General features: G+C 36.5%; 1 protein-coding gene and 2 pseudogenes across 2 annotated transcripts; 2 read left to right on the top strand and 1 right to left on the bottom strand.

Moving 5' to 3' along the window:
• Window positions 1-3,570: 3,570 nt before the first annotated feature.
• On the top strand, window positions 3,571-104,399 carry HACE1 (HECT domain and ankyrin repeat containing E3 ubiquitin protein ligase 1). 2 transcript variants are annotated; one of them, XM_040627573.1, is made up of 24 exons: window positions 3,571-3,894; window positions 9,584-9,638; window positions 10,997-11,086; window positions 11,839-11,943; window positions 16,363-16,438; window positions 27,141-27,272; window positions 36,796-36,878; window positions 44,264-44,360; window positions 44,633-44,734; window positions 45,604-45,710; window positions 50,823-50,973; window positions 57,862-58,196; window positions 58,702-58,770; window positions 59,011-59,098; window positions 73,415-73,526; window positions 73,619-73,716; window positions 73,897-73,984; window positions 77,957-78,106; window positions 78,624-78,820; window positions 87,146-87,277; window positions 94,168-94,266; window positions 94,542-94,612; window positions 102,753-102,866; window positions 103,409-104,399. In XM_040627573.1, the coding sequence occupies exons 1-24, from the start codon at window positions 3,819-3,821 to the stop codon at window positions 103,509-103,511; spliced, it is 2,730 nt and encodes a 909-aa protein (XP_040483507.1). In that variant the 5' UTR covers window positions 3,571-3,818; the 3' UTR covers window positions 103,512-104,399. The 2 variants fall into 2 exon arrangements, with proteins under 2 accessions (XP_040483507.1, XP_040483510.1); XM_040627576.1 differs by lacking the exons at window positions 3,571-3,894; window positions 9,584-9,638; window positions 10,997-11,086; ... (1 more) ...; window positions 16,363-16,438; window positions 36,796-36,878 and having other exon boundaries at window positions 25,772-27,272.
• A 2,349-nt stretch (window positions 104,400-106,748) lies between these two features.
• Window positions 106,749-107,920, top strand: LOC103675863 (annotated as a pseudogene).
• Window positions 107,921-116,968: 9,048 nt separating this feature from the next.
• On the bottom strand, window positions 116,969-119,579 carry LOC103675901 (annotated as a pseudogene).
• Window positions 119,580-125,264: the final 5,685 nt, after the last annotated feature.

The following is a 125,264-nucleotide window of genomic DNA, read 5'->3' as shown; positions in this document are numbered from 1 at the left end:
AAAAAAAAAAAAAAACCTATGGGACGCTGCAAAGGCAGTCCTAAGGGGAAAATACATAGCCATCCAAGCCTCACTCAAAAGAATAGAAAAATCTAAAATGCAGTTTTTATATTCTCACCTCAAGAAGCTGGAGCTGGAACAGAAGAATAGGTCTAACCCACGCACGAGAATGCAGGTGATCACGATTAGAGCAGAGATCAATGAATTAGAAACCAGGAGCACAATAGAGCAGATCAACAGAACTAGAAGCTGGTTCTTTGAAAGAATAAATAAGATCGATAAGCCACTGGCCAGACTTATTCAAAAGAATAGAGAAAGGACCCAAATTAATAAAATTATGAATGAAAGGGGAGAGATCACGACCAACACCAATGAAATAGGAGGGATCATTAGAAACTTTTATCAACAGCTTTATGCCAATAAATTAAACAACCTGGAAGAAATGGATGCCTTCCTGGAAACCTATAAACTACCAAGACTGAAACATTGATTATTTAAACAGACCGATTATGAAGACATTGAAGCAGTGATCAAAAACCTTCCCAAAAACAAGAGTCCAGGGCCTGACGGGTTCCCTGGGGAATTCTACCAAACATTCAAAGAAGAAATAATACCTATTCTCCCGAAGCTGTTTCAAAAAATAGAAACAGAAGGAAAATTACCAAACTCATTCTATGAGGCCAGTGTTACCTTGATCCCCAAACCAGGCAAAGACCCCATCAAAAAGGAGAATTACAGACTGATTTCCCTGATGAATATGGATGCCAAAATTCTCAACGAGATCCTAGCTAATAGGATCCAACTGTACATTAAAAGGATTATCCATCAAGACCAAGTGGGATTCATCCCTGGGACGCAAGGGTGGTTCAACATTCGCAAATCCATCAGCGTGATAGATCATATCAACAAGAAAAGAGTCAAGAACCATATGATCCTCTCAATTGATCCAGAAAAATTATTTGACGAAATACAGCATCCTTTCCTGCTTAAAACCCCCCAGAGTGTAGGGATAGAGGGTACATTCCTCAATTTCATAAAAACCATCTATGAAAAGCCTATAGCGAATATCATTCTCAATGGAGAAAAGCTGAAAGCCTTTCCCTTAACATCAGGAACACGACAAGGATGCCCACTCTTGCCACTATTATTCAACATAGTACTAGAAGTCCTTGCAACAGCAGTCAGACAACAAAAAGGATAAAAGGTATTCAAATAGGCAAAGAAGAAGTCAAACTGTCTCTCTTCACAAATGACATGATACTCTATATGGAAAACCCAAAAGACTCCACCCCCAAATTACTAGAACTTATAGAGCAATTCAGTAATGTGGTGGGATACAAAATCAATGCTCAGAAATCAGTTGCATTTCTATACATGAACAATGAGACTGAAGAAAGAGAAATTAGAGAATCGATTCCATTTACAATAGGACCAAAAAATCATACATTATCTCAGAATTAACTTAACCAGAGAGGTAAAGGATCTATATTCTAGAAACTATAGATCACTCTTGAAAGACATTGAAGGAGACACAAAAAGACGGAAAAATATTCCATGCTCATGGATCGGAAGAATAAACATAGTTAAAATGTCTATGCTACCCAGAGCAATCTACACTTTCAATGCCATCCCGATCAAAATACCAATGACATTTTTCAAAGAACTGGAACAGCCCTTAAATTTGTGTGGAACCAGAAAAGGCCCCGAATCGCCAAGGAATTGTTGAAAAGGAAAAACAAAGCTGGGGGCATCATGTTGCTGGATTTCAAGCTATACTACAAAGCTGTGATCACAAAGACAGCATGGTAGTGGCACAAAAACAGACACATAGACCAATGGAACAGAATAGAGAACCCAGAAATGGACCCTCGGCTCTTTGGGCAACTAATCTTTGACAAAGCGGGAAAAAACATCCAGTGGAAAAAAGACAGTCTCTTCAATAAATGGTGCTGGGAAAATTGGACAGCTACATGCAAAAGAATGAAACTTGACCACTCTCTCACACCATACACAAAGATAAACTCCAAATGGATGAAAGACCTCTATGTGAGACAGGAATCCATCAAAATCATAGAGGAGAAGATAGGCTGCAACCTCCTTGACATCAGCCACAGCAACTTTTTTCATGACACATCTCCAAAGGCAAGAGAAACAAAAGAAAAAATGAACTTGTGGGACTTCATCAAGATAAAAAGCTTCTGCACAGCCAAGGAAATGGTCAAAAAAACTAAGAGGCAGCCCACGGAATGGGAGAAGATATTTGCAAATGACACTACAGATAAAAGACTGGTATCCAAGATCTACAAGGAACTTCTCAAATTCAATACACAAGAAACAAATAAACAAAAAAATGGGCAGAAGATATGAACAGAAACTTTTCTAATGAAGACATACAAATGGCTAACAGACACATGAAAAAATGTTCAAAATCATTAGCCGTCAGGGAAATTCAAATCAAAACCACATTGAAATACCACCTTATGTGTTAGAATGGCTAAAATTGACAAGGCAAGAAACAACAAATGTTGGAGAGGATGTGGAGAAAGGGGATCCCTCTTACACTGTTGTTGGGAATGCAAGTTGGTACAGCCACTTTGGAAAACAGTGTGGAGGTCCCTTAAAAAGTTAAAAATAGAGCTACCCTATGATCCAGCAATTGCACTACTGGGTATTTACCCAAAGATACAGACATAGTGAAGAGAAGGGCCATATGCACCCCAATGTTCATAGCAGCATTGTCCACAATAGCTAAATTGTGGTAGGAGCCGGGATGCCCTTCAACAGATGACTGGATTAAGAAATGTGGTCCATATATACAATGGAATATTACTCAGCCATCAGAACGAACGATTACACATTTGCAGCAACATGGACGGGATTGCAGGAGATTATGCTAAGTGAAATAAGTCAAGCAGAGAAAGACAATTATCATATGGTTTCATTCATTTATGGAACATTAAAGAAATAGCAGGAAGATCGGTAGGAGAAGGAAGGGAAGAATGAAGAGGGGGTAAACAGAAAGGGGAATGAACCATGAGAAAATATGGACTGCGGGGAAACAAACTGAGGGCTTCAGAGGGGACGGGGGGACGGGGGACTGGGATAGGCTGGTTTTGGGTATTAAGGAGGGCACATATTGCATGGTGCACTGGGTGTTATCCGCAAATAATGAATCATAGAACATTACATCAAAAACTAAGGATATACTGTATGGTGACTAACATAACATAATAAAAAATTATTATAAAAAAAATAAAGTCACACGTGGAAAAAAAAACCCAAACAAACAACTGTGCAACCCCCAATCGGCTATATAGGAGAGTGACAGAATTGAAAGAAGCTGCTCCTCTCCTGTACAACTTTGGAGGGCAGGAGAGGGCGTGGGGCCACACAGCTAGTCTCTCCAGGAACTTGGGGGTACGCCCAGTCTTAGCTTCGCTTCCCGCGCTCGCCTCTTTACCCGGGCGTCTGCGTGGTCTGGGCGTGGAGCCACCGGCGAACCTAGCGTGGCTCCGCCTCAGGCGCGCTGGTCGGCTGGCTCTGAACTACCGTTCCCAGAAGGCCGTGCGAAACCGGGAGGGAAGCGGCGGCGGTGGCAGGAAGGGCGCGAGCAGCAGCGGTCGGTGTCCCGTCAGTGGTCGGTCCGGCTGTCCCCGGCTCCCAGACCCAGGACGCGGTCCCCAGCGGCTCGTGCAGCTCCGGACGTTAGCCGGGGCGAGTCTGTGCCTGCGCCCTCCGAACGGGCCGGGGGCGGGATGTAGGGCGCTGGGCGCGGAGGCCGCCGGGGCGGCGGGGTGGGCGCGGAGGGCGCGCCGAGGATGGAGAGAGCGATGGAGCAGCTCAACCGCCTGACGCGCTCGCTGCGCCGCGCGCGCACCGTCGAGCTGCCCGAGGGTGAGCGGGGCGAGGGGTAGTGGTGTTCCGGGCGTACGTGGCGTGGCGGAGGCGGGGGTGGGGGGGGGCGAGGTCGGGTGGATAAACTAACCCAAAGCCGAGAAAACGCCCACGTTTACTTTACTTAGCTGGGAGGGGCCAGGCTGGAACCCCCGGCCACCCCTCGCCCGCTGGTCCCACCCAGGCAGGTGGGAGTTTGCTGGAGGGTCTGGGCTCTGCGGGCCCTGGTGCCGGAAGAAGCAGGAAAGAAGTCTCTCCCGACCGTCGATTTGGGGTTTTGGCAAAGGGGCAGAAATAGTCGGATGTCGGAGACCCGGATTCAGAAAACATTACAGTTGTGGGTCATTTTACAGTCGTTGCTAACTGGGGGTAGAGAGATGCGCCAAAATAGTGTTTTTTTACTTTAAGCTGCAGAGCGGGAATCAAGTAGCCTTTCTTTTCTTTTCAGAAATGGAGAGTACTGTATTTTGATATTTTGACAATAAACACAAATAAAAGGGTGTTAAATATCAAATATGTACTCTTAAAGTACTGTGCTTGTGTATACATACACTTTGAAACTATGCCAGCCTGTCTTCATTCATTTATCAGACCTACGTGTGGGTTGGGAACCTTCCTTCCACAGAGAGGAATAAGGCATGATCCTTGTAGTTCAGGAATTTTAGTTCGTTGTGCCCGGTTTCTTTAGAGCAGGTAAAGCGCTAGCAGTAAAGAAGGTGAGCAATAAAGCCGTTTTGTTTGCAGCCTCATGAATTCTCACTTTTTAGTGGCAGTGGGAGATGGTAGTGCTTCCTCTAGGAGGCTTTCTGTTCCCTGTGCCCCGGTGAGAGAAGGGTTAGGAGGTTAAGGCTGGTGATTTTTTTTTTTTTTAATGCATTGTATTAGTTAGTGTAGCTTTCATTTTTCAAAACTTTCTTTGAATTGCTGCTGGAGAGGTGATTTGTAGGTTATAGGAGACCTTCGGAGAGAGTCATCTAATAAATGTGGGACTGGGAACTTTGGGGATAATTTTCATGAAAAAATTTCTCTACTTGGGATTAAGAATAGGGATGATTTGTGAGACTTTATGAAAAATAATTTTCTACTTGGTACTTTGCTAGTATGAAATAGTTGTCTGAAAATGATTATGATTTTAGTAACTAGACTTCCAAGTTGAACTTCTACTTTCTGTGTTTTCTTTCCAACTTTTACCTTTGAATCCATTTCTTAAGTGCTGTCCTCATTCATTTTCCACAAATTATTCGTATGGGTTAGTGAAGAACACAGCATGCACAGTTTCATTGAATTGGCAATTGTGTTGCTTAGTTTAAATCCCACTATTTTTTACACAAATATGATTTAGAAGACTTTGATAATGTTTCCTGGTCTTAAAATTAAGTAATATATTTTCATTGTAGAAAATTTCAAGAAGAAGGAAAAATTAAAAAATCTGTTATTCTTCCATTCAGTAACAATGTTCATATATTCTTTATTCCTTCTATTATTTTTTCTGTTTTTCTCTACCAAATTAAGATCATACTGTACATAGTCTTTTATTTTGCTCTTAGAAAACATCACTTTTAAAAAATATCTATAAATATGCCTAATGACATTGCACAATTTCATAGGAAACATGTAACAAATAGTGAATTTAATTTTTGTTTTGATACTAGATTTTATGAGGAGCAGCTTTGTAGTTTTTAAGTCTTAGTCTTCCTCTAAGTCTTTCTTCAGGATTAATAAGTGGAAGAAGAATTACAGATCTAATTATGTCAACATTTTTAAAGCTCTGAGTCTCAACCTCTCAACTCTTTAGAAAATTCCACCAACAGTCTTGAGAGTCCCTGGAAACTAGAGTAGTAAGTAAAAATGAAACATTTTCCCATGTTGCTAGGCAAGAGTGGCATCTTGGCTTTCATTTGTTTTTCTTTCATTAAAATGAATTTGCTCATCCTTGGTCCTTTGTCCCTAAGTTCTTTTTTTTTTTTAAAGATTTTATTTATTTATTCGACAGAGATAGAGACAGCCAGCGAGAGAGGGAACACAAGCAGGGGGAGTGGGAGAGGAAGAAGCAGGCTCATAGTGGAAGAGCCTGATGTGGGGCTCGATCCCATAACTCCGGGATCATGCCCTGAGCCGAAGGCAGACGCTTAACCGCTGTGCCACCCAGGCGCCCCTGTCCCTAAGTTCTGATGGATCTTTCTTTTTGAATTCTCTGAGATTGGCTCTTTCAAGTATGTATATGTATGTGTTATAAAAATCTAGTTATATAAATCCGGATTGTTGTGCTTGCATCTTAAAGATTGCACGAAAGTTCTGAGACCTCTCTAAATTTAGAAAATCTTCAGCTACTTATTTTGCTGTATTGGAATTCAGTGATTAATAAGCATCTAATTGGAACACATTATTAAGGTTAGAAAGTTTTAAATCAGCTTTTACTCCAAAATTAACTTTGTTGCATAGGACTTTAAAAAATTGGTTTATATTGTTTGATTATGTGGGAAAATAGTCTTAAATTACTGAATTTACAGTGAATGTAGCTTGTATTGTAAGATAATGGAACTTGAGCCCATATTAACCTATATTTGAATGTTGCTTAGGGTGATAATCAGTTTTTTAAAAATTGCCCCCATTTGCTGGTTTAAAGAGAAATAGTATATAATATAATGAATCTGAGCCCCCTATTCTTTAAGGTTTCCTTTTAGTTGTGGAGTCCTGGAACTTTATCAACTAATCAAAATGGCCAACATATCTAAAAAAGTGAGAGATTAAGCTTTTTTTTATCACTCTGAAAACTTTAATTATATACCTAGTTCTTAAGGTATCTTCCTGAGTGTGGAGAATGAAGCACATGAGAACAAATTTTATTCTGTTCTTTCATAGTATACTATTTCCTGGATAGTCTCCTCCTAGCATCATAGTTGTGGTTATATTTATTTTCTCATACCATTTAGTGTATGTGAGCTATATTTTTATAAGGTTATATGTAAATTAAAAAGTGAGATCTATATCTAAATTTTGTCTAAATAAACACCCTATTAAATAAAACCCATACAAACCTTATGAAGCTCATGCTCACTTTAAATTATGTACTAACTTGATTTATAAGTTAAAATTAAAAATAAGGGTACTTCCTGTTTATGACTTTGTTTATTATGGAGAGACTTAATGAAATTGTCATGGTTTGGAAGTTCAGATGTTTGTTGGGGCATGTATCACATGAGAGATAAAAAATGTTGCTATGCCCAGCGAGGCTGAGTGGAGTATTTTTCAACTGCTGGTGGTGATTCACTGGTAGTTAATGAGAACAATTTAGTGCAGTCAGCATTTTAAAAAATGAAATAGAAGAGAATAAAACAAATTAGAGTGTATTGCACATAAAAGACTAAGTATTGTATTGTAGACCTTTTGGTTACTGTATGTAGTATACCGGGTGTACTATAAGATTTTTTCTGTGTGGGCTCTGGAATCAGCCAGGTTTGAATTCAAGCTTAATGACTTAATGCTACCATCACACAGTTTGTTATTTAATTTAGTGCTTAGTTTTTTTCATTTGTAAAATGGTGATAATAATAGTACCTACTTCATAAAGTGATAGGATAAAAGAAATGATGCATGTCAAATGTTTAGAACAGTGCCTTTAAGATAATCATTTAAAACATTTGGGCTTCTAGGACTAGGATTTTTTGGTATTATTATTTTTTTGTAGTTAAAGAGTTGTTGCTTCTGTATGCTGAACTTGTGGACAGTCCTGACTAGGACTAAATTGCTTTTCAGGGATATACTTACACATAGTGAAATAATGAACAAAGATGTGAAGAAATGGTGATAACTTTTTTCCTTCTCTCTGGTGTATATTTCTTCAGTATATATTTCTAAATATGTAAACTGCTTTTTTCAAACATAATCACAATACGATTGGTAGAGCCAACACAAATGACAATAATTTTTTTTTTAAGATTTTATTTATTTATTAGACAGAGATAGAGACAGCCAGCGAGAGAGGGAACACAAGCAGGGGGAGTGGGAGAGGAAGAAGCAGGCTTATAGCGGAGGAGCCTGACGTGGGGCTCGATCCCACAACGCCGGGATCACGCCCTGAGCTGAAGGCAGACGCTTAACCGCTGTGCCACCCAGGCGCCCCGACAATAATTTTTATTATCATCAAGTCCTTATTAAGTTTTCTTGCAGAAACATTCTCTTACAGTTGGTGTGTTTGGATAAGTACCCAGAGTCCACATACTATACTTGGTTGATCATTTCTTAAGCCTCTTTTAATGATAACAATTCCCCTTTTTTCTTCTTTTGTTAAAACTTTTTATTTTAAGTAATACAAGACTTACAGAAAAGTTGCATAAAAGTACCCATGCATCCTTCTCCCAACTTCCCATAATGTTCACATCTTGTTACAACCATAGTACAGTTATCAAAACTAAGGAATTAACATTGTCATACTACTGTTAAGTGCATTACAGACTTTATTAGAATTTCATGAGTTTTCTCACTAATGTCTGTTTTCTGATTTAGTGTCCAGTCAAAGATATAACAATCCATTTAGTCGTCCATGTTTCCTTAGCCTCCCCAAACTAATAGTTCTACAAACTTTTCTTGTATTTAATGGCCTTGAGACTTTTTAAGAGGACTGATTGGGCATTTTGTGGAATTCCCCTTAATTTAGGTTTGTCTGATCTTTTTTCATGATGTGCTGTTCTTAGTGGATCGTATCAGAGGCTACATGATATTACATGATAACACTATGTATTATATCTGGTGGTATTGCTGTTTATCAGTTGGTCAGGGTGGTATTTGCTGGGTTCTCCACTGTAAATTTACTGTTTTCCTTTGTAATTAGTATTTTGGGGAGATACTTTGATACGATGCAAAAACCCTTTTTCCTCCTGAAACTTTAACTCTTTAATTTTAGCATTGGCATTAATGTTTTAAGAGTTGTCAGAGTTACTTCTCTGTAAATAACGTACAAAAAACCATAAACCTCTAAAATGCATTGATTTGAGAAATGACCATTAGTAATATATAAAAATAAATCCAAACAAAGCTGAAATTTACATAATATAGTCTAATATCATAGATATTGTTGACTTTTAACCTCTCCCTTTGGGTCCTATTTCTGTGAACTTATTCTATAAAAGATATAACTGAAAATGTGAATAGTGTAAAGTAACGGGAAAGTAAGATTTTAATGCTGTTTTGTAAAAGCTTCTAAAATAATTTCCTTTGTTATAATATTGGCAAGAAGCAAGTACTAAGTATATTTAATGTTTTAGAATTATTTTAACATATATATATATAAAATACCTTTATATGCTTAAAGTTCCTCCAAACTACATGTAAGTTTGATAAAACATGAAGTCAGTAAACACTTTTTTGGAAGTAAAAGAAATTTCTGTTGATAAAGCTACAGAAAATATTAGGTCTCATTTTCTCCGTCAAATCCAGAACCTAAGCATTTTGGTGATGATGTAAAGGGGCCTAGCATTAGAATAAGAAATTCTGCATTGTTGCAAATTTTGAAATGCTTCTGGTATTCTGCACTATCTTTAGCCTTCTTTCACCTCTTCTCACTTTTTATATGTAATTAAGAAAACTCTGAGGTAGTTTTAAATATCACCCTTTGGGGAAAAAATAGGATGGAAATTAATTCTTTTTATGTTTTTTGTTTAGTTTTTGTTTTGTTTTGTTTTTTACTCAGATAACGAAACTGCTGTTTATACATTAATGCCAATGGTTATGGCTGATCAACACAGGTGAGTGCCTATTTCAAATTTATGCTTTTTGTATAAATATACAAAAGAAGGGCGCCTGGGTGGCTCAGTTGGTTAACTGTCCGACTCTTGATCTCAGCTCAGGTCTTGATCTTAGGGTCATGAGTTCAAGCCCCATGTTAGACTCCACACTGCATGTGGAGCCTACTTTAAAAAAGAAAGAAAGAAACAAACCCCCCCCAAAACTAAAAAAAACACCTCAAAAATATGAGAAGTATAAGTTTACCTATGTTATGTACACATACAAGCACACACACACAGTTTGATCATAGATGTTGTCCCGGGACACGTTACTTAACCTCTGTTACAGTTTATTGTCTGTGAAATAAAAACCAGGATTATCCAAGGTCCATCTCAATTGTAAAATTCTATGGTAAGAGATGTTCTCAACAAATTATCAGATATTAAGTCAGTTATTCGGTTGGTCACTGACAGAAAAAACATGGTGATGGTTGCAGTCAGAGATCACTACTGATCTTTATTGCAAAAGGATAGGGCTGATGGACAGCTTACTTCCTAATGTTCTACTTTGTTGTTCTTTTGATTGATGTAGTGTGGACACTCTTTTTACAGGGCTCATATGAAGTATAGTTATCTGGCTGGGTGATAAGATGTTTATACTTGTAGCAGGCACTGCTATGGTTAGCCATTGGGTAGTTGGTATAATAAGGTGACAAGGAAACTGTTTTGAAACAAGTTTAAAATATAAATAATTTTTTGCTTTAAACTTCCTGTGTGATACAACTAAAACATGTTTAAATCTGATTTTTATTTGGCCAAAATTAATATAGATAGGCTATACGTTTTGCAAGGGGAGCAGCCAGCCCAACTCTGTTTCTCAAGAATCTAGGAGGAATTGAAGCCAACTTAGGTGTCTTCAGAGCAGATGATACAGATCAGTAGATGAGGAAAACTTCAACACCAGTTTATAGGTCAGTGCAGTTTTTTTTGTTTTTGTTTTTAAGATTTTATTTGAGAGCAAGAGAGACAGAGCACAAGCTGGGGGAGAGGCAGAGGGAGAGGGAGAGGGAGAAGCAGACTCCTCACTGAGCAGGGAGCCTGATGCGGGGCTCCATTCCAGGATCCTGGGATCATGACCTGAGCCGAAGGCAGACGCTTAACTGACTGAGCTACCCAGGTGCCCCAGTGCAGTTGTTTTTTGAATGAAACTGTGCTGGCTACCATGCTATGCTTAGAGAATAGTGCTTTGTTTTTTTGTTGATGTAGGACAGAACTTTTTGGATAATTGGTTAGAGTAACTGAAGGGCTATTAACTTGAGTTAATATGTTTAAAAAGCATTTTTTTTTAACATATTGACTTTTATTTTCTTTTGGCTTAGGTCTGTTTCTGAGCTACTATCAAATTCAAAGTTTGACGTCAATTATGCATTTGGACGTGTGAAAAGAAGCTTGCTTCACATTGCAGCAAAGTAAGAAGATATTTTGGATTATAGTCTGGTCTAGCACAGTGATCAGTAAGCCTTGGATCAGTGTTGTCCCACAATATTTATGGGAAGAGATGAGAACGGACTGCTGAATGGTTCTTTATTCTGTTTAGAGCATAGTGTGCTCTGTTTGCATTCTTTTCTAGATATGTTAACCTTGAGACCAGACTCAAGTCTCACATCTACTATCTTAGCTTGCTGTAGAGCAGATCAGTAGGTTGTCTTTCCTGCATGTACTTGAGAGGGTACATTCACTGACATTTTTCTCTCATCCTACCAGTATGACATTTTATATGTTAACTGCACATGAAGCCATTGACTTTATATTTTTTACTTAGGTGTGAGAATGATTTTTATCCATAATCTTCCAGCATGTAGTCAATCAGTTATTGATATCTAACTTCCTTTCAGGACTTAGGTAGATATGTTAAAATTAATTTTTCATAATAAATTTGGCTTCTGGAAGGCCAAAAAATTGAGAATACTGTGTTTCTTTTATGTATTAATACTTTATTTTGCTTTATTTGAGCATCTCAAATACTTTATAGCTTTCATAATAGAATGTACCTTTTTGAAAGTAGAGGATATTTACTATTTGTGACAAGTTAAATCAAATTGTAGGTGAATAACGGACCTCAAAAATAATGTGTGTAATAGAGCTTTTTGTTTTTTTAATTAAGGTATGTCACTGTGGCTGTTTATTGAATGTATCTGAACTGTTTTTAATATTGTTTTAGTTGTGGATCGGTGGAATGCTTGGTCCTGCTATTAAAGAAAGGAGCAAATCCTAACTATCAAGATATTTCAGGCTGTACACCTCTTCATTTGGCAGCTAGAAATGGGTAAATATTTTGTCTCCTTGAGTAGCTTAAGTTGTATTATCAGTTATGAGTATTCAAGGCACTCTTGATTTGGTGATTTTTTTTTTTTTTACTAATATTTGCCTTGGGAAGAGGATTGTGGGTAATTATATTCAATATTTAAATAACTATCATATTTAACAATTTATTAAATTGTTTACTAATACTTTTTTCTTGAAAATATTCTTGAAGTTCATTTTTACTTGTATTATAATGATATTTTATTTTCTAAAAAGCGTCATTGTCACCTCTTTTTTTGGTGTCCTTTTTCCTGACCATTCTTTTCCACATCTACTTCCATACCTTATTTTCTAAATTGCTTATTCAGTTAATTTTATTGATGGGATTAAAGACAGAATAAATATACCCAGCTTATTTATAACTTTTTGAGAATGGGCTATACCATAGTAAGCTTTCGAAATTAGGGTAGCTTACTCCTTTCAGTGCCAAAGGTTATTTTTCCTTTTAATTATGACAAAATTTTTCTAAATAAATAATGTCTTTAGTACTCTTCCTTCTGAAATTTTTTATTAAATAATTTTTCCCCTTATCAAGGTAGTATTTCCAAAATGTAAATATATTTTTGCCTTTTCCTGATAACTCTGGTCTTCATTATGAGCAGCTTTATGTTATTGTGTGCTGTTTTATTTTATTTTATTTTTTTAAAAAATTATTTGAGAGAGAAAGAGAAAGAGAGATGCTTGAGGGAGAGAGTGGAGGCAGGGGCAAAGGGAGAGTCTATCAAGCAGACTCCCTGCTGAGCATGGGGCCTACGACTTGGGGCTCCGTCTCAGGACCCTGAGATCATGACCTGAGTTGAAACCAAGAATCAGACACTTAGCTGACTGAGCCTCCCAGGCACCCCCATTGTGTGCTATTTTAAACTTTACTATACTTTTTATGGCTTTCTTTCTCCCTTTTTTGTTGAGAATTTCAGATGTCACATCTCTGTGTCTGCCTCTACTTACCACTATTTTTTACATCTTAAAATTCTTTTGGGCTGAGGGGTGCCTGGGGACCCAGGCTCAGTTGGTTAAGTGTCCGACTCTTGATTTCAGCTCAGATCATCATCTCAGGGTCCTGGGATCGAGCCCCACATTGGGCTCCACACTCAGCAGGGAGTTTGCTTGTGATTCTCTCCCCCATCTACCCCTCCCCCCTCTCTTGTGTGGGAGTGTGTATGTGTGTGCGCTGTCTCTCTAAAATAAGTAAATCTTTAAACAAAATTCTGTTGGATTCAGAAACCATACCAAACGCCTAGAATTATGTTTAAAATGAGATAAGTAGCATTTGACTCAGTGTTTGAAGAACTTATATTTATAAACATGTTTCAAATGATATAAAACATATATATAAAAGTATATTGCTGGGGCACCTGGGTGGCTCAGTTGGTTAAGCTTCAAGCTCTTGATTTCAGCTCAGGTCATGGTCTCAGGGTTGTGAGATCCAGCCTGGTATTGGGCTCTGTGCTGGACATGGAACCTGCTTAAGATTTGCTCTCTCCCTCTCCCTTTGCCCCTACCCCCCTCTGTCCCTCCCCCTGTTTCTCTCACACACACATACACACAAAGGTATATTCCTATGTGTTTCTTTTTTTGTTTACTCTCTCTTTTTTTTTTTAAAGATTTTATTTATTTATTTGAGATAGAGCATCAGTGGCGCGAGAGAGAGGGGCAGAGGGAGAGGGAGGAGCAGACTCCCTGCTGCGTCCAATTCCAGGACCCTGAGATCATGACATAAGTCGAAGGCAGATCCTTAACTGACTGAGCCACCCAGATGCCCCTCTTTTTTTGATTACTCTTGAAAATATTTTTGTTTCCTGTTTTGACCTGGAATTCTAGGTAGTTGATGTAGTTGCCTAACTGAGTTATGGGACTAAAATTGTATACTGCATCATTCTGAGACCAAATTTTTGCATACAAGGATTGAAGTGGAACCAAAAATATAAGAACCATAGTGATATCTAGGTTGGACAGGGGAAAGGCATACTCCTTTGATCCTGTTTTGTCTGATCCATTTCTTGATTTACCATGTGAACCAGTTGTCCACTGTTCTGATAGGTAACAAGGTATCAATGTGCTGATTAAACAACTGGTTTTATAATAATTAGCCACACTGGTTTTGTTTGTAGGGTGTCACACCCAAGGTGATAGATCTTGTTGAATTAATTCCTTGCTGAATTGATCTCAGATCTAGATACATTATCCCAAGCATTGGTAGGATAGTGACAAAGCTCTTTCAAAAAATTACATGTAGAAAAATATCTCAGCAACCACAAGTGGAAAGAGATTAATGCAATGTGGGGATAAAATATCTATTGCCATTGTAGTCAGAGACTTAAGTCATTTAGGAGATTATTACTTTTTTTCTTCTTCTAACTTTGTTGAGGTATAAGCAACAGAATTACAAGATTTTTAAAGCATACATCGTTATGATTTGATAGACCTATACATTGTGAAAGGATTCCTTGCATTTAGTTAATAAACACATCCATCACTATCACCTTACATATTTATCTTTTTTTGGGTGGGTGTGTGAGAACATTAAAGTTGGAGACTGTTACATTTAAAGGTGAAGAAATATGACAGAAATCACTTGATTCACACGGCAAGTCAGTGAGGAGGGAAGGAATAAGAAGAGTTTGTAACCCTAACGTAATATCTAATTTGGATGCCTTTCTGTTTCTCTAAAGATTAATTTTGATATTTAGTACTTGACTATTTTAGTTTTTGTTACTGGGTGCCTTGTACAACTTAGAGTTGCTCCATAAATGTTTGCTGAGTAGCTTGAGTACATGTTACTTCCCGTAGCTTCTGATGTTTTCAGAAATAGCTTTTTATTACAATTTCTTTATGAGTTCAAATTTGTCTAGATTGAAGCAGAAGTTGGAGGGGACTTCTGCCCCTTTTGCTTGTCCATCAGTTTTTGGGAGTTTGTTTTTTGTTTTGATCCCTCAGTTATCATTAGATGAGTAGTATAATTCTTCTGGCCTGTTTTATTATTCCTCTCTTTAACCGTTAGTGCTGGGTGCGTTGGTGCTTAATTGCCCTCCTTTCCAGTAGAAGACCCATTAAGCTACCACCGAGCACTAGGATGGTTTGCCCCTGTGTCATTTGGGTTACCATAAGCTTCCCATAATTGTTGCAATATCTGGGCAGGAAAATAGTTGCTTCCTGTACAGGAGGATCCAGTGTTGCTCATGATTATATGAGATTGTTAAAAAAAAAAAAAAGACTTCAAAATTGTTGTGTATTCTTAGGTTGCATTTTGGTAAATTTGAAACATGATTTTTTTCTGTATTTTTTGGGCTAGGTTGTGACCTCATAAAGGGCAAAGCCCATGTATTAATTAATATTTTAGCTCTAATTCTTGGCAAAATAAGTGCTCATTTAGTGAATTGTTTTGACATACTGAGATTCTATAAAGTATCAATAATGATTGTTAAATGAGAAAAAAAACATGCATTTCTCTCATCGTGCTCTCTGTCTTTTGTGATTCATTTTTGGGATAGGGAGCATTATGGATTGCTCCTTTTCTTTATCGGCTCCTCCTAAACACCTCCTTGGGACTATTTCCCGGCTCATTTCCACCTAAGTGTTTATTTTGGCCATATGCCAGTAGTCTAAGACAGGCTCTTGAAGATGTTTTCGAAATCCAGTTGTCACACAAACACATGTTTTAAACAATGTATTAATTTTAATAGGGCTGTCTGGTCTGTTGTCTCAGGATTATTGAAGATTTATTAACTACGGTGTTCAGAACAGTGTATTAGATAAGCTTTGTAAATGTTGAACTTACAAGTTTACTCAGAACTTTTTCTTTCTTTTCTTTGATTATAATGCTGTTTTTAAATGACATTTAATTTCATTTCAGATACAAAAACCAAAGCTAGAAAAGTAATTTGTTCCACTTTAAAAAGATTTATTCAGTTAATAAAAATTTTAGCTATTAACTTAAAAGATTGAATAATTAATAGTAAAGTTTTATTGAGTTTCATTGAGAGCAGCTAGCTGTGCTTAATATTGAGTTTATTAAAGAAATACACAATTCATGGCTTGAAATTTATGATCTAATTGAGTAAATAGTAACATATACACGTACATACTCTATTTAGTATCTGTTCTGTATATATCATATATAGTACCATATATGTAGTATATCCATATGTTAATACCATATATGTAACATATGGTACATAATATGCTATTACATATACACTGTTACATATTTTTTATATGTCCAATTTTTCATTTTATTTCAAATGTTTTAATGTTTGTTTAAAAACCTATAGATTGATACTTGCCATCAGCTAATGTTGAGTGTAGTCAGTATTTCAGTAAAATAATTGTCATTTGCTTATTTTTCTCGTACCAGTTATCTGTGTCTCTTTTTTCTTTTCAGGCAGAAGAAATGCATGAGTAAATTATTAGAATACAGTGCTGATGTCAACATTTGTAATAATGAAGGCCTTACAGCAGTAAGTGCTAAGAATTTTATGTGACAGTTTTAAAATACTTTTTAGAAAATAATATTGAAGGTGATAATAATGCATAGTATAGTGCAAGTGTTTCTGCAGGTTACTTCTTTGTGTAATTAAGAAGATGCAGAAAGATTTGAAACATAGTTCTCTGCTGTGTTTATTAAGAGAAGTTATGGGTTCACTATGTTTCTCCTTTCTCCTTTTTGTTTGTGACCTTTCATTTAATTTGAAGGCTTATTCCTCTAGCTTTTGTTACTGACTTTCAGGGGATATTTTAGGAGCATCTCTGCTGTGTTATGAGTTCATTATAGGAGAGCTATTTTTCATTATGACTTTTAAATTTAAATTATTTTAATATGTACATTTCAGAAAAATTGCATAGCTAGGTGGAAAGGAAAAGTAATGAATGGACTGATCACTAACTGTATCGTCTGTCCTCAGAGATAATCACTGTTAATATTTTGTTCTATATCCTTCAAACTTGTTACAGCTTACCTGAACTAGTACTTTTACCCATTTTGCTGTGTCACTTTCTTTTCAAAAATAAGTTAATGTATTTTTGACCCATATAGATGTTTATTTGGAGGTAGTGTGGGATATTTCTGAAAAGATTGTTGAAATCCAAAAATTTTTTAAAATTTGATTTTTATTTTGATTCCAATATAGTTAATATACAGTGTTATATTAGTTTAAGATGTACAATTTATTGATTCAATAGTTCTGTACCTGAAATTTAAAAATTTTAATCATTGTCGTCATTTAATGGAGCATTCTTCATTTTAGAAGTAGAGATAAAATAGAATTATGAGATTATTGAGAAATTATTTTGAAGTTGTGACAGAAGATGTTAAATTTTATATATTAAATTTTACCTTCCTATATGTGATGTTATGCATGTATGAATTAAGTGGATGGTGAGAATCCTTTCACAATGTCTATTAAGTCAATATGTTATATACTTTGAATATCCTACAATTTTATTTGTCAATTTTACCTCAATAAAACTGAAAAAAATTTTTATTAAGTTTTTAATTTTAAGTCCAGTATAGTTAACATACAGTGTTTTATTAGTTTCAAATGTACACTATAGTGATTCAACAATTCTATACATTATTCAGTGTTCATCATGGTACGTGTACTCTTAATCCCCTACACCTATGTCACCTATCCCCCCACCCACCTACCCTCTGGTAACCATTAGTTTGTTCTCTGTAGTTAAAAGTCTGTTCCTTGGTTTGAAAAAAAATTTTTTTTTTTTACCTTTTTGGTAGTATTTGTAGATTCTGAATCTTTTAATTTGTGGATAGAGAATATTATTTATATACCATGCCAGTTTTCAAGACTTTCAGATTAAAAAATTTTTTGAAAATGGGGGTGCTGGGCATAAAAAAACAGCTTCCCTAAGATTTGCTTTGTTCCGTGAATGCCTCAATCATTATTATATGGAATCCACAATTCCTGTGATAATCTGGATTTTGTTACATATTAACAACATAATGCCATCTACTCTATAAAGAAAAACTGTAGAGTGAGTATTTACAAGATGCTTAGTGATATGGTAGCTACTACTGAGGATTATAAAACTATGGAACTGACATAGACCTATCCTTAGGACACTAGTATAGGCAAGATAAGATGATCAATATTAACATACTCTGTTTAATCACTTAAATTTTTATCTGTTAATTTCTCCCTATCACTCCTGAACTTTTAAGAAGAGTAGAAAAGTTTTTAAAATCAAATTTTTACCTAAAATATATATTAATGCATATATTTAAAGAGTCAAATGACTCTACAAAGCTTGTTATAGAAAAATAGTCTCTGCACTCTTTCTGCCTGGGACCAACCTTCGTGTTTTCTCCTATGGCCCTGCACGGTATAGTGTGCCTCTTGGAAACTATTCTGGCCACCAACATGATTCTGCCTAGTCCCAGACCACCATGATGGAATTAATTCAACAGCTGGGCCCATTGACCCCCCCCCCCATCAGCTGAAGGAAGTGGGGCTGGTGAAAATGTGTTGCTGCAGGACTGAATAGTTGCCACCAAACATGTGGGACAGTAAAGCCAATGGCTCCTGAGTTGGAAGAAACCTTCAATGAGGAGCCAAGAGCCCCAGGATTTTTCTTACAAAAGGAGAGAACTGTTGATTGCATGCTTTCTAGGCTGATCACCCTCACAAAGGACTCCTCATATTTCTTGCTTCATTTGTTGTTTCAACAGGAATTTCTTGAATACCTACTATGTGCTAGGCCTTTGCTGTTGTGGGATAGAGTGATGAATGTGGTCCTTGTCCCCAAACTTATAAGGAAGATAGGAAAGTTTTTTTTTTCTTCCAAGTTTTTATTAAAGTTCAAGTTACTTAACATCTAGTGCAGTATTGGTTTCAGGAGTAGAATTTAGTGATTCATACAACGTCCAGCGTTCATCACAAGTGCCCTCCTTAAAGCCTATCACCCATTTAGCATATCCCCCCACCCGCCGCCCTAGTTCGTTCTCTGTAGTTAAGGGTCCTTTATGATTTGCCTCCCTCCATGTTTTTATCTTATTTTTCCTTACAGAAAGACTGGAAAGTTAGCAGTCAGTGGTAACACAGTGTAATGAATTGTCAACATAGGAGACCGAGATGCTATGGAAGTCCTAGCAGGGGACCCATCCTCTCACCTAGGGCATTAGAAGAGGCATTCCAGGGACATAGCACATGAGCTGAGGCCAGAAGGACAAACAGAAATTAGACTGGTGAAAGTGGTAGTTGTGGGGTCGGGAGAAAGCTGGGGAAGAGAATTTTGGCTCTACGGAATAGATTAGTGAAGGCTTGGAGGTGAAAGAGAGCATGCTACATTAGAGTGGTGAGCTTAACTGTTGTTCAGGTACCTTGGGGGTTCAGAGCCTTTCCAAAGGTCTTTGGCATGGATAGTTATGGGGATCACTTTCCAGATCTTTAGCTTCTAGATGTGCTTTTTTCTTCAAGATGATGTGCTCAAGAGCAGCCTGCAGTAGAGAGCCTGCCCTTCCCACCTTCAGCTTCAAAATCACTCTCCCACCACTTTTTTTTTTTTTAATATTTCACGTATTTATTTGATAGAGAGAGAGTGAGAAAGCACAAGCAGGGGGAGCGGCAGAGGCAGAGGAAGAAGCAGGCTCTTTGCTGGGCGGGGATCCAGGATCCCTGGGATCACCACCCGAGCTAAAGGCAGATGCTTAACTGACTGAGCCACCCAGGTGCCCTTTCCCACCATTTTTTGAACGAAGTACATTTTATGCTCACCCATCCTGAATATTACTAAGGCACATTGTCAAGAATGGCCTGGGGATAGTGGCAAGCAAAAGAACAGTTCAAAGTATTGATGTCTGCAAAGGCTCTGTCATTCAGCACCGTAAACCATAAAATCATGGCAGGATTTCGTAGATTTTTCCCTGCCTTATACATATTGTTGTTAGGGGTGAGGTAACTGGACTTAATTTGGTTTGTTTTGAACTCAGCAAAATTATAAAAGTGGAGCAACAGGAGTTGTGGAATAATTGTTTGACGAAGTTGCCTATAACATTCCCCAACAACTGTCAGAGAATTCATTGCCTCTAACAGAGGTCTATGAGAACAAAGCAAAAGAACATCAGTAAAAACTACTGAAGGCAATGTTGACTTGCTTTACACAAAATCAAGGTGAGACATGTATCTTACCTATCTATCTCAGGACAAGGGAGGAAATAGGCAGTGACCGCTAATGGTATTGGGTTTCTTTTTGGGGAGATGAAAATGTTCTAAAATTGATTGTGGTGATGATTGCACAACTGTGAATATACCAGAAACCACTAAGGTGTATACTTTAAATAAATGGATTGTATGGCATTTGAATTGTATGACATTATGCCTCAAACAAATGTACATCTATGTTGTGACCACCCCCGAAAAGGAAATACTCTCTTGACTTTCTTCCCCAGCCTCTATAAACTTCTAACTCTGTAGTTAGCTCTTCTCAACTATTTTAATAGATGTAAAAATTTTGTTTCCTCACATCTAAATAACACGCTACTATTGCTGTTTTTTGATTTTTCAGTTTTAGGCATTACCAGTTGACTTTATGGAAGATAAGGTTATTTGCTATCTTTTTCAGCCCCACCTCCCCTTATCCCATCATGTACAAGCACATTTCCCTCACACCTTTCCAATATAGTTGTAATTTTAATTAGATTGTTTTTCAGTATTTTGATTTTTTTTTAAAAGATTTTATTTATTTGACAGAGATAGAGACAGCCAGAGAGAGAGGGAACACAAGCAGGGGGAGTGGGAGAGGAAGAAGCAGGCTCATAGTGTAAGAGCCTGATGTGGGGCTCAATCCCATAACTCCGGGATCATGCCCTGAGCCGAAGGCAGACGCTTAACTGCTGTGCCACCCAGGCGCCCCCAGTATTTTGATTTTTTAAAAAATTATATACGTACTATTCATAGTTAGACCAAATAGTTTGCTGTAGTTACTTTTCTTTATTACATAGTATTTTGATTTTCATGTAGTTAATAATTGCATTCTTAAAAAATTGAGATAATTGTACATTCATATATACCTGTAAGAAATAATACAGAGGAATGCCTTCTATATATTGCCCAGTTTCCCTCAATGGTAACATTTAACAAAACGGTAGTGTATTACCATGACTAGGATATTTATACTGATATGATTCGTTCCGATTTCCCCAGTTTTACTTGTTTATTTGTACCCAGTTTTATATATGTGTGTGTGTATGTATAGTAAGTTCTATACAGTCTTGTTACCTGTGTAGGTCCGTGCGTCCACTACCATAGTCAATATTCTGAACATTTCCAACTCTACAAAGATGTTTTGCGTTGCTCTTCTTTTGTAACCACACCTTTCCTCCCTTTCATCCTATGCCTAACCTTGGCAACCACTAATCTGTTCTCCATTTCTAAAATTATGTCCTTTTAAGAATGTTATATAAATGGAAGCATCTTGTATGGAACCATTTAGGATTGGCTTTTGTGTGTTCATCATATTCCATGGAGAGTGACCTAGGTGGTTGTATGTGTCAGTAGTTTGTTCCTTTATATTGCTGACTGGTATTCCTTGGTGTAGATGGACCATTGTGTGTTTAACCGTTTACCTGTTGAAGGACATCTGGGTTATTTCCTGTTTGGGGCTATCTTGAATAAAACTGCTATAAACGTAAACATTAGTATACAGGTTTTGTGTGGAAGTAAAACTTTTCATTTCTCTAGAATAAATGTCCAAGAATGCAATGGCTGGGTTGTATGATAGTTTCATGTTTAGTTTTAAAATGCACTGCCTGGCTTTTCCAGAGTGCCTGCAACATTTTATACCCTCAGCAGCAATATATGAGTCATCTAGTTTTTCAGCATTCTCCCCAGCATTTGACGTTGTCATTGTTTTTTATTTTAGCCATAAGAATACGTGTGTAGTTGCTATCTCATTGTGGTTTTAATTTGCATTTGCCTAATTGACATCTTCTCATGTGCTTTTTTGCTATCTGTGTATCTTTTTTTTTTTTTAAGTTTTTATTTAAATTCCAGTTAGTTAACCTACAGTGTTATATTAGTTTCAGGTGTGCAATATAGTGATTCAGTGCTGATTACAACAAGTGTACTCCTTAATCTCCATCACCTGTTTAACTCATTCTTCCCCTGCCCCCTTACCCACCTCCCCTCTGGTAACTGTCAGTTTGTTTTTGTTTCTTGGTTTGCCTCTCCTCTCTTCCCCCTCCTTTCCCCCCATCCCCCTGGCTTTTCTCTCCCTTCTCTTGTTTTTTTTTTGTTCTTAAATTCCACATAAGAGTGAAGTCATATGGTATTTGTGTTTCTCTGACTGACTTATTTCACTCAGCCTAATACTGTCTATCTGTGTCGTTGCAGATGGCAAGATTTCATTTTTTATGGCTGAGTAATATTCTCTTGTATATATATATCTCACATCTTTTTATTTATTTATTTATTTTTTATTTTTATTTTTTTGGTTTTTTTATATCACATTTTTATACATTCATCAGGTGATGGACACTTGGGCTGTTCCATAGTTTGGCTGCTGTAGCTAATGCTGCTATAAACATTGAGGTGCATGTATCCCTTTGAATTAGTATTTTTGTATTCTTTGAGTAATTTCGCTGTCCATATATCTTTCTATGTCAAATATCGTTTCATGTCATTTGCCCATTTTTTAATTGGATTTCCTTTAACTCTTGAGATGTGAGAGTTCTTTATATACTGAAGATATAGGTCCTTTATCAGGTATATGATGTGCGAATATTTTCTCCTAATCTCTAGTTTGCCATTTTAATTCTTTACAGTATCTTTCATATGAAGGTTTTCAATTTTGCTGAAGGCCAATATATCAGTTTTTCCTTTTACGGTTTATGCTTTTGGTATCAAGTTTAAGAACTCTGCCTGACTCTAGATCTTGAAGATTTTTTCAGATCTTTTTTCTAAATTTTTATTATTATGTATTTTACATCTAAATCTGTGATCTATTTTGAGCTAATATTTGTGTAAGATGGGATGTATAAGTTGAGGTTCTTTTTTTTTTTTTTTTTGCTCATCAAGTCCAATTACTCGAGCACTGTTTGTTGAAAGACTATCCTCCTGCATGAAATTGGTTTTGCATCTTCCTCAAAAATCTGTGGGGCATATTCATATGGACTTTTCCCTGGGTTCTTAATTCTGTTTCACAGATCTATGTGGCTGTCCTTTTGCCAATACCACACCGTCATAGTAAGCCTTAATATCTGGTTGAGTAATTCCTCCCACTTTATTTTCCTATGTCAGGATTGTGTTAGCTATTCTGGTTTCCTTGCCAGAAATTTACAGATAGAATAAATTTATTTATAGTATAAACTTGACTATGACAAAAAAAACCTTGCTGAAATATTTACTGAGATTATATTAAATGTATAGATCAGTTTGAGAATTGATATCTTTACTATAAACACAGTATGTCTCCTCATTTATTTAGGTCTTTGATTTCTTTTTGTAAATGAAATTTTACATCTTGTACTGCTCACCATAAGATCTTGTTCGTGTTTTAAGTGTATACGTATAGCCAAGTTTCATTTTCTTTGGAGCAATACTAAATGGTATTATGTTTTTAATTTCGGTTTCTGCATGTTTACTGATAGTATGTAGAAATTAGATTCCTTTTTTGTGTGTTGATCATGTATTCTTGTGACCTTGCTGAAGTCACTTATTAGTTCTGGAAGTTTTTTTGTAGATTCCTTAGGGTTTTCTATGTAGACAATCATGTCATCTGCAAGTAGAGATAATTTTATCTTTTCCTTTCCAATCTGTATGTCTTTGTTTCTTGTCTTATTGCAGCTTAAACTTTTTTTATTATTTATTTAAAAAAATTTTTTAAAGATTTTATTTATATGTTTGAGAGCAAGGGTGCGCACACACGTGAGAGAGAGAGGGAGAGAGAGAGTGAGCAAGCATGAGGGGGGGGAGCAGAGGGAGAAGCAGACTGCCAGCTGAGCAGAGAGCCAGGCTCAGGGCTCGATCCCAGGACCCTGGGATCATGACCTCAGCAGAAGCAGGCAGTCAACCAACTGAGCCACCCAGGTGCCCTGCAGCTTAAAATTTTTTAAAAAACTTTTCTAAGTACTTATTATTCATTATGAAACTTTTCCTGAGCTTTGTAAATACCCTCATGGTAAGTATTCACTGTCTTTCATCTTCTTGATTAGTTTTTTTTTTTTTTAAGATTTTATTTTATTATTTGACAGAGATAGAGACAGCCAGTGAGAGGGAACACAAGCAGGGGGAGTGGGAGAGGAAGAAGCAGGCTCATAGTGGAGGAGCCTGATGTGGGGCTCGATCCCATAATGCCGGGATCACACCTGAGCCAAAGGCAGACGCTTAACCGCTGTGCCACCCAGGCGCCCCCATCTTCTTGATTAGTTTTGAAGGAGTCTTTTATGGAGACTTCTGTCCTCTCTAAGCTGGTTTGGGTGATTTCTAGGCCTCCTTCACAGTTGTTGTTTGGAATGACTCCTCACCATCATCCTGGAGATTTCTTTTGCCTATCTCTTGTTTTGGGTTCTTTTTTACATTGATTCTGTGTCTATCTTTGCAGATAGCCATTCTTTCACTTTGGTGGAGCACATTTTCCAGTAGTTAACTGAGAAAGAGTTAATGGGAGGTAAATTTATTGATACTTTGCATTACTTGAATCTTGAGTCTGATTATGTAATCATTAATAATAATTTAGCTGGTAATAAAATTCTAGGCTGGACATTCTTTTCTCTTAGAATTTTGAGTGTTGCTTCATTGTCTTCTAGCTTCCAGTTTTGAAGTTTGGTGCCATTTAGATTCTTCTATTTTTTTAAAGATTTATTTATTAGAGAGAGAGAGTGTTTGCATGGGGTGGGGGGAAGGGCAGAGGAAGAGGGAGAGAGAGTCTTTTTTTTTTTTTAAGATTTTATTTATTTATTTGACAGAGAAAGAGAGAGAGAGGGAGAGAACACAAGCTGGGGGAGTGGCAGGCAGAGGAAGAGGGAGAAGCAGGCTCCTCGCTGAGTAGGGAGCCTGATGCAGGACTTGATCCCAGGACCATTGGGATCATGACCTGAGCCAAAGGCAGACGGTTAACCTACTTACTGAGCCACCCAGGTGCCCAAGGGAGAGAGAGTCTTAGACAGACTCCTCACTGAGCACAGAAAGGGATGTGGGGCTCGATCTCACAACTCAGATCAGGACTGAAGCCGAAACCAAGAGTCAGAAGTTTAACCAGGTGCGCCACCCAGGCACCCACCATTTAGATTCTTGACTCTTCATGAAACCTGTTATGTTTTTTCTCTCCAGAAACTTATTGAACCTACTTTGTATTTAGAGTTCTAAAATTTCAGGATTATAGATCTGGGCTTGGTTTAATTTTATCCATTTGGCTGGGTAATACTGAGACACTATCATCCCGGAAACTCATGTAATGGGAACTCAGGAAAAATTTTCATAAAATACTTCTTTGAAGATTTCACTCCTCTGTTTTCTCTGTTCTCTCCTTTTTGAATTCCTGTTATTTGAATATTGGACCTCTTGGGCTAACCTTTTAATTTTCTTACCTTTTCTCTTGTTTCTCCATTTCTTTGTCTTTTTGTGCTTCTTGGGAGGCTTCCTCAATATTATCTTCTAAATCTTTTGAGTTTGCATGTCTCTATCATAGTATTAATTTCCAGGAGTTTGTTTGTTTTTCACTGTCCTTTAAAAAAAAAATATCCTGTTCTTGTTTGAAGGATGCAGTCAGTATGTTTTCTCTCTGAGAGTATTAAATATAGCTTTTAAAAATTTTTTTTGTTTTTTTTCTTTAATATTTATGGTTCCTTCTCTGCTCTTTTCTTCCTGTTTTTTGTTTGTTTGTTTGTTTGTTGTATTTTGTTCTGTTTTGTATTTTGTCTTCCAAACTAGATGCATTTGTCAAATGTTTGGTGGAATTGGGAAAAGCTATTTGAAAGCCCTGTTTGAATGAATGAGGATTATTCACCATGGGCTTCAGTGTAGGGTGATCTCTTGGGCATTTGCCTTTAGATCCTTCCTGGTATCAATTTCTTTAGGCATTTACTCTCAGGCTGGTTAGATTCCTCAGAGAAAGCTCTAACAATTGTCAGGAGGGTGTTAGCATTCTGGATATCAGGTAGAGGAGAATTCTTTGGCATTTCAGTATTCAGTATGTAAACTTGACTTCATCTCCCTTTTTCAGTGTGATATTCTTGCTTCATTGTGCCTAGCGTCACTTATCTAGAGATTGTTTTCAAGCCTCTTGTGTTCTCTCAGAGTGGGTAGGGGCAGTTATTGGCCTGGAAGTGTTGGGGAGGGTTGGGGATATAAGTGTTTAAATCTACCAGTTCATCCCTACTGTAGGAGATGCAAGATGCTTACCACCGATTCTTGAGTCTTCTGGGATTTTAGTGACTTGAATCATCTTCCTTGGCTTTTTCTATTACTTGTTTAGGATTCACCTTTTTGTTCTGACAAGTCAGACAAAAGCTTTTAACTTGCAAAACTTGTTGCTATTATAATCTCTTTTTTTTCTTTATTGTAATGGGTCTGTCTTTTAAGAAAAAGTATATCTTTATTGTCATTTCAGTGGTGTTTGGGGAAGAAATAGAAGTTGATTCATGTGTTTAAGCTGCCATGTTAAAACAAGTTTCATGATATATTTTTTAATGGAAAACAGTCAATTGAAAAATGCATGGATAGCATAGTCCAAAGTTTTAACATTGATTATCTTTGAGTGGTAGAGTTACAACTATTTTATTCTCCCTATATATGATTATTTGTGTGTGATACATGAATTACTTGGAAAATACAGGAAGTAAAGAATATGATGTCTCCTGTTTGCTTCTGGGGAAGGAAAAGTATCCAGTACATTTTGTTTAGAGACAAGCTGTACATAGAGTCCAGTATCATCTAGGAAGCAGGGTATTTGTTGATCCTAAGTCTAGGATACGTTAACTGTTTTGATCCATGAAATGCTTGATTTTGAAGTACATGGTGCTGTAACCTACATCTTGATGCGTATTTTTTCCCATAAAAAAATAGAAAGAATGTAGGAAAACATATGGGCTTTTCTTTTAATCTTTAGTGTGTGTATCATGCTCACATTTGAGAAATAATAGCATTATTTATCTGCTGTTTTTATGAAACACTCCTTGCACAAATGTTAAGTAACTAACTGGCTGTACAGATACACTGGCTGGCTGTGAATGGGCGGACAGAACTACTCCATGACCTTGTACAACATGTCAGTGACGTCGATGTTGAGGATGCGATGGGGCAGACAGCACTGCATGTGGCCTGCCAGAACGGTCACAAGACGGTAAATTCAGCCATGAGGACTTTAAGTTGCATGTATTTATTTTTGAAAACTTCGAATTCATAAAAAGTTTTTCACTGTGCATAATTGGGAACATGAAGGCTTGTAGCAAAATCTTAAAATATTTTCTGCATCATATGGAATTATGATTAATATATATTCTTTGTGGGTAAAAGGAATAGAAAACAGTGTTTTTAAATCTGTTTAAAGTATTTGGATTTCACATTTATTTCTGATTCATAGAGTTTGATAGCTGAATATATTAAAATTTTAAATGTATGTTCACATGTAATTCTAAGTAATAATGTTCTTATTCTCAATTTTACTATCACATAGCTTATTTATATTTTATTTTTTACCATTAAGCCCCAATTACTTGGATTCGATAGTCAGAAAGTGAGCAATGATGTTGCTAAAATATTTCAGCTTGGATTATCATATTTTTCTGCTGTCTTAGAATATGATGTAAGAGTAGAGTGATGGTTGTTTTCTTTCTTAGATTTCTAAAATCATGCGTTTGTTTTATGTCAGTACTTTCCTGGTTACTCCCATGTACAAACATAACTTTAAATGTTGCTAATAGATTTCTTCATTAGGAGACTGCTGTGTTATATAAAAATTGGTAGTTTAAAATTTAAAATCTGTTTTGTTATAATTCCCTATCCTGGTTACTAACTTTTTAGTTTTTTTTTTCACATTTAATGTTATTGATAATAGAAATTAATTTACTTGTTAACCATAACAATAACAAAAACCAGCTGAAAACAGAATCATCACCAATAACTGCAAAGATACAGAAATTTGTGTGTTTAATATGTTTTTTTTTAAAGATTTTATTTATTTGACAGCACAAGCAGGGGAAGAGGTAGGCAGAGGGAGAGGAAGAAGCAGGCTCCCCGCTGAGGAGGGAGCCTGATGCAATGGGGAGAGCGGGGGTTGGTTCTCGGCTCCATCCCAGGAGCATGGGATCATGACCTGAGCCAAATGCAGGGCTTAACGAACTGAGCCACCCAGGCACCCAGTATGTATTGTTTTGGACACAGTCTCTATGAGTCTTTGTGTTGGGAGAATTCCTACTGGAATCAGGATTTTCATCTCTGCAAACACTTTTTTCCTAATCTGGGTTCAGGATGTAGAAGGCTACATGTTTAGATGCTCTATGTATGACTACAGTTCACAGAGTTTTGCACTTTAAGATAGTGAGGCCAAGAGTAACATTTTCTTATGTTTAATGAGTTGGATAAGAGGAGGGATATAGAATTTTTTTTCTTCCTTGTAATTTCTTCTAAACACTAGTTGTTCATTTTTATTTATTTTTTTGTCTTTCATCATCTGAAAACTAACCCAGTGTTTTCAAGGAGTATTTCCTTCTCATTAGTTTTTACTTTTTGAGAGTCAACACTATTAATTTAAAAAGTATTCTGTGTAAAAAAAAAAATTATCTGAAATGTCCTAATCTTGAATGACCTAGGTTTTTAAACAACTTTTGCATATTAGAGAATGAGTCCTGCTGGTAGTTGTTATAGGACAGAAAACGCACCCACTTTAATATAAACACTTTGCCATAACAGGAGTGGAGTGTCATATACTAAGATCATAAACCTTGCCTGTTGCCCAAGAACTTTTGTACAAAAAACTGGGATTCAGATCAGAAGTGATCTACAAAAGCTAATTTTAGCTCCCTTGAGCCAATGAAGAAACAGTAATTACTAAGAAAATCTTATTTCAAAACATGTGCATTACAGGTTGCATTAAAAATTTAGAATTGCCTTCTGAAGTTATTGAAGAATAGTTAGTATGAGTATAATATATTCCATATGGTTTACAACCTAAAGCAGGTGTGGTGAAGTAAGGGAGAATTCCTCATAGTCAAATGCCTTTGAAGAATTATATTCTCCGAAGATTTGTAAGGGGGCCTGACTTCACTGCAATGATGAGTTTCACAGAGTGAGATTTTGCAGATATAGTGGGGAGGAAGGGTACAAAAAGCCTTGTTGACTTGTGGTTGATTGTATTGGTGAGTGAGATTCCATTCTATTATAGTTGGTCAATTATAGTTATCTGTGAGGATCATGAACAGATAAAGAGTATGTTTAGCATTGACTGTTTATGAATCATTGTATAGATCTTTAATTGGTCTCAATTAAGATAAGAAGGAATCTTGAAAAATTGGTCTTTTAGCCTCCAGGCTGAATTATACCCCTAAAAATCTTTGTTGGTAGTTGTGCTAATATTACCTATGTCTTGTAATTACTTGTATACACATTTCTGGGACATGTTTAAATCTCAGTGGATGAGCATATGATATGATAAATTATTACAGGGTAGGGATTATTGATTTTTTAACTCTTTATATCTTTCCATAAGTTGAACACTGAATCTAAAATGCTTTGTCGGGTATCTTAGTGACTTATTTTAGCAGCAAGTAAAAATGGCGTTTTCGTTGTCTCAAATAGTCAGTTCATGCATAAATTCATTAAAAGGTCTTCAAAACTTGGTTCCATGTAGACATAGAGCAGTGCATATAGGTTTCAAGATTTATTTTTTAAAAAGCTTAAAAGTTTGCATATTGATTATATATGTTTTACAAAATAGAAAACTTTATAAAGGGAGAAAGAAGCCCCATTTAAAAAATATTTTTAAAAGAGGGGCACCTGGGTGACTCAGTCGGTTAAGCATTTGACTTCAGCTCAGGTCATGCTCTCAGGGTCCTGGGATCGAGCCCTGCGTAGTTGGGCTCCCTGCTCAGCAGGGAGTCTGCTTGTGCTGCTCCTTTTACCTCTGCCCCTCCCCTGCTTGTTCTCTCTCTCAAATAAATAAAAAATCTTAAAAAAATATTTTATTTTCAAATTAAAGAGATATGATAAATCCTCTGAAATTTACTTTCTAATCTCACTTTAGGGTAAATCTCAGGAGTGCATGAAAAGATTTTGATCAACTGGCTAAGAGCTCTAAAGCTTTTCGGAATTTGTAATTGAATACTGTTATTTTTGCTTTGATAACAAGAAGTGCTGTTCAGATTTACATTATTTTTTAAAAGACAAAAGATTTAGAAGAAAAATTCAGTTTTGTGATAAATAAGAAATTGAATAATCTTTGCCATGATTTCATATAGATGTGTTGGTTTTGTTAGAGGTAAACCAAGATAAAGGTCTTGTTGAAAGGAAGTGGTTTGGGCTGTTAATGCATTTTGACCATTTTTTGTCCTTGCAGCATAATAGCACTATGAGGTTGGGTTTTTGTTGTTGTTGTTTTGTTTCTTTTTTTTTTTTTTTTTTTTTTTGGGGGTGGGGGGGGGGGGGGGGGGGTTTTTTTTTGAGAGATGTGGGGGAGTGGGGAGGAAGGGACAGAGGGAGAGGGAGGGAGAGAATCTTAAGCAGACTGCATGCCCAGTGTGGAGCCCGACACGGGGCTCCATCTCAGCTCCATCTCACGACCCTGAAATCATGACCTGAGCCAAAATCAAGAGTTGGACGCTTAACCGACTGAGCCACCAATAGGTGCCGTAATAAATAACACTATGATTTTAAACTACTCTGTTCCTATTTAAATATGATCAGATGAAAGAAATGAGCATAACAACTTCTTAGTAATTTAATTTTTTATAACTTTCCTTGGGTCAGCTGTTATTAGCTTTACAATAGCAAAATTATGGTTTGTCTTGGGATATTGATTTTAAAAATCATTTCAGAGTTCCATTATTCAGCTGGCCTATTATACAGTCTTTGGCAAATTTTTCTTCCTCTGTCCTTACCTGCCTCCTCTGGTATATTCTGTTTACTGTTTACATAATTAAGTAAAGTGTGAACACTTTGAAAGACACTTAAGAGCAATAATAGTATTGGTGCCCTTCCTTCCTTCCTTCCTTCCTTCCTTCCTTCCTTCCTTCCTTCCTTCCTTCCTTCCACCATTATTAATGTGTATGATGTGATTCTGCAAGGAAAGTACAGAGAGCACTATCTGGACCCTTAATTCTTTTAGTCTTGTGCTGTAAGCTAGGACCAGTGTGTTACCTGGTTTTTAATCTCATTTTTAGAAAGTGTGGTAAAACCTAATATTATTTTACATGGATATAATTGACTCCAGTTTTTTGGGCAATAAACTAAATCAGTGACTTTATTCTTTGTTATTAGTTTTTTAAGATTTGTTAATGTGTTAAATTGCCACAAATGGTTGATTATTGTTTTCCTAGAATAACTTGGATTTAAAAACCCTAGCGAATTGTCGAATGGTTTAGTCGCAGTTTATATAAATTAGAGTGCACAGCGGGATTAGTTTATGGACTAATTTCACTTCACTCAAAAAAGAAATTTTATTTTTATCAGAATAAACTTTATGTTGCTAAGTTTGTATAGCTAAATGTGAAGCTTCACAAACAACATAAAACAATAGTTGAACCCTGCTTAGAGTAGATTTAAGCTCCTGGAACTTAAAAGTGTTGTTTGATGCTGGTATTGTAGACTGTTTTTGATAGAACTGACTGTGTTTTACTGGAATTGTAGGCTTGGTAAGGAACAGTGCTTATCTACATTCAGTTAGCTCTCTTGATACCTTTTACTCAGCTTTCAAGCTTTTCATCCAGAGAATTACAGGACAGCGATGCAAACTTAATTGAAAGCTTTTGCAAAAACATTCATTGGATTCAGCCTTGAGGCACAAGGTAGATAGACGAACATTTTGGATTGCATTTTTAGATTCAGAGTAATTTTATTTATTCTAATGTTAGAATTCTCCTTTAATCACTTCTGGGAAATGTGAACAAATAATAAATACTTCTATTACTGTGATCTTCAAACACAACTGGATAATGATTTTTATTAGATGTTACATAAGACTTCAAAGTTTTGGTAGGTATAGGTGGACAGGTTTCTATAGAAAAACCTATATAAACCAGTCATTGATTAGTGAGTTGGCCTTTTTTCTTAGTGGATAAGTAATTTGTGCTTTGCTGTCAAGTCATATTGTCAATTATTTTTAATAAAAGATAAAGATGCTGTTTTTGTTGTTTTGTCTTTTAGCAAGTAGAAATACCACAACTCAGATGTTTACTTGTAATTTTAATATTGAATATCTGTTCCTTTTTACTTTGATCAGTGTTATTTAGAGAGTTGACATTGATAAAGTAGTGCTGCCTTGGATTTCTTGCTTTGTAATTTTTCAGTGTATTGGGCACAGGTGGTCTTGGTTAGTCACTACCTTCAATTAAATGACTTTTGAGATTGACCCAAACATTAGCTTTGCACATTAGTTTTCCACTCAAGAATATTGTTTTATCACTTGAAAGGTCACGAAATCTGTTGAAAATGTGTTGTTTCTTCTCAAGGATTTCTTGAAGCCATATGAAAATTCCCTTTTAATGCTTTTCTTTCAAGGATCCTTCCTAGCAGTTTCTTATGCTATAAGGAGGAAGGACACCCCCCCCCCCCTTGTAGATTATCTAGGAAAAGGAGAATAGTTTTTAAATTTTTTTCTTGTTTTTTTGCTGGGGGGAATATTTGACAGTGTCCTACTTTAAAAGTAGAGAGAATATCAGTTTCCTCACAGGATGTGTTAAATTTATTAGCGCAGTGTCCAGGCACATGTTAAGGTTACTCATTATATCATTATGTATTTTAAACAACTATATGATTTTTCTAAATGCATAGTATGTTTTGTTAATGATTTATTTCTGCTTCTGGGACGCCTGGCTGGCTCAGTTGGTAGAGCGTGCAATTCTTGATCTAGCAGTTGTGAGTTCGAGTCCCACATTGGGTGTAGAGATTACTTAAAAAAAAAGTCTTTAAGATAATAATAATAGTAATAATAATAATTTATTTTGCTTCTATATGGATTGCTTGGTTTTAATCGCGTATTAACGTATATTTTCAGTATATATATTGCATTCATCTCTCCTGAGCCTTTTGAATTATGGCTTTTTATCAAATTTTTGTAATAGCTAATGAACATTATTGCTGCTGTCCATCTCATTCTTGTTTTGGACCATGTAGACACAGCCTCTAGGTCAAAACTCAGAAAGGAGAAAGCCATGATCAAAAGGCTCAAATAGGCCTTGTCTTATAAAATAATGACCTAATGCTTATTTTTCTTATTTGAAAGTTGTGCTTGACCACTTGTCTTCAGTCTAAAGGAATTCTATATCTGATAATAAAATTTTTATGTTGCAGTGTTTCTATTCTTCTTGGGATAGAAGTGAATTCAAGTAGTAATACATGAATACTATATCTTAAAATATTTCGCTTTTATCAGAATCTTTGCAATAAACACAATAATCCCTTAAACCACCCTTTTTTGTCCAGTCATGAACACCAGGCAACAATTTTCAACTCTTTTAGTTTTCCTTTTGATATCTATTTCCAAATAATATGCTTCTGTTGCTCTTCCTCAACTTTCAGATATCACTGAATCATTTCTTGTCCTGGTGAGTGAGGATTTAACTCATTTAAATCCTCTTCCCATGCCTTCTCCCCCATTTCTGAAATTAAATTGTAAATTTTGACAGAAAAGATTCGGTGTATGTATATATAGTTAGGTAACTGTTGTTTACTGCTGAGTCAAGTAATGAATTATAATAACACTTTCTGTCAATGGTGACTATTTTTCTTGAAGTTAATAATTGGCTTTGTTCAATTTTCTTTTTATGACTCAGTAATTCTTTCTATGTACTCCTACAGAATATGTTAAGACTATTTTCTACAAAGACAAATTCATTAGATAATATCAGTTCCATTTTTTTAACTTGGGAATTTCTTAGTTTCTCCTGTGTTCAATCCCCAATAATCTAGCTTCTATATCTTCTATATTTTGATGTATTTCTTCATTTATAGCTTCTTGAGAAAAGGTGCATTGGATGTAATTTTTTTTTCAAAATCTTACATAGCTAAGCATATTTTTAATTTAAAACCATATATTGGAATGATAATGTGGTTGGCTATAGAGTTATACATTGGAAGTCATTTACCTTACAATTTTGAAGGCATTTAATGTTTGAAATTCCATTGTTGCTGTTGAGAAGTTTCATGCTAATCCCATTTCTGTTTATCTGGAATTTTCTATCCCCAGTATTATGAAATTTTACTTTGATGTGCCTTGTTCAAAGTCTTTTAATTTATTACATCACTCAGTTGGTGAGCTTTTTCAATCTGGCACTGCATGTCTTTCAGTTACGGAAATTTTTTGGTATTATTTCTTTATTACTTCCCTTTTGTCTCCTACCTCCTCCATTCTCTTTATTCTCGATTTCCACAGTGTCTCCCTGGATTGATCTACTAATTTCTTCCTATTTTCTTTGTCTCTTTGTTTTACTTTCTTTCTTGTGGAGTTTTTCAACACTGTCTTTCTAAACTTCTGTTGAATTTATGGAGTTGCCTGGCTGGCTCTGAGAGAAGCATGCGACTTTTGATCTCTGGGTTCTGAGTTTGAGCCCCATGTTGGGTGTGGAGATTACTTAAATAAATAAATAAAAATAAACTTTAAAAAATGTTTAATCTCCTATTGCATTTTTACTTCTTCCATCATATTTTTGATTTATTGTTGAATATTTTTCTCCCAGCATCTTGTTCTTGTCCTATGGATGTAATCTCTTTTCTGTTTGAGGGTAATATCTTTTCAAAATTTTGTTGTTTTTTCTTACGTTCCCTTTATTATCTTTATTTTTCTGACTTCCTTTTTCTGTTTGTTTTGATTTTGTTTTTCAGGTTAGAGACCTGCTTTTAGTTAGTCAAGTTAGTTGTCCCTTAAATGTTGTGTGTCCATTTGGGTATAGTGGTGAGGCACTAAAATGTTGGCTGGAAGCATTGTGTATGTGGGCTGGGTTTGTTGACTGGCCTCGCAGAGTGCTTTGGTTTCTCAGTCTTGCCACTATTGATATTTTGGGACTGAAGATTCCTAGTTATGGTGGTTGTCTGTAGATTGTAGGATGTTTAGACATATCCCTGACCTCTACTAACTAGCTGCCAATTGCACTCTCCCTTCCCCAGTCATGAAAAAAAAAATCTTCCAGCATTGCCAAATGTCCTGTAGGGGATGACTGGGCTATTTCATGGCACTCTGTAATGCCAGTATTTGTAGGACTTTTCTCTGGTGCCAGTCTGCAGAGAGGAAACTTTCAATCTCCAGCCTTTGAGGTTTAGCCTGGCTACTGGATTTCTGGGAGCCTAGTGGAATGTAGGGGCTGGAAGTTTTCATTTAACTGTGTTCATCATGGCTCCTTATTTCTGCTTTACCTATATATCTTGCCTGTCAGTCTAGAGCCTCCCTATTCACTTTGTTCAGATGATAAACCTCACTATTTTGAGACAGTGTATGGTGAGAGAGTGGCATGGGGAGGAAGGGTCCTCTGGTAAGGTCCAGCTGTTTCTTTTATAGGCTTTTACTACTATTCCTGTTTAGAGCTCTTTGTAACTATGCCTATCTTCCAAGATACCTGGTATTTCCAATTTTTGTATTTTGTATGTGTGTTCTACAGGGAGAATTTGGTGGTTTGTTGGAATCCATGTTTGCAGGCACTTAATCCTTAGCTGCCTTTGAACTGCTAAGTCGGCCTCTATTTCTCCCCTTGCTTGCCACTTTCCCCAAACTTACTGACTTGTCTAGTATGCTGTTGTGTTTTTTCTTTTTCTTCCTTGTGGGTTTATAGTCTTATTATTTTATTGACCTTGTACTAGGTTTTAGAGCAACAATAATGAACATGTCTGTTCAGTCCAGAAGTAATATTAAACAGTGTAATTCCAAAAACTTTTAGGTTTTTACATGTTTTCTTCCTTTTTGCAGGAGAAACCCAAATGAAGATCAGAGGAATAAAACCAGAAGAGATTCTTTTTTTTTTTTTTTTAAGGTTTTCAGGCGAGCCACATTCTATATCTAGTTACTGAATATGTGTTTTTAAGATTTTACATTAACTTGCTTTTTCTTAGTATGACTCAGATAATTGCAGAAGTAGAGCTTAGGAGACAGAGTACGTATGAATCAGACTATCAGAGAAACTGAGTCAGTACTGGTTACTATTAATAGCAAAAGGACTTCTTAGCTTTTTAACATTTTGAGCTTTAATAATTATGTATAATAACTATGTTTGAGTTTAAGAAAGTGATAGTTCTGGTACCTATTTTTTGTTTTTAGAGGCAAAAATTCTGGTTCCTAAATTCAAATATCTAGAGTAGCGCTGTCGACTTTACTAGTCGTATGTGGCTATTTAAACTTAATTATTATAAAATAAAATTAAAAATTAAGTTCCTCAGTTATTCTAGCCATTTTTCAAGTCCTTTGTAGCTACATGTGTCAGAGATTTTCTAGAGCCTTCCCGGGTTAACACAGGCTATATTACATTGATAATTCCACATATATTGCTTCAAGAGAGCTAACCAAAAAGTTGAAGTAGTTCAGCCATCATAATTGTCATGTTCCACTTGTTCTACTTTAAAATTTCAGGTAGTGGCAAGAGCATTCCTTATATCTATTTAAATTGTGATAATTGTGTCTTTGTTTGACTTCTCTGGCTTTACTTTTTAATTGTTTCTTTTCCCTCCAGACAGTGCAGTGCTTGCTAGACAGTGGTGCTGATATTAACAGGCCAAATGTATCTGGAGCCACTCCCTTGTACTTTGCTTGCAGGTAGGATATTTTATATTTTCAGATGCTCTCATTAATGGATTTATTACATTTCCAAACACAAGCATTTCTGTATATTTTCTAAAGTTCTCTTGTTTTCCCACAAATACTGTGCTCACTTAACTGAACAGGGAAAAACATTTTCTATTGTATTGCCAGTGTTTTTATGTTATAGGTGGGAGCTTTTGATTTACTTGATTATTTAAATTTTAGACTAATTACTTTATAAATAATGAAAAAAGATGTCTCTATAATCGAGTAATTTCCATAGTTTTCTTTGTTAAGTACTAGGTCAGTTCTAGAAGGATGAGCCATTAAAGTGTGTCTTGGACCAGAGCCATGTCTTTGCTTTCTTTGAATTTGTAACTTCAAAAAAAAATATCTTTGAATTTGTCTTGTTAGATATTAAATTATGCATTATTTTTGTACTTCTGTCTTGGTTCATTTTCTTGAAGCAAACATTTTGTTTGTTGGTTCATTCATGTAATAAGCAAACATTTAGTTAGCATTCGGTGTGTACCATGTATTACGGCATTAGTGATACAGTAATAAATAAATCTAAGTCCATAAGGAGCTAACAACATAACAATTATACACATACTCTACCCCATACATACCCCACATAAATACATACATACTATGTTCTATAAATGTAGTTTGCAGTTAGAAGCAGTTTACAGTAAACCAGTGTTTCTTATCTTTGGTTTGAATTATATGAAGTGCAATATTTATTTAGGCTCTTAAATGCAGATACGGAGTTCTCCAGAAAGCTCCTCTTTTCTTATCCATTTTTCTGTTATATATCATTTTCCTGGAGGTTTGTTTTAGACTAAAAGACCTACTTTTGTTCTTGCTTAGCTTCTCTTTAGGGTCTCTGATGTTACTTTTATTAGACTGCTTCAAATCATCATTGAACAACCTTGAGTTAGAATACAAGGACTTTTGGATCACTGGACTTCTATATGCTATCTGAATCCAGCCATTTTCTTAAATTATACTTATGTTTTGGTTGGTTGCCTAGAAAACCAGTTCTTTCCATGGCGTCCTGAATTTATGAATAATGTCATTGTTTGATTCCCTGAAATCATATCCTATCTTAAGGGGTTATCTCTAGATCCGTCCTTTCTTTGAAGCTTCAGATTTGAATGGCCACCTGCCTGATTTACATCATCACTTGCAAGTCTTATAGAATCTCAGATGTCAACATGTCCAAAACAGAGCTTCTGATTTTCCTTTTCAAGCTTTTCGTCTACCTTTTCTCATCTCAGTCATTGGAACTGTTATCCTTTCAGTTTTTTAAACCAGAAACTAGATAATTATTTTTTTATTTTTCTCTCTCTGTCTCTCTCTGACCCTGAACTTGGAATTTATTAGTAAGTTCTGTAAATTCCACCTTCAGAATATATTCTGAATCTCTTAACTTCTCTCCAACTCACTGCAATGACCTTAGTTAACGTTGTTAGTGCTTGTCTAAAGTGCAGTCGTCTCTTAACTGGTCTCTCTGATTTCTCTGTTGTTTGTCTCTCATCTGTCCTTTCCTCAGCAGCCAGAGTGATCTTTTAAAAAAATGAATCCAGTTGGGGCGCTTGAGTGACTCAGCCAGTTGAGCGTCTTGATTTCAGTTCAGGTCATGGTCTCATGGTCGTGGGATCGAGCCCTGAGCCGGACTCTGGGCTCCGTGCTCAGCACAGAGTCTGCATGTGATTCTTTCTCTCTCTCTCCCTGCCTCTTGTCCCCCTCCCCCGCCTCAAAATAAATCTTTAAAAAAATCAGCTTTTGTCACTTTCTGTTTAAACTTTGTATTTAAAATTTCTCAGGCCTCTGTTGCATCAAGTAAAATACATACTCTGCCTTTACCTGTGAGAAGACCTGCATGGTCTGACCCCGGCTTAGCTCACTATGCTTCTGTCACGTCAGCTCTCTCTGAGTTCACCAAATGCAAGGGACTCTTTCCAGCAGGCTTTTCTGCATACTGTTTGTTTTCCCTGAAATGCTCTTACGTTGGCTTTTTATGTGGCTGACTCTTTCTTTATGTTACCGCTTAACTGTTACTTTTTAGGAAGGCAGTTCCTGACCAGTCTGAGTAGGCCTCTCCTCAAATTTTCTTTCACAGCATCACAGTCATTTCTTTTTTTTTTTTTTTTAAAGTGGTCTCCACGCCCATCATGGGGCCTAGCATGGGGCTTGACCTCATGACCCTGAAATTAAGGTAAAGAGTCAGACACTTAACCGACTGAGCCACCCAGGCGCCCCACAGTTATTTCTTTTATAGCACTTTGTATTTTGTAATTGTTTATTTACTTGTTTATAGTGTATCTCTCCTACTAGACTGAAAGCTCAATAAAAGCAGGAATTTTATTTACCATTTTATATGCAATGTGTAGTTACAGTGCTTTGCATTTAGATGCCAAGTGAACGTTTTGAATGAATGAATTGCTGTAATGACAGGTTTGAGAAGAATCTTCTATAAAATAACGGCATGTATAATAGTTAAATATAGGCACGTTAGTGTTGTGCAGAACGTGGATATTCTTATGGTTAGTCTGAGCATAGAGTACTTTTAGAGGTACTTTCTGAGTAAAAGAGTTTTTTAGAAATACTTTCTGTTAGTTTTATATTCCCGTCATTAACTTTTATTTCTTCAATTTCTTAAAGATTTTTTTTTTTTTAAGTAATCTCCACACCCAGTCTGGGGCTCGAATTCACAACCCCAAGATCAAGAGTCACATGCTCCACCGACTTAGCCAGCCAAGTGCCCCTCCCATCATTAACTTTTATTCTAGCAAATATTATAATGATTTCTTTGAACAGAGATAGTTAGGCAAGTCTGATTAAAATTGAAACAAGAAAAGAAATTTATCATTGTAGCAGGATCATAGATATGGAACATGGTTCATTTGTAGGCAGACTTTTTTTTTCTTTAAATTTTTATTTAAATTCTAGTTGGTTAACATACAGTGCAATATTGGTTTCAGGAGTAGAATTCAGTGATTCATCACTTACATACAACACCCGGTGCTCATCACAAGTGCCCTCCTTAATACCCATCACCCATCTAGCCCATCCCTCACCCACCTCCCTCCATCCACCCTGTTTGTTCTCTATCTTTAAGTCTCTTATGGTTTCTTTTCCTTTCTCTCCACCCCCCACCCGCCATATGTTCATCTGTATTGTTTCTTAAATTCCACATATGAGTGAAATCATATGGTATTTGTTGTAGGCATACTTTTATTTGTGATATCTAAATAGGTATACGTTAAACATACAAATTATTCCCAGTGTATTCTCTCTCATAAATAAAAAGGGAAAGGAATGTGGGAAACAGAACAAGTTGACCCTATAGACAAATTAAATTTAAAAAAAAATTAATGGAAGTTTTTATTGGTTGAGAGGTGTTAAGATATATCATCATATGCTTTTTAAAAATTTTTAAATTACATTAGAAAAGTATTGAGATATATAGGAGAAGGAGCCTTGGAAGCAGGGTTTAAATCTCAGCCCCAAAGCTATGTAACTTCAGTCACGTTTCTTGACCTCTGAAGCTTTTGTTCCTTTTTTGCGAAATGGAAATGCTTCTCTCTGGCTTGTGGGACTATAGTGAGAATTAAGTGAGATGGCTTATAGAAAGCATCTGGCAGAGTATTTTGCACTTAGTAAGTGCCTACCGAACTGTAGCACACTTCTTCACTCCTCAGTGAGCACAAAGTATAGTTGTCCTCATTCAGTTTTGTTGCTGTACAAGATTTTCATTTTAAGCAATAGGATTCTTCTTTCACCGTACAGACCTTTTCTTTTTTTTCTTTGTGTTACTTACGTTCTGATTCTGAGCCATATTTAATTATGTAGTGCTTCCGTGAATGAGTCATTTTCAAACTCATTTTGACCTAAAATTATGACGGGAACTATTTCCCAGCCACTTTTTTCCTCTAGGTATTTTGCAGAAGACATAATTCATTAACTTTCTTTTATGTATATACTATAGGCACATAATGATTCCCCCCCACCCATTCCACCCCGATTTTTTTTTTTTTTTGAAGATTTTATTTATTGAACAGAGAGAGGCAGCCAGCGAGAGAGGGAACACAAGCAGGGGGAGTGGGAGAGGAAGAAGCAGGCTCCCAGTGGAGGAGCCTGATGTGGGGCTCGATCCCATAGCTGGGATCATGCCCTGAGCCAGAGGCAGACACTTAACAACTGCGCCACCCAGGCGCCCCCACCCCGATTTTTAGGCACTCTTGTTTTTAGGACTTTTTTTTAGGAGGGAGAGGGGAGAGGGAGAAGCAGACTCCCCGCTGAGCAGGAAGCCTGACATGGGACTCTATCCCAGACATGGGACTCTATCTCAGGACCTGGGATCATGATGTAAGCCAAAGGCAGACTCTTAACCGACTGAGCCACCCTGGTGCCCAGGAGAGAGAGAATCTTAAGCATGCTCCAAGCCCAGCATGGAGCCTGACATGGGGGTTGATCTCAATCCTGAGGTCATGACCTGAGCTGATATCAAGAATCAGACATTTAACTGACAGAGCGACCTAGGCGCCCCTATTTTTAGGACTTTTTTTTTTTTTTTAAAGATTGGTTTATTTATTTTAGAACAAGAGAGTACGAGTGCATGGAGGGGAGGGGCAGAGGAAAAGGGACAGAGAGCTTTTTATTTATTTTTTAAGATTTTATTTATTTATTTGAGAGAGAGAAAGAGAGCATGAGCAGGGGGAGAGGGAGAAGCAGACTCCCCACTGAGCAGGGAACCTGATACAGGGCTTGATCCCACAACCCTGAGATCATGACCTGAGCCAAAGCAATAGTTGGTCGCTTAGACAACTGCACCACCCAGGCATCCCTAGGACTTTTATGTAGTATTTACAAATGCCTCAAGTCCTTAAATTGCTAGATAGATTTTATGTTCAGTGGTATGCTTCCCATTCCCTTAACTGAGTTCTTTAAGTAAAGGTTTGAATGTATAATGATTTTCAAGTATTTTCTGTATCTGGGATAACTTTTTTTCTATTAGGAAAAGCAAGGTTTAGTTAGAGTTATATGGATACAGTAAATTAGCGAGATGTTTATGTAATTGTAGACGTTTGCTATAGAGAAATAGAAAAAGGTATGATTCTGGACATGGGTTTGTAGCTACTGCCCAGCAGCTCCTTTCAATTAGTGGAATTCATAATCAAAGTCATATAGAACAGGCCAAAGACTCAAAATTGTAAACTTTAGAATAGGAAAGATCATTAGAAAATATGGTCTCTTTGTTTTAGAAGTTGTTCCAAAAAATATTGCAGTATTTGTACTGTATGCACTTTAGCCAAGTTTTCAGATCATATTGCTTGAAAGCCTAAAATTTGTAAACTGAAAGTGCGTGAAAAATCACCTCTGAGTGTGTTTCAAAGTACTATAGTTTTCTTATTAAATCGTTGCCAACTTAGTTTCCAGAAAATTCATTGGCATTTCCTTGAAGGGACTATTATCTCAATAAAAAAAAAAAAAAAAAAGAATTGAATTGCAAAGAATACATGTTCATTGAGCAAATTTTTGCAGTTATTTGAACTGGAAAATCTTTCATGCAACACTCTGAGCAGTTTGTTATAGCTTAGTCTTAACATCATGCAGTATTGTAGGTGAGGCACTTGAAACCCTAATCGGGTTATGCAGATTTTATATATTATTTAGCTCTTGTTTCTTGCTTTTAATTTATTTTTGAAATGAAATGTTATCTGATCGTAGATGAGATTTTAATGTAGTTTTAGAAATTACTCCAGTTTCCTAAAAATGTCAAAATAGTATTCTTTTTCCTTCATGCTGATTATCCCTTTTGCTATATATGATAAATAAAATTATTTGGAGACTTTTTAAAAACCATATATATTCAACAATGTCCCAGTTGTACATGGTGGTCTTGTCTATCCATTGTGTGTGATCCTCAATGTATATAGCATATATCCCCTTGCACCTTATACAGTACTCTCTTGAGTACTAAATTGTTTACTCTTTGAGGGCAAACTCTATGTTTGTTTGTCTTGGTGGAATAATATATAGGTGAAAGATTTTGGAATCAGACTGACCTAGATTCAAATTCTGCTCTGTTACATAACTGTTGATCTTGAATAACTCTGTGGTTTTCTCAAGTCATGGTTTTAGCCTCTTGATACTTGTATTAAGCTAAGTAATCAGTATTAAAATAGAGTATTGAGGGAGTGATAGATCTGTAATATCCGCCATCACATTCGTAGTAGGGTTTTACTAACTTTAAAAATTTTTAAATTAAAAAAGTTTAAATTATTTATTGCCGTTTGGTTATAAATTATACTTTATGCAGTGTCATTTTGTGGAAAGGAATGAGTAGGGTTTTTTTTTTTTAGCTTTCTGAGAAATCTGTATGTCTTTCTCTTTGGGAAATGACATACTGTTTTGGGTGTAAGGGTATTGTAGAAAGAGTCTTGGTATGGAAGACAGGGATCTGAGTTCTAGTTTCACCTGTGCTTGAGTTAGTAGCTTTTATCATCTACATAGAAATTTTTGATCAGATACTCTTCCAAACCATATGACTTCCTTGGGTGTTTTGTATAATTAGCTTTAAACTGTAGTGTCTGTGCATCGTAAATTTATTTTTTTATCACCTAGAGTATCTAGGATCAGATTAGCTCACTGAATAATGAGACCTAGAGTCTAGTGGTTGCTGTCCCCAAATTAGCTTCCTCCTAGATGAAAGAATGGTGGTTACTAATTTTACTCTTACTAGAAAGAGAACAAATAGAGAATGGGAATGTAGGTAAGAGCATTGTTCATTCTAGATCAGATTAATTAGCTGTCAACAGAAGCCAAACTGAGCAGGTTGATAAAATGGAGGTTGAAAGCTAGATAGGATTTTTGGGTAATTAGTCCTTACCCTTCCCCCCTTTTCTTATTTTGATATTTGTATTTTCTCCTTCCTTCCTTTTTATTTTTTTGCCAAGTATTAAAGTGACATAAAATATATTCTTGTTTTGAATATTGGAGGGTTTTTTTTTTTGACGTAAGAAGTCTAGAGACTTGAATGGGTGTGGTAGAAAGAGGGTCAGGCTAAAGTTGAGAAGGGGATGATTGAAAGAAAAAAATGGAGCATTAAGCCTGAGTAGTAGCTGCTTATCCCAAAATATTATGATTTATTGAAGGTAATGTGTTTTAAGTTCAATTCTAAGATTTAATAGGTCAGTTTCTTACCTACATAGTGAAGGTGTGCTTTAACATTGGAAAATGTTTTCCTGGATGTTGAGGATGTAATTCAGATCTTTCTTTCAATTTTTAAAAATTGTTAGTCTTCTGTTGGTTCATATTGACTGCCCATAATTCATTGAGAAAGACTTTAAATTAAAAAGATTATTTTTTAACATGGTTTTACTTCTGTACAGTCATGGTCAGAGAGACACAGCACAGATTCTTCTGTTACGAGGAGCTAAGTATCTGTCAGATAAAAATGGAGTAACGCCTCTGGATTTATGTGTACAGGTATGTTGTTAATGTATATTCTTAGCCCTTTACTTTATAATAGAAACCGAGACTGGTAAAATCACTTTTTTTCCTCTGGGTAGTTAGTGTCAGAATTGAATTAAATTGTATGACACTTAGTTGGTGTCCACAGACAGTTGGAGAATTGCTTGGTGTGGAAACCCCACACATTTAGTGTCAGACTGGTGTGTAGAGGAAATAAGTTTTCCATTGGGAACGTTTTTTTAAACCTAGGTAATTTTAAATCTTTCTTTTCTTTTTCTTTTTTTTAGGGTGGCTATGGAGAGACTTGTGAAGTATTAATTCAGTATCACCCTAGGCTTTTCCAGACAATTATTCAAATGACACAGAATGAAGATCTCCGAGAAAACATGGTAATGTAATTGTGCTAGTGGCTTGTAAATGAACAAGCTTTGTTCATGCTTAGCATATATGGCATTTTAAAATGTGCTTAGTAATTTTATTATTACAAATGTTTTAATGATTCAAATTTGCTTATCTGCATATTAGGAAAATATGAGTTATATACTAATAAACTTTGTGTTAGTGTTTAGCCCTATGAGTCTTCCGCCCTCTGGGTCTTTGTTTTGTTTTTAAAGATTTTATGTATGTATGCATGTATGTATGTATGTGAGAGCACACACATGGGCGGGGGAAGGGGCAGGGGGAGAGGGTGAGAGGAAGAATCTCAAGCAGACTCCTCACTGAGCCCAGAGCCAACCTGGGGCTCAGTCCCACAACCCTGAGATCATGACCTGAGCCGAAACCAAGGGTCAGATGCTTAACCAACTGAACCACCCAGGTACCCCTGAGTCTTTTGTTTTTGCTTAAAATAATTGGAATTTTCCCCATAGGTAGAGGGAAATAATCTAAGGGGGAATATCGTAGTATCAATGGTAGTCACTAGTTTGTTGAGCTCCATATTTACAATAGCTTTACTCGGAAAAATTGCAGAGTTTAAACTTCTCTTATATTTTAGAAATTTGGAATTAAATTTCTGTAAATGAACTTCGTGTTTTCTCTTCTATCTATATTTTTATTGGTTATTTACTGGGTGATTTTGAAAAGATTTTATGATATCTCTATATTAGCTTTTGAATTTATGCAAGGCAAAATAACTGTAAAGGACTTGATTTCAGCTAATTGGCTTTGGGATACTTTTTAAACTAATAGGTACTTAATTTCTTGATAAAGTTTAATGGATTATTGTATAATCACATTTTTTTATTTGTAAAAAATTTAGTTACGGCAAGTTCTGGAGCATTTGTCTCAGCAAAGTGAAAGCCAGTACCTAAAGATTCTAACAAGCCTTGCTGAAGTTGCCACAACAAATGGGCATAAACTGCTTAGGTAAGTGTTTCAATATGTAAGCAAATCAGTAGGTAGCAGTATCTGTCAACTTTGTCTCCTTTCAGGCTTTTCTGGGAATAGCTTATTTTGTTGGATGTTTTTGTCAGTGCTAAGATGTTCTGAAAGTTTACTGACTTATTATTGTTTCATTTTAAAGGACTAGAGCAATCAGCTATTACTGGGGGACTTTAGTCTCTCTAGAGAGACTAAAAACAGAGACTTACTTAAGTAGCTTTGGACAAAAGTGTCTAAAATTTTATAAGATGATAGCTTAGATTACTCATCCAAGTAAAATGTACATGAAGAAGAATCAAGAAAGTTTAGGAGTCTTTTTTTTTTTTTTTTTGTCCTTCCCCCAAGAAAATAGTTTAGGAATGTTCATCACTAATTTACAGAACTCTGTGTATGGGCTATTGTTCAGCCTCTCAGTATATCCTCATGATCCCTTATAAAGTTTTTGCCCTAAACTGTCCCCTTCCATTCAGTTCTTTCTTTCCAAAAGATGCTGTGGTTTTAATGGCTCATTGCTATGTCCATGGAGGTCATGCCTTTATATTACTTGTGTTTATATGTATTGCATTTTCCTGCAACTATACTTCACTGTATGTATATGGTTAGCTGCCCCAATTAGGAATAAACAGCCCCAGTTAGGAATAAACAGCAATTTAGGGGCACCTGGGTGGCTCAGTTGGTTAAGCATCCGACTTTTGATTTTGATTCAGGTTGTGATCTCAGGGTTGTGAGATTGAGCCCTGTGTTTGGCTTCATGCTCTGTGTGGAGTCTGCTTGAGATATCCTCTCACCCTCTCTCTCTGCTTTTCACCCTGCTTGCGGGCACACAAATGCACGCTCTCTCTCAAATAAAAAAATCTTAAAAAAGAAATAAACAGTCATTTAGAAATGGTTGATGTGTTTTTTCTTAGCTTATAAATTTGGCCCACTTCTAATTTGGGCGCTTTCCCCTCTGCAGTTTTCTTTTAACTTCTCTTAATACGTTGACAGTCTTAGAATAGGTCACAGTCTTCTTTCATCTCTGTGGTTGCAACTGGAGTTTCTTCCTTCCAACTCCATGCTGTTTCTATAAATCAGCTACATTGTTGGATCCATTATTTTAACCCTTTGTTTCTGTCTTCCTTTGGGCTTTTCATATACTTCAGACCAGAATCACACTCTATACCGTTTACCTAGAAGGATCTTTGCTAGGCCCCTTGCCCTTCATGATACCAGGGTCACCCCCTTGTGTTCTTTTATCCATTAAGTCTTTCTTCAGCATTTCTACTCACTGTACCATTTGCTAATTTTTTTTGAGACTACTTTAGATTCCATTTATTGAATTCATTGAATTTCAGCTTTACATAATGCTCTTGTTTTATTTAGTCATTCCTATTAATCCATTTATTTGATGAGGACTTTCTGCAATTCAGACATACTAAATAAAGGCATGGCTTGGGAGTGAGCCAGACTTAGGTTTAAATCCAGATATCACTATTTGCTGTGTTATCTCAGCAAGTAACTGTTTTGAGTTTCCCTTTATCATCTATCCATATATCTCATACATGTGTCTGAGTGCCTACTATCCACCAGGCCATCTGGTAGGTGATTATGAATAAAACAGATAAGATCTCTCCCTATATTTAATATACAACCTAGTCAGGATTTTATTTCCTTGTTGGAAAATGGTATTAAGTATCTTATTAATGAATTGTTGTAAAAATACAATGATAACGTGCTATAAAGTGCCAAGCATATTGTCTGGCACATGGTAGAGATGATGATGATGATTATATAAATGGAAAATGCCAGAGATAATGATTATGGTTATTATAAATACTCTACATTCCTTCCTTCCTTCCTTCCTTCCTTCCTTCCTTCCTTCCTTCCTTTCTTTTTTTAAGATTTTATTTATTTGAGAGAGACAGAGAGAGCACAAGTGGGGGAAAGGGACAGAGAGAGAAGCAGACTCCCCACTGAGCAGGGAGCCTGACGCGGGGCTCAATCCCAGGACCTGAAGACAGACGCTTAACCAACTGAGCCACCCAGGCACTGCAATACTTTGCATTTCTTATGTTAGAAAACTTACCTGGTTTTTTTCTGTTTCAATCTTTGTCCTATTTTTTGGTTTTCCACAGTAATGAGAAAGCCTATATTTTTATGTATTTATGTTTTTAAGTTTACCTTTAATATTTATTAACCAAGCACTAAGCTAAGGAACATTCAAATACATTATTTCATTTAAATCTCACAGTAATTTGTTATTAGGTAGTTATTTCCTTTGACATATAAGAAAACTGAAGTTTAACCATTTACCAAGCTAACACATAGAAGAACCAGGATTCCTATTCTTACTAATAGAGAGCATATTCTGGGTTGCAGTCTAGCTCTTAAAAGTAACAGGGAGATTAGTGGAATAGAAGTAGAGTGGGAAAAAAGGAGCCATGACCATAACAAGTCTTAAAACTATTTTGCTAACCTGTACTGCCTCACCACTTACAATGCTACTTTCTTTCTTTTTTTTTTTTTTTTTAAAGATTTTATTTATTTATTCGACAGAGATAGAGACAGCCAGCGAGAGAGGGAACACAAGCAGGGGGAGTGGGAGAGGAAGAAGCAGGCTCATAGCAGAAGAGCCTGATGTGGGGCTCGATCCCAGATCGCCGGGATCACGCCCTGAGCCGAAGGCAGACGCTTAACCGCTGTGCCACCCAGGCGCCCCTACAATGCTACTTTCATATGCCCTATGAAATCTGTTAATTATGGCCATTTTGGGGCTCTAGTATCTTTTTCTTGAGATTGGTAGTGAGTATTGGTTATTAGTTTTTTATTAGAATTATTGTATTGTTTACTGTTTTAGGAAATCCTGCATTTCTCCTTTACTCTCATACTTCTGTGCTCACCAGAGGTATGGGTTTTTTATTGCCCACACCAAGAAATTCTTTAGACATCAGCTGGCGTACAGTTTAACTAAGCTTGGACAGTTGTCCATCTAGAGATACATCAGATCTCATAGGTTAAGGGCTCATTCCTACAAGACCGCTCCCACTTTCAGATACCAATTGCAAGTAGTAGATCCCAAGGTTACCCACAACTTCTGTCTGACTTCGCTTCAAATCAGAGGTTCTCATGACCTCCTTCCCCTTGGATTTGGAAGCTCCTTGAACCACATATTTTTGGGCTTTTTGTGGAGGCTTTATCTCGTAGGCATGTTCATCATTAACTGCATTTCCAGGCCCTTTCCTCTTTTTGGAGAATGTGGGGTGGCACTGGAAATTCAAGCTTCTAATCATGGCTTCATCTTTCTCATGACCAGCCTCCATCCAGGAGCCCACTAAGAGTCAGCTCAGTAGAACCAAAGACACTGCTATCACCCAGGAAATTACAAGGGATTTAGGAATTCTGTGTCAGGAAATGGGGTCAAAGACCAAATATTAGAACAAAAGATGCTCCTAGTGCTCTTATCACTTAGGAAATTATGAGGGTTTTAGGAGCTCTGTGCCAGCAACCAGGAGCAGAGACCAATATATATATTTTCTATTATTTCACAACTGCCAAGGTAGAGTCTTAAGGGGATCTCAAATACAAATTATTCCCCCCCCCAGTTTATGTTTCATGGTACTTTTGCAAATTGTCTCCCTTTTGTTTATTCCTTTGTGAATCATTTTGTGTTTCATAACCCACAATGTCATGTGATTTTGGCCAAAAACTTTAATAGAAATTTTAATTAAGGAAACTGATTCAAATATATATTTAGTGACAATTGAGATGTTATTTAGCTTACTTTTGAAAAAATGGATATCCTTTTGTCTGACTGATTCTAGGAATATTTACTAAAGATAATAAATATTTACTGAAGGCCCTTTTGCACATAATGGTGTGTTTCACTAAATAAGTGAGTTATCTTGCTTTCTGTATACTTATGATTAAAGATAAAGATAGTTATCAATGTGCAAATGAACAGAGAAATTATAGCTGTTTGCTTAGTGAGACACTGAATGAAAGTATACTCTTAGATAAACCAAAGGTAAGTATATTGATAGGACTTTGCATTAGGAAACTGATGTTAAAACTTATATATTGAAACATCTCATGGCTTGGGAAGAAGTTATCATTTTATGATCAAGGATATGATTAAGTTTGGATTTTATGATCTTTTTGCTTAATACTAAAGAGATATTTCACTGATTGTAAAGTGAAAAATAACATTTTTTAGATCCAGTGAATCAGCTTGGGAGAAGTTTAAACTGGGTACAGTAATAGAAAATTATTAGATGTATTAAGAATAGTGATATTCAGATTCCACTGTGTAAGAAAATACTTCTTAAGATAACTCATAATGTGTTTCCTAGATCAGTCTTTATATATGTGGTAATTTTGCAGAGGAAAGTCAGATTCACTTCTTTCTCATGGAATTTGAGAGTCATCATAGTTAACTTTTCCAAGAGTCACAATACAATTAAAGAAGGAAATAGTTTCAGCCAAACTACATTTCTATTTTGTCAGTCTCAACAATCTTAGGATAAAATTAGAAGCACTTCATAAAGACAAATATGTAAAAATCAACACAAGCTGATAGTAACTTTAAGATTATTCAATTTGTAAATGTTCTACTGTACATGAACAATTGGTTACTCTTCTGGGTAGAGGAGGGGAAATGAGGTTATGGATGAGAGAAAAGAAAGTTCAGCTTCTACAATTGAGTTGTGTGTTGACTTAAGAACATAATCAACATTTCTATCATTGTTTCTCTGTGAAATGTTCTGAGAGTTCTAAAGACTCAGTGTAATTTACATATACATTTTTGGAAGTGAAAGTTTGAGATTGCCTTAAGTTGGTGCCTCAAGAAACCGTTTTACAGTGGTGCTTTTCTTTATATTTTTATGCTTTGGTTATCGGTTATATACTGGTTGCTTAAACATTAGTAATTTATTCATATGCAATTCAAATAATGTATAGCAACCTCCTATTAAAACATTCTAACCCTATCATGATAGGAATTTTGCTAGTTATATTAGGAAACCCATGGTCAGTATGATGAAAAGACCTTAAATTAGGTATTTTAAGATGCAATTTGTTTTATTCCACCTAACCTGTTCATATTTTAATTTTTATTTTCAGCCTATCTAGTAATTATGATGCTCAAATGAAGAGCCTTTTAAGGATTGTGAGGATATTTTGTCATGTCTTTCGAATTGGTCCATCCTCTCCCAGTAATGGAATCGATTTGGGCTACAACGGGAATAAAACTCCAAGAAGCCAGGTGTTCAAGGTCAGAAAAATACATGATGTTGTTAGGAAGACAGTTGAAAAAGAGATGAATATGACAAAGCATGCATTCATTAGTCAGAAACCTCACAAACTAAGTTTGGTTCATACTCATACCACTTTTTAAGTTAGGCACACCTTTCTCCCTTCATTTCTGTCTAATCAGCAGCAATCTTAAGTGGTAAGTTTTCTGTATTTTTCTTACAACTAACATTTTAATTCCATTAGTGTTGTATTCTAAGGGTAAAGGTATTTATTATTTAATCTACATTTTTACTGGATTATAGGTTTTAAATGTGACAATATGCAGCCATCATGCTTTTTTTTTTAATTATTATTCAGAAGGAAAGAAAATATCTCATTTTTTTCCCTTGTGTCCACTTTTTAAGTTTTTATTTTAATTCCAGTTAGCTAACATACAGCGTTAATGTTAGTTTCAGGTGTACAATATAGTGATTCAACAATTCCATGCATCACCTGGTGCTCATCATGACAAATGCACTCCTTAATCCCCATCACCTATTTAACCCATCCCCTCACCCACCTCCCCTCTGAAAATATCTAGTTTCTATTTAGAGGTTATTATCATGTGTGTGTTATGTGTGTGTCTGTGTATGTATTTTTGAAGGAAAATTACTTTCATTTCCTAGGTTTACTACCAGTTAATTCTTGAGATCACTTTAACGAAAAATCATTGAGATATTTCCTTTCTCCCTCCTCCTTCTCTCTCTCTCTTTCTTTCCTTCTTTCTTTCTTTCTTTCAACATTTTATTTATTTGAGAGAGAGAGAGCATGTGTAGGGGGTGGTGGCAGGAGGGCAGAGGGAGAGGGAGAAGCAGGCTCCCCGCTGAGCAGGAAGCCCGAAGGGGCTCCATGCCAGGACCCCGAGATCATGACCTGAGCTGAAGGTAGATGCTTAACCAACTGAGCCACCCAGGCACCCCATATTTTCTTGAATTATTTTTTATTGCTTCAGCTGCTTCCTATAAGGCCCAACACAATGTTGCTACCCAAATTAAATTACAATTTTATAAATTAAGCAAAGTGAAATGGCTATAATTGCTGTTGTTAAGGCTTTTTTGTGGCATTATATTTTTAAATAACTCAGATGGACAAGTGTGTAACTTTATAACTGTTTTCATGTTATTTTTTTAAAAGTAATTTATCTTAAGAGATTTTCATAGTGGGGCGCCTGGGTGGCACAGTGGTTAAGCGTCTGCCTTCGGCTCAGGGCGTGATCCCGGTGATCCGGGATCGAGCCCCATATCAGGCTCTTCCGCTATGAGCCTGCTTCTTCCTCTCCCACTCCCCCTGCTTGTGTTCCCTCTCTCGCTGGCTGTCTCTATCTCTGTCGAATAAATAAAGAAAATCTTTAAAAAAAAAAAAAAAGAGATTTTCATAGTATACAGTTTGCTTTTGGGTTCACAAAGGTTTATATTTCTTTAGTCTTTTGAGTATAAATATAGGTTATCTCTCCAGAAGTGATAAAAATATTTTTATGTGCCAGTTCCTCAAAAACTAGTTAGGATTAGCAGCTTTACTGCCTGTAAAATTTGAAGTAAAACTAATGACCTATGCTAAGTGATTCTTTTCTTCCATAGAAATTTTTTTTGGCAGACATTTACAAATAAGTGCTTTTGTAAGCATTTTGACACTGGTAGATTCCTTAATAACCTGAAATAGGTATGATAGGCTTTTAGAAAGGTATGTGTCTTTCATCTGTTTGTCTGCTTCAGCGTTTTTTAAAGAATTAGTGTAGGAAAGAGTTTTCAGCCGTGTGTGTGTGTGTGTGTGTGTGTGTGTGTGTGTGTGTGTGTGAGAGAGAGAGAGAGAGAGAGAGAGAGAGAGAGTGTGTTTATTTTTCTTCCCTTTTTTTCCCCTATTGTGCCACCTCCTGGAAAAAGTCAGTAGTACATCTTGTAATTCAAATTTTGGCTTTTCACATACCACTTCTTCAACACTAGTTTGGAGTGATAACTTAATGTCTTTGCAAGATTTGAATCTGATTATTGATCCACTCTTTGTCAGGGATGTTTTAATTAAGTTTTGCTGCTTAAACATTCAAATTACATGCAGTCGTTCTTAATGTATTCTGGTGTGGCCCATGCTGTTAGTTACTGAATCTAGGCTTGATTTGATTTTCTGCTTATCCTTTCTACTTATCTATAATGATGAATAGTAAATCAAATCAGGTGTAGATACAGTCACTGTTACCCAAATTGTGTGTAGATTATATTTACTATTGTCTGATTTTTTGTTGTTATTAAAATTTAAGTCCACCATGTGTTTGCTAATATCAGAAAATAAGTAATGTGCTAATTAGTAGCCTCTGTATAGGAATTTAATGCATGATTTAAAATGTTAGTTTTCTATGTAGCTCATCAGTAGAGGTATAAGAGAATAGAAAAGGGTGTCACTGGTTTTCTTTGAGCTTTTATGAAATCTAAACTCCGTTTCGATTGTCATATATCAATGATGTATATAATATAAAAAGTTGTTTTTTTTCTATTTTATTTCATTTGTTAGTTTCTTTTTTTTCTTTTTTTAAGGTATTGTTTTCTGCATCGTTGACAGCTGCTTTTACCTCTGACCACTTATTTTCTCTTAAATTTTGACCTTTCACTTCGGTAAAATATTTTTATTACAAAACTCACCTGATTTTTTAAAACATTAGGTGTTACTATTAAAAATTCATAGTCTCTTTCATATAATTTTATGAATTAAGTGTAGACTGAAGGATGACAAAATGATCTGCCCTCCAACTTATAAAGATAAAAAATAGAAACTACGTTGTCATCTATTTATATAAAGTCTTCTGTTCATTGTAGGGTGATTCACAGTTGTAAAGATCATAACCATTTCCTGAGTTCCTGCAATGCTAGACTGGAAATACCATTTTAATTTTTACCACATTTTGTTTAAGGTAGCAACTGATCCCTACTTTCCATTTCATTAACTAGGTACTCTAACATGTCACTTTATTGTTAGGATTAACTAATGGGTTTTCCATTAAGAATGAGTGGGTTTATAGGCCATGTGGTTTTAGTAGGTGAAATTGTTTAACATCCTGTTATTAGTTTTCTGATTTATCTTAGAAATCCTTTAAGTTAATCTTAACACTTAGCCATTTTTTTCAGTGTTAAGAGATTTTTATCTAGTGCCTTGGGAACTTGGGGGGATCCAAAGGAAATGTAGTTATGATTATTGAAGCAGTGTGAGCATGGGGAAGACAATTTAGGCTTCCTGAATCTTGATGTGCTCTGTGTGTGTGTGTGTGTGTGTGTGTGTAGTAAGCTGTGACTGTTAACACTTTCATAGAGTTATATAATTGGGAAAATTTGGAAGCCAGGAAAGATTGAGAAACTTTTAACTTTAAAATATTATCTTTGGGTTATAACATTTGACATTATCAATTTGAGAATAGTCAGACTAACAGAAAACTTCAGGATACTATTTAAGAATTTAAGTTAGTAATACTTTCCTGTCAAATTTGTATCTCACTTTGCCAAATGGATCTTAAATTTTTAAAAATTGTCCAGCAAGTTTGAGATTATATGTTATAGTTTTGAAATAGATCTTAAAATATTTTGAGAACTGTGTATGATTGTCATAGCATTGTTACTATGTATAGAATATATTTCTGTAGTGAAGACCATTCAATAATATGAAATGAAGCAATATTTCACAATGCTAAGAAGCCTACTAATGGCTTCCATATTCATTGACTCATTTTCCATAGTTATTGTTTCCATAGTCATTTTTTTTAAAAGATTTTATTTATTTATTTGACACAGAGAGAGACAGCCAGAGAGAGAGAGAGAACACAAGCAGAGGGAGTGGGAGAGGAAGAAGCAGGCTCCCAGCAGAGGAGCCTGTTGCGGGGCTCGATCCCAGAACTCTGGGATCACGCCCTGAGCTGAAGGCAGACGCTTAACGACTGCGCCACCCAGGCGCCCCTGTTTTCCATAGTCATTGACTCAGTTTTCAGTAATAGTTGATATATATGTTGCTTTGTATCTTATCTAAAGTTTTCTATCATTATTATTTATGGATATAGAAAACATCATAGATAAGCTTTGCAATGTTTTATTTTTAATTTTAAAAATTTATTTGAATCCTTTTTTAGCTGCTACCACAGTTAGAAATTGAAGTTATTTTCACAATTTTCTTTTTGGTATTCAGGCATGAACTTTCTGAACAAATCTTCAAAGGGACAAGTCTCTTGGTAAAAATACCTCAAGGTTGGAATTTAGTTTTAATGCATGTGTGAATGATGAAAGAAAAGATAGGTAAAAAGAGAAAAGTAAAGAAAGGCCTAAGATGACTTACTACTTCTTTTTTTCCCCTCATTCTCTTTTAATTTTTGCTGTGTTCCTTTGCTGAAAACTCTTTCTAGAACTATCATTTTTACACAGATCTGGGTTTAAAAAAATATTTCTGGATTTTTCAAAATTTGCCTTTAATTTTTACACATTGCCAGTCTTTAAAAGTAGGACTGCTGTTGGTTCAGGCTCAGTGCTCTCATCTGTGTGAGCAGCGGGTATCATTTCTTGCCTTAGGCTTCAGCTTGATCCAGTGTGTTGATTTTCTGGGTTTTAGCTCTTCTCATTTAGAGGCCAATTATTTCTTTTGCCTTTTGTTTCAAGAAGTTTTACGTTACCACCTGTTCTTTCTATTTTGGAAGTTTATTTTGTGATGTAAAACTAAAAGTTTTGCTGACATAAAAAGTTCTTTTTCATCTTTTACAGTGTGTTTAATGTTTTGCTCCTGAGGAGAATTAAGACATTTTCGGTGCACGTCGGTGTTTATGGCAGCTGGTGCTTCTTACCCTTCCTTTAAGCAGCTCAGGGATCCTGAATCTCTCAACTGCTGTGCCTAACCATGGAAAAGCTCTCTTTGGGGGGGGCAGGGGTGCTTATTTCATCCTCAGAGAGAGTATAATTAGTTTCTCACTCTGCTTACCTGTTACCTAGTATGTACTAACTAAATATTTGTTGAATGAAGGAAGTAGGTTTTTGTTGGTGATAGTAGGGACTTTTTGCTTTATTTTATTTTGTTTTCTGCTTTTTGATTTAATGTTACAGTGAAGAGTTCAGGCTGATGTAATTGTTTGCAAATTCAGTAAGTCAAATATTCTCAAAAAGAGAATGTTCTGGAAACCTGAAGAAAGGCTGAACATACAGCAGAGGAATTTGTTAGAAAATAATTGTAAAGAATTTCCTGGAAGAAAGATTACTTAAATATTTCCTAAACTTCCAAATATAGTTGTGGAATCTGTTTCTATGAAGTAAGATTTTAATATTTTAATCTTTAAAAGTAACATTTCTTTTGGTTGAAATATTGTAGGCATGGGTCTTTCTGAAGCACATGGTCTAATTTGTAGCATTCTGTGATCCTATAAGAAACAAAAAGTAGGATTAACTTTTACATTCATTTGCAGAAAGACAATTTATATTCTCAATAGGAATATTTAGCACCTGGGTGGCTCAGTTGGTTAAGTGTCTGCCTTTGGCTCTGGTTATGATCTCGGTGTCAGTAGGAATATTTAAAATAGCGTAGGAATGAAGGAGCATTTAACTGGTATCCTTGGCCGCCCTCCCCCCAACTGTTAATTTTTATTTGGGGTTAAAAATGTTTTAGCAGGTCTCCCCCCCCCGTTTTATTGAGATATAACTGACATATAACATTGCATAAGCTTAAGTTGTACAGTGTGATAATTTGATACATGTGTGTATTACAAAATGTTTACCACAATAAGGCCAATTAACATATCCTTCACTCATATTATTACCATTTTCCTGTTGTTATGGTGAGGACATTAACGCTTTACTTTTATAGCAGCATTCAGGTAAACAGTACAGTATTGATAACTAGTTATGGTATTGTGTATTAGATCCCTGGTAGCATGTCTTTTGTGATAGTATTTCTCCTTGTTAGAAATTACTGATTATTAGGGATGATGCATATATTTCATCTTCCTTAGTACTTAGTCCTTTTGTAGCTTTCGCGATTACATAATATTTTAAAAAGGAAATTTCATTTGCTGTTAATTTACAAAAGACATTTCATTATTCTTAAAAGGAATATTTTAAATAGTGTGGAAATAAGCAGTTTACTCTCTCCCTCCCTTTTTCTTTTTTAAGCTGTTACTCTTTAGTTGGAATTAAGAATTTGCTAGTCAGTATTTGATATTTACTAGTTATTAGAGATTGATTTTGTGTATATGTGCATGAAAACATGTATGTTATATATGTACATATATTACATACATGTTTTTAAATTTCTTACCATAAATTTTTAAAATCTGTGAATTACATGTAAAGAAAACAGTGCACTAAACTTTTTTTTTAAGTTTATTTATTTCTTTTAAAACCTCTGAACCCAATGTGGGGCTCCAAACTCGCAGCCCTGAAATGCTCCACTGACTGAGCCAGTCAGGCACCCCAAAACTAAGCTATTTATTAAGCTTTTAGGAATTCTCTATTTTTTAATTGAGCAAAGATTTATAATTGAAAATTGTTAACACATGAAAATAGTAAAGGTTGGGGGATTGTATATATAAAAGTAGTACATGTTTTTAAAGCTAAATATTTGAAAATTTTTAGAAGAGGAAAGATTGCTTATAAATTTTTCGTTAGATTTTAGTTTTACCTTTTTATTCCAAGGAAATAAATAAATGCAAATTAAATTTTTGCTATACGCAAAGTAATTGTTATTTATGTGGTATTCATATGTTTTTGTTACTTACCTTAGGCATTGCTGTCACATTAACTTGAGAAAATAGAAATATCTAGAATAAATTTTCTCTTTTATATTATTTGTTTAACTATGTGAGTTTTTTTTCCTGGAGTTTAAGAATGATGTTTAAACAACACTTCTGTTTTTCTCCTAGCCTCTTGAATTGCTTTGGCACTCATTAGATGAATGGCTAGTTTTAATAGCTACAGAACTGATGAAAAACAAAAAGGACTCAACGGATATCACTTCTATTTTACTGAAACAAAAAGGCCAGGATCAAGATGGTACTTCCATTCCTCCATTTGAACCTCCAGGACCTGGGAGCTATGAAAATCTATCCACTGGCACAGGGGAATCTAAACCAGATGCTCTTGGAGGGAAACAGGAAGCCAGTGCAGACTGTCAGGATGTTATTTCTATGACAGCTAACCGGCTAAGTGCTGTCATTCAAGCTTTTTACATGTGCTGTTCTTGTCAGATGCCTCCAGGGTAAGAAGGTTTCTGCTTATTATTTCCTTTTCTGATAGATGAAGAAAAGCTTATGATTTTTTTGTAATTTCAGTAACAACAAATAATAATTTGTTGATTTTAGGTTCTGTTTTGATCTTGTTTTAGGACACTTATTGTACTAATCTTAAACTATTTGCATTATATAAGTTATTTAAGCATTATATAAGTTCTTAATATGTAGAATGGTGAATGTCACTTTGTGTAGGATCACTTAATTCCTTATTCAAAATGTAAAGAGCAGAGACATTTAAAATTTCAAGGTTTTTAAAAAGTCACTGTTCATATCCTCTATTAATGAAAAGTTATATATATATTTTTAGTCTTATAAATTGATTGGGCATGCCTCGGTTTCTCAAATTTAGTCCAAACCCAGATCTTTTTTTTTTTTTTTCTGTCTAGAAGCCAGTTCAATTCTATACGTTGTTATCAAATTTGCTGTATCACCAATTTCTGTGTGTTCTGATTGTTTTTTTATTCCCCACAGAATGACTTCACCCCGTTTCATTGAATTTGTCTGCAAACATGATGAAGTTTTAAAATGCTTTGTTAATAGGTAAGGCTTTCTTGGATTTATGGATTGCCCTTGTAGACTTTTCTTTACTTACAGTTTTGATCTCAACAGAAATAATGTTATTTCTGTTACTATTCAAAAAATGTTACATGACAAGTTAAAGTATGGTAGGTGTGGATTAATATTTTTCTTCTGTTTCAGTATATGTTTATCTGAATTTGCATTTCACTTAATGCAACTCATTTTTCCTGTCCATTTAAACAAATTATATTTTTCTTTTAGAAATCCCAAAATTATATTTGACCACTTTCACTTCCTCCTTGAATGTCCTGAGTTGATGTCAAGATTCATGCATATCATAAAAGCACAGGTAGAGATTTCTCTTAATCTTGTTTTTTGTTTGCCTAATGAAAATTAAGTTTTTTAATTTGAATACTGTTTAGTGACGTAATTACACTGAGACATCTGCTGTAAGAGGAGTGACATTACCTTATTCTTTACTTTAGTATGTGGAATTACATTAGTATGTTACTTCAGTATGAGGAGCATTTTTTTTTTTAAATCTTAAAGGAAGTGTGTATTGAGTGCCCACTGTGTGCAAAGACAACAGAATACATTGCCACATTTCCTGAAATGAGTTATTGGAGTGTTAGTCCTATAAGTCCTTGAGAAAAGAATTTTATTCCCAAAAGGATTTGGAAAATATAATATCCCTGTTGGAGATTTATAAAGCATATCAGTAGCTTGTTAAAAGGTTTTGAGAAACCCTCTACTAAAAATAGTGATTTAACTTTGTTAATCCTCCAAATTTATTTGGCCTGAGACCCTTTTCCCCGGCAAGGTTCATTCATCGTATCTCATGTTTCATGGAGCATGCTAGGGAAAAGCTTGTTTGTTTTGCTACTTACCAGCTGTGTAATTTGGGGCACATTTCCAACATCCTTGAGCCTTGGTTTCTTCATCTATAAAATAGAGATAACGACACCAACCCCACAAAACTATTGTGAAGAATAAATTTTAAATAGTAACTGGATATATGTTCAATAAATGGTAGCTATTTAGAGATAGAAAGCATATGTCTTTTCTCTAAAAAGATCTTAATTCACTCTAGCAGGGGAGATAATAAATGTACCTATAAAAGTAATTACATTATTACCGAGTTGTTTAGGAGTTTAAGGGAGGAACACCTTGCTTCTGCCTGCTGTAGTAAAGGAAAATTGTGAAGACGAGGTGGATCTTATGCTGGACCTTGAAAAGCATTGCAGAACTTTGCTGGGAGTAAATGGGGAAGATGAACATTATAGCCAAGATATGGGCCAGGGCTTGTAAATGGAAGACTGTATAAAATTACAGTGGTTGAAGTAGAAATTTTGTGTAGGTGAGGAATGAGATATAATTCTGGAAAGGTAGGTCAGGGTCACGCTGTGTTAAGCCTTGATTGCCTGATTGAAGATCATCTTTGTTTTTTAGGCTGTCAGCTGCCCCTGATAACTTTGCTTCAGGAGAATGATATGACCTTGGCAAAATTTTAGGAAATAATTTGTCAAAAGTGTAGGATAGACTGGAGGCTCTGGTTTGGTTACTAGTCATAAGATAGGTACTATAGGTGTTTTTAAATGTTTTTAGGGACACTGACCCTTTCAGAAGTTAAAGAATGCAAAGAACGAATTTTTATAAAATTATACACATGTATGTAGGTATCGTTTGGCATCTGTTAAAAAATGACAATGTAAAAGAGAAAGTAGTAATAGTACCTTATATTTATTAAATGTTAACTTTAGGTCAGTTACCATATATTTGCTTTACATAGATTACTTTCATAGCAATCATGCAAGATAGGTACTCTTTAACTGAAGACATTAAGCAACTCGTTGAAGTCATTTAGCTACTAAGTGGAAGAATCAGAATTTAAGAGTCTGTGGGTTTTTTTTTTAAAGCTCATTGGGATCTTCAGTTAAGTCTTTTTTTTTTTTTTTAAAGGTTTTATTTATTTATTCAACAGAGATAGAGGCAGCCGGCGAGAGAGGGAACACAAGCAGGGGGAGTGGGAGAGGAAGAAGCATGCTCATAGCGGAGGAGCCTGATGTGGGGCTCGATCCCATAATGCCGGGATCACGCCCTGAGCCGAAGGCAGACACTTAACCGCTGTGCCACCCAGGCGCCCCTAAGAGTCTGTTTTTTAAATTCATTTTCTTAATTTAAACTATGTGACTCCATTCTAGGACAAATGAGGTTATATGTGAAAGAAGCTTTTAGTTTTTGAAAGAGTTTGTTATTCTTAATATTATCTCTGCTTTTCAATTCTGTTTTCCTCTTTCCTTCCTGAACAATTTAGTCGAAAGCATCTGCATTAAGCTATCCACTTTTTTTTTACTCACAGAGGAGGTTTTGTTGCCTGACCAGGGTGAGGAGGGTGTTCACATGGACAATGGTGGCCTAGTGTGGGGTTTGGGACTTGGGTATGGTAAGGAGGTTGTCTCTGTAGAAGAGGGGCCCAGCATAGAGTATGTGAGTTGGAGCAGCATATGGAGGATGTCCAGTGTCGAGGATGGTGACAGTTGCTCAGAGCGGACTGAGAGAGCTAGAGTAGGGTAGAGGGCATCCATGCAGTAATGTGTCCATGTCAGTGACAGGACATTGGTTATATACAGTGGGGCAGTTCATCAAATAAGTAAGTATACGTGTTATGGGTGCCTGGTTTCTCACTGTTGGAGAAAGGAGTTACGAAATGGAGGAGAATAGAATGAACCATGTGCTGTTGGATTGGATTGGAGATATCAGTGTGAACTTGAAGTTTTCAGTGTAGATTAATAGATATGCAAACTTGGCACCCAGTTCTCGGCCCCTAAACACTGTTCTCAATTAACCAGGGCTCTTTGGAGAAATGGCTAATTTCAGGGCTGGGTCAGAGAAAGTACCTATGAGCCTGGATCCTCTTATTATGCAAGAAAGCTGTTCAAAGAGTGATAGGATTATGTCAGAATGACACAGAACCAGTTTGAATGGACTCCACTGGCCAAAGCTGAACAATTTGAACATCCAAATAAATGGTGATGGCAAATAAATAAATAAAATTGGAACCCATAAATCTATACTGAAAAAAATTAATGAATAAATGGGAAGTTTGATGAGGAGTGGGGTGTGTTTATAGTCTCAAAGTATCTACTCACAGAATACTTAAGAATTACAAAGATTAAAAACTACAGTGGAAAACTTGGCAGTGACCAAACAGACAGTTCAGCGTGCCTGCCGGCTGATAGGATGCACCGAGGAGGATGTGGCATCACTTCTTTGATATTCCTGCTAAAGATGTACACCCTGAATTTAATCATGACAAGAACGTCACACTAACTCCAGTGGAGGGACATTCTCCGCAATAACTGACCTACGGTTTTTAAAAGTATCAATCAAGGTCATGAAGGTTAAGAACACACTGAAGAGCTGTACCAGAGTGAGAGAGACAGGACAACTGAGAGCCATTCCTACGCTGTGAAGAACAGTATTAGGAAATGGGCAGAGCTTGACATAGGGGTCTAAGAATTAGCTATAGTAAGGTATCAGGGTTAATTTCTTGATTTTGATGGTTGTTATCTGGTTATGTAGGAGGATTCTCTTGATCATAAGAAATACACACTGAAGTATTTAAGCGTGACTGGACATCACGTTGGCAGCTTACTCTCATATCAGGGAAAAAATACTTTGTACTCTATTATTAGAAATTTTCTGTAACTTGGAAGTGGTTCACAAAAAAAACAAATAGAAAGTGTAAAAGAACAAAAACAATTACCTATGGTAAGGGATTGACTACTTCTTCTACCGGTGGCTTTCAGGTGGCCTGTAGTTAAAGGGAGAGACATTTTGTATTGCTGTGCAAATGCTATTAAGAGGAGCCTCTGTGATCAGTCTTGTTTTGCGAATTATTTTATGGAAGTGCAGGTACTCAGAAAGTTTACATACAAAGACATGCCCTTTGGTTTTTTAGGTATATATAAATGTGTGTGGATGTTTTGATCTTGCACATCTCTTATTAGCTTTTGAAGGTAACGTTGTGTACGTTTTAATGTTCCATTTGAATTACTTTAAAAAATGCCATTTGCTTTTATTTCTTGGTTCACATTTTATAGATAGTTTAATATCTTACAGTGGTGAGAAAGTTTTCTGTCATTTTCTGTCATGTTAAATAATTTTAATATTGTTCTGAGTGGTAATAAGAACACCTACTTATGGAGCATTCTGGGTATTGAGTATTTCCACATGTTACTTAACTTCTTGGTGCTGCATTTTTCTCTTCTGTGAAATGGGGATGATATGAGGCCCTTTTTCTCATAGTGTTGTGAGGATTATGTGTGAAAATGCATGTTAAGTGCTTAAAACAGTACCTGACTTATAGGCGCTTTAGTAATTGTTAGCTAATTAATTATTGTAATTATGATTATGAAGTTCCGTATTTTCATTATTTCATTTAATCCTCACAGTTAGCCCTTGAAATAATTTCCCTATTTTACAGGCAGGAAAACTGAAGTTCTGAGAGGTTTAGTAATTTCCTTAAGATCACAAAACTAGTAGTGACAGAGCCAGGATTCCAAACCATGTTTATCAAACTTCAAAGCCCCTACTTAAATGCATTACTTCTGTGTAATGTTTTTTTCTCTCTTTTACCAAAATTTTAGAAATAATCAGCATTTAAACTGCAAGCACTTTATATTCTAGTTTGCTTATTAAAATTTATATGCCTAGTAGTTATAAAAACAGTGCTTTATTCAGAATGCAAAAGACTATTAGAAGTATGGATAAAATTATACGCTTAACTTTTTTTTTATTTTTTGTTTTTTTTAAAGTTTATTTATTCAGGTACACCCAGTTGGGGCTCGAACTCATGACCCCAAGATCAAGACTTACATGCTCCTCTGACTGAGCCAGCCAGGCACCCCAGTACTTTTAACTTTTAAAAAGAGAACATTTATTCTTTTCTTACTGAAAGAAAATATATTAAAAGGCAGAAGTTAATCTCTTACCAGTTACCTTCATAATAATAGTATTTTTATTAAGAATTAATAAAGAGTGATGTTTAAGCCTTTTGAAGCAAAACTAATATTTAGTTTAACTCAGATGAAGAAACTTCCTGGTGTCCTACAAAGTGCCTGAAGGATAACCTTTTTGTGGTCTTGGATACTGGTCATATTTATTCCTTGAAACTCTGGGCTTTGTGGTATTACACCACCCTGCTCCTCCTCTGACTTTTCTAGCTGTGTGTGTCATTCACTAAGCAGATTCTCAGTTCTGACCTGTGGTCATAAACTCTTTTCTGGGTGTTTGTTCTGTATATCTTTAATCTCTTGAACAAAGGACCTTACCTTGTGTCCAACTTCAGCTTTGTTCATGACTCTATTTCCAGCGTTTCAGCTGTGGCACTTTCCAGTATTTATTTCCAACCACCTAGTAGTTGCATCCCAAGTAAACTGAAATTCGGAATATATAAAACCTCATTCATTATCTTTCCACCTGTGCCTTCTAGGAGTGTAGGGGTAGATTGTGAGGGGAAGGTTTTCCCCCTCTAAGCTGTTTCTGTCATTAAGTTCTCTCCGTAGAGATCTCTTACTTTCCATCTTTATTCAATGGAGTAATGTCTTTCAGATTTCCTTTTTGTTCCTCTTTCATCCTATGACCAACTCCTTATCACCTAATACTTAATATTTTAACTGCTGCCTCCATGGTCTCGCTTTATACTGCTGCTACTCTCATTTTAATTACCACATTTATTATATTATCCCTCTGAACAAACACCTACAATGGTTCTTGTTTCTTTCGCTTGATTCTCAGGATCCATGATTATGTCCCCAGTGAACTTACACAAACTTAATTCCTTCATTCTGTGAAGGGATGGGACTCTGTTTATGGCAGTTACCCTCACTGCATCTTCCAGGGAGACACAGTTTTACCTTCTGTGCCTTTTTCCTTGACTCCCTGAGCCTGGTGTGCTCTCTTCTCTCCCTTTTTGAGCAAGTCTTACCCAGCTTTATGTCCTGGTTCAAACTGAGACCTCCTGAAAGCTTTGTACTCTCCTCATCTGCACAGTCTCTCAGTGCTTAGGGCACTATACCATGATAGTGAAAGTCTGTACTTCACCATTTAGAACTTGATATTATGTACATATTGTTTGTTCTGTGTTAGTCTTACCTCTTTAACTGTCTTAAATAGTTTTTAACAATGAAATTGAGATTTTTAAAGCTCTTATGTTACCTGTAGTGTTGGCACTTATTAGGCATGCAGTACTTCCTGATTAATTTAGAAGTAACAAGTCACTTGCAGTTTGCAAATGACCAAAAGGTAGAGACTTCTTTACTGTTCAAGAAATCTTATTTTTCAGTTTTTGGGGAGGAGGAAGGGAAGAAAACAGGGTAGTAGTTCCTTTCTAGTTGCCATATATATTCTGTTGTGTGTTCAATCTCAGCTTATCAATAACCAGTGCTGTGGTTGGACCAGCTGTTGTGGTTCTGAGTGATACCTTTCAACAATAACCATCAGGAGACTTTGAAAATATAAAGGTCTATTACTTACAGGACCTGGAAATTACTCAGCATACCTGGGGCCACATAGTGAGGGCATGGGTAAAGAGAAAGAGCACGAGTGAGCACTCCAGAGCTGGGGGTTCTGCTTTTATGGGGTTGAGGTGGGGGCCTAGGGTTTTGAGGGCTCACTCTTTATTGGTGAATTTAAAACATAAGAGCAGGAATTTAAAGCACGGGAAGAGAAAAATACAAATGGCCCAAATAGTTACTACAATTAACCAGGATCTCTTGGTTACAAAGGTAACAAAGGAACCTCCATGTGGTGAGGTAGACTGGCTCTTTATCTAGTTTTGTGGCTGGCAGTGTGTTCCCCACCCTCCTCCCTTTGCCCCAATCCCCCTCCTCCAGATAGCCCATCTTTGAAGTGGCTGCCACAGCAATCAAAGTTTAAGTCAGGCACCTGCATTATGAAAAGGAAAAAAACCCAAACAACTGTCAGTGTTTAGACACTCTGAGGCATTAGAGTCAATGGTGAGGACCTTAACTGCCTGGGTAGCTGATATGCTAAAAGTCCATTGCAGGGCATTTTGTAACCCAGAATGTGCACATCTAAACAGAATTATAATAGCAAAACTTAATAATTATACAGGCAGTAGCCTGAAATCCAGTCTGTAGCTATTGTCCCAAACTTGAAAGGTCCAGCCATGAAAATAGGTCAGTTAATTAAACAGTTGCATCTCATTTCAGGAGGCGGTCTTGCAAGTGGATTTCCAAAGTTAGGCCTGTATTTGCGAGAAATCAGGTATTTAATAAGAGGCATTTCTATGGAAACAGGAAAAATAAAGGCTAATGGTCAGAGTAAATTATAAACCAAATCTGGATCCTGAGGGCAGGATTTCTAGATGTTAGGCTCAAAGCAGCTTTGCAGTTTGAGTTTTTCTGATGGTGCCATCAGGTATTCAGGTGAACTTGCTGTTGCCCACACAGCAATAGGCACAAAGATTGTCTGTATATGAGGTGTTGTGATGATTTCTCTGAAGTTTATATCAAGTTGTTCTATTCTGGCTCTCATAGCTTTAGGAAAAAGGCACTTTTAAGTTCTCTGTGATTCCAAGTCAGAGGGTGGGAGAAAAATTGGGAGTGTTAGTTTGGAGAGTTGTAGCCAAATACTGGAAGAAACTAGAAGAATTTGTGATCTGGTTCAGTTTACAGGTAGAAAACAAAACCTCAAGGACAATTAAAAACACTAAAATCTGATATCCACAAAGATATATTACTGAAACATAATTTGTTCTCTCTATAGTCATTCTTATTTCTATCAGAGATAAGGAAAATAAGGCTGAAGTGTTTGTAAAGTAAGTCCAGTCTCTTTAAACTTGGCCTGCTTATTTACGTAAGTGCAGCATGAATAGCAGTTGATCATGTAGACTCTTTTAAGTCATCTTTGCTGGAATTTTTCATAAGGAATCTCAGATTGAACTTTTAAAAAGCTGCTCAAGATGGAGAAGCCAAGCCAAAGACTTGATGTCAGACTTCATCTATAATACCTATAGATTTGGGTGAATTCCTCATTTTTTGAGGTTCTTAAAATATTCTGATGTTCCTGGGCCGGCCAGGAAGTGACCTTCCTCACTCACCTGGTAAGGCTGCTGGGAACCCTAGAAGTGAGTTACCAGACTGATTTTTCCTAAGGGGCTTGATTGGTTCCATAAAGTCAGCCTTATTTTTTTAAAGCTGCTGGGTCATATCTGAATCTATGCATATCTTTCTTAAATATGACATTACATTCAAAGCCTTGGTGATGTAACCTGTGTTTCTAGTTGTGTCCTGGTACAAGGAGAACAGATTCTCAATTGAAATTATGCAAATAACTATACTGCTGTGAAAATACAAGACTATTCACTGAGAGTTTCCAAAATCTGGAGGAATCAGATGTGGGGTGGAAATAAGTGATTGTTTCATCTTGGTTCACAAAGGTATACTTTACCAAATTGCTGTAAGTCATAGCTATCTTAAGAGAAAAGTTTCTTTAAATCCAGAAAACAAAAGATTAAAGAACCAGCAGTATTTCAAACAAAACTCGTAAAAAATTATAATCATTCTCATCAGTTCATCCAGGCCTAGTGATTCTTTTTTTTTTTTTTTTTTTTAAGATTTTATTTATTTGACAGAGAGAGACAGCCAGCAAGAGAGGGAACACAAGCAGGGGGAGTGGGAGAGGAAGAAGCAGGCTTCCAGTGGAGGAGCCTGATGTGGGGCTCGATCCCATAACGCCGGGATCACGCCCTGAGCCGAAGGCAGACGCTTAACGACTAAGCCACCCAGGCGCCCCAGGCCTAGTGACTCCTGATCTTGATCTTCTCTTAGCAGTTTTATGAATCTAGTTTTTCCTTAGAGTTTTGTCATTTCTTACCCAGTTCATTATATGATCTGAAAGTTAACAGAAACGTGGGCTTGTCAGAGTCCTTTTCAGGAATCTCCTTGAAGACGAAGCATTTGTGCAAAAGCATCAGAGTGAAACAGTAACTGTCTATAAATGATAAAAGACTTAAAAATGCCCATGTTTAAAGTTCCGATGAGAGTTAATTATAACACAACTGACAAGGAAATTTGACTATTTCTGTGACATTTTAAGATGATAACTAGAATGGTGACTGATAATACTTCGTATCAGATTTTTAGGAATTTGATAGAATTTCTGGAACACTTATATTAATAGCATATATCCATACACAGATATCCATAAGGAAGGGTTAGCATTATTTCTTATTTGACATTGCTTCTCAAATAATTTTACCTATCAAATAAGCCTAATTAATTCAGTGTTTCTCTTTTTTATAAGGAGAGTGAACAGATCTTTTGAGATGTTCCAGGGTTCTCTAGAAAATCCCAGAGTTATTTCCAGGTCACAAAGACTTTATTTAGAATTTGATTTTCGGAACTTAGTCAAAAACATCAAAAGGTTTTGCACACTTGACTAAATAGGATCACAGATAATTATGAAACAGTACTTAATTATCTACTTCGCTAAACTGACAAAAGATTTTAAAGGCATATCCCGAAGATTACATAGTTCTAAGCAAAATTCAGCTCCTTTAATATTGAAAAGACTCAGTTTGCTTAAGTAATCAAAGACCCGATTAAAACAGCATGAAACACATGTTGATTATTTTGATAAAACATAGAATCTTTGCCTTCTAGCTAGATTACTTAAAAGGTAAGGCAAAACCTTTCATAATCTGTTATCAAGAGCTGACCAATACTCCCAAGAAAACTTTGTCCTTTTAAGAGGAACGAAAACTATAAAAGCGTAGTATTGATATTAAAGCTTATTAAAAAAAAAAACCCTTGTAACAACAATTTAGTTTTAGCTAACTCAGTTACACAAGGTAAAATTTTTTATCTTTCTTCTCAACTTTCTATACCATTTTGTCCTTTATTTTCCTCTTTCCCATTCTGAAATAACCAGTTTTACTTTAGGACAAATTTACTTTCTTTTCCCTTAACAAAAATGTATCTTCATACCTCATACCTTCTCTTAGCTAAAGACACATTCTACTTTCTTGCATGCAGAGATGTTTCCCATATTATTTCTAATAGTTGTAATTACATGTATTAATTAGGACTCTTAGCCCTTAGAAGCCTTAATTTCTAACAAAAAGCAAGAAGTAAAATTTGTGAAGCAAGAAGTACAATTTACACCAGCATTCTTTACACTGGCAAATTTATGAGTATATTTTGTAATTTCTATCAACATACATTTCCTCGTAGTACAGCTTTTCAGTGTGTCAGAAGACGTGCTTACTAACAGGCCCAAATATCTTTAGTTCCTCTGTAATAAGAGGTCAAAAGTGGTAAACTTCGACTTGTTTTGCAATTAATGTTTCAGTATTTTGTATTTTATCTTATTTTGAAATGATTTAGACATTCAATGAATTCCCTTCTTTTAACTCGCAAAATTCTAGGGGTGGAAGTTAACAATTTTAGAAACTAGTTTTAAGTAGACATATCATAACACATAATCATTGCTGGAAAGTTTACCTAGAAACTCTTAACCCATTTAACATTTATCTAAATCTCTTGATCCCAACAATTATGTTTAGATGACCCATGAAAAACTTCATTAGATAGCATCATCCCGTTATTTTTCTTGCTGACAGATTTTGTAATAGAGATAACATGAATTTATTTGACTAGTACACCCCAGTAGAATATGTTTTTAATCTGCATTTTATTTAACATAGTTATAATTAATATGATCTCTGTTATATTTCATATATATATGTGTAAAATATAATTATGTTAATTATTGATTATTCTATGTAGATTAATAACATATAATCTGCATTATATTAAATATATATATATATATATATATATATATCTCCGAAGACATACTTTTTAAAAATCACACCAAATTTAAACTAGCTTTTATTTCCCAAAGATCAGCGCAGATCATGTGAAGTTGTAAATATTTGGGTTAGTTTTGGGAGCGCCTGGGTGGCTCAGTTTGTTAAGCATCTGCCTTCAACTCAGGTCATGATCCCAGGATCCTGGGATTGAGCCCACGCATCGGGCTCCCTGCTCATTGGGAGTCTGTTTCTTTCTCTCTCTCTCTGCCCCTCCCCCTGTTTGTGCTCTCTCTCTGTCTCTCTCAAATAAATAAAATCTTAAAAAATATATATTAGTTTCAATTGTTTTGAGTTTTAAGAATACTTAATTCATAAGTGCTTATTTTTAAGCCAATTAAGTAGAGCCTTTTATATATTAATTTTGGCAGTACCATCTGGAGGTTGAGAGAAGAAAATCACATAACATATCCTTAGACACATAAACATGCAGACAGACAGAGACCTATAGCTTAAATTCCGGCATTCTAGTCATGAATCAGGTACAGCAATATAAAACTCGCTAGTGTTTAAGTAACAGCTGAATCTAAATTGGCAGACAGAGTAAGTTAAGGTTGCCTGTTCCAGTGGCTAAAGGTTTTTACTAATATCTGTGGAGAAGACTTTTAAGATTTGTATTTATCCTTAACAAATAATCTTAAAGAGGCTGTGGACTAGAGTTTGGGCAGAAGAACTTTTATAGCATTTTGTATTTTAAAAGGCCTCTTTCCCTTCTTTTTTTCCTTTAGTCTTAGCCAATCATGGGCAGAGTTTTAGTTACCACCTGGGATGTTTACTTTTCAAAGACACTGTAGGATTTACATCTTCAAGGGACAGAGAAAGGATGTAAGTTTTCTCGTAGGAGTTCTAGTGCTTTTTCGATGGTTTCCGAGGTCACAGTAAAATGTAGTAGTGCCACCCTGTAATTAGGGGGAATGCCTAGTAAAAATAATTCTCTAGCCTCAAGGTCAGATGAGGCCTCTTCAGGTTGAAAACGAAGAAGGGGTTATTTGGATCACTGTGGTCATGGAAATGATGAACCCATTGGACCACGGGAATTTTGTGTAGGAAGAGATGGGCTTCCTCTGTGAGCCTTAGCAGTGATCACTGTGAATGGAAGGATGGGTACAGTGCCAGGCAGTGTATATCCAAGTGAGGAGGGGGAGGGCTCAGGTATGAGTATCAGTGACTCTAGTGTCCTTTGTCTTCCCATTTCCTTCTTCCTCCTCAAGAGAGGCCTCGATAACCCTGTCTGCTCTGCCCTTGGCAGCAGGAACACCTCATGAGGTGTGCTTGTAGTTATGCTCCCGTTCCGCAGAAAGCTGAGGGGCCTCAGCAAATGTGCTGTCTCAGGAGGAATGAGCATTATAGTTCAGATGGATCTTTAAGAGAGTTATGGATTTTAGGGTTTTTAGAGATGGCAGCCAGTTGACGCGTTTTGGCCGCCATGAGTAACACTTAAGAGCCTGTTCCCAACAAACAAGAAAACCTGTAATAACCAATTAGTTCCCCTCTCTCCTTCCTGCTGCATAAAATATTTAAGAAAGGTTTGAATTTCAGTTAATGTATAGCTTTTGATCTCAATTTCTTCTTCTTGTTTTTATCCTGTTACCTTAATCTTACTGGAAAGTTGTTGTTACCAGAAAATTTTGGATGGTTTCACTGTCAGCCCTCTTTGTAGGTGGCTGCTTTTCTTTTCAGGGTGTCCCAAAAAGCCTCTTCTGGATGGAAGTCTGCCTTCAGTAGCATGATAGGCACGGAGTCTTTGGGAAAAGTCTCTAGGCCTCTGGAGCATAAACCAGAGTCTTGGCATTTCGGCATACATAATCGAGAAACACCTAAGGAAGCATCTGTGGGGTATTACATTTATCAAGGAGCTAGTGTATCTCCTTAGGGTTCTTAATTGTTCAGGACATTTATATTCGTCCATTAATTTTTTAGCAATACCACACCAGGGATTGGACCGGTAGTATCCTATTGGGTCAGGGGACAAGTAGCAATGGTAGTGAGTGAAGTGCTGACACAGAGACTGTAGGCCTCTGTTGTACGTTCCCTCTCTGGTGCCATTGGCTTCCAGTTGCAAGGCTATTTCTCTCTTCTGGGTTAGGACATGTAATTTGGGCACAACCCACTTGACTCAGTGATTGCAAGTGGAAATTTCCAATCCTCCTCACCTAAGGGAATCATTTCTATCTACCTTTAGCCCAGAACCCTCCGAGGGCAGTGACAGTAGCCTTGTAGTCTAATCTACCCTCCCTCGCTCTCCTTGGCTTTGGAGGCCCCTTGTACACATTAATAGTCAATTAAGACCTTTATAATTAGTAGTTTGATCATCTCATTAGACCATATGGCCTTGATCATGCTGCTCTGGGGATATTCTTGAATTATTATGGCATCTGTGACCTTTTAGGTTGGATATTGCAGGCAACACATGACAGAGGCAGTGTGTGAAAGCACATAGCAGCATGGCAGATCCCAGCTAAAGGGTCTCCTTTCTCAGACGGTGAGTTTGGCATTTAGTAGACAAGTTGCAGGTAAAGGCATTCCCCTTGGTTAATTGCAAGAGCAATCATGCAGTCCTTCTGACTATGCCAATTGTGTGTTGGTCTCAGCCTGTCGATAACCAGTCTTGTGCCTAGACCAGCCCTTGTGGTTCTTACCATGATTGCAAGATGCCCTTCAGCAATAATCACAGGAAACTAAAAAAAATAAAGGTTTATTACTTATGGGACCTGGGTATTACACAGCACACATGGTGGAGGAGGGAGAGTGGGAGAGTGCATGATAACACACATGGGCCTGAGGTTCTGCTCTTAGTGGGGTTGAGGTTGGGGCCTCTCGTTCACAGGCTCACTATTGGTGAATTTAAAACGTAAGAGTGGGAATTTAAAGCACGGGAAGAGGAAAGACAACAAGTGGGCCAAATGGTCAGTTATGTAAATCAACCAAGATTTATAAAAAAGAGGAGCCCTCTGTGGGAAGGTGGCCTGGCTGTTTATCAAGTTATGTGGCTAGCATTCTGTTTATTTGAGATGACCATCTTTGAAGTAGATGCCTCTTTGAAGTGGTTGCCTTGGCAATCAAAGCTTAAGTTAGGCACTTATAATTAAATTAAGAAAAAATACTCCAGTTGTCAAGGTTTACACTACATATTCAAAGGATAGAAATACGAATAAAATTAGATAGGGGCACCTGGGTGGCTCAGTTGATTAAGTGTCCAACTCTTGATTTTAGCTCAGGTCATGATCTCAGCCCTGTGTCAGACTCTGGGCTCAGTGCGGAGTCTGCTTGAGATTCCCTCTACCCCTTCTGCCCCTCCCCCAGCTCTCATACATGCTCTTTTCCTCTCTCTCTCTCTCTCAAAAAATAAAAGAAAGTTAGATCTAGAAGATTATTTTCATGAAAAATTAAATGTAACATGCAATGTAATTTTTCTGGATTTGGAAATTTATTCTTACAAGCATTGTTGGTCTTAAAAGAAATTGGGAGTAAATGTCCTCAGTTACATATCTGATATTAAGTTTTCAGATACAACCTTCTAATTTATCAAGTCTTTTCTGTTAAAAATGGGAATTAAAAAAAATACTGTATTTGTAATCAAAGTATTTCAGCTAAGATCTGCCTTTTTGTGAATAGTTTTTGAGATGTTAGAACATTATCTAGAACTATTTATTATAAATAAATGTCTAAGAATGATTATTTGTAGAAAGGGCATTAGCAGGCTCATTAGGTAATCTGATAGGTAACTGAAATACTGCTAACATATTTTACTGTTATTTGTTGGGGTAGCCATTTAAAGATCGCTGTGAATGGTTCTATGAACACTTGCATTCAGGACAACCAGATTCAGACATGGTGCACAGGCCAGTGAATGAAAATGATATCCTGCTGGTTCACAGAGGTATGTTTAAAAAGAAACTGATGTGTGTGAGGTACAAAATATTAATTATTGTAAGTTTTAATACATAAAATTAACCAATGCTACATATTCAGATTCTATTTTTAGGAGTAGCTGTGAAGTTGTGTCAAAAGCAAATTGTGCAAAGCTAAAGCAAGGAATTGCTGTGCGGTTCCATGGAGAAGAAGGCATGGTGGGTATAAAAAGAAGTGCTGCTAAGTTCACTAGATATAAAACATTGAAATGCACTTGAATAAAGTTTGGTATATAATTGATAATGGAAGAAACTTGAAATGCTTATAATTTATTATTATTCAGAAAAAAGTTCCCCATATATTTCTGATGATACTTAATTTTATTTTCTTGAAATCAGGGTCAAGGTGTTGTGCGTGAGTGGTTTGATATTCTGTCTAATGAGATAGTCAATCCTGATTATGCATTGTTTACCCAGTCAGCTGATGGTAAGTTGTATAGTCTACATTACTTTTTCTGTGTCTTGTCATATTCTCAAACTACGTCAGTGCATTTAATCCTTTGATTCCCATAGTAATCCTGTGAGCAAGGTGTGGGATATTCCCATTTCCTAGAAAAGAAAGTTGAAATTCAGAGTTTTGTTAACAAAATTAACGAGTAGTGGGATCATGAGTGGAACCTGATTCAGTCTAGCATTCTTTCCTCTAGGCAGTTGGTCTCAAATATTTGTCTCAAGGGCCAGTGCTGGCTCTAAGAAAGTTTTCATCGGTCCTTTGTAAAGTAAAACTAGATTTATATAATTTAAGGATTGTCCTTAGACTACTTTTTTGAGTTAAAATTTCCTTTTATGAAATAGTGGTAGTAGATGGATTTAGAAAAATACTTACTTGGAAAAATTAAAATTTGCTAACCCTATTTGAGTTTCCAAGTCTTAAAATTTGGTCATAAAAAACAGAGTCTAGAAATCATGGTGTTAAATCTCAACTTATAATCTATTTATGTATAGTAACTTAGTTTTCAGTCCTTTTAAAAGATAAAACCTGGCAACTAAAAAGCTCCTATTATCTTATAAAACAAACTATTTGTTGAAATGGTGCTTTTGACGTGCACAATTCTAATTTGATATTGTAGGCTGAATGGAAATGGTTACCGCCTCACCTATGTGGAGAATACTTGACAGTTCTCTAACTTAAGAAAGACATATACAAGTGAAGGCGGGATTTCAGTTTTAAAATGCTTTACACAGTTGTTTTCATTTCCTGAAGATCTTTTCTTTCCCAGTGTCTAAGTTTTTTTTATAAGGAGAGAGTACATCATTAATTGTACTTTCTGATTGTCTGCAACCAAACCAGCAGGCACATCTGCATTGCATAAAGATGACTGTAGGAGCAGCAAGGGGGTGGCGGGCTGCAGTGATGCTACGGCGCTGCAGGTATTCACTTGTGCGATGGGCTCCTCAGTCACACATGGGGTATTTGAAGTTATTGAGGACTATGTGACTGCTTTAATTTATGACTTCTGATTATTTGCTCTGAGGTGAATTTGGTGTCCTTTGTTGTTTTTATGACAAGTTTGATGAGGTGCTGGGTTCAGTTAGGCCTAATCTTTGAAGCAAGATTTAGCATGGAGCATTATATTTTAGATTTATTTCATTACTTTGTCGTCCCTTATTCTGAGTCTGCCTGTTTAGTTTCATACCTGAGAAACAGATTTGGTGTGGAATTATGAGTCGAGGTAATTCCTCATACTATGAATATATTAGCAGGGCATCTGCTGAAGCACAGAGATCATAAAGGTTGTGATGTTTTCCTATTTGTAAGCCATATAACTTTTCTCTTTGGGATCACAGTATTTATAAATTAAAATCTTGGTGAAATATGTCCTGTTCTTACGTTTAGTTGACATGAAGGGAATTATATTAAAATTTTGAATTAAAGATTCCTACATTTGGGAAATGTGTGGGTAGTCCTCGTGTCTATAATTTCTTTAAAACTTGCTTTCTAATTAAATTAAGATGCTTACTGTAGAGTTTGGCCTTTGGTGTCACACTGGATGTGAGTCCTGGCTCTGGTCTTCTTGTTGTTATCATCTTGGGCCAATAAATGTAACCTTTCTGGACCTCAGTTTCTCCATTTGAAAATGGTGAGAACGTATGTTTTGTAATGTGGTGAGAGAGAAATCAATTAGCTGTTATGTAAAAAAATGCTTAGCCTAGTACCTAAGAAATACAGAAAGCACATAGAAAGTAGAAATAATTATTAGAAGCTATTATGATATGGAAAATGATATTTTCTTGTTCACTGGGATTTTTCAGAGGCGATGAAAATAGCTGTGTCATATTTACATTTATTTTTGAACTTAGAACCTAAACTTTGTGTTCTAAGTAGTTTTTAAGTTAAAAGCTATTATTTCTTTCCTGAAGATTTTTTCCCTGTTTGTTTCCTTATTTATTTTTTGGTTTTGATTTCTCCTTATCTGTTCTTATTAATAACCTAAATATCCCAGAAAGTTCTTAGCAAAGGAATTATAAATCACAGACCTAGGGGTGGAAAGTTGAGTCATCAGAAATCTTTGCTGATTGATTCATCAATAACCCTAAGCATTCACTATTTTATTTTATTATTTTTTAAAAATATATTTATTTATTTATTTGAGAGAGAAAGCCCGTGCCTGTGCACACACACACAAGTGAAGTGGTGGGGAGAGGCAGAGAGAGAGGGAGGAGCATAGTCCCCACTGAGCGGGGAGCCTGATGCGGGGTTCGAGCCCAGGACTTTGAGATCATGACCTGAGCCAAAGGCAGGCACTTAACTGACTGAGCCACCCAGGCACCCTAAGCATTCACTATTTTAATAGGTAAAAAATATTTGTGACTATTCTTAGATTATTTGTATTTTTGGAATTATTGTTATGTTTGTCCTGGAAGTCTTTCTTCATCTCACAAAACTTTTCTTTGACTTTTATTACCCAGTCCTACCCATGACTGGGAATGATTCTCAAAAGGTTCTTGACAGTGAATGACCAGCTTCATGTAGCCCTTTTAAGTCATCAGTCATAAGCTTTCAAATTTGTACCTTATATCTAAGTAAACTGGACATGGCAATGTAGTCTAGTGCCAACAGTGAGAAATCAAAGACCAGTAACGCACGAAGTGAATTATTGTCAAAATATGTATACTAAATGACCAAACATCTCATTTTCCAAAACTTTCTGCTTTTCCTTTATTTTCTCTTTGGATACTATTTCATTAGATTTAGAATTTATTCTTTTAGTGTATCTAGAAGAGTAGCAAATAGCATGAGCTCAATAAATATTTGTTGAACGAATGAGAGTTGACTTCGGAGTTAGTGATCATCATAGAAAAATACAAAAAGAGTTCTTCAAAGTTCAGGTCTTGGTATTAGGTTTTTCTGTTGTACTAGATTTTTTTTTAGACTTTTGTTTTCATTGTGATCAAATATGTAACATAATATTTACTATTTTAACCACTTTAAAGTGTACTATTCACTGGCATTAAGTACATTGACAGTGTCGTGTAACCATCACCACTATTTATTTCTAAACCTTTTTTCATATAGGTGGAATCATACTAGGTTTTGGCAGTAATTGCCAATTAACTATTGCCTTTGCCATTTTTACTTTTATACCTCAGTGGTACTTATTTAAGGTTGATTATTTGTGGCACACCTAGGTAGCCAGTTGGATAAGTGTCCAGACTCTCAGTTTCGGCTCAGATCATGACCTCAGGGTTGTGAGATTGAGCCGTGAGTCAGCCTCTACGCTCAGTGGGGAATCTGCTAGAGTCTCTCTCTCCCTCTGCCCCTTCCCCTGCTTGTGTGTGCTCTCTCTCTCTCTCTCTCTCTCAAATAAATAAAATCTTAAAAAAAAATAAAGTTGATCATTTGTTATGAGGAATAATTGGTTGACTTGTGGATTTAGGTGATTTTCTGATAACTGGTAAAAGACATCAAGTTCATCACTTAAGAACAGTTGTACATTTAAAATTTTAGTTATTCTCTTGTAGTTCTGTATTCTATAAGGAGCAAAAAGTAGTGAAAATCTACTGCACTGGGCATAGATAGATGAATGAAACAATGCCTGTCCTGATTCACAGCCTAGTATTTCTACATTGCTGAGGAAAACATGTTATATGTATTATCTTTTAATATATTATTTCCAGGATCTCTCTGACACATCTTCCAACTACTTTCAGTTAAAAGTATTCTAAAATTTTCTCTCTGCAAAGACTTGCTCTGATAAGTATGTGTGAATTAATGATTATCTTCTGACAATTCCATTGTCTGTTATATATTCCACAAAGAATGTTCTGGTGGAAGTTTATGCATAATGTAACCTTGGTTTTGCTGAATTTGTATATGAACTGATTTATCTGCATTGAAATGATCTTTCTTCTGCATCTAGATTCTTAGAAATAAATTACTTTGTATTTATTTTAATAGGAACAACTTTTCAGCCTAATAGCAACTCCTATGTAAATCCTGATCATTTGAACTATTTCCGGTTTGCTGGGCAGATTTTGGGATTAGCTTTGAACCACAGGCAGCTGGTCAACATTTACTTCACAAGATCATTCTATAAGCACATTCTTGGTATGGCTCTATTGTTATTTCCAAAAGCATTTATTGGAAGTGTTTTTCTTAGACTCTTTAGGAAAAACTAAGTAGATAAATGGTGGCATTTTGATTTATGTAATTTTTATTTCAATTGGAAACTGTATGTAAGGCATTTGGAAGCCTGAGGGAGGGAAAAAAATCTACTTTTTTGCTAAAAAAAGTTGTTTATCATTTTAGCATGTATGTATGTTTATGCTAAGAATGTGTTTTAATATAAATATGCTTAAGTGAATTGGCACTTTTTGAAGTTTATAATAATTTTTTTGTATAGCTCTTTTAAAGAAAGATTGCATTATAAAAATGTGGAAAAAAACACAAGCTTAAATTAACAGACTTCCAAATCCAGGAATTAGCCTCCAATTAAATCATGCTGTGAGTTGTATTATATTTTGCAGTTTTATGGAATATCTGTAGAGGGCAGTATTTTACCATTAAACAAACAAGGAAAGGCAGACACATTTAGACTATAACTGCTGTATGTTTGCATTTTTAGGTATTCCTGTAAATTACCAAGATGTGGCATCCATTGATCCAGAATATGCCAAAAATTTGCAGTGGATTTTAGATAATGACATTAGTGATCTGGGTCTAGAACTAACCTTTTCTGTTGAAACTGATGTGTTTGGAGCAATGGAAGAGGTGCCTTTGAAACCTGGGGGTGGAAGTATTCTTGTGACACAAAATAACAAAGTGAGTATTTGAATATTTATCTTAGCCATTGTTTGTAACTTGGCCCTGATAGTTTGCTGGTTACTCTAGCCTTCTGACACTAGCTAGAAACACTTTTGCTGTTATAGTTTCATAACATTTTATAACAGATAAAATATTTAAATTAACTAAACCATCAAATATCAAACTTTGAGTTAGAAAGGATCTTTTCACTGTTGTGTTAGATAGCTGAGGCAATTCCTGAAGCAGCCTAGAGCACAATTCAGTCAATTGTGTAAAGTGGGCTTCTCTTTATTGAAAAATTCGGTTAGAAATAGAAGTTTACATCAAGATCATATTTGCATTAATCACTGTTTCATGTTTTAAAGTATGATGTTAAGAGCTCCAATAGAGAAAAGAAGAATTTCCTGTGTTAAACTTTGTACATGCTTTTGGGACCCAGTAAATCTGTTAGACCTCTGAACTTGATTTTTTTTTAAGCTTTATAACTTGATTGTTTTTTTTTAAGATTTTATTTATTTATTTGACAGAAAGAGACAGAGAGAGAGGGAACACAAGGAAGGGGAGTGTGAGAGGGAGAAGCAGGCTTCCCGCCGCAGGGAGCCTGATGCAGGGCTTGATCCCAGGACCCTGGGATCATGACCTGAGCCGAAGGCAGACGCTTAATATAACTTGATTATTTTTTATTTATTGTTCTGTTTGTAAATATTTTTTCTAGTTTATTGAGAAATAATTGACATGCACCTGCGCATATTTGTTTTAAATTTTGGCATATATTTTAAATTTCAGTTGAAAAATAAGTTATTTTAATATATAATTCAGTTTTATGTTATATTTTGATATGTAGGATATTGGGAGTCAGGAAATCTGGTTTGGGAACTCCACTTCTGTCATTTACCAGTAGCAACTTCTGGTTAAACAAGACTAAAATCCTTTTCCTTTCCATTAGTTGTATTATAATTCCAAGACAGCTTCAGAAGCAACTAACTTTAAAAAAGAATGTCCATTGATTTAGTAAAATACATATATATATGTATATATATATATTTTTTTAAAGACCAAGAGACTTGACTGCATTTTAACCTCTTTGAGCCTCAGTTTTCTATTCTATAGAATTGGGATAATAATACCACCCATACAGAATCATTACTAGCAAAATTTTGCAAACTGAAAGCCACAACACAAAAGTTAGTTGTTATTGGGTAGTGTTCTATACAAAGAAGCTCTTAGTTTGAGATATGTACAGGGTATTAGAAAGTTATATTAAGCTATATAGTTTTACTTTTTGCAACTTACTCTACGTATAAAAAAAACCATGGGGGCGCCTGGGTGGCACAGTGGTTAAGCGTCTGCCTTCGGCTCAGGGTGTGATCCCGGCGTTCTGGGATCGAGCCCCACATCAGGCTAATCTGCTGTGAGCCTGCTTCTTCCTCTCCCACTCCACCTGCTTGTGTTCCCTGTCTCCCTGGCTGTCTATCTCTGTTGAATAAATAAATAAAATCTTTAAAAAAAACAAAAAACAAAAAACCATGAAATTTAATTTTTGAAAATAAGATCAGAAGCTAAGTTTTTGCACATACATACTTAGATGTTTTTATAGTTTGCCCTCTCATTTTACACATGAGGACACTGAAGCCTAAAGAGTTAATGTAAAGTTGGGGCCAAAACCCAGGTCTCCTAGTTTCAAGTCTAATGTTCTTCCTGTTTGCAAAATTAATCATGTTGAGGAAGATCTTACTTGATTTTTAATATAATGAGTCATGTCAAACTCTAGAAGATGAAAATAGTAAAATGCTTCATTTTTAAAATATGTATAAGCTTGCCAGTGAATGAAAATACTTTTTAAAATCTTTTAATTATTTGATTGTCCACTCTATTGTGCATTTATAATTTTGTTTTACACTGGAGACCTATTCTCAATTAAGGGTAATGAAGTTACAGAATCTTTATTATAAACAAGTGATTGTTTTTCACCAGAGAAGCTCAAACATGATTCTTATCTGTGAATACTATGGTGAGTAGAGAGTAGACTTGTCACCCTCTCAGATATATTTTATATGACAAAGTGGAAAGACCGATTAACAATTGCATGATGCACAGCTATATTTTACTTGTATCTCCTAATGGTCTCTCTCCCGTTATGACATGATTTTTGTTTGGATTTTTAAAAAGACATATTTTATTAATTCTTTGGTGTTCGTGTCTTTTAGTGAAATCTAGAAAGAAGGAAGATACTGAGTAAATAATAGTAAGAGTATACACACATTGAGGGTGTACCTATCATTGTCAGTCTAGTTTGAGACTGGAATACTTACTATTGTAATATTAAAGAGCCTGAAACTTTTGCTTCTAAGTTAAATACATTTTTATTTAACTATATTAACTAATTAGTTGATTATAGGCTAATTTTTTTTTTAATGATTAGCTTTTGGTAATAAAGCAGAATCTCAATCACTAATATGTTAATTCTTTGCAGCTTTCATTTTTGTGATGTAAACATTTTTCAGAATAATTGAGCCTCTTCATTTTCTAATATTACCAGAAAGAGTCAAGTACAGTTTTTTTTTTTTTGAGTCAAGTATAATTATATATCAAATTGTTGATGCTTAAACATTTAATGGTTACTCAATTAGCAACCTGATTAATTTTTTAAAATTAAAAATCTGTAGAAACATACCTGCATCTTAAATTGATCAATTGTTTTAAGATTGTTAAAGTATTCAATTTAGAAATAAAATTTTCAGTTTTTAGAGATTTTGTTATTTTTTAACATACATTTCTTTCATGAATTTTTATTACTTTATGGTTAGCCTTTTACTTACTATCTCTATAGGTGTAAAGTTATAATTGTCACGTTTGGAGTTCAGCTTCAAAATCTGTAAGCATGTTGAAGCTTAAATGAGTTACTAAGCTTGTTAGTACGAGAAAATCTGTGTAAGCTGATCTCCACATGGGGGAGTCATTTATTCCTAAGTTTTATGGAAAGGCTTTGGTAATTGAGACCAAATAGATGAAAATACCTTGTTTAAAAAGCAGTACATTAAATAAATACAATTGATGTAGGCAGAAGAGTATATATCTATTCTATATTTGAAATATACTGGTCTTTTAAATTTAATTTTGTATCTATCAATTTGTTTAAAAATCTTAAAAAATAATAATAAAACTAAACTCTGGTTTCACTTTTGAAAATGGCTGAATTACTAGGACCTGAACATTTACATATAAATAGTATTTTCATCTTCGTTTAAAAGTTTTGCTTTTACTTTTCACATTCTCTTTTTTTATTCCTTTTTTTTTTTTTTTGTAAGGTTTTATTTATTTGTCAGAGAGAGAGAGAAAGAGAAAGAACACAAGCAGGGAGAGCGGCAGACAGAGGGAGAAGCAGGCTCCCTGCTGAGCAGGGAGCCCCGATGCGGGATGCGGACCCGATCCCAGGTCCCTGGGATCATGACCTGAGTGAAGGCAGATGTTTAACCAACTGAGCCACCCAGGCGTCCCCTCTTTTTTTATTCTTGACCAAAAGCTGGAATCATGGAACCATAAAATTTGAGTTAGAAGTGACAGGTTTTCTTATATCTTCAGTTCTACCTCCTAGAACTGAAGAGTAAGCTGCATGAGTTTTAAATGCTAACACTTTTACAATACTAATCATGAAGTTCATTCAGGCTGGGAGGGAAAGAAACGGGGGTAGGATAAGACAGGATATCAAGGAATGGAGGAGGTGGCATGGAAGTTGAATTATAGAGGAGAAGCATTAAGGGCTCAGATAGGAGTAAGGAAGGGGAAAAGGAAATGTTCTGGGCTTATAGGAAATTAAGGATGACAGAGCATGATGTGTTCAGGGAACCACAGGTGGTAGATCATAGCTTAGATTGCAAAGTAAATGAGTGGTAAAAGATGAGGGGAGTAGACAGGGGCCAAATTCTGAAAGACTGAATTCACAGTTAAGAATTTGAAAATTATTCTGAAGATTGCAGGGATGATTGTAGGTGTTATAGAGTCAAGTTTCATCAATGGATTCTGTTTCTTAAAAACTCACACAAAACAAACTCAATTTAAAGTGTGAAGAATGAATTGAACTGGGGCAATACTGGAGTCAGGGCAACTGATAGGTGGTTGTGGTATTGGTCTGGGGAGCATGCATGAGGATTTTATAAGACAGTGGCAGTGAGGATGGAGAAAATGAGGTAGTTTCTTGCCTTTTTGGTATATCTGCTTATTCCTACAAAAGAAACCTGGTTATCCTTTGGAGTTCTCAGTGGAGAAATTTTCAATGGGAACTTTTACATATCAGAGCAGTAATAAGTGCATAAACTCAGGAAAGAAGCTTTTATACAACAAAGGATTTATATTCAAACAGTAAATTGAGTTATACCAACAATAATGCCATTTAAACTGTTAATTACTAAAAAAATAACTGTTCCAAACTGTTTTACAAATGTGGCCCAGTTTATTCCTCTGCTTCGAGGAGGGGAAAAAAAGAACATCTTATTTTCACTAGTAAGTTAACTATTGTTTAAGTAAATATGGTTTATTTAGATATCTTTCAAGAAATAATGAAAAAGATTTTCAAGAAGAAAAATAGCTTAAAAAATGCATTCATTTTCAACATCACCACCATTTCTTGTAAGAAGACATAATTTAGTTTCAAAGCCTGAAGAGAAGTTACAATTTTAAGGAAGATTTCTGAGAGATGAATATTATTTATTCCACGCATTCAGAAGACTAGGAGATTATTAAAACAAAATGTTTCTGTAAATACAGAAATATAATTTAACTGGAACATATTGTCTGAAAGTTCAGTCTTCTTAATCTCAGTATTTTTACACAGTTTCTTTTTCACTTACTTATTTTATATCAGTTACCAGCTTGAGAGGTTAATCCAGAAAAAAGCTGCTAAGGCTCTTTTTTGTTGCTGTTGTTGTTTCTATACTGAAGTTTCCAAGTTTAAAGCTTTGTATGTATTAATATAATTACTTCAGTACAAGTACTACGATTCTGTAATATGATTAATTCTTCAATTTAATTCTTTGGCATCTGGTATTATTTTATGCCTTCAAAGAATAGACAACAAAACTCAGGTGGGAGCAAACATGACTCCCAGGATATGCCATCTGTTAGGGATAAAAAACGATCCCCTGCCCCCAAGTTATAGCAATCTCTTGTAATAACTTAAAAGAAAATGATAGTTTAGGTTCGGTTTATATTTAATGTTTAATTGTGCAACTCTTTGTGCCAGTGTTTTGTGGACTGATTGTCATCAGCATATCCACTGTTTTCTTGTTAAAGCGTATAAGATATTTGGTGTAGTTATGCAGGGCATAAAGTGTGGGGAGGTGAGTCACTTGGATACCTGCATAGATAATGAGAATGCAGCCAGTAATTTCTGCACAGTATGAATAGTCAAAATGTTAGTGTGTAACAATAGTGGATGTTTGTAGTAATAATTGTATCATTGAGAAAATATTAATTTTTGTTATTCTGTTTGAGGATGTACTGCATTTAAGGAAGCAGGGCAACATTTTAGCTCGCTTGGATTTATAGTTTTGTTAAACAGTTATATTTCAGCTACGTGGAAAACTTTATTTTACTAAATATCTCAGCAGGATTTGTGATAGCTATGATTTTATTATTTTCCTGAGAAATAATTGAGACCAAGATTCATCCACATATAAATTAACTTAATATGGAAATTGGTTTTTGAAGGAGCTGATTTCCACAAATTGACATACAATGACTATGGGTCAAAGTTACATAAATAAATGTGGAAAATATTTAGATATTAGAATAATACTCATATTAGAAGAATGGAAGGGAACATGTAGGGAAAGATTAAGATACTTGTGGAAATTAATTTTTAAAAAGAGAATGTGTGAGGAAATAATAGGAATTAACTGATTGAAACAGAATGTGTACTATTCTGATAAATATGGAGTGCAATGGCAAATTAAAATTGGTAGAGCGTACTTGAGCAATTCACAAATCTTTTCCTTTTTTTTTTTTTTTTTTTTAAAGAAAGAGAGAGTACACGTGCACATCTGAATGGTTGGCGAAGGGGAGGGGGCAGAGGCAAAGGGAGAGGGAGAGAGAGAATCTATTTATTTATTTATTTATTTATTTAAAAGATTTTATTTATTTATTTGACAGAGATAGAGACAGCCAGCGAGAGAGGGAACACAAGCAGGGGGAGTGGGAGAGGAAGAAGCAGGCTTATAGCAGAGGAGCCTGATGCGGGGCTCGATCCCATAACGCCGGGATCACGCCCTGAGCCCAAGGCAGACGCTTAACCGCTGTGCCACCCAGGCGCCCCAAGAGAGAGAGAATCTTAAGCAGGCTCCACGCACAGTGCAGAACCCGACACGGGGCTGGGTCTCACAACCCTGAGATCATGACCTGAGCTGAAATCAAGAGTTGGACATTTAACCTACTGAACCACACAGACGCCCCACAAATCTTTTACTTTTATGCTTCATAATTTAAGGTCTTGAACAATGATTATTGAATAGTACCATAAGATTCTAAGAGCAATACCTTTTGGGGAAAAAACTGTTCTTGTTAAGGGAAGATAGGGTCTCATATAGCATCTTAAACATTAACGATGGAGTGGAGCAGAAAAATTGTCGTAGTTGAGTAAGTTTAGGTAGAACGGACATAAACTAAAAGATAATGATGTGCTAGTATTGGAATCACTGCTGGTTATCACTTGGAAGTGTGCTATGTATATTATTTCTTGGATTGGATGTGAAAATCCAGTTTATGTTTCTGTTTGATTGTAGGCACACATTTTTATCTCCCTCTGTTTAGTAACTACTTAAATGTAGTAACTGATTAATTTCTGTACAGTGGAGAAAAACTTGGGTGGTAGGGAGTATGATTTGGGGTTGGGAGTAGACTGAATAGCAGAGATGAGAGCTTTCCTCATGCTATATTGCACAAGGGGCTATATGGGATTTGGGGAGAACTGTGGGGAATCCACCATGACACTTCTTTAGCTTTGACATGTATGGAGAATTCATAGCCAGTGGTTATATATAACTTGCTAGCTCAGTGCTTGTGGGTCCCCCCACCCGGGTAGAGTTGGGGAGTGGGGTGGGGCAGAGCATCAGATTAGTGCCGCCCCCCCCACCCCCCTCGCCCCCCCGCNAAAAAAGGAAGGAACCTAAAATAGGGTTTCTCTACTCTCTTTAGAACATTCATACCTGGGAGGTAAGACCTATATACAGCATATTGCTTTTAAGTCACAAAGTTTCACTTAGATGTAACTTAAAATATATAAATGATAACAATTGATAGGGCTGATTGATAGGTAGGTATAATAATTGATTCTTGTTTGAGCCAAAATATATAGAATATTACCAGTTAATTTTAAGTGACACTATTTTCTATCATGATGTATTTTAAAATGAAATGTGTAAAGATAGTTTACCTTAATTCAGAATCAAATCAGCTATGCTTAAATGACCCATTTTATCAAGTTCTAAGTATGTATTAAAGCAGTTGTTGAATGTATGCATTCATCCAATATTTGTTGAACATTTGCAAAGTAGCAGCCACTTTTTTAGGAGCTGGGAATATATACTGGAAAACAAAACAGAGCCCCTGCCTGTAGAGAGATTACATTCTAATGAGATACTTCAGTCAGAGACATGAGGAAGTGTAGACACTGAGGTCTGAACAAGTTTATGTTTGGGGAATAGAGAGAATGAACAAGGGGGAGAGCGGAAAGAAATGAGATGAGAGAGCAAAGCAGAGGCTGCACCATTTAGGGCCTTTAGGCTAGGAAAGTAATTTGTATTTTACTTAAGTCAAGGTAGAGTTGTTTTGTTTTGTTTGTTTTTTTTTAGGGAGGGAAAAAGGTGCTTAACTGACTGAGCCACCCAGGCACCCCTCACTGTAGGATTTTGAGCAGGAGTGATGTGATCTGAATTATATGTGAAGTTATATATAAAATATATTTTTATATATTTAAAAAATCACTTGGTGGTATGGAAGAAGCAGTACAGGGCAAAAATGGAAACTGGGACACGACATGTTACAGTAATCCAGGTGAAGATGATGATGGCTAGAAGTGGATGGAGATGGTGAGATGGGTCAGATGGAGAATGTTTTTTAGAGGTAGTTCTGATAGCACTCACTGATACAGCATGTGAGAAAAATCATTTGTGATTGATTCCTAGGATTTTGGCCTAAGTAGCTTAGTGATTTATGGGTTTACTGAGATATTTGAATAATGGTGCCAACTAATTGCAAACCTTTACCTCTTAAATGAGAAATGATTATATCAATAGTACCTGAAGTATGTGAAATTGAAAAAAAAAATCATCACTTTTTTTTTTTTAATAGGCAGAGTATGTCCAGCTTGTTACTGAACTTCGAATGACAAGAGCCATTCAGCCTCAGATCAATGCTTTTTTACAGGGCTTTCATATGTTCATTCCACCTTCCCTCATACAGCTTTTCGATGAATATGAATTGGTAAGGAAAAACATCAGTTCATATGTGGTTACAAAACAACACAAAACTCCACTTGCTGTAATTTGGAAATAATTTTGGAGTACTATGATGAATAAAATAATGTATAATAAGACATTGTGGTTTAATGTTCATGTTTAGAGATTTTTACAAGATTTGTGATTGTGCTTCTCTTAAGCTTAATATCAGAATAATGATTCCTTAGTGTGAAATGGGGTGAGGTGGTGATAAACAAAAATGGAGTACATTTTCAGAGTATTTTACATGGGAGATGTTGAAGGCCAGTCTTCTCAAAAGCAGTATTCATATTACAGTTAACCCTTGAACAACACATGTTTGAACTGTGTGGGTTCAAACTTAAACACGGATGTTTTATAGCATAGCACTGTAAATTTTCTCTCTTCCTTTTGATTTTCTTTTTTTTTTCTTTTAAGGATTTTATTTGAGAGAGAGCACGTAGGCACAACAAGCGCATATGCGAGTTGGAGAGGGAGCAGAGGGGGAAGGGAGAAGGAAGAGGGGAAAGATCTCAAGCAGACTCCACACCAAGTGTGGAGCCCCATGTGGGGTTTGATCTCACAATCCTGAGACCATGACCTGAGTTCAAACCAAGAGTCAGACACTGAACCAACTGAGCCACCCCAGATGCTCCTTCCTTTTGATTTTCTTAATAATATTTTCTTTTCTCTAATTTACTTCATTTTAAGAATAGATATGTGTAATACATATAACATACAAAATATATGCTTATTGTTTATGTTATCAGTAAGGCCTCTGGTCAACAGTAGGCTATTAATAGTTAAGTTTGGGGGGAATTCAAATGTTACACGTGGATTTTGACTACAAGGGGTCAGAGTCCCTAACCCCTGCATTGTTCAAGCAAGAATCAGCTGTACTTCTGAATTTTTTATTTGACCATGAGGTACAAGATAATGATACTAACTTCTTTTCATTCCGAAAAGAAGAATTAGAGGGTTTTTCTTATTATATTTGTTTAATTTTCTCTAACTTCTTATTTTACTGTATATATAATTTTATCATTTTCCACTTTAAACCTATGTGGAGTCTTCTCTTCATTGGCCGCTAGTTTATAATAAATGTTTTGCTCTTTTAATTTGCCTGCCTTTTACTTTGACCTAACAGGATTTCTAATTGTATATGCTTTATGTTTGCATTTTCTCTCATATCCTTCTCTCTTATGATTGGTAATCAATTATTTTCAAACTCTTTGAATTGTCTAACTCTTTAATTAAACACAGTATTTTTTTTAAAGATTTTATTTATTTGAGAGGCAGAGAGAGTAAGCGATAGAGCACATGAGCAGAGGCAGAGGGAGAGGGAGAAGCAGACTCGCCACTGAGCCGAGAGCCCAACACAGGGCTTGATCCTGGGACCCTGGGATCATGACCTGAGCTGAAGGCAGACGCTTAACTGACTGAGCCACCCAGGTACCCCCACAGTGTTTTAAATAGAGTATAGAGTATAACTAATTTTTTATTTAAAAAATTAAAATTTGGAATAGTACATTTTAGATTAATGGAAAAGTATCCTTTGGTTTTTATTCTTTCCCATAAAATTAGTTTTACCATATGCTTTTCCCCATACTATATGAATAAGTACACTGGTTTACACCTTTTAATTTTACATATATGCCAGTATTTTTGGTTTATCATTCATAGTATATCTTAGTATAGTAGTGAATAAAATTTGCAAGTTAATTTTGAAGTCTATTGTGACTTGGTTTCATTAAATGTCAGTTTTGAGGTTTTTTTTTTTTTGCTTGCATTTTTAGGTTTAAGATTAATGGTTTTGTTTAGTATAGACTGACCTAGTTTTTGCATAGCAGTAAGTTATTGTTAGCATTTAAAAATCGAGGAGTACTTATGAACTATTATTAAACATGACTGAGATCTGACTTTTTTTGTACTGTACATATATTAAATTGGTCTTGTGAAGTTCAAAACAGAATTTTACATTATTTTCTGAACCTATTTGTAAAAATAGCAACAAAGTAAATAATTGACAAAAACTTTGCCCCCTAATTTACTGATACTGCTAAGTTTTATGAAACTTAGTGATTTACAATGTATGTAGAGAAAAGTATATGCATCATAAGTGTATAGTTTGATGAATTTTTACAAACTGAACACATTCATAAAACTGGCACCCAGAGAAATCCTAGCACCCCAGATGTCCACTCCTGTCCTCTTCCAGTCACTATCCCTCTTCATAGGGAACCACTTTTCTGACTTTTTTTTCCCATTAACATTATTTTATTAACTTTCTTGTTTTTACATTTATTTAAATTCAATTAATCATATAGGTAGAGTTCAGTGATTCATCAGTCTTATATTTTTTCTTTAAGATTTTATTAATTTATTTTTTAGAGAGAACCTGAGAATGGGGAGGGGCAGAGGCAGAGGGAGAGAGAGAATTTCCAGCAGACTCCCTGCTGAGCACGGAGCCCAACATGGGGCTCCATTTCACGACCCTGAGATCTTGACCTGATCCAAAATCATGAGTCCTATGCTTAATGGACTGAGTGACCCAAGCTTCCCCTTCTGACTTCTAAAAATACCGTAGATTAGGTTTCCCATTTTTGAACTTAGTAAATGGAATAGTCACCTAGAATATATCTGCCTTCTTTAGCTCAACTTTTTGTGAGAATTGTACGTATTATTTCATGAAGTTGTAATTTGTTCATTTTTATTGCTTTATAGTATTTCATTGTGTCAGTTTATGTATGTATATAAATATATATATATATAGAGAGAGAGAGAGGTCTATTCTGTTGTCGATGAACATTTGGTGGGAACTTTTCAGTTTTGGGTTATTTGAAATAGTGCTATTATAAACATTCTGGTACATGTCTTTAGGAGGGTATATGTATGCGTTCTTAAAGTGGAATTGCTGGGACATAGGATGTGCATTTATTACATTATAGTGGATATTTGCAAACAGTTCAAGTGGTGTGTCAGTTTCTATTTCCACCGTAGGTATGAGAGTTCCGGGTATTCCATATCTTCATTAGCACTTGATATTGTGTCTTCTTCATTTTACAATTTTTGTGGATCACTAGTGGTGTTTCATTTCCCTAATGACTAATGAGGTTGAGTGTGTTTTTGTGTTCACTGGCCACTTGTACTGTGTTTTTAAAGTGTTTGCTCAAGTAATTTGTCCATTTTTCTATTGTGTTTTCTGGTTGTTACTGATTTATAGGATTCTTTATAGGAGTGTTTGCTAGTTATCTATATTGTGAATATCTTCTTCTCTGGTATCTTTTAGTGAATAAAAGTTTTTAGTTTTAACACAGTTCAGTGTATCATTTGTTTTTTTCTTTTTATAATGAATGGATCTTTTTTGTGTCCTTTTTACATTTAAGAACCTGTCTCTTATTCCAAGGTCATGAAGATGTTTCCCCATGTTTTCTTCTAAAAGCTTTATTCCTTTATCTTTCATATTTAGGTCTGCTACTGTTACGTTTTCAGTTGTGGTTTTTATTAGAAGTTAGGTCAGGATTCCTCATCTGTCTTGGACTCTGGCTTTACTACGTTGAGCTGATTCGGATGGAGGGATATGGGAAGAGCAGTGTTGTCAGCATGATCCTGATTTATGCAGTGATGAAAATTATTATTAAAAATGCAGTATTTGCCAGGCACTGTCTGTCTTCACTTTTAATATTTTCACAACGGACCTCTGATATAAGTATTATTATTCCCATTTTACAGATGAGGAAAACTAATCCAAAGAAGGTACAGAACTTCCTCCTGTTCATAGAGTATGTGTTAGAGCCAGACTGGGAACCCATGTTCTGTGACCTAGAGCCTGGTCTGTCTTCATCACTATTGCCAAACTGCCTCTCAGAGGCATAAGTTATAAATGGGACTTGGTTTTAGAACCTTTTGTATGACTTTATGTCTTTCATAGGAAAGGGCTATGCTACACTGGGATAGGAAACTTTTTTAAAAAGTTGGCACAGACATCTAAGCTAGGTATGCATCTGGTATTAACACATTGAGCCATATGAATACTAGGTAAGCTAATGGCTACAAACATTTGCATGACTTAATCGCTGGCCATTTGTATGGGATATATACGTTAACCCATTTCCAGCAGACTAATTCATTTATTTTGTCATATTTTTAAAAAAATAAATTATTGATTGGGACTTGAAATCTTCTTGCTGTATATTCTTTTTATTGTGGAATTCCCATTTCATCTTCTTTTTTTTCATCAGTGTAATAATTTTTTTTTTGCCCAGGTGTTCAGTGGCATAATAAAGATCTTTCATCCTCTTCACAAAACTCATAATATGATATTCATGAAATGCTTCAAATTTCTTGAGAGAATATAATCTCAGTCATTTTTATTCATAATTATTAATAATGAAAGCATACTTAATATTATTAAAAGCTTATCTTCAGTTTAGAAGGGAAGAGGATTAAACTCTCATGGCTTCTAAGAAATGTGTAAAATTCATCCCCACTCCCTTTTGGCAGATCTGTATCAGTGTCTTGCCAGGGAATAGAATTTCCCCAGATGGCTCAAATCGAAACTTTAACAAAGGGGCTATTACAGAGGTGTGGCAGTGTTAAGAATAACAAGAGTATGGTGAGGCATTCAGAGACTAGCAACAGTGGAAAGCTTTATCATCCCTAGAATTGAAGAGAAAGATGGAGGAATTACAGTAGTCCCCCCTTATCAAGAGGGAATCTGTTCCAACACCCCCAGCAGGTGCCTGAAACCATGGATAGTACCAAATCTTGTATATATTTTTTCCTAAATATACATACCTAGGGTATAGTTTAATTTACAAATTAGGCACAGTAAGAGATTAGCAATAATAACTAATAGTAATATAATAGCTAGTAATATTTATAACAACAATAATTATAATAATATACTCTAATAAAAGTTATGTGAATGTGGTCTCTCAAAATATCTTATTGTGTGGTGCTCACCCTTGTTCTTGTGATGATGTCAGATAAAATGTCTGTGTGATGAGGTGAAGTGAGGGGAATGACATAGGTATCATGAGTTAGCGTTAGGCTACTATTGACTTTCTGACAGTGTGTCAGAAGGAAATCATCTGCTTCTGGACCACAGTTGACCACAGTAACTGAGACCACAGAAAGCAAAATTGTGGGTAAGTGTCGGGGGCTGTTGTACTGCGAGGACCCTGTGAGAGCCCGAAGTACCAATGAGGGGCAACCTCATAGTAGCTATAGTTGAGGATACATGGCCACTGCAAATACGTGCTGAAGCAAAGTGGGAGCAGAAAATATCCTCATGTCCAGAATGTTTCCTGTTTCCCGGTGAATGAGCCCAGCCTAAAGCTGATAGGCAAGAGAGCCCGTCTGTGAGAATTGGCCTCCTGAGGCACAGAAAAGTGCAAAGAATGATGGAGAATATATTTAGATTGTTAAAATGGAGACTAATCAGAATGTCCATCTAGTAAAAGTACTTCACAATACTATGGAAAGGAGGACTGAAATACACCCTAGACCAGCAGTTCTCAAACTTTTTGGTTTTAGGATACCCTTAAAACAAAAGGTTTTGTTTATGTGGGGTTTTATTAATTGATATTTACTGTATTTGAAATTAAATCAAAAATTTAAAATATTTTCTTGATGTAGAAATAACAGTCCATTACATATAAATAACATTTAAAAATTGAAAATTGCATTTTTCAGAATAAAGCTAAAAATAGTGGGAAGAGTGGCATTGTTTTACATTTTTGTAGGTTATTTAATATTTAGTTAATAGAAGACAACTAGGTTCTCATATCTGCTTCTGCATATAGTCAGTTGTAACATGTTGTTTGCTTGAACTAAATGAAGAAAATCCAGCCTCAGATATGTTGGAAAAGGGAGAACTTTGTAGACTCTGAATAGATCTTAGAAACCCCAAGAGTTGTCATATCCCACCTCTTAGCCTTCATTAATTTTCTTCAGAGCATACCTCTGTACCAGTCAGATGTATGTATGAGTAGTTGGTGTAGGAGACATGATTTTGAACCGCATTGTATCTATGTCTGTGACAACAAACTGCTGATCTGGCTTGTCAGTATTTAGCTAAGTGTAGTATAGTCATTGCCTTGTCTGACTGTACAAACACATCCAGTTGTGAGATATGGGCTCATTGAGCCATTTGGACAAGCTCTTTCCATGTTCTCTTTTCTCTTGGAAAACATAATGGTAAATATTTTTGACATTCTTAATTTCATTTTTATTTATTTGGTTAATATTTTGTTTGATGATCTTCACATAAGAAAAAGATGACTACCAAAAGTCATTAGGAAATTACATTTTTTTTTTCTCACACTGGGGAATGTTGGCTTTAGAGGATCCAAATCATGCGAAAATCGAGTTCTCTGGGGACCTGAGTCTGTTCTGTTTTTTTTTTTTTTTAAATAACTATTTTTATTATATTGCCTCTTTTTATTATATTACTCCTTTTTCCTAGTAATTAGAGTTTCTCAATGATCTTTTCCTTTTGCTTAACCCAGGATTTATTCAGGTTGTTGTTGTCACTTTCATGTTGAGCATATGGTCTCTTTAGAATTTAACAAATCCTAAAACAAAAACATAAACCAAAAATAACATTCATAAAGTTGTTGCAGATGTAAACTTGTTGCCTATGTGGTTATGTATTTGTCTCTTCTTATGTTTTAATGAAATTGTATCAGTGTGTAGACATTTCCACATCTCAGCAATATTTGAGATTATCAGTATGAAGAGTTCTCTCCCATGTAGTACTTGTTATTGATGACATGCAGAAACTGTCACAAAAATAAATCAGTTTTACATGGGATTAGTTTCTAATTAAGGCAAATTTATAATAGCTTTTTGTCCCAAAGAAGATTAATGAAGTACTTTTCTTCTTCCCCAAAGGAGCTACTGCTTTCTGGCATGCCAGAAATTGATGTGAGCGATTGGATAAGAAATACAGAATACACAAGTGGCTATGAAAGAGAAGATCCAGTTATTCAGGTAAAATCTCTCTAGAGCTTAGAATGAAGTTAAGTTTGCCATTTAATTTTATAAGCTTTTCAGCACTATTGGATGAAAACCTACATTAATTAACAAAGTAAAATTTTTCCCTAAACTCTTCTCCTGGGAATATTGCATATGAAAGCTTTGTATGAAAGCATTTTTGATAAATGAGTTTCATAGAATATATGCTTTATGAATATTACATATTTCTCGGGTATTAAGAAGTCTACAATTACTCTGAAATATCAATTAAGTTTTTTTGTTGTTGTTAGTGGTTCTGGGAAGTTGTGGAAGACATTACTCCAGAGGAGAGAGTTCTTCTCTTGCAGTTTGTTACTGGCAGGTAAGAAGTGTTTTTATGCTAATGTGGAAAGAATTTAATGTGTTGCCGTTTTGATGGCTTAAACAACCAAAATGCATTATTACTTTGAATTATCAGTTTCCACCTCCCTTTCCATCTTTTTAGGTATTAAGCAAAGATTTATTAGCCATTAAAGATAAAACGTATGGTAATGCTCAACAAATGTTTATTTAATGTATATTTATGTATAAAAAATAAACTTCCAATCAGGACAATCAGTATATATATTGTATTTTATAATTTGGTAATTTTTTCATTGTGTAGATAAGTCAATGGTAGTGCCAAATTTTTAATATTCGTGTGTTGCTGGACAACACACACACACACACACACACACACACACACCCCACATGTAATATCCATACTCAGCAGTTTTTCTCCAGTTCTTACCAATTTTTTTTAAGATTTTATTTATTTGAGAGAGTGTGCTCGCATGTTCCCGCACAAGTCGGGGGCGGGGGCGGCAGAGGGAGAGGGAAAGAATCCCAAGCACACACTGCGCTGAGTGCGGAGTGTGACGTGGGGCTTGGTCCCACAACCCTGACTGAGATCATGACCTGAGTGGAAACTAAGAGTCGAAAGCTTAACAACTGAGCCCCCAAGTGCCCCTCTTACTAGATTTTAAAGTCTCAAGATTCATGGCCTAAAAAATAATTTGTTATACCGCACATCTTTGCAAAGTTCACTATTGGACTGATGAAAGATGATTTTAACCTTCTTTAACTTATATTTCTGAAAGATGTTTAAAAAAAGCTGATTTTCATTTGTGGCATCTTAGAATTTCATCTGTGCCCTCCTCTTTATGGAAATATAGTTCATATGTTCCATTATAAATGTACATGGTTCTTCTAGGAAAGTTGGAACACACATAAAATTAGAACAAATAAAGAACAACACTCCCTGCCAGCAGTAACTACTGTAAACAATTTGGTGTGTTTACTTCTCTATTTTTTCTGTCTATTTTAAAAATTGTTAGTGTGCATCTCTATAAAATATATATGTAATTTAAAGTTGTATATATTCTTATTTTAAAAGTAGTCCATAACCATTACAGAAAATTTGGAAAAGGAAGAATATAGATAGAAAAAAATGAAAATCCATTAATTCCACTATTCAGAGATAATTCTTTAACATTTTGCCTCATTTTCTAAGTCCTTTAACTATATAATTAGAAAAATAGTTGGAGTCACACTATATATCTAACTTTAAAAAATAAATAAAACATGAGTATTCATTCAGGGTACCTGACTAGCTCAGTTGGGAAAGCATGAGACTTGATCTTGGGGTTGTAAATTTGAGTCCCATGTTGGGTGTAAAGATTACTTAAATATAAAATCTTAAAAAAAGAACATGAATATTAACAGATTATAGACTAAAGATACGAAAGAAACCTAGTTTTAGTGTTGTATTTTGTTTTTTTTGACTTCTTAGTGCCAAGAAATACCCAGATTTGAGTAACTTAATGAAAAGAATTAGAAATTATATAGTCTATGTAGGAGGATTAGACAATTTCAATAAAAAAAATCACTTCTAATCTCCGTGCCTGAGATTCCAGAATTTTTCCCACATACATAAATTTTTACCTTTTTTTTTTTTCTAAGTTTTATTTAAGTAATCTCTACATCCAACCTGGGGCTCCAGCTCACGACCCCAAGAAGAGTCACATGCTTCTCCAACTGAGCCAGCCAGGTGCCCCATAAATTTTTACTTTTTAAATACATTGTTCCTCTTTTATAACTTTTGAATTTAGCTATATATATTTAAAATTGTTCCATTTTATAGATCTCATTTTTTCATGGCTATCTGTTCAGTTTATGGACCTCCCTTAATTGGTATTATCCTTCATTGCTAAATTTTCCTGTTTATGAATAATACTGAACAAATAAGAAATTCTTGCTCTTGTACACTTGTGGGCCAGTTTGTCTTTATATAGAAAAAATTCTTAGAAGGGAAATTTTTGAATATGAAAGTATATAAATTTTTATAACCTGATAAATATTGTTCATTTAACCTTCAAAAAGATATCAGTTTTCGTATCAATAAGGAAGGAGAGGGCCTATTCCTTTTACTGTATCAGTACAGGATGTAATCTTTTTTTTTTTAAGATTTTATTTATTTATTTATTTATTTATTTTTAAAAAGATTTTATTTATTTGTTTGACAGAGAGAGAGATAGCCAGTGAGACAGGGAACACAAGCAGGGGGAGTGGGAGAGGAAGAAGTAGGCTCCCAGCAGAGGAGTCTGACGTGGGGCTCGATCCCAGAACGCCGGGATCACGCCCTGAGCCGAAGGCAGACGCTTAAGGACTGCGCCACCCAGGCGCCCCTAAAGATTTTATTTATTTATTTGAGAGAGAGCATGAGAGAGAGCGTGAGCACAAGCAGGGGGGAGGGGCAAAGAAGCAGGCTTCCCAGCGAGCAGGCCCGATGCAGACTTGATCCCAGGACTCTGAGATCATGACCTGAGCCGAAGGCAGATGCTTAACCGACTGCGCCACTCAGGCGCCCTCATTTCTATTTTTATATAATTTTTTATTTATGTAATTTTTATGTGAATTGCCTATCTTAATTTTTATGCATTCTATTGTCATTTATTTTTTTTTAAAGATTTATTTATTTGAGAGAGCGCTGGGGGTTGGGGGTGGAGAAGGAGAAGGAGAGAATCCCAAGCAGACTCCCCACTGAACACAGAGCCAGACACAGGGCTTGATCTCATGACCCAGAGATATGACATGAGCTGAAATCAAGAGCCAGATGCTTAACTGACTGAGGCACCCAGGTACCCCTATCTTCATTTTTAAAAATTCAGTTCTAAGTGTTCTTTATGTGGGACATCAACTCTGCAGATACTTTTCCCAGTTTATCATTTGCCTTTTAACTTCATTAAGTTAAATATACAGATTTCCATGTAATTTAAATTATAAATTTACTTTATAAAGTTTATAAAACCGAAATATTAATTTTGTCAGTTGATTATTAGTACTTTTCTTTGTGATAAATCCTTCCCCACCCCCAAAATTTTGTATATATGTTTATCTGCATTTTTTTTCCTGTAACTTTTTATAGTTCCTATTTTTACTTTCCTATTTTTAAGCCATCTGGATTTTATTTTGGTTTGTGTATTGAGGTAGGGTTCTTATTATTTTTCTAAATGATTTATATCTAAACACCATTTAGTGGATTATTATATCTCCGCCACCATGATTTGGTTGGTATGAGTCTTTAAAGTGCAGATAACAATTACAATTACTCAAGTTGTCTGGTACTAAAAATGTTAAGTTGCTGCTCTTGTAGAATGAAAAGCTGCTGTATTAGTAATACAGAGTGCGTCTCCCAGGTCAACATATAGTGATTGTTAGCAGGACTGAAAAGAATTGCGCTGTTTATTATTTAACTGGTCATGAAGTGTAGCTTGTGAATCCATTTAAACTGAGGTGAGGGATGTGAGTAAAAAAAGAAGCCAAGGAAACTAAGGGGAACAACACAGAGCTAAGCTTCACCATCATGCTGAAGAAGCCACCTTTCAACGCTTAAGTCTACAGAGTCCTTGTTTTGAATTAAGGCTGAGTAAATTTTAAGTTTTTTTGAACCTTAACTTTCATTTAATTATACTTAAGTATAGCATTTGCCATTCTAAACTTAGTGTGTATTTTTTTATTCAATACCCCTTCTGATTATCTGTTTACATTTAGATATTAAAATATCTCCCTCCATGTCCATAGTTTAGTACAACCTTATTGAAAAGTCCATTGTGTTCCAATTATTAGAACCAAGAATCAATGCAAAAAGTAAATTTTAAATATTTTTTGGTGTAACATTATTTTCTTGGTCTATAAGACTGTCTTAATTAAATGACTTACTCTTGTTTCATTACCCCTTAAGAATAATGAAAATCAGACTTGATGATTTCTTTGTGTATAAAATATAAGTATGTCATTTTTATTGACTGTAATTTTACATTGTATAATCCAAGTGTCATAATATTCAACCAAAGACCATTTCATTTATTTTTCTCATACATCCTTTTTTTTTTTTTTAAAGATTTTATTTATTTATTTGACAGAGATAGAGACAGCCAGCGAGAGAGGGAACACAAGCAGGGGGAGTGGGAGAGGAAGAAGCAGGCTTCCAGCGGAGGAGCCTGATGTGGGGCTTGATCCCAGAACGCTGGGATCATGCCCTGAGCCGAAGGCAGACGCCTAACGACTGAGCCACCCAGGCACCCCAATTTTTCTCATACATCCTTAAGCTTGATGAGCCATGATCTTAGCATAAGAGTCATTGATTATTCAAGTACGGGGCCCAGTCATATTTGTTTGTAGTTTAGAAGAGGAATAAAGTTTCAGAGATTGTTTGTAAATATCAGTTTACAGTGTAATTTTAATTTAGATCTTAAAATTGGGAAATCCTCTGATTTTTAAGCTTATTTTTCAAAATTTAGTTACACAAAAAACATTAGATAGTTCATTCTGTTGTTGAAATAGTGTGTATTAATTTGTGTAAGAATCAGTGTCATACCTTATTTTCTCATCCTGATAAAGTGGTGTACTTACTTTTAAATTCTATATCTACAGGAAATTGAGAACAGCTTGGCTTTTTATCCCTTTTCATTTTTGGTTGCCGTTGTTAATTTTTAAGGCAAAGGTTGATATGCATAGACTAATGTTGAATTTTATTTCAGTTTACAGACATGCCCAGGCCTTCTTTAGCTGTTTTTTTGCCCTAAGTAGGAATTGCTCATGTATTAGTGTTTATTAACAAGACTTTTAATATTCACATGGATTTCTAAGGTAAACTGAGGCATTTCATCAGTAAAGCATTTAATAGCAACCAAACAACTTCCCAGCTATAGAAGAAAACTCCTTTTTTTTAGAGATTTATTTATATTGGATTGTTATTTTTTCCCCTGTAAATGTATACATATCATTTATGATTTTAAACAGAAAATCCTGGTGCATTTTTCCACAGTTTTTATAGCGTATGTGGTAGAAAATACGTAACATTTAACATTTTAACCATTGCTAAGTACAATTCTGTGACATTAAGTACATTCACATTGTTGTGCAACCATCACCACCATCCAACTCCCAACCTTTTTTTATCTTCCTCAGCTGAAACCGTACCAGTTAAACACTAACTCTTCATACTCCCTCCCTCTAGCCCTAGGCAACCATGATTCTATTTTCTGTCTCTATGAATTTGACTACCCTAGGTACTTCATGTAAATGGAACCATGCATCATTTGTTGTTTTGTGACTGGCTTATTTCACTCAGCATAGTGTCCTCAAGGTTCATCCACATTGTAGCATATGTCAGAATTTCCTTCCTTTTTAAGGCTAAATAATCCACTGTATGTATGTCCCACATTTTGCTTATTCCTTCTTCCATGGATGATCACTTGAGTTGCTTCCACCTTTTGGCTGCTATGAACATGGATGTAAAATAATCTTTTTTAGTCTCTGTTTTCAATAATTTGGGCTATATACTGTAATTCTGTTTATTTTTTGAGAAACAGCCATACTGTTTTCCACAGCTGATGTAAATTTTACATTCCCACAAGCAATGCATAAGGGTTCCAATTTCTGCATATCGTTTCCAATACTTGTTATTTTCTGGTTTTTTGTTTGTTTTTAATTTTTGATTTTTCTTTAAAATGGTCATCCTAGGGGCGCCTGGGTGGCTCAGTCGGTTAAGCATCCAACTTTTGATTTCGGTTCAGGTCATGATCTCAAGCCCCATGTCAGATTCCGTGCTCAGTGGGGAGTCTGCTTGAGATTCTCTCTCCCCCTCCCTTTGCCTCTCTCCCTGCACACACACTCTCTCTAAAATAAATAAATAAATCTTTTTAAAAAGTTAAAAAAAAAAAGGGTCATTCTAATGTGTATGAAATGGTGTCTGGTTGTGGTTTTGGTTTACAGTTCCCTAATACTAGTAACGTTGATTGAGCATCTTTTCATATGCTTATAAGGTGTCTATGTATCTTCTTTGGAGAAATGTCTATTTGGATCCTTTCCCTATTTTTAATTTGGGTTTTTGTTGTTTTTGTTGAGTTGTAGAAGTTCTGTTTATTTTCTGGATATCGATTCCTTATCAGATATAAATCTGACTTGAAAATATTTTCTCCCATTCTGTGGGCTGCCTTCTCATTCTTTTGATGGTGTCCTTTGGTGGACAGGTTTTTAATTTTGATGAAGTCCAGTTTATCTGTTTTTCTTTTGTTGCCTGTACTTTTGGTGTCATATCTAAGAAATCATTGCCAAATTCAGTGTCATGAAGCTCCTCCCCTGAAGAGCTTCTAAGAATTTTGTAGTTTTAGTTCATGTTTTCATCTTTGATTCATTTTGAGTTAATTTTTATGTATGGTATTAGGTGAGAATTCAACTCCATTTTTCGGTAGTGTGGATATCCAGTTTTCCCAGCACAATTTGTTGAAAAGACTGTCCTTTCCCCATTGAATGTTAGACTGTAGTTGAAATTGGTAATATATATAAGGGTTTATTTGGGATATTCTATTCCATTTCTACGTGTCTATCTTTATGCCAGTGCTACATTGTTCTGATAACCATAGCTTTGTAGTTTTGGAATAAGGAACTGTGAAACCTCCAACTTTATTCTTTTTCAAGGTTGTTTTGGCTATTTAAGGTTCAACAGTTGTCTTTTGTTTTGTTTGTTGTTTTTTTAATGAACTGAATTATGCTTTCTACTAAGAATCCTATGCTAGAAAACATTTCTAAGACTAGTCAGACTTCTGCCTTTGAGTATATCTTTAGTACTTATACATTAAATGTTTTGTTTTTTTTTGGTTTGGTCATCATTCTTATTTACCTAAAAAGCACTGTAGCATCTCAATTTAAAAACAAAATGTTTTAATCATGATACATACAAAAGCGAATTTGAAATAATGTCTTTCAAATGTGAACAATAGAATTTAGGAAGTTGTAATTATATTCTCTGTAGCCATGTACCCAAGATTAAATTTTCTAGTACTGTGTATGCATTTTGTTAGGGTTTTTTAATTTGAATGTGGTCTTGTTATGTTTTTGTTAGGTGACATTAAAAAAGAAATACATCTGATATTGTGAATCTTTGGAATAGAAATGTAAAGAATATTCTAGTTTTCCCACAGTGAAAAACAAAACAAAAATCCTTTGACCTGTTGGGGAGGAAAAATTTTCCTTTACCTTTTAAAGTTATTCTGCTTGGTCTAAAAATTAAATTGACATGGACAGATTAACAAGAAGAAAACATTTAATTCATATGTTTTGGAGCTCATAGAAGTATGAGTCTCAAAGACGTGACCAAAGTAAGCAGGATTTACACCTTTTAGACAGAGAAAATACATTTTTGAGGAATTGGAAAGACGAAGTTTGTGAAATTGGTGAAGAAGTAATGAGGTTTGTTTCTATAGCCTTCTCAGCCCTGAATTCCCTATCTCTGGTCATAGGATGTTTCTTTACCTTCTGATACAGGGAGAGTACCTTTCACATGGGAGATTTATTTCCTGCTTTCAGGAAAACAGGAAGGTTAAAGTATCCTTTTTGCACTGGTTATTTTTAATTTAAAATAATCAGTATGCCTAAGTGGCATATTTGGGGATCGCCTGCCCTGAACCCTATCAGACCTAGATATTTTTCACATATAGGGTAATTGTTTGGATTATGTCCAAGAGCCTCTCTATTGCTTGAATTAATCAAGCAAAGATTCATGTATTTGGCAAATATCTAATGAATGTCTGTTAGATGCCAGTCATTTTGCTAACCCCAAGGATACAAATGCAAATATGACACATTTAGGTCCTCAGATTAGTCCCAGTTGAGTAGGGAGAGACACATAGAAGAAAATAATTGTACATGCAGTATGCTACGTGCAATAATAGAGGTATGTGCAATGGCCAGTTGAAAGCATAGTATGGCTTATAGAAATGTGGAGGAGGGTCTCCATGGAAGCTTGCTAACTGGCCACAAAGCATCTTTTAGTAATGAGCTGGAGTTTTGCAGAACCAAAAATGTTACCTTGCCAGTGCCCTGGAGTTGAATATATTCTTACTCTAAATTATAATTTGAACTATATCTGTCACAAAGGTTTTCGTTTCATGATTACAACTTAAGATATGAACTCTTAGTTCCAGGGTCCCACATGGTGGATTTGCTAATATCATGGGTGGAAGTGGATTGCAAAACTTTACAATTGCTGCTGTGCCATATACTCCAAATCTCCTACCAACTTCAAGCACATGGTATGTTAAATTGTTTATTTAAATGTATTGTGAATTGTCTTGATTAATTTTGAACGATTAAAGGTCTAACTACTGTACTGCTGCATTGAGAGGAAAATCTCAACAGTAATCTTTTTTCCACATTTTGGAATCACTATAAATAAGTACCAACATAATCCCTTGTTTCTCCCTTTTTTGGTAGGGAAAATATTTGAGGAAACTACCTATAATGTAATTGAACGTAGTTCAAGTATCACTGAGGTTAATACTGTCATAAGTATCACTGAGTTATACCGTCACTTCAGACTAAATTCCCTTATTGCTTATTTATTTTAGACTGAAAGGAACTTATTTTCTTCCACTACATTTGCATGCTAGAGGAAACTGCAATGCAGCAGTTTTTTTTTTTTTCTTTTTAAATACTACTTCAGGGTTTTCCAATTTGAATGCAAATTTGAGAGGGTGGTTTTATGTTAATTTTGAGTAGTGTTTTCACTGCTAGACAAAATAATCAGAAATTTCATAGATTTCCTATTTAATGGTGGTATATTTTTCTTTTAAAGCATCAACATGCTCAAGTTACCTGAATACCCAAGTAAAGAAATACTCAAGGACAGACTTCTTGTGGCGTTACATTGTGGCAGCTATGGTTACACAATGGCATAAAGAAGTCTGGAAAATTCATCTGATTACTGATGCGCAATTCAGAGTGGCAGAAATAATTTAGGAAACTGTCAACAGAAAAGGAGCCTAAATGCAGCCCATAGGCAGGGCTGATGTTTAAAATTCATAAAGGATCACGCTTTCTACCCTCCCTTCCCGTTTGCCTTTTATGTTTTCTGTTTGTGATACAATTAGAAAATATAAAATCACAGTAGTCTTCAATTTAAAAAATGCTAATTGAAAGTAGTAGAAATTGTCCTTTTTCATATTTCTTTACTCTTATCCAAGATTGTGTTAAGGCAAAATCTTATTCTACATTCCGCCTCCACTATGTAACTGTCTTGTTAAAAAGGTGTTTTCTCTTTATTTTCCTATATATTAAATTATATTAGGACACCCAGCCTGGTATGTTCTGTTGCATGTAAAGTGCCGTTTATATTTTGGAAAACTATTGTATAGAATGGATTAATTTAGATTGTGTATAAAGCCACAAATACATATTTTCCCATATTGAATCTATATTGCAATGATGTTTTTTAGCTTTTTAATATTTTAATATATAATGTAAAGTTTAGACTGATGTGACTAACAGCTGATGAAATGACATTTAATTTATATATTAAAGCTTATATTGTATGAATTATTTGCATCTTTCAGTGGTCAGTTTTCCATATACGTATTGTGGTTTCAAAGTTTTTCTTATGCTCTATTTTAATTTATATTTTAGGTAAAATTAAATATAATATTTTACCACTTTCTTTTTATTACTTTTGTTTTATCTGTGAGTTCTGATAACACATTTGAAGAAGCAATCCAATGTGCAGATTACAATTTATGTAATTTTTTTATTCTTGTTTGTTTCTCATGATTAAAATGTTGAGATAAATGACATACCTAATACAGAGCTTTGAGTTTTTAAATTTTGGGGTGATCTAATCAGTTTTCTTTTCAAAGGACATACTAGAGTCATTACAGCATACCTTTTAAGGGGAAGTAGGAACACTCACATATTTAGAAGTGCTAACAGAGGAACTTGTAATGTCTAGGACTTTGCCTTTGGAAACTAAAAGTACACTCTCCAGTGGCATCAATGTTGGTAAAATGATTCATGCAGATTTTTTCTAGGAGTAGCTGGTCATATTTTCAATATATGTTGAAAGCTTGGTTACATTATAAAGTAGCTTCTTTAATATATGTATTTTGGGCCTCTTTTGTTATTGCAGGTGTATGTGTGTATATATATATTTCATATATATTTACTTATATAGAATATATATTTATATTATATATATTTATATTTATATATTATATATATGTAAAGAAAGCATTTCTGAACAAATTAATATTAAAACTATAGGAATTCTTTAAAAATGACAGCTTTAAAATTAAGACTCAGATGCATGTTTATAATAAATGAAGCTAATAATTTTTAAAATTTGACTTTAAAAATTCATTTGTATAAGATGTTGCCCTCTGAGTTTTCAAATAGGCAGCTGACCTCTTTAATATAACATTGCTTATAATTTAAAATTTATAAACATTTATTTCTGCTTATAATCATACAATGCATTGGGCTTTGTCAGACTGGTCCTTTTGCAAGTATTTATGTAGAAGAGATAATGAAATACTAAAAATCTCATGGTATTTTACCCCTGAATTTGAATATTTTTTGATACAGATTTAGCAACTTCAGGGTTTATTTTTTTATGTTGCTTTATTTTTTAACTATAAGAATGTAGTTAATATAAACTACTTTATATGGATTAAAAATACTATTTAAGCGAGAGGCAGCAAGTCTTTTTAATAAACTCTATTCCCACAATTTCTTATGTGAGTAGGTGGGTATGTAGAATGCAAAGTAGTATAGGAAAATGACTCTGCCCTTAAAACATATGGTGGTTCCATATAATGGAGAAAACAGAGGAATGCCACACTCTAAAGGAATAAAAATGTAGGGCAAAGGACCATAATGTAGGAAACTGATTAATAAAAACATCTGGACAAGAGTAGAATAAACTGTTCACATAGTTTGAGGGAACAGTGACCACGTAGTTAATAAAATCTTCTAGTTTGTCTAGAAATAAAATGTAATCTAAGGAAATCCCAGCTTTAAAACAGTATGCTAAATGCAGCCTAAAGCCATGACAGTCTTTGTTGGTTGGATATGGGGACGGAAATGAAAGCTTTAAAGTGTAGGACACAATTTGGAGGCCCAGTGGATGGTTTCCACTCACAGTTTTGTTTATCGTGCCAATTCTAAAATTCTAAAATGAGTTGTCAACATTTAAGAAATCTGGAGGTTTCATGCAGAAGTCTAGATTTTAGGCTTTTGAGAGACCAAGACACTAATATTGATTCCTAGAAGGCATAGTTGGCTGCCATTGAGGAGAAACCACTTCTTTCAGTGACTGAATATTCATGCTTTTCAGTTTATCATCTTCTTACCCCATCCTGCCTCCCTCATTTATGGTACCTTCTTGGCCATTGACAGCATTGGAATTTGCTTTAAAGAATTTTTTGATCAGAAATGTTCCCTTGGAGTATAACTTGGTACAAATTCTTTGGAAGGCAATTTGGCAATCTCAGATTTTTTTAAATGTACACATATTCTTTTACTCAACAATTCTAAGAATTTATCTCGTGGATAATCTTGTTCATGTACATAAAGATATTTGTACAAGAATGTTCCCTGAAGCCTTGTTTGTTATAGAGAGAAACTGAAAATAATTTAAATGTCTATCAGTAAGGGGTTACTAATAAATTACAGCCATCAGTAGACTATTAAATAGTATTTACAAATAATAAAATGGATTTACACATACTGATATGTAAATGTTTCTAAAGTATGTTAAGTGAAGTAAGGTGTATAGAAGAGTGATTAGTGTATAAATACAATACATGTGGGGCAGTTTTACACAAGAATGATTTCTGGACCATGGATTACTGCTATATGTGGGAAAGCGTTGTAAGATGGGATGAAGACTTTTTCATTAAATAACCTTTTTTTCCTGTTTTTCTAACTCACATGCCTGTGTTATTTTCTATGTGAAATGTGAAAAGAAACAGTGGTATCTTTAATCAAGGGAAGTAAGCATCAGTAATAGGTTTTATTGGATCTATAAAAATGCCATAGCAGTAGCAATAAGCATTATTTTCATAACCACAAAACTTAATATTTTATAATGTGGTTAACTTAAAATAAGTCTCTTTCTGTCAGATCCCAGCAGCAGTGGCAGTGGCCCTCCTCTCTTCTGACTCTCCTTGTTATCTCCCTTTCGCCTGGAAACATGGCCTCTGATATGGCAATCTCTGATGGCATCATCAAGGTTTTCAGTGACATGAGGGTAAGTGCGCAAGTCCTCAACACCAGAAGAGGTGAAGAAGTGCAAGAAGGCGGTACTCCTCTGCCTAAGCGAGGACAAGAAGAACAGCATACCTGAAGGAGGGCAAGAATATCCCGGTAGGTGACATGGGCCAGACTGTAGACCACCCTTGTGCCACCTTTGTCAAGATGCTACCAGACAAGGACTGCTGCTTTGTCCTCTATGATGTAACCTATGAGACCAAGGAGAGCAAGAAGGAAGACCTAGTATTTATTTTCTGGGCACCTGAGTCTGCATTCCTTAAAGCAAAATGATCTCTGCCAGCTCCAAGGACACCATCATGAAGAAGCTCACGGAGATCAAGCATGAATTACAAGCAAACTGCTATGAGGAGGTCAAGGACCACTGCACCCTGGCAGAGAAGCTGGGGAGCAGTGCCATTATCTCCCTGGAGGGCAGCCTTTGTGAGCCCCCTCCAGCCCCCTGCCTGGAGCATCTGGCAGCCCCAGACCTGCCCATGGGGGTTGCAGACTGCCCCCTTCCTGCCAGACCGGAGGGGCTGGGGGATCCCAGCAGGGGGAGGGCAATGCCTTCACCCCAGTTGCCAAACGGCCCCCTCACCCCCTGCTCCTCCCTCCTCCCTCCATCCCTGCTGGTTCTAGCCTTCCCAAACCACTTTTGATCAGATTCCTCTTGGGTTGAAACAGACCAAGTCCCCCCCAGGCACCCCAGTTTGGTGGTGGGGACTATTTTTTTTTTATGACACCCCAATTCCCCACCTGTTCCTTTAACCATGCTGGTAACTTCTAACCTCAATAGTGACTCTGTGCTTATCTGCTTAGTTCTGTGTGTATATGGAGTGTTGTGGAGATGACCCCTCCTTGTGCCGCTTGGTTCCCCTCCCCTTTTCCCCTGGTGACAGCCATTCATGGAAGCAGGACCAGTAAGGGGCCCTCAATTAAAACCACACACACACACACACACACACACACACACACACGTATAAAATAAGTCTAATTAAACTCTTCTGCAAACGAAGTTAAAGAAAGGAATGCTCTTTTGTCCACAAAGCTTTATTTCCACATTGCCTGATAATCAGCACTATTTATAGCTCTCTAAAATTCTACCAATTAGGGATTTATTTAAATTTATACTTTGTTCTCTGATTTTCCTTTTTTTTTTTTTTTTAAATAGCACTTATTTGATATAGGAAAATCTGGAAAGCATGGATTCATGCATTAATTGGGAAAAAGCCATAAATTATAAGTCTACTACCCAACAGTTTTATTATCTTCTAGTCTTAGTGCATTTTTTCCATAATTGAGTTCATAAAGAACATAGCATTTTAGTATCTTTTTTATTTATTCAGCATTATGTTTTGTATATTTCCCATGTAATTACAACTTTTACACATTTTTCAAATGTTGGATACTCTGTTGTATGAATGTATCATAATTGGTTGGACCAGGTCTCTAAAATTTTTAACATAGATTTCTAATATTTTTGCTTTTATAAGTAACAGATGGTCTCTTTCAACACTAGTTATAGTTTAAGAGTGGTAACATTTTTTGGGTTATTTGTTGAAATGTCCATCAATTGCTCCACAGTTGTGGAATTACTGTTCGAAGGTGCAAGGAAGGGCTGTTGAAATTTACAGTACGTAGGACTGGATAGCATTGTTCCAGCAACATAATTAGGGCTGGGTGCCCTACCCGAGTGTAAAAAAGGTTAGAAGGGTGTGACAAAGGTAAATCAATTTTAATCATTGTTTACTTGAGTCTTCTTTCTAAGAGCAGGGGAGGAAACTCATGTACATGACACAAGCCCCATTCTCAGGACCCAGAGCTTGGAGCATTTATTATGATGTTATATAGTACAGCTATGTCCACATTTATACTCTCATGCGTTGAAGTACAAGCCTAACTTCCATTTACAAAGTTTTCCAAAAAATGGACTTACAAACTTTTGAAATGCAATCCTTTTTGTCAGTTGCAAAATGTATGTATAACAGCTGTCTCTCTGAGGTGGTTTTTAGCTAAAAGTAAAATTTTGGTATAGCCCAATTTAGACATCCTAACACATATCTGTAGTCACTATTTTTCACATATGAAACATGCTCCTGTTCCTGTGCACATCCACAGTGGTTAGGTAACAAAATTGACTTTTAAAGTTAACGAGTAACAAATCTCAATTTTACACTTTATTTTATTTTATTTTTTTTTAAAGATTTTATTTATTTATTTGACAGAGACAGAGACAGCCAGCGAGAGAGGGAACACAAGCAGGGGGAGTGGGAGAGGAAGAAGCAGGCTCATACTGGAGGAGCCTGATGTGGGGCTCGATCCCATAACACCGGGATCACGCCCTGAGCCGAAGGCAGACGCTTAACCGCTGTGCCACCCAGGCGCCCCTATTTTTTTTGTTTGTTTGTTTGTTTAAAAAATTTTTAAAAATAGTTTATTTATTTATTTGACAGAGGGAGACAGCCAGCGAGAGAGGGAACACAAGCAGGGGGAGTGGGAGAGGAAGAAGCAGGCTCCTAGCAGAGCAGGGAGCCTGATGTGGGGCTTGATGCGGGGCTCGATGTGGGCCTCAATCCTAGGACCCTGGGATTACGCCCTGGGCCGAAGGCAAACCCTTAACGACTGAGCCACCCAGGTGCCCCTCAATTTTACACTTTATCTTAAGCTATTTTAATGTGGAGAGATTTCTGTTAGAAGGTCCTTTGTGAAATTCTTGGGTCCTGGGTTATGGTTACCTGCCTACCAATCTGGTATAAACGGCACAAACGCATTTACTTAATTGGTAATAAGTCCTCTCATTTTAAAGATGGGAAAACTGTAGAGATCAGAGAGGTGGTGACTTGCTTAAGGCTTTGGGGCTACTTTACTACTAGAATTTAAAACCTAGGTTTTCTGATTCTTAGCCCACCAGTTTTTCTTTTACTCCATGCTGTCTCTTTATGACATAACTGCATTATAAAAAGACTCTTAGAAAAACACCTGCAGCCTATTAACAGTCATGTAAGACAAGCCTGTTGGGAAACTATAACTTAATAAGCTGATAGTTAAGAGTGATTAATAGGACTATAATTCTTCTCTCCCACTGTGCCACAATAAGCTAGGGTGGGTATTTTACCATCTCAAGATGAAAAAGAACAGATGTATTGTCAGATCATAGATCATGGGTAGTCATTAAGTTTTATTATCTTTATAAAAATCTTCAATTTCAAGCATACTTGGTGCTTGGAAATATGTTGTGAATCTAATGTTGCAATACCATTAAAACCATAAACTGAGAATATGATGACTGTTACAGTATACTTGTGCGACTGAATTAAATTAGTTGAGTGAAATGGAGGGCGAGTCATCCTAGGTGAGTGGTGGACATACAGTTAGTGGAGACAACTTTCCAAATGAATTCAACAAATTCCCCTTTAATGTACTCAACACTGGTTTAGGGACTGGGTCACAGTCCTTACCCTCAAAGGAAATAAAATTCGGTTGGGCAGATGGAAGGCATATTTGAAACATTTTAAAACTGCAGTATAGCATATGATTAAGCGTAGAAACCAGCACAGAAATGTAATAGTGTAGGGGAAGAAGGGTTTAACGTAAACTAAATATCCAAGGAACTTCAAGTATTTGGCCTAACTGAATTATTTCTCTCTAGATTTGGAAACAAATAAATTGATCACCATGTTGATTGAACAAATGACTGAAAATCAGGTTAAAAATGATAAACGTAATAACAAGGCTAATGTGTGGCAGTCGCTGGGTTCTCAGTTTTTAATCAGTGAATTATTAGCTTGCTCAGTTTCAGATTCTAGTCATTCCTTGAGAATTCTGATCTAGTAGTTTTCATAGTTTGGAGACTGTTGTGCCCATATACCAACCATATTTGAAGATGACTGTATTTTTCTCAGAAGAGTCGCAATATCTGATTCTTTTTGAGAGCTGACTGTAGGAGTGGAGAGGAGTGCTTAGCTTAAGGTGGTGTCTGCACTGTATTCTCTTATACAGTATTTCTCTTTTCCTAATTCTAGGAATAGAGAAAAAAAGTAAAATTCAAATTCCAAAATTCCATGTGAGTGGCCTACCTGACATCTTCACTTGGATATTATTAAGAATCAGAAACCTTAAATATATCCCAAGAAGATCTCTTGTTTCTCCATCATCTCCCTGCCACCTGTCACCCCATCCCAAACCCCAAGGGCACCCTCTACTTCATTGCTCTAAGCCGAAGACCAAAATGTCATCCTTTATTCTTTCCCTTTTCTTATCTTCTACATCTGACCCATCACCAACTCTTGTTGAGTTTACCTGTTCTGTATGCTTTAGCCAACTTCTACTGCCCTATCCAAGTCGCCATGACCAGTTCCTTGGGCTAGAGCGGTCTAACACAAAGGGAAGCAGTAGAGCATTATTGTTAGGAATAGAGGTTCAGAGCTGGACTGCCTGGATTTGAATTCCAGCTTTCCTACTATTAGCTGTTGTTAGGAGTTCAGCTGAGCTGGGGAAGTGAGCTGAGCTTCAGATGTTAGAGTAGCTGATTAATGCACAAGCCAAAAATGAAAGAGTTAAGCCTTTAACACCTGCTGGGATGATTATACGCAAGAGTCTAAAATGAGAAGGCACTGACTCCCCCTGTTACATTTCCCTTATGGACGGACACACTAATCCTGGGTCAGGTGCATCAACACAGATGTGAGAGATGGCTCACTGTTGTTGGGAGCCTCAAAATAAAGCCTCCAGCAATTTTATGGACCCTATGGGGGGAGGGTGAAGGAGGTGAGTTAGGAGTGGAAAAGTATAGGGAAAAGTCAGAGTGGAACAAAGTGTTTTCAAGGTGTCCCCCACTGCCCCTCAAAAGGAGGACTCAGCAGAAGCACAAAGGCTTCTGCCCCAGGCCTCAGATAGAGATCCAGAAATGAAAGCACCAGGCTAGGAATGCAAATATATGAAAAGCATGATTGGGCAGGGGAGTCTGAGTTGTCGCCTGCAACTGCCTTCAGAGACTGCAGTGCATTGGCTATGTGCCAAGCTTGGGTGGTGGGCAGTAGCCTTTTTCCCGTGAGGCCTGCCAGGTAAAGCCTTTGTAATTGCCCATAGGCACATCTGAAAAATCACATAGAGTTTTTTTTTTTTTTTAAGATTTTATTTATTTATTTATTCAACAGAGATAGAGACAGCCAGCGAGAGAGGGAACACAAGCAGGGGGAGTGGGAGAGGAAGAAGCAGGTTCCTAGCGGAGGAGCCTGATGTGGCGCTCGATCCCGTAACGCCGGGATCACGCCCTGAGCCGAAGGCAGACGCTTAACCGCTGTGCCACCCAGGCGCCCCCACATAGAGGTTTTTAACCAGGAGCCGAACTCCTCAGCCTTGTGAACTGGGCAAGCTTCTTAACTGTTCTCTGCTACAATTTATAAAGGAGATGTAAAATTATGAGAATCACATATTGTATGTTAGTTTTCTATTGTTGCTGTAACAAATTACCACAAATTTTGTAACTTAAAACCACAAATATTATCTTAACAGTTCTTGAGGTCAGAACATTACTGGAATAAGGGTGAAAAATCACACGATTACATCAATAAATGTAGAAATAAGCACTTGATAAAAGATCAACTGTCTCCCTGGTTTTTTAAAGATTTTATGTATTTAAAGAGGGCATGTGAGTAGAAGGAGGGGCAGAGGGAGAGGGAGAGAGAGAATCTTGAGCAGACTCCACGTGGAGTGTGGAGCCCGATGTGGGGCTCGATCTCATGACCCTGAGATTATGACTGGCACTGAAATCAAGAGTCAGACGCCCAACCAACTGAACCACCCAAGCACCCCAAAGTTCAACCCCTTTTGATAAAAACTGTGAGAATTCAAAATTTAGAAGAATTTCCTTGATTTGACAAAGACATTGTATACCCAAAATTCTACAGCAAATATCATGTTAATGGGGAAACTTCACTCTCATCGAGATCTGTCCTAAGACAGGAATACTCGGTATTATTTTTAATGTTCGACATAATACTGAAGGTATGGCTAATGTTATGATGTAAAGAAAAGAATAGTTATCAGGGGGCGCCTGGGTGGCACAGCAGTTAAGCATCTGCCTTCGGCTCAGGGCGTGATCCCGGCGTTGTGGGATCAAGCCCCACATCAGGCTCCTCCGCTATGAGCCTGCTTCTTCCTCTCCCACTCCCCCTGCTTGTGTTCCCTCTCTCGCTGGCTGTCTCTATCTCTATTAAATAAATAAATAAAATCTTAAAAAAAAAAAAAAGAATAGTTATCAGGATTGGAAAGAGAAAAAATTACTTGCAGATATGATTGTGTACATAAGATATAAGTGGATTGAACAGAACAACTATTAGACCTAATGGGAGATAAGAATGATAGTATTTGTCTTTATCAGCAATATCAGAAAATTTAAGTGGAAATTAAATACTACCTACAATAGCTGCTAAAACTATAAAGTAAGACGTAATCTCTCAAAAATGCAAAAAAATAATTTACAGATAAAACCTTAAAACTATTTAAAGACTATGACCTTAGGGTGCAGAAAAACTTTTAAGACCCAAACAACTCAAATGAAGAATTGCTTGCTACAAAATTAAGAGGTTCTTTCATTTGAAGGACATCATAGAGAAAGACAGATGACAGATTGGGAAAGGATAGCCATAATGTCTAAGTCCAGCTCTACTGGTGTGTTTATATATTTCTTCTTGTAATGCTTTTAAGTTTTGCTTTATTTGGTTTCAAGCTATATTACATAGAGTTTAGTTGGGAATTTTTATATCTGATGGTGAATTAACCTTTTCTCATTATGTAGTTTGTCTCAATGGCTTTTGTCTTAAAGGTCTATTTTGTCTGATATTAATATATTAACATCAGCTTTGTTTTGGTTATCTGCACTGTGTATTTATTTTTTCTTCCTTCTGATTTCAACATTTGTTAACCTTATGTCACAGGATTCTTTTTAAAGCAACTTATAAGTGGATTTTATTTATTTTTACCCAACCTAATAATCTTTACTTTTAAACACATTTTTTCACTTAAATTTACATAATAATTAATATTTTGTATTTACATCCATGTGCTATCTTCAGGAATTCCAATTTGACTTTCATAGTACCTACTTCACAGTGTTGTGATGAGAATTCAATAAATTAATATACATAAAGCACTTACAATAGTGAAAAATATTAAGTGCTCAATATACATTAGCAATTATGTTACTATTATTCTTACTATTATTATTACTATATATTATTCTTCCAAGCTTATCTTCTAGGTAATCTACTCTTTCATTGCCCTCTGACTGAATTGAATGTGTTGTCATTATTTCTCTTGAAGTTCTCTTCCAACTGTAAGTCATTCTCAAAGAACACCTGTGCCATACTTAGGGAGAATTTTCAGCTCAGCCCTACATGAGATCCCACTCATTATTGCTGCCTCCCCATCTATTCTGTCTCCTTATTTAAGTTTGGTAGGGTTCTCTGTGGGGAGCAGAGGGAACCTGACAGGCCTCCCTATTTGGGGATAAGACTCTCAGCAGTGCTATCCCAACCTATCCCACCTATCCCGGTAATCCTAACACTGGAACAAAAGCTGCAAAGACAAGATTTATAGCATCAGGAAGACCTCAAAACATCACGCCATCAGATTTAGGTTTGAGTCTCAGTTCTGTGACTTACTAATGATATAAATGATGTTACCATCTCTACTGACCTCTCAAGTGTTGTTGCAATATTTAAACAAGAAAAAGTAGTTAAAGATCCCGGTAACAGGAAAGCCCTAAATTGGTAGGAGCATTTTTTTTTTTAAAGATTTTATTTATTTATTCGACAGAGAGACAGCCAGCGAGAGAGGGAACACAAGCAGGGGGAGTGGGAGAGGAAGAAGCAGGCTCATAGCGGAGGAGCCTGATGTGGGGTTCGATCCCATAACGCCAGGATCACGCCCTGAGCCGAAGGCAGACGCTTAACCGCTGTGCCACCCAGGCGCCCCGGTAGGAGCATTTTTAAGAGGTTAGGAACCCTTGTTTAAAAGATAGGAGGTGATTTTTAAAAATCACAACAACAAACCTTTATTTACATCTAGAGGAATTAAGCATACTGTTGATAAATGCTTGTGAACATTATGCAACACGAAGCCTAGGGGATGTAACATCATCATTAAAAACAGACTGAGGGGCACCTGGGTGGCTCAGTCCGTTAAGTGTCTGCCTTCAGCTCAGGTCATGGTCCCAGGGTCTTGGGATCGAGCCCTGCATGGGGCTCTCTGCTCAGCCTGGAGCCTGCTTCTCCCTCTGCCACTCCCCCGGCTTGTGCAATTTCTCTCTCTCTCAAATAAATAAATAAAATCTTAAAAAAAAATAAACATGAACTGACATTCTACACACATTACTCCTCCCTGGACCAAATGCAGTGACCATTAACTTATGTACGAGAGGGTAGAGTTTGTGTGTCAACATAGAGTTCAGCTGTATGTACTAATTCCTCTAAGTACTTGTGACATTATGTCAAGAGTTCAGCAGCTGAGTTTCACATAGGGCAGTGTGATTCATCGGGATTATTAGGATCCTCCTGGAATAACTTCCCTGAGTTGATTGTCTTTGACAGATCAGTTTGCTTAGATTAAAAAGCAATTGCTGCTGTCTAGTCAAATTTAAACACTTTGGCTAGAAGAAGCTGAACTCTAACTCTGTCCAGTCTATAGAAACACCTTGATGTGAAAAATACATCGAATGCAGTGATACAAAGAGAAAACTGAGTTAGCAATACGCTGGGGTACAGTTTTGTAATAATGTGAAGGGGCAAACATGCCAAACAAAAGTGATCGCAGGTATATGGGAGGGAGGGAAGAGTACATTGCTTTTAATAGCAACTATATCTGTGCCCAGTGTACTGCTAAGTCAGTAACAATGTTTGAGGTACCACTCTGCTTCACATTCATACAACATTCTCTACCATTAGACTTGGGGTAAAATGGATCCATCTTCTGGGCTGAACAATGGAAAGTATTTGGATATATAGAGATCTCTCCCTCCCCTTTCTGAATGGACCTAATAATTTAATAGAAGAAACAATACTATCAAGAGGACTAAAATAGGAGTATGCTAAAATTTAAACCATCTTTTAAAAAAATCAATGAATATCTGATTTAAGTGAAATTTAAGCTTAATGCCTGACATTGCATTCCCAGCCTGCATGAGTTGTAGATAAAACGGAGGCTGAGATGATATTAAACTGACATCCAACCTATTTCTGGTGGATCAGCAAATAGAGTACTGAAACTAGTGTTAGAGGAGTCTCATATATACCATCCCTTTCATCACAGCTTCCTTTTATGTTTGGGCTTCTTGATATCTTTGAATAGGGAGGCTGACTGGGATGTTTAAAGTGGAGAAGATGAGAACCCTGGCTCGATGGCCTTCTCTCTTCTTAGGAATTTAAGTCTCCTGAGAATATAATCCTTACATGGACCCAGACTACAGAAAACATTGGTTACACAGAGTTTTAATTTTAGTGAGTTTGTAGTGAATCTTTATCAACAAAGAGCACCACTGTCATGTCATCTATTAGTGTATTTGTGGACTTGTGCAACCATCATGATGATCTAAGTTTAGACAATTTTTTATCACCCCAAAGAAACCAGGTTTCCATTAGCAGTCTGTCCAGCAGAACCCTGTGTACGTAATCAATGCCAGGATAGGACTCCAACGACATGGAGGATAGAAAAGATCGTTACAGTGCCAGCCACCCAGTATAGAGTCCAAACACTTCTGTCCACTTTATCCTGATATCAGAGTCACCAAGGAAAACACAACATGACCAAGCACTGGATAGAACAATGCTTTTTATTCACACAGAGAAAAGCCAGCCTGGAACTTCCACAGGGACTTGGCCAAATGCAGCACCATGGAATACACCACGGACCTGTGCCCCAACAGCACCATGCAACGACAGCTGGCCAGATTGCTGGAGGGCACCCCGGACAGGTCAGTAATCATCCCCAATCTCTTCCCCAAGTATATTTTTGCACCCAACAGACCTGAAGCCAATCCTATGAAGCTGCTGTAGCCCAAAGAGGAGGGTGACTACCATTATATATGTGCATCTAGCTTTGCAGGGAGTGTGTGGGCTCAGGAGTTGCTGGCTTCCTTGAGTGGTGGGTCATCGAGCTGCCAGACCAGCTGCCACCTGCAGCGATATACACTCAGTGCCAGGGACAGACAGAAGCAGCTCTGCAGTGAAGTCCAGTTGCCCTCACTCTCTCCTGGGGTGATTCCACCTCCTCTCTCTCCCCAAGCAGCTGCCTCCCCCTGCTCCTGCGCGTCCTCTGGGTTTGGGGCCCTCCCAAAGAGGGCTATGAGCCGCACCAGGTCATACTTGGTGTAGCCGTCAGTCTTCTTCAGGCCCAGGATGCATTAAGCAAAGTAGGGCTCGTTCTCGTAGCGCCGCATCACTGCGTGACTGTTCCCGGGGAAGAAGTCAAACTGGAATAGGTACTTGGTGACCCTGTGAAGACAATGGGCTTCATCCAGAAACGCTTGCTGGGCCACTGGACGGACAGCACGGTGCATGGGAAGACGAGCATGGGCGGCACCAGGAAGGTGGCCAATGCGGTGACCACGTGGTTAGGGACGATGAGGACAGAGCAGAGCAGGTCCGAGCGGGCGGCCGCACACTGGTACACGGCCTGCAGCAGCCCCAGTGCCCGGCCCTGCCCTGTTGTGAACCGCTGGGCCTCCTCCAGCTCTGGGATGCACAGGTGCTTGGCGAGGAGGAGCCCAGCAGCCATGCGCGACCGGCCGCCTGTGTTGCCCGGAAGCTCCCAGGGCCGCACAGGAAGTCCGGGGCTCAGCACCGCCTCCTCGCTGCTGTTGTGGGTGTTGTAGCCAGTGCCGAGGGGGCTACTTGTGTTGTTGGTTGTGCTGCTCCGCGGCTCGCGGTAGGCCGTGTTTGGCACAGGGCGGACCTCCCAGGGGCCTTGCAGCGTTGCCTGGGCTTCGCTCTCCTACAGCTGGTCCAGCACGCGCCAGTGCCTGTCTCCCCTGGGGAGGAGCTCCCGGGTGCTGAGGCGGCACCCGCGGCGCAGCACTTAGCTCACGGCGCTCACGCGCAGTCAGTGCGTCAGCTCCGGACGCAGTCCGTCTCCTGTGGGCAGCTACCTTGCCCACTCCTGCCACGGCCGCTTCAGCACCGCCAGGACATTGGTCACCCATCCCTGCTGCGCCGTCTGGAAGGCGCTCTGTGCTCACTGCCTGGGGTCCTCGGGCTGGGCCTTCTCCTCCTCACCGTCGGACTCAAACACATAGTGGTCCCAGGCAGGAGTGGATGGCTGTGACGTGGTCCAGTCACAGCCACCACCACTGTCGCTGCAGGAGGAAGAGGCCCTCTGGACTGCTGGGCCCTGGCTCCTGATTTCTGGAGGGGCAACCGCCCGCGGGGTCCTGCCTGTGCTTCTCCTGCTTGGCACAGCTGCGCCAGGGACTTCTCGCTTTGTGGTGGAGATCGATGCTTTTGAGGTCCGCAGCACTGTAGCGGGCAAAACTCCTGGAGGCCTGCAGGGTGGTTGGCGTGGAGCTCAGCCTTGATGTGCAGGTCGTAGTGGCTGAGGAAGATGCAGTGCTGCAGCAGCGCGGACCGGGAGCAGAGGCTGTCCCAGAGGACCTGGCCTCCTCCACGTGCAGCGGGCAGTCCTGGTCCCTGCCCAGCAACCAGAAGAGCAAGCAGAAGATGGCTACCTTCACGCTGAGGTAGGACCTGCAGGGGATAAAGCTGGGCATGGGGTTGGGCTCCCCCCACAGGTTCCAGGTGATCAGTATTGATGCCAGCCACTGCTTGGTGTGCTTGGGAGAGAACACCTGCCACTGCTGGGAGGTACAGAGCAGCAGGAGGAAATCACCTATGAGGTTGGTGGAGTTGGGGACCCTGAATAAATTGGGTAGGTACAGCCATTTGAGTGTGGAGTTCACAGGGATGGTCTTGTTTCAGTGCCACAGGTAGTTTATGCACAGGGCAGGTGGAATGCCAAGGATAGCAGGTACTGGTAAAGCAGTAAGAGTATCAGGAAGAGGCAGTAGTTGGGCCAGAGGCCAGCAATAGCCCAGAGGGCTGATGGGTGAGGATAGCCATGCAGGGTGACCATGAAGTTCCTGCACAGTCCAAACATGTTCACGGCCATCAGGAAGATCTCCTGTCCAAGTTTGTAGGAGAAGAATTTGAGGCAGTGGAGCAGGCCCGGCTCAGCCACTGGAGAGTATTGTCATTTATAGACAGCTTGGGCAGCTGGTGGGGCCAGCAGGTGCTATGGGTGGTGATGTTCCTGGCATTGGTACATGGTAGCCTCACATGCCAGCAGCAATAGGGTCTGTAGGTGATTCTGGATGTAGCCCAGATTTGGGAAGCCCTTCCACACCCCCAAACCAGTTAGCAGGATTGATCTCTAGTGGGTGTTCTCTAGCCCCAGATGCCCAGGCTGACAGGGCTCAGGGTGGTGGGGAGCTCAGGACACTGCTCCATGGCCCACATGTAGTGCAGGCCACACTGTGCCAGCCTGTAGAGCAGGATGGAAGGTGCTCCGAGCATGGTCAGCTGGTGGCAGCTGCACGTGGTCCAGATGAGGCAAGCCCAGGGCAGCAGCATGAAGACATGGAGGCCAGCCAGCTGTGGCAGGTGACGCTCCATATGGTCATGGTGATAAGGGCACACCTGTACAGAGTGCTGGCCCATAATGAGGTGGGCCCACATCTCTCTAGGCTCAGCCAGCCTGGGGCACAAACAGGTGTTGCTGGGTGGGGTTGTGGCCAATCAGGTTGTGCCTGATGTAGTTGTTTGCCTCTGTGTCAGGCCTGTGAGCATCATGTGCCGGGCAGCCTCCTTTTGCATGGCAGCAGCAGCCCTGGCCTGGCTCTGGGCCACAGTCCACCTTGGTCAGCTCCACCTATTGCTCTTCCTTGCTCCTTACGCTCCTTCCCCTGGTCCAAGCGGTGGTGTGTGCAGAGATTCAAGAGTGAAATTTAGAAGCTTAGCTGAAAGACCTCTGAGGCCCTGGAAGAGGTCTTTAAGAGGCTGCAGTTCAAGGTTGGGGGTCTGGAGAGATGAACCTGGACAAACATGGCCTTCTTGGCCTTCTTCACCATAATGAGTACTATGAATGGGTCACCCTTCTCAAATGTCCTTCAATAAGCACATTGGCAGTGGGGACTGGAAGGCTGCCACAAAGGTCTGGGGGGGTACACCTGTCAAACAGTAATGCAGGTGTCCTAAGGTGAGGCTCAGGAAGGTGAGTTCCCATGGAGCAGAAGGACAGTCACTCACTTGATCTTGATTTTCAGTATGAATGCACATTATGAAAGCAGGCCCTCAACATCCTTCTGATCTTTTGGGTTTTAAGCAGGAGGTGTCAGAAAAGTTACGAGGATAGCTGGCTTGTGATGGCCAAGCATTCATAGCAATGCTGCTTTAGGATCCTTTGATGTTGTCTGTTCCCATCATTGTGAAGCAGAATTCACCAGGCATCAAATTGTTCATTCACTAATAGGCAAGGTGAGCTGGGATTAGACCATCATAAGATAGGTTAGTTTTACCTTACTGATAATGTGTTGTTGCCATGGTAATCCTGCTTAGTACAAGAGGAACTTCCCTGTTATTTTTTATAATAATTCCGAAATTCACTTTTATTTCAGAGAAGTGTTCTGAGCTTCACACCTATGAATTCTATTTTGTTAATGCTATTTGAGTGAAAAGTTTAACAACAAACTAAGTACAGTCTTATTTAGATGCTCAGAATTTTGTTCCTGGAAGGATTTTGGAGATTATCTGGTCCATGGATTAAGTACTAGCTACTCATTGCCAGTCAATTATTGCCAGACCGAAATGAGGGCCTAGGGATGCTGGATCCTATAATTGAAACAAAAAAATCCATAAATCTGGATATTTATGGGAAATACCAAAATTTTAAAATGGCAGCAATGAATTTGAAACTCTGTTAAGGTGAGAGGCTCTGCTGTTTTAGTTTCTTTGTATCCTGCTTCGTCCCTCCTCGTGCTGTGGTTTGGTGATAGAGGTTGCAGAAGAGTTTAGTTCAAAGAGTTCTAGGAGACTGTAGATCTTGCTAGATCTTCAGACTCCTACAGATAGGAAAATAGTTATTAGCTTTAGCCTTTTGGTATAAATATTGGCTATTTGGAACTAGATAGGTATTAAGAAGCTATGTCAATGAATTTTCTTCCTTTCTTAAGCTTTTACTTTTGATTAACCCATTGCTTATAAAGTTGGAACTTCAAAGGCCACCCTGGGAGTTGTCCCTTCTATTCAGCTAGAACCTGACAAAATGCTGTAAATTCAAGCATCTATTCTGTTCAGCTTAAGTTTTAAGGAATGATTCTTCTGGAAGTAAGACATTCCTAAGGAAGCGTCCTGGGCAATTTGACATTCAAGGAGAATGGCCTGGGAAAAACACCATGGAGAATCCAGCAGCATTATTCAAAGCAAAGGTCTCAATATATTTAAAGCTACACTTGGAAGTGACTAAAGATACTCACATTTTAAAAATTGAGAGTGGGTGCCTTTTTTTTTTTGGAGCTAGAGATAGAATATTCCCTATGATCTTTTTCTCCTTGGCTGAACTTGGGATTTGATTTATCTGTTTAAAAAAAGAACTTGGGGCGACTGGGTCAATTAAGGGTCCAACTCTTGGTTTTAGCTCAGGTCATGAACTCAGGGTCATGAGATTGAGCCCTGAGTTGGGCTCTGACCTCAGTGTGGGGTCTCCTTTAGACTGTGTCTCCCTCTCCCTCTGCCCCTCCCCCTGCTCTTTCTCTAAAATAAAAAATTAAAAAGAAAAAGAAAAAGAACTTGGTTGGACATTTTGCTCTCTGAAGTATTTTGAGCTCTTTATAGATGACTGGCATAGTCCTTAGTTTCCTGATAACTTACTTAAGATTTCCTTCCTGAGGAAACTTTGTCTCACAGCTGAAGAAGGAAGCCTCTGGCCACATCCTGGTGTTCTGGTGTGTGGTTGATTAGTCTTTCAAATCTTAGGAAAAGCCAAGGTGAAGTGGACTCCTAACACTTCTTTTTTCTATCTATAAGTATTTAGAACTAGAAGCCCTTGAAACAACACAACTGAGTATCTAAATATATTTTGCCAAGTAAGGTGATCCTTTTAAAATGGGACCATTTAATGGTGAAAATGAAAATCATGAAAATTTAGTATGGGAGAATGTGTGTTGCTGGAAATCTCTAAGAAATGCAGTGTAAGAATTTCTCTGCTGCAAAATTGAAGTGATTTTGCACCCTTGTTTGTGACTTCTGTGTTGTGCTTTGTTTAGGCAATATAGATTTTTTTCCCTTTAATGAGTCACAATTGAACTATATGTTTTATATATTGGTAGGTGGCTTAGAGACACTTCTGAAAATTAGTGACTAGCAAGTGCATTTCATGTGTGAAGCAACATTTTAGCAGATGGAGTTAGCCTGAAATTCAGACTGCCTGAATTGGCTTTCAGGATCACAAATTAATTCCATGTGGAACCCCACCAAACCTTTTGGCATTAAACAGAGCATGGTAGAAATACTTGAAATGTACATCACACTTGATGAGATGGGCTTTCTGATAAAAAGTGAGTCCAGAGGCTAGACATCTGGTGTTGTGGTTTATGCAAAATACACTGTCAAATTGCAGCATATAGAAAAACAATGATCATCGTTCTTTTTTGATGCCATTCTTCCCAGGAGCATATTATAGTCTGCACTCTGGTCAAAATTATGTTATTATTATTATTAATAATAATAATAAATAAGCTTCACAGTTTTTCAGACTTACCGTTACCACTTGGTTATTCTTAAGGAATGTGACTTATGACCTGTTTGTGATGCTGCAGTTTTTCTTTCTCACACATGGAGGTAAGATCTGTTCAGAGGGTAAAGCAGGACGATGCGTGTTTTTCAAATGCTGACTTCTCTTTTTACTACCTGCTTTTATTTATGAAAAGAACATGTTGTATTTCTTCTTCTGAAAGTAATTTATTCCATTTTAGTTTGCGGTCTAGCTCTGGTTAATACTTATTATTTTGAAGGTATTCTTTATAATTTTCATCAGATTCTTCGTTTTACTTTTGTAAACTTTAAGTTCTGTGACGTTACATTGTTATTCCTTTATTCATTATGAATAACCTTTACCTGTTTAACAGAACTTCAAAATACTCAAGTTGAGGAAGACAGTATGTAAAGAGTGGTTTAAGCCACCATGGTAATCCTGCTTGAAGTTTCTAAATGTGAGGTTAAAGGTTTCGGTCCATATATCTTATCTATTCAGGTTAAGGTCTGTAGGTGAGGGTGGGAAAGAAGTGCTAGTATCCATTCATCTCTCTTCTGTGTGATAGCTGCCCCCTCCTCCTTTGTACATTTGTCAGATTCTACTTACCCTTCAAGCATTTTGGTATAGGTAGCATTAATTATGTGTTCTGTAGGCCCCTTACATGGATACACTGAAAACCTTCTTTCATGCAATGTTTCTTTAAACATGGGAAGTTTTAACGGACTGCCTTGGGGCCATGTTTTCAAAAACAAGTTGAAACTTTTTACAAATTGTTACTGTCAAAGAGAATCTCGACCTGTGTTAAGGGAGGCAGTACAGGGCAATTTATATCAATGGAAAAAAAAACTAAACCTTATTGAAATCACTATTGTTCACCAACAAAAAGGGAGACTATAATTTTGAAGGCTTCTTCCAGTGACTGTGCTACCATTTGGCTGAATTGTCCTGGCCTCCTATGAAGAGTGGGTCTCTAACCATAAAATGAAATCTCTTTGTTACTTGTGGTTATAAGCTTTTGTTCTTTAATAATAAATCTAGCTCAGAGACATTTCTTTACTGTAAATTTGTCTCCACTGAAGTGCTCATAAACAGTATCTGCTTCCATTACCAGTGGTAGAACCAGGTTGGAGCATCTTGTAGAGTAAGCATATGCACTAAGAATCAATATGTGTTTTATTAGCACCAGGAGACTCATTGGATTGATTTTTTTTTCTTTTTACCTTTATGGGCAATTGCTATAAAAAGGTAAATTAAAAAGTTAACCATCTGCTACCTCACTTTTTATTTAAAATCTTTCATTTGATTACTCTTTCCAGGTAATCAATGCTTTCTATTTTGCTATTATGCTTGCTGGTGAATGAAGGTGGGTTTAATTTATAGCTTCTATTTATCTAACGGTATTGTCAGAGTCACAATCTTTATGCATCCTATTAGTAGTCTGGAAAATATTTCTTACTACATCGAAACAGAACAAAATTCAATTTAGAAATATAATTTCCTGCCATGGAGACACTTGATAACAGGGGGGAGATTAATGGAGCCCAGTGACAGAAACTTGATTTAAAGCAGGAGATTAATACTGCTTTATCAGCCTACACTGCAAGTGAATTGGCTCTGAAAGAAAAAAAAATCTGTTTGAAGTTGCTGAGTTGTCGGCTTGTTGGTTGGAAAAAGGTCTCTGGACATTTATTTTGTTATTGCCGAGTATTTGCTGCATGCTTGTCTACTTGCCAACATAGGAACAAACCTGCGGCACAACACCAGACTTGCTTAGTTTACAGTACTAACATGTTTCTTATTATTCCTTTTGATCCCACAGGAAGCTTGAATGCTTGGAGGTCAGCTTCTGACTTAAGGGGATTATACTCAGTAAATCATGTCAAAATTAACGAATAGAATTGCGCTGACACTCCAGTTTGGTTGGATTTAAGTAAAGTGTTTAAATGGTATTTTTAATTGCAAAGCGCCTGCCCCTAAATCCCATTATAAGTACTCTTTTCTGTCCTTTACAGAAGTCATTAATTTTTCCCCCAACTATGAAAGTGTGAGTCTTCCAGAAGAATTTAAAGCAAATCTGAAGATTACCTCAAGGGGTTGAAATGCCCACTAGATCTGTTTCTAAACAAAATACAGAGCTTGGTAAACTGTTAGAATGCATGCTAAAGGGAGTGGGTCTAGATTTTGATTTTTAAAATTTTTATTCCCAGGAAATTAAAGTATTCATAGTGCTGGAATTAAAGTTTTTGAACTTGTGCTTGAGGTATATGAATTTTAAACTTGGTATTTGTCTAATAAATCCCTCCTGGGAAATAAAAAAGAAATAGAATGAATTCTTTACCCAGTGGCATCACAAAAATGGCTCTGTGTTTTTTTAAAGCTTGATTTTTTTACATAATAACTTACAAATTACTTAGTTACCTTATTTCTGAGGGAAAGAGGTACTTAACAACTTTTATTTGTTTTTATTAACTTTGAAATTTTGTAGAAGTGAACTGAAAAAAATTCTTGCATTAATTTTTATTAAGTTACATAGTAGAAAAAGGGTTTTGCTGGAAGTCATACTATCTGGGTTATAGTTTAAGGTCATTTAACAACTTTCTGTTTTCTTAAGG

This window comes from Ursus maritimus, unplaced genomic scaffold, assembly GCF_017311325.1.
Source record: "Ursus maritimus isolate PB19 unplaced genomic scaffold, ASM1731132v1 scaffold_13, whole genome shotgun sequence".
Lineage (NCBI taxonomy): Eukaryota > Metazoa > Chordata > Mammalia > Carnivora > Ursidae > Ursus > Ursus maritimus.
The sequence above is the reverse complement of the archived record's forward strand: the minus strand, read 5'-3'. Positions and strand labels throughout refer to the sequence as shown.

Coding starts and splice junctions, on each gene's coding strand:
- HACE1 (XM_040627573.1), top strand. CDS start 3,819: ATGGAGAGAGCGATGGAGCAGCTCAACCGCCTGACGCGCTCGCTGCGC. Junction 16,439..27,140: donor ATAATGAAGGCCTTACAGCA/GTAAGTGCTAAG, acceptor CTGGCTGTACAG/ATACACTGGCTGGCTGTGAA. Junction 27,273..36,795: donor GCCAGAACGGTCACAAGACG/GTAAATTCAGCC, acceptor TTTTCCCTCCAG/ACAGTGCAGTGCTTGCTAGA.